Raw genomic sequence first — 144,179 nt, 5'->3', positions numbered from 1 at the left:
CATTTGAGTTAGGGATAAATGGGTAAATAACAATTCCTTTCTAGGAGACCTGGGTTCAAATACTTGCTGGGATTGATTGAACTTGCCCGGCACATTGGAACCAATAGAATAATTGCAATAGTCATTGTAAATAAGAATTTGTTCTTAACTGACTTGCCTAGTTAAATAAAGGTTAAAATAAATAGAAATAAAAAATTGTGGAACCCAGGTCTGCTTTCTGGTCCGTCTCCATAGGGCAGGGATCATCAACTAGATTCAGCAGCGGGATGTTATTTCTTGAGGTGATGGTCAGGGAGTTGGAACAATTACAAATGATTTGTAGACCACAAGAACCTCAAACAGATACAATATTTGACTGAAACAATTTGTATTGCATTTTACCCCCTTTTTCTCCCCAATTTCGATCTTGTCTCATCGCTGCAACTCCTCAACCGGCTCGGGATAGAAGGTTGAGTCATGCGTCCTCCGAAACATGATCCGCCCAACTGCGCTTCTTAACACCCGCCCAACCCGGAAGCCAGCTGCACCAATGTGTCGAAGGAAACACCGTTCAACTGATAACCGAAGTCAGCCTGCAGGTGCCTGGCCCGCCACAAGGAGTCACTAGAGCAAGATGAGCCAAACCCTCCCCTAACCTGAACGATGCTGGGCCAATTGTGCGCCGCCCTATGGGACTCCCAGTCATGGCCGGTTGTGACAGAGCCTGGGATCGAACCCGGGTTTGTAGTGATGCCTCAAGCACTGCGATGCAGTGCCTTAAACCGCTGCGCCACCATGTCTCAACTGTTTCAAGGCTTAAAAATCATTATTTAACTTGTCTCCTCCCCTTCCTCTACACTGATTGAAGTGGATTTAACAAGTGACATCAATAAGGGATCATAGGATTCACCTGGTCAGTCTATGTCATGGAAAGAGCAGGTGTTCCTAATGTTTTGTACACTCAGTGTACAGTTGAAGTCGGAAGTTTACATACACCTTAGCCAACTACATTTGAACTCAGTTTTCACAATTCCTGCCATTTAATCCGAGTAAACATTCCCTGTCTTAGGTCAGTTAGGATCACCACTTTATTGTAAGAATGTGAAATGTCAGAATAATTGTAGAGAAAATGATGTATTTCAGCTTTTATTTCTTTCATCACATTCCCAGTGGGTCAGAAATTTACATACACTCAATTAACATTTGGTAGCGTTGCCTTTAAATTGTTTAACTTGGGTGAAACGTTTCGGGTAGCCTTCCACAAGCTTTCCACAACAAGTTGGGTGAATTTTAGCCCATTCCTCCTGACAGAGCTGGTGTAACTGAGTCAGGTTTGTAGGCCTCGTTGCTCGCACACGCTTTTCCAGTTCTGCCCACACATTTTCTATAGGATTGAGGTCAAGGCTTTGTGATGGCCACTCCAATACCTTGACTTTGTTGTCCTTAAGGCATTTTCCACAACTTTGGAAGTATGCTTGGGGTCATTGTCCATTTGGAAGACCCATTTGCAACCAAGCTTTAACTTCCTGACTGATGTCTTGAGATGTTGCTTCAATGTATCCACAATTTTCCTCCCTCATGATTCCAGTGCAGTGCCAGTCCCTCCTGCAGCAAAGCACCCCCACAACATGATGTTGCAACCCCTGTGCTTCACGGTTGGGATGGTGTTCTTCGGCTTGCAAGCCTCCCCCTTTTTCCTCCATACATAACGATGGTCATTATGGCCAAACAGTTCTATTTTTGTTTCATCAGACCAGAGGACATTTCTCCAAAAAGTACAATCTTTGTCCCCATGTGCAGTTGCAAACCGTAGTCTGGTTTCTTTATGGAGCAGTGGCTTCTTCCTTGCTGAGAGGCCTTTCAGGTTATGTCGATATAGGGCTCGTTTTACTGTGGATACAGATACTTTTGTACCCGTTTCCTCCAGCATCTTCACAAGGTCCTTTGCTGTTGTTCTGGGATTGATTTGCACTTTTCGCACCAAAGTATGTTCATCTCTAGGAGACAGAACACGTCTCCTTCCTGAGCGGTATGTTAGCTGCGTGGTCCCATGGTGTTTATACATGCGTAATATTGTTTGTACAGATGAACGTGGTACCTTCAGGCATTTGGAAATTGCTCCCAATGATGAACCAGACTTTTGGAGGTCTACAATTATATTCGGAGGTCTTGGCTGATTTCTTTGATTTTCCCATGATGTCAAGCAAAGAGGCACTGAGTTTGAAGGTAGGCCTTGAAATACATCCACAGGTACACCTCCAATTGACTCAAATGATGTCAATCAGCCTATCAGAAGCTTCTAAAGCCATGACATCATTTTCTGGAATTTCTGGAATTCAAAGCTGTTTAAAGGCACAGTCAACTCAGTGTATGTAAACTTCTGACCCACTGGAATTGTGATACAGTGAATTATAAGTGAAATAATCTGTATGTAAACAATTGTTGGGAAAATGACTTGTGCCATGCACAAAGTAGATGTCCTAACCGACTTGCCAAAACAATAGTTTGTTAACAAGAAATTTGTGGAGTGGTTGAAAAACTAGTTTTAATGACTCCAAACTAAGTGTATGTAAACTTCCGACTTCAACTGTAGATCTCTCTACTTTGTGTGGGAACACTTTGGAACAGTTTTCTAAAATTAAAATGACTTGTAGCTGATTGGCTGGTGTTTTTACAGTCTTATGTCAGTGTGGGGGGTTGGGCGGATAAACAAAATCACCCGGGGCCAAATTCGGGGAATCCTGCCAGTTGGGGAACCCTGCCATAGGGAGTATGTCTTGTTCCCAAGACATAGTTAAGCTCCTGTAATCGCTCAAAGACCAGTGTGAAACGATGTACTTGCCTCAGGACATTTTATTGTGTATGTTTGGGATCTTTTGGTGAGCAATAATGTGAAAACATTTGCAGGAAAACACAAGTGATACTGTAAATATAGGTAGGTAATGAATCGAACACAAACACACATGGACACACACCCTTGAGTTTACCTGGGAGCAGCATGGTAGACACAAGCTCGGAATCCTCCAATGTATCAATGACACAGCGCTGGAATTTCTTACTGGCATTGGACTGCAGGTAGCTAGGGAATGACAGGAACACAGCAACAAGCAATAGACTTGACATTACAGTATGACAATCATCCTTATTAACAATATTGAAGTGGAATAGCTTAGCTAATAAATAACATTACATAATACTTTGCACTGAAGATATGCACATCAATTTATAAGAAAATGTAAATGTACATACTATTGAATGCAAAGACATTAAACGCAAATATTACAGTATCAGAGTTTGAGCTATACTGCAGATGGCATACTGTATATATTGGTGTGTATAAATCAACCCTGGGAAATGGTGTGTATGTGTGTGAGTGTGTGTATCATGACATGAGAGATGGGCCATCTGCTAATCATCAGTGGAGAGAGCTTCCATCAGCGAGATGAGCAGCCTGCCAGTGTCAAACAAACAACACACACACACACACACACACACACACACACACACACACACACACACACACACACACACACACACACACACACACACACACACACACACACACACACACACACACACACACACACACACACACACACACACACACCTCATCCAGGAGATACGATCCTGCCAAAACTCATACATTATGTAGCACGACTTTCCTGGGAGCTTCTGGATAGACACACTAAGAGAGAGAGAGAGAGAAAGAGAGAGAGGGCGAAAGAGAAGGAGAAAGAGAGAGAGGAAAGAGCGCAAGAGAGTTGAAGTTAGCATCTGGCCCAGTCAGTCAATAAGATCTCATTTGCATTAAAGGAGAACTAAAGGCACAAATTCATCATGATGCATAACTGTGGCTGTTTTTTGAAAGTCTTTTAATTGATCAATCAATGTTACCTATGAAAAAGTATGTCACTAATTCTTAGGCTCTGTGCTTTTGTATCTAAGCCGGGTAACTGTAATGCACTTCATACTGATGTAAAAAAAAAAAAAAATAGGGCTTGATAAAATAAGTTTGATTGTTTGATTTGACTCACTGCAAGTTGTCGCTGTGGTTGGACGTGGCGTCCACATAGCTCTTGAGCAGCTTCTGGAACTCCTCGAGGTCCTCCGTTGCCGACATCTGCGTCTGCACCAGCAGGATGTTCTGTTGGCACGGAGACCACAATGAAACGCAACATTTACATACATTTCCATTTTGGTCATTTAGCAGAGACTCCTTTACAGAGCAACTTAAGCAACGCAATAACTACAATTAGCTGCAAAAAAATGTTGACCTCAAGGCAAGTACGCAAGATTGTCATTTTAGGTAGCTCATTTAGTTGTTGCCTTGCTTATGTACATAAGGTATAACTTAGGTTTTACAGTCAGGCCATTCAACTAAGGTAGGTAAGACATCCAGATATCAGTTATCTCAAGTAAAACGTTCTTTTAAAAAAGCAGCTATCGGAAAATAAGAAAAGATAAGTGCTAGTGCAAGAAAGACAGGAACAGTAAGGTGTTTGCGAGATTACATCAAACGCTCCTCTGAGCTCCTGTACCCGAGCTATAGGCAAGACACAGGTTTTAGGAGCAGATAGATAGGGGAGTGGTTTTTTTTTAGCCTGTGAGGGGAAACTCAATGTGTGAATGATAAATCTAAAGGGCTCCTGTTCTGCAGGTGTTACAGTCACCCAGGGGCGGATGCTAATGTGAATTCATTTGGATTGCGTATTGTGCGGCCCGCTTTGTAAAACAAAAACAAATTAACACTGTAAAAAATGGGGTGTATGTGGAAACTTAAAAAGATGAGCTACACGGACTTAAAAAAACGTTTATTGGATAACCGTGCCGTTAAAGTCCAATGACTGGCCTAAGTTGCTCCTGAGGGTATTAATAAAGTTGTATCGAACCGAATCGAATTTAGAGTAACAACAATCATCACTCACAGATTTGTATGTACTGGCCAGCGTATCTTCTTTCAGGGGTTCCAACTTTGGACCCTGAAAAAGACCGTTGGAAACCTAGTTATAATGGTCAAACTCACATTGACCAGGACTTGAATAATTCCCAGTTTCAAAAAGCATGTTTTCTTTCAAAAACTTTAGCTCTGCTTGACTGAGCTTTCCAGACACAATGGAATAGTCCCAAAAGTGTAAACCACACCCATGTGGCTCAATCAAACTCAATCTGAAAAGAAAACAAATACTACTTAAACCCAAGTCTGACTAGAATATAATTATCTCATGCAGGTATATAATATAATTATCCAATACATTGCATCATTGACACACATTCTGACTAGAGTTCATTTCCAACCCCTGCCTGTACATTGGCAACCCACTATTTCTATCCAACCATGAGACATAGAGCAATAAGCTATAATATTAAATTGCATTAGCTCACTGCAAAGGGAATGAGAATCTGTGAGGTGACGATTGATATTGCACTACAGTACATGCTGCAGGTTATGAATTGCTCTGATATTGTAGTGTAGGTCCCTTTGGATTGACAAACTAGAAAGAGACAGAGAGAGTGAGAGACTGACTGGCTGGCTGGCTGGCACACAGACAGGCGATAGAGACAGCATAGGGAGTTAAAGTAAGAGAGAGCGACAAAGATAAGGTGAGATAGGAGAAAGGTAGGCGCAGCACGGAGCAATAGAGAAAGATGTAAAGTCGCGGTCAGGATGAGATATACCCAGGACAGTTCCGTACCTGCCACTCCAGCTTGTCCAATAGCTGCTGGAGCCTGTTGATCTGGGAGCACCAGTGGTCATTAATCTCCATGGTCACTCCTAGAGAAACACATGCACGCACACCCACAGAGATCCTATTAAATTAGTTCTAAGAGTGATCCTGGTTAACATCATTAATGTAACAGTCTTGCTACCGTCCCTCTCCTAGCCCCAACCTGGGCTCGAACCAGGGACCCTCTGAACACATCAACTGCCTCCCACAATGCATCTTTACATTTCACTCCACAAAAGCCACGGCCCTCACGGAGCAAGGGAAACAACTACAAGGTCTCAGAGCGAGTGACGTCACCGATTGAAATGCCACTAGCTCACACCGCTAACTAGCTAGCCATTTCCCAGCGGTTACACTAGCATTGGTATTACCTGTAGTGAGGATGCCTGAGTAGGGGTGGATAGGGGAGAGGCACATGTTCTTCTGAAACTTGCGGCCACATCGTCTGCTGTTTCTCTGCGCTGAGGGATGCTCCACCACCTTCACCGCTCTCCTGAAAACAGACAGAACGAGAAAAGGATTAGGAATAAAAGTAAAAAAGAAAGGGGTAACTGTCAGAGAGGTGAGGAAAGGAGGGATGGCGCTGGTCACAGTTGACGAAGATAGAGGAGGAATAACATATAGAGAGGAGGTAGAGAACAATATCAGAAAAGAAGAGAACATTTTGAGAACGATGACAGAAGGCGGTAGCAGCAGTACATTGGTCGAACCAAAACACAACTAAGAAGAGTGGAAGCCATTTTGTGGATAGTTCCAAATAACAAGCCCGACATTGTAATTACCCCCATGGGTAGTGTAGGACATGGTATTGACTGCTCAGGGGTGACACTAACACTTCAAAATCAAAGATGAAGTGTGTGTGTGTGTGTGTGTCCATCTGAGTTTGGTTGAGTTTTTGTGCCTCTGTGTTTGTGTGTGACAGAGTAGATGGATGGAGAGTTTCTGTTTTCTCCAGGTTAAGACTGTTTACCTATCCGCAGGGCCGAGGGAGTGTATGACTGGGACAGTTCTCCTGCTGGGCAAGGTAGAAGCCCCAAAGGGCACTGCAGCACGTAGAACACTACCGCAGATGAAAAGAAAGGAGGACACAGTATCAGGCTATATTAGGAGTGCGTGTATATGTGTATGTGTCTGTGTATCTCCCCTACATTTATAACCTCTCTGTTTCTGTCCATCTCAGTGACTCCTTCTCGCTCTGACCCCCCCCCCTCTCTCTGTGTCTCTCAATCGCTCTCTCCCCTCTTCCTCGTCTCTCTCTCATCCTTTCTCTGTATCTCCCCCCTCCTCTCTCTTCCTAGTCTCTCTCACCCCCTTTAGCTCTCTTTCTGTGACTCATCCCCCCCAAATCTCAACATCATGAGGTGGTGCTATAGTGTTTAGTAGTGAGGTGGTGCTATAGTGTTTAGTAGTGGGGTGGTGCCATTATGTTTAGTAGTGGGGTGGTGCTATATTGTTTAGTAGTGGGGTGGTGCTATAGTGTTTAGTAGTGAGGTGGTGCTATAGTGTTTAGTAGTGGGGTGGTGCTATAGTGTTTAGTAGTGAGTGGGTGCCATAGTGTTTAGTAGTGGGGTGGTGCCATAGTGTTTAGTAGTGGGGTGGTGCCATAGTGTTTAGTAGTGAGTGGGTGCCATAATGTTTAGTAGTGGGGTGGTGCTATATTGTTTAGTAGTGGGGTGGTGCTATAGTGTTTAGTAGTGAGGTGGTGCTATAGTGTTTAGTAGTGGGGTGGTGCCATAGTGTTTAGTAGTGAGGTGGTGCCATAGTGTTTATTAGTGGGGTGGTGCCATAGTGTTTAGTAGTGAGTGGGTGCCATAGTGTTTAGTAGTGAGGTGGTGCCATAGTGTTTAGTAGTGGGGTGGTGCCATAGTGTTTAGTAGTGGGGTGGTGCCATAGTGTTTAGTAGTGAGGTGGTGCCATAGTGTTTAGTAGTGATGTGGTGCTATAGTGTTTAGTAGTGGGGTGGTGCCATAGTGTTTAGTAGTGGGGTGGTGCCATAGTGTTTAGTAGTGGGGTGGTGCCATAGTGTTTAGTAGTGAGGTGGTGCCATAGTGTGTAGTAGTGATGTGGTGCTATAGTGTTTAGTAGTGGGGTGGTGCAATAGTGTTTAGTAGTGGGGTGGTGCCATAGTGTTTAGTAGTGGGGTGGTGCCATAGTGTTTAGTAGTGGGGTGGTGCCATAGTGTTTAGTAGTGGGGTGGTGCCATAGTATATATATAGTATATATCTATAGAGAAAATCAGGACAGAAGAAAAAGGATATCAAAGTGAAACAGTTCTCTAAAGACACAGGAGACAATAATACAAGAAACAACACTTCTGTAGCTTGTCAACTATGTGTCTGTCTATCCCTGTTCTCTCCTCTCTGCACAGGCCATACAAACGCTTCACACCGCGTGGCCGTTGCCACTCTAACCTGGTGGTCCCAGCGCGCACGACCCACGTGGAGTTCCAGGTCTCCGGCAGCCTCTGGAACTGCCGGTCTGCAGCCAACAAGGCTGAGTTCATCTCAGCCTATGCTACCCTCCAGTCCCTAGACTTCCTGGCGCTGACGGAAACATGGATTACCACAGATAACACTGCTACTCCTACTGCTCTCTCTTCGTCTGCCCACGTGTTCTCGCATACCCCTAGAGCATCGAGCCAGCGGGGTGGTGGCACTGGAATCCTCATCTCTCCCAAGTGGACATTCTCGCTTTCTCCCCTGACCCATCTGTCTATCTCCTCATTTGAATTCCATGCTGTCACAGTTACCAGCCCTTTCAAGCTTAACATCCTTATCATTTATCGCCCTCCAGGTTCCCTTGGAGAGTTCATCAATGAGCTTGACGCCTTGATAAGTTCCTTTCCTGAGGATGGCTCACCTCTCACAGTTCTGGGTGACTTTAACCTCCCCACGTCTACCTTTGACTCATTCCTCTCTGCCTCCTTCTTTCCACTCCTCTCCTCTTTTGACCTCACCCTCTCACCTTCCCCCCCTACTCACAAGGCAGGCAATACGCTTGACCTCATCTTTACTAGATGCTGTTCTTCCACTAACCTCATTGCAACTCCCCTCCAAATCTCCGACCACTATCTTGTATCCTTTTCCCTCTTGCTCTCATCCAACACTTCTCACTCTGCCCCTACTCGGATGGTATTGCGCCGTCCCAACCTTCGCTCTCTCTCTCCCGCTACTCTCTCCTCTTCCATCCTATCATCTCTTCCCTCTGCTCAAACCTTCTCCAACCTATCTCCTGATTCTGCCTCCTCAACCCTCCTCTCCTCCCTTTCTGCATCCTTTGATTTTCTCTGTCCCCTATCCTCCAGGCCGGCTCGGTCCTCCCCTCCTGCTCCGTGGCTCGACGACTCACTACGAGCTCACAGAACAAGGCTCCGGGCAGCCGAGCGGAAATGGAGGAAAACTCGCCTCCCTGCGGACCTGGCATCCTTTCACTCACTCCTCTCTACATTCTCCTCTTCTGTCTCTGCTGCTAAAGCCACTTTCTACCACTCTAAATTCCAAGCATCTGCCTCTAACCCTAGGAAGCTCTTTGCTACCTTCTCCTCCCTCCTGAATCCTCCTCCCCCTCCCCCCTCCTCCCTCTCTGCGGATGACTTCGTCAACCATTTTGAAAAGAAGGTTGACGATATCCGATCCTCGTTTGCTAAGTCAAACGACACCGCTGGTCCTGCTCACACTGCCCTACCCTGTGCTTTGACCTCTTTCTCCCCTCTCTCTCCAGATGAAATCTCGCGTCTTGTGACGGCCGGCCGCCCAACAACCTGCCCACTTGACCCTATCCCCTCCTCTCTTCTCCAGACCATTTCCGGAGACCTTCTCCCCTTCCTCACCTCGCTCATCAACTCATCCTTGACCGCTGGCTACGTCCCTTCCGTCTTCAAGAGAGCGAGAGTTGCACCCCTTCTGAAAAAAACCTACACTCGATCCCTCCGATGTCAACAACTACAGACCAGTATCCCTTCTTTCTTTTCTCTCCAAAACTCTTGAACGTGCCGTCCTTGGCCAGCTCTCCTGCTATCTCTCTCAGAATGACCTTCTTGATCCTAATCAGTCAGGTTTCAAGACTGGGCATTCAACTGAGACTGCTCTTCTCTGTGTCACGGAGGCTCTCCGCACTGCTAAAGCTAACTCTCTCTCCTCTGCTCTCATCCTTCTAGACCTATCTGCTGCCTTTGATACTGTGAACCATCAGATCCTCCTCTCCACCCTCTCCGAGTTGGGCATCTCCGGCGCGGCCCACGCTTGGATTGCATCCTACCTGACAGGTCGCTCCTACCAGGTGGCGTGGCGAGAATCTGTCTCCGCACCATGCGCTCTCACCACTGGTGTCCCCCAGGGCTCTGTTCTAGGCCCTCTCCTATTCTCGCTATACACCAAGTCACTTGGCTCTGTCATATCCTCACATGGTCTCTCCTATCATTGCTATGCAGACGACACACAATTAATCTTCTCCTTTCCCCCTTCTGATAACCAGGCGGCGAATCGCATCTCTGCATGTCTGTCAGACATATCAGTGTGGATGACGGATCACCAGCTCAAGCTGAACCTCGGCAAGACGGAGCTGCTCTTCCTCCCGGGGAAGGACTGCCCCTTCCATGATCTCGCCATCACGGTTGACAACTCCCTTGTGTCCTCCTCCCAGAGTGCTAAGAACCTTGGCGTGATCCTGGACAACACCCTGTCGTTCTCCACTAACATCAAGGCGGTGACCCGATCCTGTAGGTTCATGCTCTACAACATTTGCAGAGTACGACCCTGCCTCACACAGGAAGCGGCGCAGGTCCTAATCCAGGCACTTGTCATCTCCCGTCTGGATTACTGCAACTCGCTGTTGGCTGGGCTCCCTGCCTGTGCCATTGAAACCCCTACAACTCATCCAGAACGCCGCAGCCCGTCTGGTGTTCAACCTTCCCAAGTTCTCTCACGTCACCCCGCTCCTCCGCTCTCTCCACTGGCTTCCAGTTGAAGCTCGCATCCGCTACAAGACCATGGTGATTGCCTACGGAGCTGTGAAGGGAACGGCACCTCCATACCTTCAGGCTCTGATCAGGCCCTACACCCAAACAAGGGCACTGCGTTCATCCACCACTGGCCTGCTGGCCCCCCTACCTCTGAGGAAGCACAGTTCCCGCTCAGCCCAGTCAAAACTGTTCGCTGCTCTGGCACCCCAATGGTGGAACAAGCTCCCTCACGACGCCAGGACAGCGGAGTCAATCACCACCTTCCGGAGACACCTGAAACCCCACCTCTTTAAGGAATACCTAGGATAGGATAAAGTAATCCTTCTAACCCCCCCCCTTAAAAGATTTAGATGCACTATTGTAAAGTGGTTGTTCCACTGGATATCATAAGGTGAATGCACCATTTTGTAAGTCGCTCTGGATAAGAGCGTCTGCTAAATGACTTAAATGTAATGTAAATGTAATAGTGTCTAGTAGTGAGGTGGTGCCATAGTGTTTAGTAGTGGGGTGGTGCCATAGTGTTTAGTAGTGAGGTGGTGCCATAGTGTTTAGTAGTGGGGTGGTGCTATAGTGTTTAGTAGTGAGGTGGTGCCATAGTGTTTAGTAGTGGGGTGGTGCCATAGTGTTTAGTAGTGGGGTGGTGCCATAGTGTCTAGTAGTGAGGTGGTGCCATAGTGTTTAGTAGTGGGGTGGTGCCATAGTGTTTAGTAGTGAGGTGGTGCCATAGTGTTTAGTAGTGAGGTGGTGCTATAGTGTTTAGTAGTGAGGTGGTGCCATAGTGTTTGGTAGTGAGGTGGTGCTATAGTGTTTAGTAGTGAGGTGGTGCCATAGTGTTTAGTACTGAGGTGCAGCTGGCGTGGTGTTGAGTTGTGAGGTGCCATTGTGTATCAGAGACTGAGTATTGAGTAATAAGATGGTACTGCCATAGTGTTTAGGTGTGTTGAGCACTAGCGACTTACGGTGCGGGCCTGCTCTGCTCTTCCACGGCCTCAATGGCACACTGCAGGGACATTTGGAGAGAGAGCAGCTGGCTGGAGGTCTCCCTCAGCATGAAGCGGGTCACAAACTGTCCCAGCACAGAGGAGTCCTGGTACTCCTAACAAGGGAGAGGAGATGGAGGGAAGGTAGAGGTGGTTGCGGAGAGAGAGAGCGAGAGAGTGAGAGAACAGGTTGGCAACCTTTACTCGGAGAGCCCAAATCAATTCTAAGAGCTGTTGAGCTCACGACAGCTAAGGCCGTATAGTAACAGCTACCAAAGGTCATTACACGTTTTCCTCAAATTAATTTGTTACTTTTCACCACATACATGATTCTTGGCCTTTTCGAATATTGTCCATGGAATGGTTTTCATACAATACCAGCTATTCTAAATGTAACTAGTGGGAGACTCCTAACAAGAATGTAATTGTAATATGGGTCCTGGTCAAAAGTAGTGCACTATATGATGAATGGGGTGCAATTTGGGAGGCAACCCTTGCTACACCCTTTTTGGTTCCAGGTAGAACTCTTTTGGGTTCCATGTAGAACCCTTGGTATAATGGGTTCTACAAGGAACTCAAAAGGGTTCTACCTGGAACCAAAAGGGTTCTACGTTGAATCAAAAAAAGGCTCTTCAAAGGATTCTCCTATGGGGACAGCTGAAGAACCCTTTAAGGTTCTAGATGGCACCTTTTTTTTTGTAAGTGTACTGTTGATAAATACCAAGGGGGAGTTCTAGTCTAGGGCCTTGGTGGCGATATTTGTGACAGCTGCTAACAATCGCTAGCGAAGCAAAAACCTCTATGGATTTTCCTTCTGACAACGTAAAAGGAACTGAATGGAAGAATGGGGCTTTAATTGTGACAGGGTGCATGATTATGCAGTAACAGCCCCCTCTTTTCTAACAGGGATCGCTGGTTTTTCTCATTCCTTCACTGATGTCCTTCACTGATTCCTGGGCTGGCCAATGTTGAAACTTTTTTAAATGGCTCAGAGATTTTCTCTCTGCTCTCCTCCAATATCATCTGTAAGTTTCAGTAGGAAAAAAACATTGACTTCAAAAGTTTAACAAACCATACAACTCTATGCACAATGATTACTTTGAACAGTACGTTTACAAAGAATACCCAGTGTAGATGCAATTTGGCCCAGAGAAATATGTGGTCGTATACAAATAGAAGCAAGATTTGAAATTATGTTTTAAATCAAATATTATATCGGTTTTTGCTTCTTGCGGTTAATTTGCAGTCTACAAATTATTTGTATTTATTTACATTTACATTTAAGTCATTTAGCAGACGCTCTTATCCAGAGCGACTTACAAAATGGTGCATTCACCTTATGATATCCAGTGGAACAACCACTTTACAATAGTGCATCTAAATCTTTTAAAGGGGGGGTTAGAAGGGTTACTTTATCCTATCCTAGGTATTCCTTAAAGAGGTGGGGTTTCAGGTGTCTCCGGAAGGTGGTGATTGACTCCGCTGTCCTGGCGTCGTGAGGGAGCTTGTTCCACCATTGGGGTGCCAGAGCAGCGAACAGTTTTGACTGGGCTGAGCGGGAACTGTGCTTCCTCAGAGGTAGGGGGGCCAGCAGGCCAGTGGTGGATGAACGCAGTGCCCTTGTTTGGGTGTAGGGCCTGATCAGAGCCTGAAGGTATGGAGGTGCCGTTCCCTTCACAGCTCCGTAGGCAATCACCATGGTCTTGTAGCGGATGCGAGCTTCAACTGGAAGCCAGTGGAGAGAGCGGAGGAGCGGGGTGACGTGAGAGAACTTGGGAAGGTTGAACACCAGACGGGCTGCGGCGTTCTGGATGAGTTGTAGGGATTCAATGGCACAGGCAGGGAGCCCAGCCAACAGCGAGTTGCAGTAATCCAGACGGGAGATGACAAGTGCCTGGATTAGGACCTGCGCCGCTTCCTGTGTGAGGCAGGGTCGTACTCTGCGAATGTTGAATGTTGTAGAGCATGAACCTACAGGATCGGGTCACCGCCTTGATGTTAGTGGAGAACGACAGGGTGTTGTCCAGGATCACGCCAAGGTTCTTAGTTTTTTAATTTCTTATTTATGTTTGGCCCGGGGCTGAATCTAGTCGATGATCCCTAATATAGACCATAATATGATAAGTTTGTAGCGTGGTTCGTTCTGCGTTGTGTACTTTTAATCAGGACACTGCCACAACTGGAATTATGATGGTTGAATCATGTTTATTGGTCCTGCACACGAATTAATTAATAATATGATGGTAATGAATGCAGATATGCTTGGCTTGACTATTTCTACACCAGTATTGTTGCTGGACTCATCGCTTTTACGAGGCACACTAGCTAGATTGCCTCCATCTGTGCAAAGGGGTCTATTTTTTTTATCTCAAAGTCAAAACTAGCCCCTAGTCAATGGACTGGAGCAGCCACCGTGGGGAAAAAAAACGTGTAAGTGTATGAGAATCAAAAAAAGTGTTTTTTAATAACAAAATCTAGGCTAAATTGAATGGGTGCAGATGGCAAACAACATGTTTTCCCCACGGTGGCTGTTAAACAGTATATTGAACAAAAATATAAACGCAACATGTAAAGTGTTGGTCCCATGTTTCATGAGCTGAAATAAAATATCCCAGAAATGTTCTATAGGCACAAAAGGTTATTGCTCTCAAATGTTGTGCAACAATTTGTTTACATCCCTGTTAGTGAGCATTTCTCCTTTGCCAAGATAATCCATCCACCTGACAGGTGTGGCATATCAAGAAGCTGATTGAACAGCATGATCATTACATAGGTGCACCTTGTGCTAGGGACAATAAAAGGCCACTCTAAAATGTGCAGCTTTGTCACACAACACAATTCCACAGTAATGTCCACCAGAGTTGTTGCCAGAGAATTTCCTTTTATGAACTCAAACTCAGTAAAATCGTTGAAATATTTATATTTTTGTTCTGTATATTTGCCCAACACCCCTTATTTTCACCATATTAGTCCCGCCAAGTGTGCAAGTTAACTCTGAAGGCAGCTGGCCACTTGTACCAGCCAATCACAGTTGACCATTCCCTGTGCACCTCACTGAACCACATGCTGCTGCCTTCAGAGTGAGATTGCAGTCAGAAATTAACAGACTCATTGAACTGTACCTATCTGCATTTGACTTGTGTTAGTGCTTGCATTTAAGTGCAAGTACGGCACGTCATTGCTTCTTTAGTTGGGTGTTGCTAAGGCAGTCTAGTTATTTACCATGTTTATAATGTTTAAAATGTATTTTATTTTTCCATGTCCATCATGCTTGTTCAAGCCTGCTAGCCAAGATGTTAGCCAGTCATGCTAGCTCACTTATGCTGTGTGCCACATGCCTTGTTTAGAATTATTCTGTTAATACAGTTTGCTTATAGACATAGTATCTTTAATAGCCATGTTACGGACATTTACAACCTTTATGTACTGTAGCCTCATGCTACCGTGTATTGTATTTAGCCTTATGTAGCATTTAGCCTAATTTAGCCGGTACCTTTACTAATGGCGCAGTTACTATTCCACATTGGTCGTGGTCTTGTGCACGTGCAGACGTCGGTTACGGTCCAGTCATGTTTTCAGTTATTATGCTTACCAGTATGTTGGTCTTTAACCTGTAAGTGTATTTCTATAGCCTGTGTTTTTGGTTTTGCCCCTTACATTATACCTTGGCATAAGCAGTATAGAGATTGTGTATATGGGCTCCAGAGTGGCGCAGTGGTCTAAGGCACTGCATCTCAGTGCAAGACTACTATACTGTAGTACCTGGTTCAAATCCAGGCTGTATCACATCCGGCCGTGATTGGGAGTCCCATAGGGCAGCGGACAATTGGCCCAGTGTCGTCCAGGTTTGGCCGGGGTAGGCCGTCATTTTAAATAAGAATGTTCTTAACTGACTTGCCGAATTAAATAAAGGTTAAATAAAACATGTTTTAAACAAATTTCAAGGTAGAGATTAAAATAACCTTAAACTTTTTTTTTCAGCTTTCAAAATGTTCTTATTTCCACTGTTTTTGTCCTGTCTCACACCCGGACTTTTGACAATCTTCTACGTCTTACACTTACAAAAGTCTAATTACCAAATACTTAATGCACCTGTTCAAAAAAATAAAAAAGTCAAATAAATGGAAACTATATACATATTAGATGTGCATATGCCATTTGATAGAGAGATAGAGATAGATATATATATATTTTTTTTTTTACACAAAATACAGTAGTCTCGAGGTGTTGTGTCATGACCACCATGACAAGCAAATAATAATAACCTTTTTTCAAGAGTTTGTGTACTTGGTTACCATGGATATGAATAGTGACAGTGGAGCACATGGATGGATGTCAGAGGGGAATTCCAATTTTGATGCCAGGAAATGATTGGAAAAGAAAGGTAAATGTGACTTGAGAAGATATTTCCAAATAGGCTATAATTTCATCAAATGATGTTTGATTTTTTTAAAATTATGTTTTAATTGTGTGTATTTAGGATACATTGTATGCTAGCTGTTCAACTGGAGCATGCTGGAATCCCTTCTATTTATGACCAAATACTGTAAAAATGTAATTCCCACCGCACGTCATTACCACCACATAATGAACTGTGACGGTAAGGACAGAATATGGTGATGACTAAATGTATTAGTTAATACATTATTACTTACCTTAAAACCTGAAAAGACAAACAAATTACCTATATGATCATGGTTAAGTTGAAATTGAACACTTATTTGCAAAATAAGACCATTACATGTTTTATTATGTTAAGATGATTTAGTGATTTTGATGTCTATTTATGTGACGTACAAATGGATATAACTGACTTTAATATAAGATGCCCCCTAAATCAACCAAGGAGAGAACAAGGACATACACCATATATACAAAAGTATGTGGACACCCCTTCAAATTAGTGGATCCAGCTATTTCAGCCACACCCGTTGCTGAAAGGTGTATAAAATTGAGCACCCAGCCATTCAATCTTTATAGACAAACATTGGCAGTAGAATGGTACATACCAAAGAGCTCAGTGACTTTCAACGTGGCACCGTCATAGGATGCCACCTTTCCAACAAGTCCGCTTGTCAAATTTCTGCCCTGCTAGTGCTTCCCCGGTCAACACAAGCTCACAGAACAGAACCGCAGAGTGCTGAAGCACGTAGCTTGACAAAATCATCCATCCTACTTTGTAACACTCATTACCGAGTTCCAAACTGCCTCTGGAAGCAACATCAGCAAAATAACTGTTCGTTGGGAACTTCATGAAATGGGTTTCCATGGCCGAGCAGCCACACACAAGCATAAGATCACCATGCACAATATCAAGCGTCGGTTGGAGTGGTGTAAAGCTAGCCACCATTGGACTCTGGAGCAGTGGAAACACGTTCTCTGGAGTGATGAATCATGCTTCACCATCTGGCAGTCCGACAAACGAATCTGGGTTTGGTGGATGCCAGGAGAACGTTACCTGCCCAAATGCAGAGTGCCAACTGTAAAGTTTGGTGGAGGAGGAATAATGGTCTGGGGCTGTTTTTCATGGTTTAGGCCCCTTAGTTCCAGTGGAGGGAAATCTTAATGCTACAGCATACAATGACGTTCTAGATGATTCTGTGCTTCCAACTTTGTGGCAACAGTTTTGGGGAAGACCGTTTCCTGTTTCAGCATGACAATGCCCCTGTGCACAAAGCGAGGTCCATCCAGAAATGGTTTGTTGAGATCGGTGTGGAAGAACTTGACTGGCCTGCACAGAGCCATGACCTCAATCCCATCGAACACCTTTGGGATGAATTGGAACAAATGGGCTGTTCTATATCTTCAATAAAATGAAACACGTACAACTGTGACAAAATGTTTAATGGTATTTTTCATCAGTTGTTTTATATGAAATGTAATTTCCACCACACTCTGTCATTACCACAATGCTAAGTCATTACCATCACGGTACATATTTTGAGGCAAATTACATTAAATTACAATTGATATTGATGATTTTTCCCATATATGAATCTTAAATGCTTGTTCTTAAGATAATTTGTAAAATATAAAAATTCTGATGTGGTAAATACATGTTTCTGAGTATCATCAAGGCATATATGGACATTTAGACATGATAATGATGAATACATATAATTAAGCAAACTTCAAAATAGTAATAAAAAATAAATGAAAAAAAAAAATACAATTCATTTGCAAATTTTATATAAAATACCTCAGTCACAATTTCTGTAATTTCCTTTTCAACTAAAATAGCAAATTTTATGACGTGGTGGTAATGATATTTCCCCTCGGGGATTTGAAGAAACCGATAAAAATCTTGATATTCTTAAATAGTATGGTCTCAGCCACTATTAGATATTGTTTCCAGACAGAGTGATGAAAATATTCAGATAGATGAAAAGCAGTTTGAAGAGGTTTCATTTACCAAAACATTTAACATCAAAAAGGTGCCCGTATTTGCAAAATCAACCATATATGTTATTATGTGTATTCTAGATACTAGCATGTATATCTCCAGTCTACTGGGCCTGTATATTGTATGTAAGCCTATCCTCATGGTTATTGTTTCCTTCCATCTTTCCATAGAACCACTTTTTTACTCTCTCACTTTTACAATGAGCCATCATTACAGAGGAGTGTGTTGAACCCAATACCTGCAATAAACTTGTCTGAAGATATCTTGGTTCTTGCCAGACAGAGCTGTGGTGGCTGAACCCTATCCATTGGCACCGAATAGCTCTCTACTAGTGCCCGTTCTACATGGTCCTCCCGGATCAGCCTTTCGTATTTTTCAGTGGCCGTTGTACTTGTTTATGACATGAATAGCGACTGAGTATTTTCTGTACCCCCAGTCAATGGACTGTGGAGCATTTACTCTTCATAATACAATACATAGGTAGGGTATATTCTATAGCCAAGGGTATATTCTACATAGGTTATGTTCTGCAAACTTTATCTATAGAGTATATTCTGTAGCCCCCAGTCAATTGACTGTGTAGCATTTACTCGTCATAATAAAAAACATGGGTATGGTAAATTCTTTAACCCAGTCACTAAGCTGTTAAGTGGAACTCTTGCTTTCACCTGTGCAATCGTGTTAAATCAGTGATTACTTCATTGTGCAGAGTGAAGAAGGTTACATTTTCAAAGTGTTATTGGATGATTGGATTCACTCATCTATTTGACAGTAAACCTTGAGCATGATGTCTCAGAATAGTAATCACAAAGGTGTACCTTTTTAGTTTTGTCCATAGCCTTCAAGATGGCAACATTTAGGATCTCCAGAGCAGAGAGGACATTCACATATCCCCCCAAGTGTTGAGCAAAGTAATCTGAAATGAAAGGGGGAAAAAAGCAATCCTAATTTTAGATTTAACATCGACACCGGTTTCTTATACTATACAGTACGAATAACACATTCAGTTGAATATCTAATGTGCATGGTATTGCAATATCTTTCCCCATAATACACACTTTGATCTAAAAAATGTCTATGAAAAATGTCGTAATTACCTTAGACTGATCAAACAACAAAACAGAACAGTACATCCTGAGACACAAGACCGGACATTGATTAGATCAACTGTTATAATATCTCATAAAGTTGAGAAAGTAAGTAAACCGAAACGCTTAAGTGTGCCAACGCTGTTCTTATACTTTATTATGGTGACGTCAAATCAATCAGGGCATTATAACTTTCACCAATCTACGAGTGCCCCGGATTTCCTTTGCCGATGAAGCAGTCATTGATTGATGTTCAATGCACTAACTCCAAGATAACACAGAGAAAGCACTTACAGTGATAAGAGATAGTCAACATCCCCCTTATGTCAAGCTGCCCCACTGACTGATGCTTTTCTCCATTCAATAAATTATGCAGCAGGTTTATTCTCGGAAGTGAGTGTTTACAGGTTCTTGTCCTACTTCTTGGCTTTCCAGGCCATCTGCCACTAATTTTCATAAGCTGGATATCTAGATGTGTCAATCAGTTTATACCCATACTTATAATAATAGAAGGTTATAGATGATGATCAGCATGACAATGTTGATTATGAGGATAATGAAGATCGGAATGACAATGTTATGATGATGACAACTTATCACAACAATAACCTACTGGGTACAAACTGGCTGAATGGTGAAGGTCGAGAGCCGTGCATCCTCCAAAACACAACCAGCCAAGCCGCACTGCTTCTTGACACAATGCAAGCTGACACGGTCGCCAGGTGTACGGTGTTTCCTCCGACACATTAGTGCGGCTGGCTTCCGGGTTAAGCAGGCGTTGTGTCAAGAAGCAGTGCGGCTTGGCTGGGTTGTGTTTCGGAGGACGCGCGGCTCTCGACGTTCGCCTCTCTCGAGTCCGTACGGGAGTTGCAGCGATGGGACAGGACTGTAATTATCAATTGGATACCACGGAATTGGGGGAGAAAAAAAGGGTAAAAAAATTGCAAAAAGTAATCAACTGTTGTTTTGAGGGTGAAATTTCAACCGCAGAATTGTCATCATGCTAACCAATTTTCAACATAGACAAACCTTGTGGAAAATATCTAGAATTTGTACCTTTGAAACAACGTCAGATCTTAAATGTTATATCCACTATCAAATAATAGGCTGGGCAGCCCCTCTTACTGGAGAGTTGATCTATCTTCAGCTATCCATTTGGTTTCCCATCCAGGGTTTTCACCAAGCCCTGCTTAGCTTTGATATTTGTCACTGACTACTACGAAAGTACTATCATGAGAATGATTATTGAGAGATCTCTTAATATCTAAATCGATTCAGTGTTGCTATCGAAGTCATTCAACGATACTATTTAGGCCTATACAGCATTTGCGAAGTCATCAACAGCTATTGTTTCAATTCAACTAAAACAATACATATAGGCCTAGGGTTTCAAGCTTAAAGTTAATAATGTATATGTTGGATACACGTCTACATTTCAACCAAAATTAAGTTAAAGAATAGGACTAAATCAAATCAAACTATAAATAAATTTGGACTTGATTTAGTCCTATTCTTTAAATTACATTTTTGGTTGATATGGAGACGTGAATCCAACATTCAAAATATAAATTTGAGGACAAACTGGAATTAAATTCAGACTAAGTGGCACAAATATACATCTACTTCAAATGTTGATATTTGGTTGCGTTGTCAACTTAACACAATTCTATATGACGTTTGTAATACTATAAATAGCCTAAACTTAAGGCTATCTTACAAACTAATGTAACAGTTTTTATTCAACTTTAAAATGAGTAACACACACACAGGCCACATTTTGAGTTGACTGCAACTATAAAATTCTTATTATGCAATCATAGAAAGCATGCATGTTCAAGATAGCATGCAAAGGTCGCAGATCTGTGATCTTCACAATATACATATGGAACAGCATTGATCACTTGCACTATGTACAGTACTTTTGATGTAATCTCAAATACAATCTAGGTCATTTGGTTGTGCTATTAGATGACACACAGTGATAACACATTAAGTTATTGTATAAATACAAAATATCAGACAGTTTTTTCATTATAATTTGTTTGTGCTTTTAGATGGTTGAAAGCATAGTGATAACACATTGGGAATTCAATAAACTTCGGGCTGTCTTTTTGAGTGGGTGAATAAAAGGTTGAAATGTCACTGATCAATATCTCAACCAAAAATGACCCACATTTCCACATTGAAATGACGTGGTGTGCTCACTGGAAAGATACTGACTTTATTATGAAAGACAATTGTTGAACACAAAAGATTCAAAAGTGAGAATAATGTATTACTGGAGGCATGTTGGAGAGATTGCAGGGTTAATTTTATGAAAGGATAGGCCACATTAAAACAGACACTCACCTGATAGTTTGTCGGTATCTAGGTTGCTGCAATGTATCAGAAAATAAATAGATGGGAAAAGAAAGAGTTAATTGAATTACAGGCATTTCAAAGATTTTTGGTGTTTCATTTAAGTCCTGGAGAGGTTGTGTGCCTCGGGAATGCATGGACAGAATTTTGAAGTCTACAGAGGGAAACTTTGCACCAGTTCATGAAGCCGGGTGCCCCAATGTACTGTAAAACTTTCAGGAATTAATAGGTTCAATATAAGATAGCAAGATGAATACTACGAGCTCTAAATAACGCTTAATTCACCTCACACTTTTCCACTTAGTGTATCTGAGTGAAGCCTACAGGCTTTGATTAAAGAAATGTGAACTCCTCTCTGGTAATATCATTTCCAATGTTAATTGAAATGGACTTTGTGGAACAATATTTGAAATATTCAAGTCAGATTTTTCTAGGGCGAAATGTATGGCTGGGCAGAAATGACCACATAAAAAGCGACCACCTAAAATGTTAAGAGGAGTAAAACAAGGTTTACCACTATTGGCATATTTATTTATTATGGCCATCGAAATGTTATTCATTAAAATCCGATCCAACAATAATATCAAGGGGCTAGTTAAACCAGGGTTTAAAAACAAAGGTGTCATTATATGCTGACAATTCATGTTCTCTTTAAAATCCGCAATTAGGATAGCATAGCCTCAGAGGATCTAGATAATTTTTCTAACCTCTCTGGATTGCAACCGAAATATGATAAATGTACCATATTACATATCAGATCACAAAAAAATATATATATTTACATTACCTTGTAGTTTACAAATAAAATGGTATGATGGTGAAGTGGACATACTCGGTATTCATATCCCGAAATAAATAAATTATCTCACTATAATACAATACATAGAGCGAAAAATATTCCATTTTATTTGGAAAGGCAAGCCAGACAAAATTAAATATGACTTCAGAGGGCAGAAATGATTCAATATTAAAGCATTGGACCTCTCACCAAAGGCTTCAGTCATACAAAAGCTATACTTAACTCTGAATTGGTTCTCTAGTAGATTAGTAAAAATGGCTTACTCCGTGTACAAGAATGGCCTTTTTCCCTTTATTCAGATTACAACCTCTCATTTTCAGGGATTTGGAAATGAAATCATCTCCAAAATATCACTATTTTTAAAACAAGCCATAGAAAGCTGGTTGCAATTTCAGTTTAATCCACCAGAAAAGACAGCACAAATATTATGGTTAAACTCAAATATATACTAAATGATTAAAAAAATTTAAAAAAAATTGGCATGAAAGAAAAAAGATATTATCTTTGTAAATTATATCATAAATATGACTGGCATTACCGCAAAAATGGAGGAGGCAAGTGGAAGAGGGAGGAGGTAAGGAACTTGTCTGTCGACCCCTGCATTAAAGACCGAAATTGGTTAAAGAAAATTGTACTAAATAAAAAAGTATACCAGTATACCAGGGCCAACAAATATAAACACAACATGCAACAATTTAAAAGATTTTACTGCGTTACAGTTCATATGAGGAAATCAGTCAATTTAAATAAATTAATGAGGCTCTAATCTATGGATTTCTATGGACTGGGAATACAGATATGCATCTGTTGGTCACAGATACCTTTGAAAATGGGCCTCACAATGGGCCTCAGGGTCTCGTCATGGTATTTTTGTGCATTCAAATTGCCAGTCAAGAAAATGCAATTGTGTTCATTGTCCATAGCTTATGCCTGCCTATACGATAACACCACCACCACGAGGCACTCTGTTCACAAAGTTGACATCAGCAAACTGCTCTACCACACGACGCCATACACATAGTCTGTGGTTGTGAGGCCGGTTGGGCGGACTGCCAAATTCGCTAAAAATGACGTTGTAGGCGGCTTATGGTAAAGAAATTAACATTCAATACTCTAGCAACAGCTCTGGTGGACATTCCTGCAGTCAGAATGTCAATTGCATGCTCCCTCAAAACTTGAGACATGTGGCATTGGGTTGTGTGACAAAACTGCACATTTTAGAGTGGCCTTTTATTGTCCCCAGCAAAAATGTGCGCCTGTGTAATGATCATGCTGTTCAATCAGCTTCTTGATTTGCCACACCTGTCAGCTGGATGGATTATCTTGGCAAAGGAGAAATGCTTACTAACAGGGATGTAAACAAATTTGTGTACAACATTTGAGAGCAATAATCTTTTTGTGCGTATTGAACATTTCTGGGATCTTTTATTTCAGCTCATGAAACATGGGACCAACACTTTACATGTTGCGTTTATATTTTTGTTTAATTTGTATGGGGGATACAACCATCCTAGCTATGCAGATTTTGCTGCGAAGAGACAGAATCATTAGATCACTTGTTTGGGTACTGCCCATATGCATCTTGTTTTTGGTCGCAGGTTCAGGAATGGTTGAATAATTACAACATTTACCTGGAGATAACTCTGCAAATAGCACTGCTGGGTGATTTGAAAAGTCATAGACAATCGATCAGTAATACTCTTAGCAAAAATGTTTATCTTTAATTGTTTTCATTACCATAATCATTAACATAATCTCAAAATTGTGTGTAGGACTTCAGGCAATCTTGGATTCCATATTTGTTCATCTGAGCTGCAGGGACTTTGATGGACAAGCTAATTTCCCTAACAAGGGTTTTGTTGGACTACAAATGCTATAATGTTGTGATATTCTTCATGTTGGGGGAGCAAGTTGGTAGATGCTCAATGAATATACATTTCCATTCAACAGGCTTAAACAATGGAAAGTTCAACTTTTGCCACTTCAGGAGAGAAAACGGCTATGGAAAAAGCTGGCTTTTAAAGGGATAGTTTGGGATTTTAAAACTTCATATTAGATGTGAGAGCAAAATTACAAGATTATGTTAATACTGTTATTGCATCAAATGGTTGTTTTATGGAATAGAATAAGGTTCTTAGAACACTCATCTGTGCGTGGTCTTCTGAATTGGGCCTCTGGGGCTTAATGCTGACAGTGGATTTACGATGCCTTTGGTGATAAAACCTAAAGACCGCATTCCATAGCATGAGTTGGTGTTTGTGTAGTGGGAGGTACCAGGGTGGAGATGGCTTGGGTATGGATAATGATGAGGGGAACCTTGTTTTGGGGGACAGACCCCGGTTTCCACACAATGCGAATAGTCTTTACAGCAGATACTGTCCGCTGTGAATGATTCATTTCTTTCATACGAATTCTAACCTTGTGACTCATTCCACACATCTGTTGTTTGTCATGAACGTTCATTCAGGAGGATGTACTTTGCTATAAAATTCTGTGGCTCAAATCCGCTTGTTGGGCTCTCAATGAATCATCTAAGGGTGGTTTGTCGACCAGCCATCGTTATTGCAGAGCACTCACATCATTCACTGGTGTGTGTGGTGTGACATGCTTTCCTTATTAATACGTTTTGAATAAAGTAATATCCTGATTGGTGACTGACCTTGTCTCTCCTCATTACGGATTAGAATTTCCACAATATAGATCACTGGTCACTAACCGGTCGATCGCCAATCTTAGTTGTTCACCAAATATTTCTGTAAAAAAACCAATGATAAAGCCTTGCGTTTTCCTATTTTCTTTATTTGCTTTGAGCTGCTGGTGGTAGGCGCACTTGATTCAGCAGCCCTAGCGCCAGGAAGGCAAAGTGTTCCCATTTTGAACCATTTCATGTGTCTGAAGGTAGAACTGTCTACCCGGCAGGCCCAGAGGGCAAATCAAGTGCACCTATAGCCCTTCCGCTGGCCAATCAGATAGTTCAGATCACTGTGTCTGCAGTTTCCTCGCGCCATATACTGTAAAAAGAAGCCTAGAACGCAAAGTTGATAATGTGAGATTTCGAAAGTTTTAAAACCATGACTAGAGAGAGACTCAACGAATACAGCAAAGACCTTATGTTTTAGGAGTAAGTTCGTGTTTAAGTTGTTATTCAGCACTGTCAACACTTTGTTCAACAGTTTTATAAGCCATGAAATGCACATTCTCCCTACTTCCACTCACACTACAACCAGCACTGCAGCTGCAATAGATGAGTATAGCAAAGTGTTTTCAAATCAAAATCAAATCAAATTTCATTTGTCACATGGGCCGAATACAACAGGTGTAGACCTTACAGTGAAATGCTTACTTACAAGCCCTTAACCAATGATGCAGTATTAAGAAAATACCCAAAAAATGTAAGTACAAAAATGTACTGCTCAAAAAAATAAAGGGAACACTAAAACAACACATCCTAGATCTGAATGAAATAAATAATCTTATTAACTACTTTTTTCTTTACATAGTTGAATGTGCTGACAACAAAATCACACAAAAATAATCAATGGAAATCCAATTTATCAACCCATGGAGGTCTGGATTTGGAGTCACACTCAAAATTAAAGTAGAAAACCACACTACAGGCTGATCCAACTTTGATGCAATGTCCTTAAAACAAGTCAAAATGAGGCTCAGTAGTGTGTGTGGCCTCCACGTGCCTGTATGACCTCCCTACAACGCCTGGGCATGCTCCTGATGAGGTGGCGGATGGTCTGAGGGATCTCCTCCCAGACCTGAACTAAAGCATCCGCCAACTCCTGGACAGTCTGTGGTGCAACGTGGTGCAACGTGGCGTCGGTGGATGGAGCGAGACATGATGTCCCAGATGTGCTGAATTGGATTCAGGTCTGGGGAACGAGCGGGCCAGTCCATAGCATCAATGCCTTCCTCTTGCAGGAACTGCTGACACACTCCAGCCACATGAGATCTAGCATTGTCTTGCATTAGGAGGAACCCAGGGCCAACCGCACCAGCATATGGTCTCAGGATCTCATCTCGGTACCTAATGGCAGTCAGGCTACCTCTGGCGAGCACATGGAGGGCTGTGCGGCCCCCCAAAGAAATGCCACCCCACACCATGACTGACCCACCGCCAAACCGGTCATGCTGGAGGATGTTGCAGGCAGCAGAACGTTCTCCATGGCGTCTCCAGACTCTGTCATGTCTGTCACGTGCTCAGTGTCAACCTGCCTTCATCTGTGAAGAGCACAGTGGCGAATTTGGTGTTCTCTGGCAAATGCCAAATGTCCTGCACGGTGTTGGGCTGTAAGCACAACCCCCACCTGTGGACGTCGGGCCCTCATACCACCCTCATGGACTCTGTTTCTGACCGTTTGAGCAGACACATGCACATTTGTGGCCTGCTGGAGGTCATTTTTCAGGGCTCTGGCAGTGCTTCTCCTGCTCCTCCTTGCACAAAGGCGGAGGTAGCGGTCCTGCTGCTGGGTTGTTGCCCTCCTACGGCCTCCTCCACGTCTCCTGATGTACTGGCCTGTCTCCTGGTAGCGTCTCCTTGCTCTGGACACTACGCTGACAGACACAGCAAACCTTCTTGCCACAGCTCGCATTGATGTGCCATCCTGGATGAGCTGCACTACCTGAGCCACTTGTGTGGGTTGTAGACTCCGTCTCATGCTACCACTAGAGTGAAAGCACCGCCAGCATTCAAAAGTGGCCAAAACATCAGCCAGGAAGCATAGGAACTGAGAAGTGGTCTGTGGTCCCCACCTGCAGAACCACTCCTTTATTGGGGGTGTCTTGCTAATTGCCTATAATTTCCACCTGTTGTCTATTCCATTTGCACAACAGCATGTGAAATTTATTGTCAATCAGTGTTGCTTCCTAAGTGGACAGTTTGATTTCACAGAAGTGTGATTGACTTGGAGTTACATTGTGTTGTTTAAGTGTTCCCTTTATTTTTTTGAGCAGTGTATAAGAGATGAGAAAAACAAATAATTATAGAGCAGCAGTAAATAACAATAGCGGGGCTATATAGAGGGGGTACCAGTACAGAGTCAATGTGTCAAGGTTATGGAGATAATTATGTACATGCAGGTAGGGTTGTTAAAGTGGCTATGCATAGATAATAACAGAGAGTAGTAGCAGCGTGGGGGGGGGGGGGTGCAAATGCAAATAGTCTGGGTAGCTATTTGATCAGCTGTTCAGGAGTCTTATGGCTTGGAGGTAGAAGCCTCTTGGACCTAGACTTGGCACTCCGGCACCGCTTGCCATGCGGTAGCAGAGAGAACAGTCTATGACTAGGGTGGCTGGAGTCTTTGACCATTTTTAGGACCTTCCTCTGACACCGCCTGGTATAGAGGTCCTGGATGGCAGGAAGCTTGGCCCCAGTGATGTACTGGTCCGTTCGAACTACCCTCTGTAGTGCCTTGCGGTAGGAGGCCGAGCAGTTGCCATACCAGGCAGTGATGCAACCCGTCAGGATGCTCTCGATGGTGCAGCTGTAAAATCTTTTGAGGATCTGAGGACCCATGCCAAATCTTTTTAGTCTCTTGAGGGGGAATAGGTATTGATAAGCTTGCGTTGTTATTATTTGCATCTTGTGCCTTTTTTAATATCAAGGAAAATTTCACTTTCTCTGGTCATAGGAGTAACAACATGAATTGGTGCATGAGGCCGAAATAATGCAGTGCGACTTTAGTTTCGCCATCAGCTGGAAGACTGATTCCCCTTTTCTAAGCAGAGGGAGGGAGAGAAGAGGGATGGTGAGTCGGGTGAGAGGCTGACCATCACTCCAGTAAAAAAAAAAGCAAATGATTATGCTCACTCAGCTGTGCCTCACAAGTAATACAACAAGTGACCTATTACCTGGGCGGTATACCTTATATACCGTATACCAGGGCAATTTGAAATACCCATGGGATAATTTTAATACTGTAAAAAAAACGTCTTTGCTTCCTGACGATCCACTGTTGTGCATCGCAAGAGAGGTGATCAAGTTACACTTGATAATCACTACTGATGTTTGCCAGCTATCTTATAACTGTAAGTTTAACTAAGTGCTTAATACATTTTCTCCAGCTCAGGGCCCCAGCTATGCATTTGGTTTGCTAAGTGTCTAGCTTGCAAGATCAATATTGTTGAACATAATATACTCTACAGGCATGTCAGTTCCAGAGTGGGATCTCTGCTAGTATTAATATTTTTTTATACAGAGAATGTAAGCAATCACAACCCTCCTTTTACTTGTACCATTACACATCCTGCAAATCACCAGCAGAGGGCGACCATTTTGAATCCATTTTCACATTCACTCTGTTGGTAATGCTTACAAATTTGATTATAACTCTAAAAGTAGCAGAGATCCCACTCTGGAACTTTGATATTCCCATAGAGTATATTATGCTCAACAATATGAAAAATGTGCCAAATCTAAAATGGTTTATTTCCAATATTCATAAATGAATGTAAGAAAATTGTTGTAAGATATAATGTAAGGAAATACTACTCATATTACAGGGCAAGCGGTAAAGCTTCATAATACCAATATTCATAAATTAAATGTAAGAAAATTGTTGTAAGAAATTAATGTAAGAAAATACTACTCATATTATAGAGCAAGCGGTAAAGCGTAATATGAAACCAAATGTTGCTTTTTAGTTCCTACAGATGAGACATTATAGTGTCTTAAAGGAGGCCTCGGTAAGCCCAAAATGTCAAATACTCCAGCCTCAAATATTTCTCAATTATGCTTTAAGATACAAATGTCAAATATATGTCAACAATCTTTCCTCCTTCTACTAAAGGACCCTTCTATGGATTAAATGTCGTAAAAATCCCCCAAAAATCATTGTCTTGTTTTGTTCTAGTTTCATGAGGAATCACAGAGAGGGAACATACTTATTCTGCCGCCCATCTATGGAGTAGAAGAGCTCCTGCAACTCCTCAGTGGTGAGAATCCCGTCTGCGAAATAAGCATTGAACTCATCAAACGACAGTTTTCCATCATCTGAAAGACAACACAAGACCACAGTTTGTGCATCAATGACTGAGACACATGGCCAAAGGAAATCTTACTAGGGTTCAAATACTATTTGCGGTCTTTCAAATGCTATGCGCGTTTGATTCGGCATGCCTGTGCCAGATGTTTGGAGTTTGCACTTTTGGGACAATTCCATTTTTGTCCATCCATTTGTGCCAGACAAACTCAGCTTAAATTATTTGATAGAAAACAAGTATTATTTGAACCCGGATCTGGACGAAATAGAGCTGGCCTACATATAATAGCTTAAATGGGGCGTCATTGTAGCCTAGTGGTTAGAGTGTTGGACTAGTAACCAAAAGGTTGCCAGTTCAAATCCCCGAGCTGACAAGGTACAAGTTTGTAATTCTGCCCCTGAACAAGGCAGTTAACCCACTGTTCCTAGGCTGTCATTGAAAATAAGAATTTGTTCTTAACTGACATGCCTAGTTACAATGGTTATGTCCCAAATGCACCCTGTTCCCTACATAGTGTAATGAACATGTTCCTGGTGTTAAGCTGTTGCTTGGCAGGAGGACTAGACAGACAAATGTTGGAGTCAGCATCTGGCTAGCCAGACTGGGCATACTGATGGACAGAAGGAAGTCATCAGCAGATTTATAACACTGGGTACATCCTAAATTTACTATATAGTGCACTACTTTTGACCATGGCCCATAAAGCTCTGGTCAAAAGTAGTGTACTATCAATGCGTAAAATGCTCTGTTTCCGAGTGTGTACATGCAAGGGAGAATATCTTTAATGATAAGTAGTAGAAGCTCAGTATTGAGAAGTCAGAATAAAAACAGAGCTTGATCAGTCTTGATTAGTTGGCTCTGGAAGGTCATGGATTTTTACACATGCTAATAGCCCCTAACACCTTGTCTATTGTACTCATATAATGCCTCAATTCATCTCAGCAGGCAATCTACTCCAAACATACATTTACTAGGTCTATAACCTAGTTCATACATTTAAAAAATGTCTTAAGAATGATAGACTATAAAGTTAATGGAGTCTATATTCATACAATCATCAATTAAAGATCCAATATCAAATCAAACTTCAATTAGAATTTATTTGAAGTGGATTTAAAATAGCAACTCACTTAAAACATTAAAATAAAAAAACAAGCACAGCAATAAAAGAGATCAAATGTTATCAAAGAACATAAAACACAAAAGGTGTCATTGATTAAAGGCCAAGCTAAAAATGCTGGTTGACAATTGAGATTAACATAAATAAATGTATAATAAATTGTATAAAAATGATACTTTATACAATAAACACAAACAATGAATAATCAAACATTTTTTTATCGCTACAATTTAAGAAATAAACTAATTTTACTCTCACATTTCCAATGCTAGGCCCCTTGATTTCTCATAGTTTCACCTCCAAGTAGCCTAATGCCTAAAAAGCAGCCCTGCTTGAAACTGGTACTACCACAGTTACTGTCTCTGTGGTCCTGGCAAACTGCACTTTATACAGGCAATATGTACAGCGATTCATAATTCTCTGAACTGGAATAAACTGTGCCTCTGATACAGATTCCAATGCTTTGCCCCAAACCTCAACAGAGGGCCTGATATTATATTGATTCAGATGTTTCAGGAACAAATTTACACGAGCCATGACATGAGAAATGCATGCGTTTCCACTTGCTGGACCAACAAGCACCTCACAACAGAACAACTGTGTTACTATGCCTGATGTTACCTCTACATCTGGTTGAATGAGTGCTAGGCCCATCTGTCTGTCAGTGGCGAACCACGTGGTAAGTACATATGATGAGCGAAAACGTATACTTTGATCAGTGCTTATAACCTCTCCCAGCATGTCTACCTTATCATGTTCTGTCAGCTGTGCAATGGTGAAATCCTTGTTTAGATACATGAATGTGAAGACACTATACAGATCATGCCGATCTTCCCTTGCTTATGACAAACAGCTGTTTAGGGGGCAGGAAAATAACGGTAGGTTTATTTGAACAGTGAGAGACAGAATAACAACAAAAAAATCCAGACAAACGCATGTCAAAAATTTTACAAATTGATTTGCATTTTAATGAGGGAAATAAGTATTTGACCCCCTCTCAATCAGAAAGATTTCTGGCTCCCAGATGTCTTTTATACAGGTAACGAGCTGAGATTAGGAGCACACTCTTAAAGGGAGTGCTCCTAATCTCAGTTTGTTACCTGTATAAAAAGACACCTGTCCACAGAAGCAATCAATCAGATTCCAAACTCTCCACCATGGCCAAGACCAAAGAGCTCTCCAAGGATGTCAGGGACAAGATTGTAGACCTACACAAGGCTGGAATGGGCTACAAGACCATCGCCAAGCAGCTTGGTGAGAAGGTGACAACAGTTGGTGCGATTATTCGCAAATGGAAGAAACACAAAAGAACTGTCAATCTCCCTCGGCCTGGGGCTCCATGCAAGATCTCACCTCGTGGAGTTGCAATGATCATGAGAACGGTGAGGAATCAGCCCAGAACTACACGGGAGGATCTTGTCAATGATCTCAAGGCAGCTGGGACCATAGTCACCTAGAAAACAATTGGTAACACACTACACCGTGAAGGACTGAAATCCTGCAGCGCCCGCAAGGTCCCCCTGCTCAAGAAAGCACATATACATGCCCATCTGAAGTTTGCCAATGAACATCTGAATGATTCAGAGGACAACTGGGTGAAAGGGTTGTGGTCAGATGAGACCAAAATGGAGCTCTTTGGCATCAACTCAACTCACCATGTTTGGAGGAGGAGGAATGCTGCCTATGACCCCAATAACACCATCCCCACCGTCAAACATGGAGGTGGAAACATTATGCTTTGGGGGGTGTTTTTCTGCTAAGGGGACAGGACAACTTCACCGCATCAAAGGGACGATGGACGGGGCCATGTACCGTCAAATCTTGGGTGAGAACCTCCTTCCCTCAGCCAGGGCATTGAAAATGGGTCTTGGATTGGTTTTCCAGCATGACAATGACCCAAAACACACGGCCAAGGCAACAAAGGAGTGGCTCAAGAAGAAGCACATTAAGGTCCTGGAGTGGCCTAGCCAGTCTCCAGACCTTAATCCCATAGAAAATCTGTGGAGGGAGCTGAAGGTTCGAGTTGCCAAACGTCAGCCTCGAAACCTTAATGACTTGGAGAAGATCTGCAAAGAGGAGTGGGACAAAATCCCTCCTGAGATGTGTGCAAACCTGGTGGCCAACTACAAGAAAGGTCTGACCTCTGTTATTGCCAACAAGGGTTTTGCCACCAAGTACTAAGTCATGTTTTGCAGAGGGGTCAAATATTTATTTCTCTCATTAAAATGCAAATCAATTTATAACATTTTTGACATAGGTTTTTCTGGATATTTTTGTTGTTATTCTGTCTCTCACTGTTCAAATAAACCTACCATTAAAATTATAGACTGATCATTTCTTTGTCAGTGGGCAAACGTACAAAAATCAGCAGGGGATCAAATACTTTTTTCCCCTCACTGTATGCCAGAAGTTCCAGACGAATGATTCTGCTCAATTCAAGGGCAAATTTGAGGACCATCTGTTCACCGGGCTCCGTGGCACACCTCATCATGGCTGTTCTGAATTTGTAATGTGCTGGCTGGGAGGATGATGCAAGGCCGTTGCCGCCACCTCCTCTCACTTAAAATACTGTAGCTGACGACAACCCAACCAAATGGCTATTACTCTTAAAAAGTTGTGACAAACAGAATTAAAGTCAATGTTTACAACTTTGTTCTGGTAATAGGAAAAGGCCAATTTTGACAAAATGAAAGGGTTCTTCCTATATGATGCAGTCAATGGCTTTGTCAGAATTGTGGCTCATTGATAAGAAAAAAATCAGGCAAAGGCTATAATACGGCTGAAATCTCCAAGGAATATTCTTCCACAAAATCAGAGTTTTTAGGAAATAGAAGTAGATATGCAGTAAACTTGGTACAATATTTTGATGCTTTATCTAGAAACAATGGGAGGCCGTCTGCACTCTTTTATAGTCCTTATTTCAAAATAATGTCAACACAGTTTTCAAAAACAGGATGAAGGAAAGGATAGATACTAGATCTAGTTCATGTTGTACAGATCCCGATATAGATGTGTGCCTTCAACATTTGCCTGTGCCCTTCTTTCATTGAAGACCTCCCATGTCTTGCTGTCCAGCCACTATATTTGATGCCTTGCTCTTTGGCAGCCCAATGGTGACTACTGGGAGCTCACTTTTTTTGACAGTTTTAGGTGGAAATGTTGTCCTCGTAGAAACCAGGACGACTTAGAAGAGCACAATATTGCCATGTTTTCGGCTTATTTCATCCATTAGTACGGAGTGGTCAGACAGAAGGAAGAGCGATTGAGTAGCCTGCTGTGGGATTAAAGTACTTATGAGAATTTACCTTGGTTAGAAGAGAATAACAGCATGAGCCAGTTCAAATCCCCAGTGACTGGATCTGTGACTCAATAATCAGCTAGGCCTATTGACATGCGCTCTGCCCAAATTGCGGGCTTCCCAAATAGGCATAGGCCTACAAGCTTGTGATTGGAAACAATCCACAGCAAAAAATTTTAAAGAACCTAATGGTCATCAATTCTTCTGTGGTGAAGTCATGCTCTCTGGTGAAGTATTTTTTATGATTTTAATAATTTTGGTATAGACAAGATAAATTATATAATTTTGGCAAATGCATTTCCATTTACTTCCCTATTGGACCCACCGCTATGCCATTTCTCTGCTGTTCTATTGGTTTTCATATGAACTTTTTTCGTTGTTCAGAAGCCAAAAGCACAATCCTACTCATATTAGAAACCCATCCTAGTTGTTGCACCTTAAATTCCACTTCTTTCTAAGTACCTAACAACGATTTGTTATCTCTGTCACATATGGAACTGCTATCAGGTGAGCTGTTTAGAATGGTGTTTTCCCACAAATTGCATTTTGACAAATGTTTGAAAATTAGGTATAATTGGCTGCTTCATTACGATTTGCATGTTCTATTAAGATGCATTACCATAATCTAAATGTGATTTATGTCATTCTGAGAACTGTGGGTGGATGCCCTAATGTGCTATGCACCCAATCCACATGGGTCCAGGTAAATTAAAATCTTCCCGGTCACGTTGTATAGTGCCACATTTTCCTAACGGAAACAATGTCATCCATATATACTTTATCAGTATATTGCTGTATTGACAAATATACAACAATATATTTAGCAATATATTTAAATACACTGAGTACAGCAAACATTTGGAACACATTCCTAATATTGAGTTGCACCCCCACCTTTTGCCCTCAGATCAGCCTCAATTGGTCGGGGCATGGACTCTACAAGATGTTGAAAGTGTTCCACAGCGATGCTGACCCATGTTGACTCCAATGCTTCCCACTGTTGTGTCAAGTTGGCTGGATGTCCTTTGGGTTGTGGACCATTCTCGGTACACATGGGAAACTGTTGAGCGTGAAAACCCCAGCCGCGTTGCAGTTCTTGACACAAACCGGTGCGCCTGGCATCTACTACCATACCTAGCGCAAAGGCACTTAAATCTTTTGTCTTTGTTTGAAAATATTGGGATGTCTGGGACTGCTCAAAGATGGGATCAGTAGCCCTCAGATTGCATCTCTGACTTCCTCACATGACATGAGAATTGGTGACGGCTGCGCGCCCCGAGTAGGCAACGACATGGGGATTTTATGCCCGATCACAAAAACTTGTCTGGAACATCTAAAATCAGTACCAAAATTGTGTAGTGTACGCCTGGCTTTAATAACTTTAAATCACCAAAAAGGATAAAGACCTGACCGCACTGGAAGTTATAGACCTGTCAACCTTAGATAATATCTTTCCATCCACATTACTAAGTCTTGCCTCTAGACTGGAGAAAACTATTCCAGATATCATCCACACTGACCAGGTTGGCTTTGTCAAAAATAGGAACTCAAGTGATAGCTTCAGACATTTGTGGCTGAATAACTCTGCATCCTGCCCTGGTTTCTCAAGTTTGTCCTGAGTAGATTAGGTTTTGGTTCTGGGTTTATGAATTGATGTCCTGTATTCCAGGTCCGATGACAGCTGTACAGACTAATGGAATGATTTTGCAATTGTTTATTTATCTAGATCTACAAAACTGGAGGACCCTCTCTCTCCTTTACTGTTTTTGATAGCGATAGAACATCTGGCGATCTCTATAAGGGGAAACCCAGAGATTCAACAAGTATGTAATGGGGGAGAGGAATACAAATTGTTCTTATATGCTGATGACATTGTGTTGCTGATTAAAAACTCCATGTCACTGATCCAACCACTGCTCAACACTGTGGAGATATGTTGTTATTTCTGGATACAAGGCTAATTGACATAAATCTGAGGCTATGCCAGTCTCTACAATATTCCCATCAGCTATGGTTAACCCATTTGAATTTCAAGTGTATGCAATCGGGTATGAATTATCTGGGGATTATGTTGACATTAGAGTTAGATAAGATAGTGGATATCAATATGCTTCCAGTCCTCTAACAAAGAAAACAAAACATTGACAAGTGGAAGTTGTTAAATCTTAGTTTATGGGGGAACTTTTATTCAATTAAAATTATGGTTACTCCTAAACGTAATTATATTTCAACGATGCTACTGATATGCATTCCATCATACATTTTTAAGCAGTATAATTGTATTATTAAAGAGCAACTGAAAGCACAGATTCCGCATGTGTTTCTCTGTTGCTAATTAAGAAACACGAGATTTCAGTCTTGGCGTTGTGGTTTGATGTGGCAGTTACTGATGCGTCTCCCATGAGTCACCATAGGAACAATGCCAGTATCACTTCTTCATAGTAGTAAGAATGCATCCAAGATAACTCAAGAATTTTGTAATTAAATTAGAAGTTTTTGCAGAGGAAGTTTTAGTCGCGCAGTTTTATATCTAGCTACGGTATTTAATAAATAAAAAATGTGCGACGTGCTCTCTTATGTAAACCAAGTCCAATCCGCTGTGCAGATCAGTCTCACAGTCTGTATGTTCTGTGGTAGCATTGGATAGAGTGCAATCACTGCAGCTGTGTATCCCATGTTACTGGGCAAGTCTGCAATGTTGAAATCAAAAACCAACGCTCAAGTAAGTCATGATGAACTTTTGGATGAGATTGACTTTATGACCAAAATTATTATATTTACAGTGCAGTCAATTTTGACACTAGAATGTTTGACTAATATCGATGCCACATAGGCAGTTTTCTATCAGAGAAGGTGTTTGTTGGCTTCAGTTGTGCTTTAAATACTTAATACAGGAGGGGGAAAAAAAACACCATGCTTCGCTATACTGAAAATACATGCCCCTAAAAAAAATAAAAAAGGGTTATGACTCCCGGCAAGGCCGGTCCTTGCCGTTCTGACGCCCTAGGCAAGACCAAAAAAAGCCAACCCTGCAAAACTAGGATAGTCCCAGTAAGCAAAATTAAGTCTAAAACACGTATTTTCCAGGCATTGAAGTTACATGCTGACCAGATCGGTCGCAAAATAAATTTAGAAATCCATGTTATTCAATTATTGCGCCAACGAGCGTCTGCAATGCCAAGGGCTAAAATATAACTCCTTTCTACTTCTGACGCAGATCGCGCTGAAAGTTCTGCCTCTCCCATCTCCTCATTGGTTTATAGAAGCAGGTACCCACGTGCCATCTCCTCATTGGTTATACCCACGTTGGTGAATGAAAGACGAACTGTTTTGCCAGTCGTCGTGGTAATACTATGAAAGTTTAGATGCGATCACCATATAAGTTCAAAGATGAGAAAGCCTGGAAGGAGGAGAGATGACTAGAAACGATTCGGTTGGCTGTTTTATGTGTGGATGAATTGTCGGAGTAGAGGACCTTGTGCATTTCAGGTAAAATAACAACTCAATGTTTATATCCCAGGACAAATTAGCTAGCAACAGCAAGCTAGCTAAATAGGACAAATTAGCTAGCAAGTGCAAGCTAACTAGCTAAATTGCCATACATGTTTAATACTTTTAGACCTGTCCTCAAATTAATGTCATTGGTTCAGAGTTTGTTTTGATATTTTAACCTGCGTGTCATGATCGCGTTTGGTGTATGGGGACAAAAGAAATGTATGCACGATAGAACACGATGTGGCACGCATGCAAACTTTGGTCTGATGTTACTTAGAACCTTTTAGTTCTTCTGCAGTGACACCATAGTCTGAATATTGATATTGGTCATTCCTATGTTGAAGTCTTTACATATGTTCTATCACCGGTTTGGGTTCCGTGTTAGTCCTGGAAAATACATATTTTCACCTTCAGAACCTATGAAAATGCATTTTTTCCAGACATTGAAATAAAAACGTATTTTCTGAATGTTGAAATCGGGTTCATTTTCAGTTCTGAATGAAGGTTGAAACTATGCATTTTTTGGATGTTGTAATCAGGCACATTTTGGGTTCTGAATGAAAGTTGAAAAGACGTAATTTATAGACGTCGATGTTTGGGCCTAATCAAAGATCGGACCAAAAAATATATATATATATTTTTTTTTAATCGATGTCCGGGGACGATGAAATCAAGGCCGGTCTGGACCGCACCAAATCTGAACCAAACATAGACGTCTATGACTGATTCATATTTTGTCTGGACCAAAAACCAAATGTCCGTGGAAATCAAGGCTGGTCTGGACTGCACTAAAAAAAGACGTCCAAAAGGCATCAGCATCGGTCCGTGCTTACTGAGGTGTAGCCTAGTGTCTTAGGTCATTTAGGATCACCACTTTATTTAAAAAATGTGAAATGTTAGAAGAATAATATTAGAGAATTATTCATTTCAGCTTTAATTTCTTCCATCACATTCCCAGTGGCTCAGAAGTTAACATACACTCAATTAGTATTTGGTAGCATTGCCTTTAAATTGCTTAACTTGGGTCAAACGTTTCAGGTAGCCTTCCACAAGCTTCCCACAATCAGTTGGGTGAATTTTTTGTATGCCTCCTTGCTCGCACACACTTTTTCAGTTCAGCCCACAAATGTTCTATGGGATTGAGGTCAGGGCTTTGATGGCCACTCCAATACCATGACTTTGTTGTCCTTAAGCCATTTTGCCACAACTTTGGGTTGCTCATCAGAATTCCATAATATATCTACAGTAATAGTGGAATGATCGTGTTTCACAGTATTACTTATCCGCCAGTGTTGTGATTGGCTGTGATAGTCACCTATTGAGTTCTCCAGTCGGAGCAGCATCTGTCAAAATGGGAAAGCGGTTTTGACTTTGTGGCTGTGTTACCTTGTGGAAATCGGGTCAAGTGGTCAATGTAGAAATACTGTCATTTCCTGGTTACTAAAATTCTACACTGTTCACTCATTGTCAGTTTGTGAGAAAACAAGCACTGAATAGTGTAGGGAATCATTGTATCATCTAAATAAACAAAAAAAAGTATGCTTTTACAGCTGTTTAAAGCCGGTGGACTAAAACCGAAAGTAAAAGGCTCATGCGTGAGTCTCCACCACTTACGGGGAAACGGGATGAGGGTGAGATTGGTTTCGAATGCAGCCTTGTGCTGTTGTAATTCACCTCGATTCCACATAGGACAAAAGTTCTGAGAAATTCTAGGTGTAGCACATTTAAAAGGTCTAATACAGTCATTTTTATCTCAACAAATATTTTCTGGTTAACAATTAGGTACCTTACTTTGATTGTTTTCAATTAAAATTGTCAAAAAGAAAACAAAAAAAATCCATTATTGGCAGACGTTAGGAACTCTTATTGGTCTATTAACTGAATTAGCACCTGGTGTTGTCACCAGCCAGGCCAAAACTCCATCCCAACAAAACAGGCTGAAATGTATTTTCAAACAGCGCTTACACTAAAAGGCATTATCATAATTTTCATAATTTCACTGTTATTCCAACCTCATAGTGTATATTAAAACACAGGGAAATCACATTTGACTGAACTGGGCTTTTAACTTTGTTTTCTCAAACTAAGGGATTGGTTAAGAGATGGCTGCGTTATTGACAAATCACAAAATCTGATTTTACATGTCCATTTAAATCCTTTGTAAATCCACTCTACAATGGCCTATCAACAACTTAAGGTCGTCAATGAACCATGTTAAGTTTGACATTGATATCTTCAAAAATAAGGAAACAATTCACGTTTGACTATGTAACACTAATGCTTAAAATAATCACTACAAAATCTTCTCATGGACTAAAAAGTCAGACTCACTCCAAATTTGGTCTTTGGACTCATCAAAATAGTCCCTAAAGAGTTTGAGAAAAGAATGTTGATGCATTCAATGGCCACACTATACCAGTAAATGCATATTAGCACATATGCTAATATGCAAAAATATGCTCCAAATACTTAATTCTATTTACGCATGCCGGTAGTATGAGGTTTACAAAGTAGGTTGTTACATCTACTGTAACATGTCCAGGTAGGAATGCATGATTAAAAATATTTTGATATGCAACCTAATCCAGTGACCGTCATGAATTTTGGGTTTACTTTTGGTTATATTTTACTGTCAAAATAGGGCTCCAGAATGTTCCGAATTTTTTTTTCTCCATATAGATGAGTTTGCCTTTATCATTTTGTGCACTATTTTAAATATAGTGCCTAATTCAATTGGTGCCAATTTACCACCTGTGGTAGTGGAAACTCAAAACACATTAGTTAGATCACTAACTGAAATATAACACCTACTGCTAGTAGCCATCTAACAGTAAATGTAATGTCCTAATAAAAACATTGTAATAAGGGCTGCTGCATTCACAATGGCCGATATGCAAGTTAGCACGCTCTGTATTTGAAAGCCACATCAGATATCTTGATTGTAAAACTGTGCTTTGAGCTCAATAATGATCGTTAAGAAATAAAAACTATACCTACAGAAAGCTGAGACCCTCCTCTCTTCAATATGGACTAATGTAGTTGCTTCCAAAGTAGTTTTCTTTTACATTTTAAAATGTTATACAATCATGAGGGCACACGAGTAGGAGAATGTGAGTGGCCCGTTCATTACAACAGCCAGCCCCAGCGAAACAGGCAGGAACAGCGGCAGAGCAGACACTTATTACAGGAATCATGAGGATAATGCACTTTACTGTTGAACAAATTCGTGGTTTTAACCTCCCAAAAAACAGGACGTTTTGATTGAGGTGACCAGGTAGAATGTGCAGCTTGCACCAGTACAACCAATTAAAAAATGTAACACCCAGCAAAGTCAAAGGGTCGCAAAATGTGATTAAATGGTTTCAGTCTGTAGCCCTGACTTACTGTAGTTTGAGAAAAGCTAAGGGATTGGTGAAAACATTGAGTTATTTACAAATAAGAAATCTGTTACGTGTTCACTTACACCACTATAAATCAAATCCAAAGTGGCCTATCAACTTGAATCATGTCATCGCTATCATGGACGTCCCTAAGATGAACCACACTGAATGTGGTATTGATCTCAAAAAACAAGGAAGCTATTAACTAGTAATTCTTTGAATATGCTAAAAATAATCTGCAATCATTTCTCATCATGAACCATATGTCAGATTCACTCCAGATGTTGTATTTAGACTCATTACATCAGTCTAAAATAGTTGATGAATTCAAATATGGCTGCACTGTAACTATAGATGCACGTTAGCACATATGCTAATGCTAAAAATGCTTTAAAAATCTTATTTTCATGAACCATAAATCAGATTGACTCCAGATTTGTTATATAGAATTAGTCGCTAATGAATTTAAAAAAATTAAAGCACTAGACTAAACTTCACTTGCATCATTGTTGTTATATTGAGAAAAACATGGGAATGCTTTTTATTATTATATTTTGCTTTTTACCCCTTTTTCTCCCCAATTTTGTGATATCCAAATTGGTAGTTACATCACTGCAACTCCCGTACGGACTCAGGAGAGGCGAAGGTGGAGAGTCATGCGTCCTCCAAAACACGACCCTGCCAAGCAGCACTGCTTCTTGACACACTGCTCACTTAACCCGGATGCAAGCCGCACCAATGTGTCGGAGGAAACACTGTACAACTGGCGACCGGTCCGTCACAAGGAGTCGCTAGAGCGCGATAGGACAAGGACATCCAGGCCGGGTCAAACCCTCCCCTAATCCAGAAAACGCTGGGCCAATTGGGCGCTGCCTCATGGGTCTCCCAGTCACGGCCGGCTGCAGCACAGCCTGGGATTGAACCCTGGTCTGTAGTGACGCCTCACTTCACTAGCCCGCTGCGCCACTCGGGAGGCCGGTAATGCTTTTACTGATTGCATATAAAGGAAGATTGTCATGTAGGAACTGATTAGTTGCTTTGTTATCCAACTGATCTTGTGTCCTTTCTGTCATCCTGCGAACCCTGTTCATTGCAGCTTGCAGCTATATTTGTATTTATTATTACATTTATTTGAACAACAAAACATAAGTCTCAGTACACTTCAGAGAAGATATGTTGAACCAGATTTTGGGAAAGCCTGCACAACACCAGATTTTTTTGGGGGAAATTAGACGGATAAACAAAACATTTTTTGGGGGGGAAAAGAACGAAAATTAGGCTAACCATAAAAACGTTTTGGTAGGGCCCTTTAAAAACATTGGTGGGGTGCATTAAAATCAGTTATGTTTTGCCTAATTCATTCCCCCCCCCCAAAAAAAATATTCTGGTTTTTGCTTAAAAAAAAAAGACATTTTATATCATAAAAACAGCTACATTTCATGTTCTATGCTCACAATAATGCTTAAACCACATCAAATCAAATGTTATGTCACATGCGCCAAATACAACAGTGAAATGCTTACTTACAAGCCCTTAACCAACAATGCAGGTAAGAAAAATACCAACAAAAAATAATTAAAAGTAACAAATAATTAAAGAGCAGCAGTAAAATAACAATAGCTAGGCTATATACAGGGAGTCAATGTGCAGGGGCACCTGTTAGTCAAGGTAATTGAAGTAATATGTTCATGTAGGTAGAGTTATTACAGTGACTATGCATAGACAATAACAGAGTAGCATCAGTGTAAAGGGGGGGGGGGGGGGGGCAGTGCCATTAGATTAGATGTTCAGGAGTCTTATGGCTTGGGGGTAGAAGCTGTTTAGAAGCCTCTTGGACCTAGACTTGGCGCTCCGGTACCACTTTCCGTGTGGTAGTAGAGAGAGCAGTCTATGACTAGGGTGGCTGGAGTCTGACCATTTTTAGGGCCTTCCTCTGACAACGCCTGGTATAGAGGTCCTGGATGGCAGGAAGCTTGGCCCCAGTGATGTACTGGGCCGTTCGCACTACCCTCTGTAGTGCCTTGCGGTAGGAGGCCGAGCAGTTGCTATACCAGGCAGTGATGCAACCCGTCAGGATGCTCTCGATGGTGCAGCTGTAGAACCTTTTGAGGATCTGAGGACCCATGTCAAATCCTTTCAGTCTCCTGAAGGGGAATATGTTTTGTCATGCCCTCTTCATGACTGTCTTGGTGTGCTTGGAACATGTTAGTTTGTTGGTGATGTGGATGCCAAGGAACTTGAAGCTCTCAACCTGCTTCACTACAGCCCTGTCGATGAGAATGGAGGTGTACTTGGTCCTCCTTTTCCTGTAGTCGACAATCATCTCCTTTGTCTTGATAACGTGGAGGGAGACATTGTTGTCCTTGCACCACACGGTCAGGACTCTGACCTCCTCCCTATAGGCTGTCTCGTCGTTGCTGGTGATCAGACTGTTGTGTCATCAGCAAACTTAATGAAGGTGTTGGAGTCGTGCCTGGCCGTGCAGTCACGAGTGAACAGGGAGTACAGGAGGGGACTGAGCACGCACCCCTGAGGGGCCCATGTGTTGAGGATCAGCGTGGCGGATGTGTTGTTACCTACCCTTACCACCTGGGGGCGGCCCGTTAGGAAGTCCAAGATCTAGTTGCAGAGGGAGGTGTTTAGTCCCAGGGTCCTTAGCTTAGTGATGAGCTATGAGGGCACTATGGTGTTGAACGCTGAGCTGTAGTCAATGAATAGCATTCTCACATAGGTGTTCCTTTTGTCCAGGTGTGAAAGGGCAGTGTGGAGTGCAATAGAGATTGCATCATCTGTGGATCTGTTGGGACAGTATGCACGTTGGAGTGGGTCTTGGGTTTCTGGGATAATGGTGTTGATGTGAGCCATGACCAGCCTTTCAAAGCACTTCATGACTACAGACGTGAGTGCTATGGGTCTGTAGTCCTTTAGGCAGGTTACCTTAGTGTTCTTGGGTACAGGGACTATGGTTGTCTGCTTGAAACATGTTGGTATTACATACTCAGACAGGGAGAGGTTGAAAATGTCAGTGAACTTGCCAGTTGGTCATGGCTTGCTCGGAGTACACGTCCTGGTAATCCGTCTGGTCCTGTGGCCTTGTGAATGTTGACCTGTTTAAAAAGGTCTTACTCACATCGGCTGCGGAGAGAGTGATCACAGAGTCATCCGGAACAGCTGATGCTCTCATGCATGTCTCAGTGTTACTTGCCTCTAATTTAGCTCGTCTGGTAGGCTCGTGTCACTGGGCAGCTCTTGGCTGTGCTTCCCTTTGTAGCCTGTAATAGTTTGCACGCCCTGCCACATCCGACGAGCATCGGAGCCGGTGTAGAACGATTCATTCTTAGTCTTGTATTTGCCTGTTTGATGGTTCGTCGGGAGGGCATAGCGGGATTTCTAATAAGCTTCCGGTTTAGAGTCCTGCTGTTTGAAAGCGGAGGCTCTACCTTTTAGGTCAGTGTGGATGTTGCCTGTAATCCATGGCTTCTGGTTGGGGTAAGTACGTACAGTCACTGTGGGGATGACGTCATCGGTGCACTTATTGATGAAGCCAGTGACTGATGTGGTGTACTCCTCAATGCCATCAGAAGAATCCCGGAACATATTCCAGTCTGTGCTAGCAAAACACTCCTGTAGCTTAGCATCTGCTTCATCTGACCACTTTTTATTGACCAAGTCACTGGTGCTTCCTGCTTTAATTTTTGCTTGTAGGCAGGAATCAGGAGGATAGAATTATGATCAGATTTGCCAAATGGAGGGTAGAGGGAGAGCTTTGTACATGTCTCTGTGTGTGGAGTAAAGGTGGTCTAGTGCCAGCACTAACACCGGATGTTCACCAAAAAGATCAGTTCTAGTGGCTATCGAAGGTGAGCATTTGCCCACTGAAGTCGGTTACGATGACGAACTGCAGTCAGGTCAGGACACTGGTAAGGACGACGAGCACGCAGGTGAGCTTCCCTGAGACGGTTTCTACAGAAATTCTTCGGTTGTGGCTCGTCTCAGACAATCCCGCAGGTAAAGAAGCCAGATGTGGCAGTCCTGGGCACACGTGGTCTGCGGTTGTGAGGCCGGTTGAACGTACTGCCAAATTCTCTAAAACTACGTTGGTGGAGAAAGTAACATTCAATTCTCTGGCAACAGCTCTGGTGGACATTCCTGCTGTCAGCATAGCAATTGCACGCTACCTCACAACATGATACATCTGTGGCATTGTGTAGTGTGACAAAAATGCACATTTATTGTCTTTAATTATTCCCAGCACAAGGTGCAACTGTGTATTGATGTTTAGTCAGCTTCTTGATATGCCACACCTGTCAGGTGGATTGACTATCTTGGAAAAGGAGAAATGCTCACAAACAAGGATGTAAACAAAGTGGTAGGCCACACAACCTCACAGAACGGGACCGCCGAGTGCTGAAGCGTGTAAAATGTGTCTGTCCTCGGTTGCAACACTCACTACAGACTTCCAAACTGCCTCTGGAAGCAACGTCAGCACAAGAACGGTTTGTCGGGAGCTTCATGAAATGGGTTTCCATGGCCGAGCAGCTGGGATGCAACGCATCGGCTGGAGTGGTGTAAAGCTCACCGCCATTGGACTCTGGCGTAGTGGAAATGCATTCTCTGGAGTGGTGAATCACACTTCACCAACTGGCAGTCCGACAGACAAATTTGGGTTTGGCAGATGCCAGGAGAATGCTACCTGCCTGAATGCATAGTGCCAACTGTAAAGTTTGGTGGAGGAGGAATAATGGTCTGGGCTGACTTTCACGGTTCGGTTTAGGCACCTTAGTTCCAGTGAAGGGAAATCTTAGCATACAATGACATTCTAGAGAGTTCTGTGCTTCCAACTTTGCGGCAACAGTTTGGGGAAAGCCCTTTCCTGTTTCAGCATGACAATGCCCCAGTCCACAAAGCGGAGTCCATACAGAAATGGTTTGTCGAGATCGGTGTGGAAGAACTTGACTGTCCTGCACAGAGCCCTGACCTCAACCCCATCAAACACCATTGGGATAAATTGGTACGCCTACTACGAGCCAGGCCTAATCGCCCAACATCAGTGCCAGACCTCACAAAGGCTCTTGTGACTGAATGGAAGCAAGTCCCCACAGCAATGTTCCAACATCTAGTGGAAAGCCTTCCCAGAAGAGCGGAGGTTGTTATAGCAGTAAAGGGGGGACCAACTCCATATTAATGCCCATTATTTTGGAATGAGATGTTCAACGAGCAGTTGTCCACATACTTTTGGTCATGTAGTGTACTTACTAACCAGTTAGCCGTCTAGGTCTAATTGTTTGTATTGCTTTACATTGGTTGTTATTACATATGTTCTTATGTTGTTGCCTCGACTCTTGTCTGTTTAATAAGCTCTCTAGGTATAGCCAAGGAAGGCACTGAGCCCCAAGCTGTCCCCACAAACCCAAGTGCTTGAAATGCCCTCCTCTACCTCAACGTCATAATTGACAGGTTAGTTCAGACAGAAACGTGCCATTAAGACGTTTAATGTAATGGTTAATTTTTTAGCATCCATCTCTAAACTCGTGGAGATCGTTTAAAAATATGCATATTTTGTGTTTCTTCAAATGCAGGGGTGACCTGTGATGGAATGGCATCAGACGTGACTTGGTGTCTTCCAGAGGTGGAGAAGAGGGCAAGTGACCTGGCAGAAGATGGTGAAACTTTTTAATTGGTAAGACAGCCTGAAAAATATACCAGGCCTTGTTTTAAAGGAATTTGACATATGTCCTTATCCAATATGTTTTCCACCTGATCACATCGATAATTTGAAATGTTGTTTTCCCCTATTGTATCATTTGGCGATGTGGCCCTGAAGGTGGTGACTGCCATCATGTCTCCATCGTTATACAGAATAGATGGAAGGGAAATGATATGCCCTTAACAATACAACCTGTAAGTGTACACGCTAATAATAACTTATAAGACCATTACTATAATGCAATCAACCTGTCCTATCAGTGCAGCACAGAAATGCCCTTTTCCAGGTGATGTGACAATGGCATTTCCGAACAGACTTACTAACTTTCTTCGTTTTAACTTTTAAGGTTGGAACCAACATGCAGTACCACCAGCAGGCAGAGAGGCAAGAACCGGGACAAGCGACACTATTCACAACCCTGTGTAATGTTCGTTGTAATTGCATTGCTGGACTTTTGGAAAAACTCCATGTATTTGTATTGTTTTAACTTGCCATCCAATGTGTTAGAGATGTGATAAATGAGGGTGGGGTATTAATGGAAGGGGTTTAAAATGTAAAAATAAAAGGAAACGTATGGTTTAAACTTCTCTTGAATGTTTATTTGTTTTAGCTGATAGTGGTGATTTCTTAAGTTTGCCTCATTAAGATGTGTGTGTGTTATGAATGACCAAAAGGTGTCTGACTTTAAAGTACAGTAAGTACACTGTCACGCGATAGTCTTTATGGATGTGTTATGAATGACCGAAGGTGTCGCACTTCAAACAAAGTATTACAGGGCACTACATGAAGTGTTAATACATTGTTTATAAATGTTCTGCTGATTTATGAAGGTTCCCAAGATCCACAGGTTAACGGTAGGGTGTGAGAGGTATTTAAATGAGTTGATGGACCTGCAAAGCTTGCATTTGTGTGTGTGTGTGTGTGTGTGTGTGTGTGTCAGAGCCAAGATGATTTGGAATAGTCCTACCTGAGACTGCCTAGCCACAAGTTATTCCCGTTCTGTCCCATGCTGGAGACCAGGGCTTGATTACAACCTGTTACAATGGTGCCAACATTTTGTGGCTGATCTTTCAGCGGGGGAGACCTGACTGGGCCTAGCACCGCACAGCATGGCTCCTTATATTGCTGTGTGCGTGTTTGTGAACATGTAACTTGATTCCAGAAGAAAGCCACTTTCAATTTCTTTATGTTGGGGGTTTTCATCAAGGTAAGTGTTTGCCTGGTGTGACTAACATGACTTCTCTTTAGAGCATGTGTCATCCTGAAGCCCAACATGTCACCCTTTATAAAGCACATGTTTGTCATATTCAACCTAGTGGGTTATGACACATTTGTCATTGGTGATTAAGTCACATTTATGCCACATTTATGAACCCTTTATAAAGCATGACATCGTTAGATGATGTGACACATTTATATAGTGCTTATGAAGCCTTTATAAGCTGCACTTAATTTAAAGCGGAACCAATTTGGTGAATAAAATAAAAATTCAAAAAGGAGGTCAGGACATACAGATACGTTTCCACCCAGAAGTCAAGACATTGTACATAATAATCATTGGAAACATTGCTACTGGACCTATAACTCGTGAAAACACATTGCAAAACACAGCAACAACAAAAAATACACTACCATTCAAAAGTTTGGGGTCACATCGAAATTTCCTTTTTGACGGGCTCTAACCAGAATAGAAAGAGTGGGAGGCCCCGGTGCACAACTGAGCAAGAGGACAATTACACAAGTGTCCATTTTGAGAAACTTACGCCTTACAAGTCCTCAACTGGCAGCTTCATTAAATAGTATCCGCAAAACACCAGTCTCAATGTCAACAGTGAAGAGGCGACTCCGGGATGCTGAACTTCTAGGCAGTCCAGTGTTTGTGTTCTATTGCCCATCTTAATCTTTGATTTTTATTGGCCAGTCAGATATGGCTTTTTCTTTGCAACTCTGCCTAGAAGGCCAGCATCGTGGAGTCGCCTCTTCACGGTTGACGTTGAGACTGGTGTTTTGCCTGTACTATTTAATGAAGCTGCCAGTTGAGGACTTGTGAGGCGTCTGTTTCTCAAACTAGACACTCTAATGTACTTGTCCTCTTGCTCAGTTGTGCACCGGGGCCTCCCACTTCTCTTTCTGTTCTGGCAGGGCCAGCTTGTGCTGTTTGTGAAGGGAGTAGTACACAGCATTGTACGAGATCTTCAGTTTCTTGGCAATTTTTTGCATGGAATAGCTTTCATTTCTCAGAACAAGTATAGACTGACGAGTTTCAGAAGAAAGTGCTTTGTTTCTGGCCATTTTGAGCCTGTAATCGAACCCACTAATGCTGATGCTCCAGATACTCAACTAGCCTAAAGGCGGACAGTTTTATTGGTTCTTTAAAATCAGAACAGTTTTCAGCTGTGCTAACATAATTGCAAAAGGGTTTTCGAATGATCAATTAGCCTTTCAAAATGATAAACTTGGATTAGCTAACACAACGTGCCATTGGAACACAGGAGTGACGGTTTATGATAATGGCCCTCTGTACGCCTATGTAGATATTCCATAAAAAATCTGCGGTTTCCAGCTACAATAGTAATTTACAACATTAACAATGTCTACACTGTATTTCTGATCAATTTTATGTTATTTTAAAAATGGGCAAAAAAAAATAATTTTCTTTCAAAAACAAGGACATTTCTAAGTGACCCCAAACTTAATAGTGTATATTTTTTAGGAAATTATTTTGTTGCTGTTGTTTGCTTTGGGTTTTTACGAATTACAGGTCCAATAGCAATGTAAAAATAAACACTTTTCTTTTCCCACTAGCACAGACTTTGCTTATAAATAATTTGTTGAGGGAAAATGTACTTGATACGATTGTGATGTGTGGTCTCACCTAGCTATCCTAATTGTAAGTTGCTCTGCTAAATGACAAAAATGTAGAAAATGTAACTTGCTACAAACCTGCTGGTCTAACAATTTTTGGTGTAAAAGCACAGACATTAGCCACATATTTTATGGTTTCTGGAAGTTGGTTAAAGTGGTGAACAGCTTTTACAGAAAATTACAGTTTCATTCTCAACCAGGATTTCATCATACATGTCAAGCAGTGAAGTTTCAGCTGTCTGTCTGTCCGTGGCCTCTCTTCCTCGGTGTGCACTGTCACTGTGTCAGTTTCCATCTTGTCCAGCTGTGTACAGTATGTACCATTTCACGTAAACCCTGTTTCTTGTCTGCATCGAATTAGAGGTCCTAGTACCAAGCATCGAGCATGGTGGCGACACAGTAAAGAGGCTCAGAGAAAGCCACTGAGTACTTTTGTAAGTTTTAACCCCACGGTATGTGTCAACAGTTTTGTCAAGCAGGCATTTCAATGCCACAACAGAAGGTTTCACGTCTGCTGCAGGCGCAGTTGATTAGCTTATTTCTCGAGTCAGTTGTTCGAATGGCGCTTAGCGTGTGTTCATGTTTCCAAGTTTCAAACATGTTCTCAAATGCCATTGAGATGGCAGCAGCAGTATGAGAACCAGCACATTATTGAGCATGCAATATGGCTTTCCTCAGTAAGAAATCCTCGTCGACCCCGACTCAGCATGCTCACGGGGCTGACATCGCTGGTCCAAATGTCAGTCGTGAAGCTAATAGCAGTGACACCCAAAACAAGTAGCTCATAGATGAACGTTTCAACAATACTGTGTAACTCTGGTAGGGCAATATCTGAAAAATAGTGTCTAGCAGGGATTGACAGGTCGGCGAAAGCCAACATCATCCACGACAGAGGACAGTTGATTGTCATGGGCAATGAATTCCATTATCTTGGAGTTAATGGATTTTGCCTTTGAGTTGTCTCGCTGAAATGTTCTTACTCTTTCAAATGACTGCTCAACTTGAACTTGTTTGCTTAGTATTTTTCTGCTTCTGTTCTGTGTAATGGTGTATTTTTCGTGGCATCATTACGTCATCTACTTACGTTATATAGGTATGCACGTCAGCTTTGACATCGGTTTTGCACATCGGTGTTAAACTAGACATCGGGCCGATGCCGATGTTTGCATTTTTAGCTAATATCGTATGTTTACGATATGCTCAACGATATATTGTGTATCCCTACTAAGAACACAGCTCCTACCACTCCCCCTTTGTCAAGTTTCAATTGAACATTCTCCAAAGAATAACAGTTTGCTAACTCATTAGAATGATTAGCTCTGAAACCAAATTGCATAGGGTGCAATGAGAAAATCACTAGTGTTCAAATGATCCGTCAATTGCTCAGCAACTACCCTGTCTGCAGCCTTAGAAATGATTGGCAAAATACTTATAGGTCTATAATTATTGATCATAAAAAAAAACTCCAGATTTATATGAGGGTAACAACATCTGACTTCGATTCCTTTGGGAATATACCTTGGTTTATGGATAAATTAATCAAATGTGTTATTGGGGAGGTTAAAATATCTTTGTTTTAAAGAACACGATCAAAACCACAGACATATTTGGCTTTAGTGGTTTTCAAGCTGCTTAAGATTGTTAACTTTCACCTCAGTAGTTGGAATCATATCAAACATTTTGACTGAGTCTCGCATTGGGTGATACATACCGTGCTCACTGTAAACTTTCGCCCCCAGATATTATACAGACTGAATAAAGAAATTGTTAAAAGTAGTGACTAGAGAGTAGCTATCCTCGATCAATCTTACATCAATTTTCAGTTTTATATCTCCCTTAAATTTGTCTTGCCTGATAGACAGACAGTTTATCTTTTTCCAAATTTGTTTACAATCACCTTTCACCTAATTTGTAACGTTAATGAAAAATGGCTTTCGATTTTCTTAACTCGGAGATCACCTTGTTTCTCAGCCCTCTGAAAATCATTCTCTTAATGTCTAGTCCAGTTGTATTAATACTTGCGATATTGTTTTTCAACAGGAACAATAAAAAAAATGCTGTTGTGTCTTTAATTGAGATAGAGCCCAGAAGTTTTTTCCTGATTCTGTGACCTGACCAGGAAACACTCCTGGCCCTAGCTATGATTGGATAAGCAGTAATTGTTCACCATTCAGTTTTCCATGGAGAAAAATTTACTTACACTAGAGGTCTTCACGGGTCCACCAAATCCCAAAATCTGACCTGGGACCCAATTCTGACCTTTATCTCGGTTCTGGGTCGGGTCTGATATATTGCCACGGATCTCAGGTATGTGCAATTAAAATGTATTTACTGACTGGACCTGATTGGACCCGTCCTCTGTTCATTTAATGTGTGAGGTGATGAGAACTATGCAATCTTTTTTATCAGTGTAAGCCAATTGCAACTCAATAAAAAGTAGGCCTATAGCTTAGGCTGGCCAGGTCCAGCTGAAACTGGTATCCGACACTCACCTTTACGTGCACCTGCTGCTGATGAGAGAGGAGGCGGGAGAAGGCGGGAGAAGGGCAAACTGACAGCCGCAACCAATCACAGAAATATAATCCATAGATGGCATTTCCCAAGTCAGGACTGACAGTCATTGCTAGCGTACCAAGGAGTTTCACAGTCAAATTGGTTCCAAAACCCTTCTATGGATTATATGTATATGGCAACAATGCAACAATGCAACAAGCTGTTTTATATTTGGCGCGTGTGCTGCCCAAGTTGCGGCCTTCCTGACTGTAGGTCTATGTGCTAGTGATAAAACTGAACCCACAGCAAAAAAATTCAAGCTATTGAACTTTTGTTTTTTTATATTAAATGTCATACAGTGAATGACTACGCTTTTAGGCCTATGCATGCAATGCCTTGATGCATTTAGCGCTAAAATCTGACAGCTGAACTCTGAGGTGGACAAATATTGTTTTAGGAAAGTAAAAACAATTAAAATAGGCTATAAAGTTTTGCATATGCTACACATCGAAACACAAGAAATTGTTTTTTTGGTACTTTGTTATAGGCTGTTAAGGACACGTAATGTGTGCTGAAAACACATTTAGCCACTATCCCTCGTTTATTGATGGCACTGGCTGCGCCAGGTCGGAGGTTTCTTTCTCTCTCTCTACCCTCAGATCTGAAAGATTCTCTCGGATCCGAACGGGCACGGGTCTGTTTTCCACAGGCTTTTTCAAAAATAGGTCTGACTGTCCTTGGGTCCATTCGGAACAGGCCTGTATTTCACTTTATTTATTTATGCATATTAGTTCTGTGTGGGAATGCCACAAAAGCCACGATTGAATGTAACAATAACAACCGCATATTTCCCCCCTAAATGGTACCATGTGAGGATGATCCTTTAGAAATGGAACAAGATAACTGTAAAAACAACACATTCACTTGAGACAAAATCTGATGTTTACTCACCGTTTTTGTCAGCGCGGCAGAAAATCTGAAAGAAAAGACATTTAGGTATTGATTTTAACAAAGCGTCAAAATAGGGTTTCTTGCAAGGCTATTTCAAATTGGGGTAATTCATCATAAAGACAGTTCCCAGAGAATGTGATATCCTTTTGTGTTAATGGAGCATTTGAGGGTAGGCTATTCCATCATAATTGAAATATACACTGCTCAAAAAAATAAAGGGAACACTTAAACAACACAATGTAACTCCAAGTCAATCACACTTCTGTGAAATCAAACTGTCCACTTAGGAAGCAACACTGATTGACAATAAATTTCACATGCTGTTGTGCAAATGGAATAGACAACAGGTAGAAATGATAGGCAATTATCAAGACACCCCCAATAAAGGAGTGGTTCTGCAGGTGTGGACCACAGACCACTTCTCAGTTCCTATGCTTCCTGGCTGATGTTTGGTCACTTTTGAATGCTGGCGGTGCTTTCACTCTAGTGGTGGCATGAGACGGAGTCTACAACCCACACAAGTGGCTCAGGTAGTGCAGCTCATCCAGGATGGCACATCAATGCGAGCTGTGGCAAGAAGGTTTGCTGTGTCTGTCAGCATAGTGTCCAGAGCATGGAGGCGCTACCAGGAGACAGGCCAGTACATCAGGAGACGTGGAGGAGGTCGTAGGAGGGCAACAACCCAGCAGCAGGACCGCTACCTCCACCTTTGTGCAAGGAGGAGCAGGAGGAGCACTGCCAGAGCCCTGCAAAATGACCTCCAGCAGGCCACAAATGTGCATGTGTCTGCTCAAACGGTCAGAAACAGACTCCATGAGGGTGGTATGAGGGCCCGACGTCCACAGGTGGGGGTTGTGCTTACAGCCCAACACCGTGCAGGACGTTTGGCATTTGCCAGAGAACACCAAGATTGGCAAATTCGCCACTGGCGCCCTGTGCTCTTCACAGATGAAAGCAGGTTCACACTGAGCACGTGACAGACGTGACAGAGTCTGGAGACGCCGTGGAGAACGTTCTGCTGCCTGCAACATCCTCCAGCATGACCGGTTTGGCGGTGGGTCAGTCATGGTGTGGGGTGGCATTTCTTTGGGGGGGCCGCACAGCCCTCCATGTGCTCGCCAGAGGTAGCCTGACTGCCATTAGGTACCGAGATGAGATCCTCAGACCCCTTGTGAGACCATATGCTGGTGCGGTTGGCCCTGGGTTCCTCCTAATGCAAGACAATGCTAGACCTCATGTGGCTGGAGTGTGTCAGCAGTTCCTGCAAGAGGAAGGCATTGATGCTATGGACTGGCCCGCCCGTTCTCCAGACCTGAATCCAATTGACCACATCTGGGATATCATGTCTCGCTCCATCCACCAACGCCACGTTGCACCACAGACTGTCCAGGAGTTGGCGGATGCTTTAGTCCAGGTCTGGGAGGAGATCCCTCAGGAGACCATCCGCCACCTCATCAGGAGCATGCCCAGGCATTGTAGGGAGGTCATACAGGCACGTGGCGGCCACACACACTACTGAGCCTCATTTTGACTTGTTTTAAGGACATTACATCAAAGTTTGATCAGCCTGTAGTGTCGTTTTCCACTTTAATTTTGAGTGTGACTCCAAATCCAGACCTTCATGGGTTGATAAATTGGATTTCCATTGATTATTTTTGTGTGATTTTGTTGTCAGCACATTCAACTATGTAAAGAAAAAAGTATTTAATAAGATTATTTCTTTCAGTCAGATCTAGGATGTGTTGTTTAAGTGTTCCCTTTATTTTTTTGAGCAGTATATATTGTGACAAGGAAACAAGCATGCAGAGAAATGCGTACATCCACTCATCCACACATTTATTCATATTCATAGGATCCCTTGTAAAACAAATAAAATCTAACTCAATCCAAAGAGCATAAAACAACCCTTACATGTGACATGCAATTGCTCAATCTGATTTCTCCATCACTTGGTGTAAGTGAAGAGTAATGACCTTTGACATCAGGATCCATCCCTAGCTCAACCTATGGCGTATTAATAAGCTGACTCCGACTATCACCTTGCAGAAGTCAACAACCTCAGGGTCTTCAACTAGCCTATGACCCCTACTGTCAAAGTTTATTTGCTCAAAGACCCAGACCAGTCAGTTGTGACAAATTGTGTGACCACATATCAAACTCAATTGTTTTTCTATTTTGGATGCATTTGTCTGAGCTAGACAAGCTGATAAGTGCAAGGTTATGCCATTGTGTTAACTGTAAATTATAGAAATACAGTTGAAGTCGAAAGTTTACATACACTTAGGATGAAGTCATTAAAACTCGTTTTTCAACCACTCCACAAATTTCTTGGTAACAAACTATAGTTTTGGCAAGTCGGTCTGGACATCTAGTTTGTGCATGACACAAGTAATTTTTCCAACAATTGTTTACAGACAGATTATTTCACATTATCACAATTCCAGTGGATCAGAAGTTTAAATACACTAAGTTGACCGCGCATTCAAACAGCGTGGAAAATTCCAGGAAATTATGTCATGGCTTTAGAAGCTTCTGATAGGCTAATTGACATAATTTTTGTCAATTGGAGGTGTACCTGTAGATGTATTTCAAGGCATACCTTCAAACTCAGTGCCTCTTTGCTTGACATCATGGGAAAAATCAAAAGAAAAATCAGCGAAGACCTCAAAAAACAATTGTAGACCTCCACAAGTCTGGTTCAACCTTGGGAGCAATTTCCAAACACCTGAAGGTACCACGTTCATCTGTACAAACAATAGTACGCAAGTATAAACACCATGGGACCATGCAGCCGTCATACCGCTCAGGAAGGAGACACGTTCTGTCTCCTAGAGATGAACGTACTTTGTGCGAAAAGTGCAAATCAATCCCAGAACAACAGCAAAGGACCATGTGAATATGCTGGAGGAAACAGGTACGAAAATATCTATATCCACAGTAAAAACTATCGACACAACCTGAAAGGCCGCTCAGCATGGAAGAAGCCACTGCTCCAAAACCGCCATAAAAAAAGCCAGACTACGGTTTGCAACTGCACATGGGGACAAAGATCGTACTTCTTGGAGAAATGTCCTCTGGTTTGATGAAACAAAAATAGAACTGTTTGGCCATCATGACCATTGTTATGTTTGGAGGAAAAAGGGGGAGGGAGGCTTGCAAGCTGAAGAACACCATCCCAACCGTGAAGCACGGGGGTTGCAACATCATGTTGTGGGGGTGCTTTGCTGCAGGAGGGACTGGCACTTCACAAAATATATGGAATCATGAGGGAGGAAAATTGTGGATACATTGAAGCAACATCTCAAGACATCAGTCAGGGTCTTCCAAATGGACAATGACCCCAAGCATACTCCCAAAGTTGTGGCAAAATGGCTTAAGGACAACAAAGTCAAGGTATTGGAGTGGCCATCACAAAGCCCTGACCTCAATCCTATAGAAAATGTATGGGCAGAACTGAAAAAGCATGTGCGAGCAAGGAGGCCTACACACCTGACTCAGTTACACCAGCTCTGTCAGGAGGAATGGGCCAAAATTCACCCAACTTATTGTGGGAAGCTTGTGGAAGGCTACCCAAAACGTTTGACCCAAGTTAAACAATTAAAAGGCAATGCTACCAATAGAGAGCCCTCGGGGTTCTGTATGGTTTTTTAGGTCATGGCGTGACTAGGGGGGGGTTTATCTAGTCTTTCTATGTTTGTTGGTGAGTATGGTTCCCAATTAGAGGCAGCTGTTTATCATTGTCTCTAATTGGGGATCATTCTTAAGTTGTCATTTGTTCCCACCTGCTTTGTGGGATACTGTTTTGTGTATGTGCATGTTGCACCACTGTCATGTTTCGTTGTTGGTTTATTGTTTTTTTGGAAGTTTCACTACAAATAAAGATGTGGAACTCAACACACGCTGCGCCTTGGTCCGTCCATTATCACGACCGTGACAGAATATCCCACCAATCAAGGACCAAGCAGCGTGCTCGGGAGGATAAAGTGAGTTGGACCTGGGAGGAAATCCGGGGAGGATGCGAGACCCTTCCTTGGAGAGAATCGCAGAAAGATCAGGAAGGACAGCAACGACACCGGGGCCCGCGGCCACAGAAACCCCCGCACATGGGGTGGTCGACTGAGCAGCGGGGAGTGCCAGAGCCCGTTTGGGAGTCGGTGGAGGAATTCAATGAAAGATACCGGAGAGAGGTGGTAGCGAGGAGTATGCTGCAGCGCAGGCGTACTGAAGAGCGTGACACTCGTCTGGTGCCATCTGCGCCGGCTCCACGCACCAGGCCTCCAGTGAGCCTTCTCAGCCCGGTACATTCTGTGCCGGTTCCTCGCGCTCGCCCTGAAGAGCCAGAAACCGTCAGGGAGGCGATGGAGAAGTTGGGAGAGAGAGAGAGGTGTTGGTCAGGTGTGTTCTGCACGGCATTCGTCCTGAAGAGCGTGTCATCAGTCCGGTGCCACCTGTGCCGGCTCCATGCACCAGGCTTCCAGTGCACCTCCCCAGCCCTGTACATCCTGTGCCGGCTCCCTGCACTCGTCCACCAGTGCGTGTGTACGGTCCGGAGACTCCAGTGACGGTCTACAGCCCGGAACCTCCAGCAACGGTTCACAGTCCAGAGCTTCCAGCAACGGTCTGGAAATTCCAACGACGGGTCAACGGTCCGGAGCCTCCAGTGACGGTCAACAGTCCAGAGCTTCCAGTGACGGTCCAGTGACGGTCCACGGCGTCCAGTCCCGCTCCATGGCCAGAGCCTTCATAATGCACCATTTACAACGTGCAGATAAAGGTCAGCCTTGCTTCCCAGAGCATCTCTGTTTCGGATGACACATTGGAAGGTGTTAAACTTGTGGGAACCTCGAGTCCTACTGACACTGTTCTCTATGAGGGGAAGGAGACTGGTACCCAAGTGACTGCCTGAGGATGATCTCCCTTGTCGTAACTTCCTGTTTTTCAGTGTACGGAAACGCACGCACGATCGCAGTCATGCACGCACACGCAGTCATGCACGCACACGCAGTCATGCACGCACACGCAGTCATGCACGCACACACAGTCATGCACGCACACACAGTCATGCACGCACACACAGTCATGCACGCACACACAGTCATGCACACACACAAATATTTTACACACGGTCAACAAACAAGCCATCAAACCTTCAGAGGAGAGTCTTTTGAAGTATCTGCCTTCTCCTTCTGCCTAATTCAAGCAGTTGAGATCTGAGGTTGTATTCCTCTGTGTTCAAATTGCAGCTTAAGACCATGATTATTTGTGTTCCGATTACAAATATTACGCACAGCTTCACACTCCAATGATTTCAAAATGCTATCATAAACTGTGACTTTTCTATGTTACCTATAGGGAAAAATGACATAAGATTACACATTTCCAAGGGCAAAATATACAATGGTATCTCAGAACTATTTAGCCTTGTAATATATTCATATCACAAAGAGCTCATCCACTTATCAACCGAATGAATTAGACAAACACACTCTAACGCTATATTTGGGTTGTTTATCTCGAGAGCGATAGAAAATCAAATCAAAGTTCATCAGTTGGCATTGTCAGGCAGGAGTGCATGCATCTCAATAAATCAATATTCTGAACTGCACAATACATTTTCAAGGAGATGATGGCAAAGACAATATATTTTTATCTAAGCGCATTCATTATTCTTCCTTTGGTTAGTGCATGGTGAGGAGAGAGGGTCACATAAATAACATATGATCACAACTCACTGTGATGAAACAAACAAAGAAACAAGGAATCCAATTAAAAGTAGGCAGTAAAAACCTCAACGGAGCTTCGGTGTGTTATATGAATAAGATATCCACAAATTAACAGATCCAAACTCACTGTGATGATCAAGGAACAAATAAACCAACTAACAAGGGATGCTGTAAAAACTACACAATAGAAGCCACTATGTCACTTTAGTGTTCTAGTATTCAAGGTTACTGTAAAAGCCGATGTAAACAGCAGTCTATCTACGGAGCATTTCCATTATTGCTTGTGTCAAGTTTGCAGAAACATTGCTGCTGCTTATAACTATCTAAGATGTGCCAAATAAATGATCTCTAAGTAAGCGCTCCAGCTATACATTTGGTTTGCTAACTTACTAGCTAAGTGGCTAGCTTGCGAGATTAAGCTTCTTTGTTACAGCAGAGACAATCAATCCCATCCAGAATCAAGATCCTTGCTGCCTAAATATGTTGTGTCCAAAGAAACTAACCATTTTTCAAATACTTTTTTAGGTTTGGAGAGCAATAGCGCCCCTTGTGTGCACTGTCAGTAATATCAAATACCCCGGTATGGTACAGGAACGTTGTGAAAATCTGGATGCCGCCCAACAAACACACAGTCTTGTACAGCTAACCTTGTGGGGCCACACAATTCAGTCCCATTCAAAATCATATTTTCCCTAACCCCTAACCTGTACTCTTACCCTAACTATGGATGCACGATATAGTCGGTGTACATATCGGAATTGGCTGATATTAGCTGAAAATGCCAACATCAGTATCGGCCGATGTCTAGTTTAATGCCGATGTGTAAAACCGATGTCAAAGCCGACATGCATAACTATATAACGAAGGGACATGACGTAATGACGCCACGTAAAATGTTGCACTATACGTGCAACACAGCATTCTGAAACTAGCCCACAATGTCTGCTTTTGGGATCAAGCAGTCAACAAGTCAAGCAGTCATTTCAAAGAGTAACAAAAAAGGCAAGACAATGGAATTTCATTGCCCTTGACAATCAACCGTTCTCTGTCGTGGGTGATGTTGGCTTCGCTGACTGGTTGAGCACCGGTTAACACTACCAAGTGCGTTATTTTTCCAATGTTGCCCTACCGGAGTTACACAGTAATAGCGTCACTGCTATTAGCTTCACGACATACATACTATGGAACGCCATTTGGGTCTTTGCATGTTAAAAAAGATACAGTAGCACTGTCAGTCTAGGAGAAAGGGTTAAATATCAGTGCTTGTGTTGAATGTTTTTTTTTTTGTCTGAATTACAGCTGTAACGACCCTTTGGGAAGAATTAAACTTGGTTAAGCTTCTCTAGTGTATGTGAGTTATTTACTCAAAAAAATTATAACCTAACTGCAAAGTCCACTATTGTGGCTAATCCTTCTTGTGGCTAGCTTCACATAGATGGGTCCGTAGATGCAGTGCCTTAGACCGCTGCGTCCATGTGTGTGTGTGTGTGTGTGTGTGTGTGTGTTAACTATTTAACTGTACTAGAATGCGTAAAAGGGTCGCTAAAATTTTAAATATCGGTTATCGGTATTGTTTTTTTGCACAGAAAAGATCGGAATCGGCCAAAAATGTAATATCGGTGCATCACTAACCCTAACCCAAAAACCTAACCTTAACCCTAGCTCCCAACCCTAACAAAATGTCCCCAGTTGGTCAAAAAAAAAAAAGAAGAAAAAAAAAAAGTTTACTATTCTTGTTAAACAAACAAACAAACAAACAAACAAACAAACAAACAAACAAACACACACACACACGTTGAGTTCAATACATGGTCGTCAAATATATCAGGAGTCAATGAGTGCAGTAAGGTGTGGTGGAGATATGGACACTTAACCTCAATTAAATGTTTGTGTTGGTTACAGTAGGTCGATAATGGTGTCTTTAGCCACAATATGGCAAGATCTATTTACCATGAATTTTTAAAACAAGATGCTTACAAAACAAGTAGTTTAATCTCCATGATGATTGATTATAAATACATACAGGTGGACTGGTTTTTTACATCATTAGCCTATAGTTCAACTATGCATAATAGTTTTTGTGCATGCTTACAAGGGTGGGTATAATTTGTGTTACGTTCCAACAGTAATCTGTTCCAAAAACTTCGTAAATAACAAGGTTGTAAACAAACAACGCATACAAAGTTGTATGGGTCCCGTGTGGCTCAGTTGGTAGAGCATGGTGTTTGCAACGCCAGGGTTGTGGGTTCAATTCCCACGGGGGACCAGTACGGGTGGAAAAAAAATGTATGACATGTATGTATTCACTACTGTAAGTGGCTCTGGATAAGAGCGTCTGCTAAAATGACTAAAGTGTAAAAAATGTATAGCGGGAGAATAAAATACCAGGGAGGGAGTGGGCAATTTTGTTGAGTTTTTCACTCACCACGTTTATTCTGAAAAATGTTTGTCCTCACTCTGGTAGCCTATGTACAAACATTAAGAATAAGCTACGTGGTGAGTTGATGCCTATTCGGCAGCTAGGTGAATTGATCATGCTACTTTGTATGCGTTGTTTGTTGGCATTCTTGTTATTTACGAAGTTATTGGAACAGATTCCTGTTGGAACGTTCCACAAATTACACCCACCGCCCAAATGAACATACATCAACCATAGGCAAATAAAGAATTTCAATAGCTTGATAGCTCTGCAGAGAGAATACGTGACTACTTACATCTTTCAAAATTGGAAGTCCATTAACAGGGCTATGCAGTAGCTGCAGTTGTTCCTGCTGAGCGCGAAGATGCTTATTTTTCGCCGACTGAAGGCACATCGTGATCATCTCTGTGCACGCCAACATCTTGATGTGGAAGATGTATAGCCGACTTGTAGACACCTGCTCTTTGGAAAGTGTAGCCTTTTGAAAATAGGTTCAAAAGTGTCGCCCTGCCCTGTTAAACCGAGGCAAAAGTGCTGCAACAGTGATGTTGATCTGCAACCGTGCTCCAGCAGTGATGTTGCTCTGCAACTTTCTGCGGTAGGTAACCCCACCTTCTAGAGCGCTGATTGGTCAAAATCTTTGTTTGCGCATCCCTGCAAGGCAAGAGGAGGAAAAGATACCACGTGGCGCAATAAGAATATTATTTTACAATATAAATTGTAGAAAGGGCTAGAATAGGCGAATTTCAAACATTAGAAGCGAATAAGATTGATAGAGCTACAATAAGGATGTTGATATGAAGGAAATAAAATGTTGCCTCCCTCTACCTGTAGGTTAAAGGTAGACTCAGCGAAATGAGCAGATAATGGTCCTGTTTGAGAGAATCAAAACTGTGATGTATCATGGGTAAATTGATGTGACCGATCTACAAATAATAATGAGTAGTTATTTATGATGCAACCTTTTTTACTGGGTAAAGTTCATGATGCCATTGACCTTAACAAGGGCCCAAGGACCAGTGGAAACAAAATAGCCCCATAACATCAGAGATCCACCATTTTTTCTTCTAACCTGTGCAGGGGAGAGCTTTTGTCACTGAAGGTCCAGTGCAGAGTTTGTGATTTGTGTACTCTTATGAATATGTATTACTGTAATCCTGTTTCAAACAAGCAAACCTAAACTCTAGTTAATAAATACATGTTGCTTGTTTAACATTTTTGGAATGTATCTTGTTTTGGCTCCCACACGATTTAGTTTCCATGTGTAAAAATATTAAATTTTATTTTCATTTTGGAAGTGAATGTCTAATTTCTAGAAATTCTTATTTATCATGCAAAAAAACGTGGCCTACTAGCTACGTTGTTGCTCACATCGCCTTACGTTGGTCACATGACACAGATGTTCCCAAGCGGCCTTCCCTTGTTAACATAGCCACAAAGTCATGATTATGGCTAATCCCCGCCCATTTATCAAATGTGCCTTCTTAAAATCAGATATTAAACCTAACCCTAACTTTATGTCCAACCCTAACCCTAACCGGTTTTTCAACAACAACAAACAAGTAGAATCTTTGTTAATTATATCATAAATAGGACTGGTGGAGTTATGTCACACATACAGCTAACTAAAATATATAGAAATGTCCGCTCTATCCAAAATTACAACCAACTAATTGCAGCATTACTGCAGAAATGGAAGAGGGGGAAAAGTAAGGACCTTGTCTGTCGGCCCTGCATTAAAAACCAAAATTGGTTAAAGAAAATTCTGATAAATAAGTAAGTATACCAGTTTCATTTAAGGTCCAAAAAATTGACAGCTGTGCCATATAGATTGAAAAATAGTTTGGAAGAGATTTTCGATGCACCGATTCCATGGCACATGGTTTATGAACTGATACACAAAACGACGCTGGATTCAAAACATCACATTTTTCTATTTAAATTATTATACAAATTCTTGCAACCAAATAGAATGTTATATATTTGGGGGATAAAACCATCCCAGCTCTGCAGATTTTGCTGCGAAGAGAAAGAATCATTTCTTTTGGTAACTTGTTTTTGGTCGCAGGTCCAGGAATGGCTGAAGAATTGCAACATAGTCAATCGATCAATAATATTATAATACTTTTAGCCAAAATGTGTATCTTTAATTTACAATCTGTAGATACTATGAGAAGAGAAAGGTTCAGAACTTTTGTGAAACATCACAGCACAGTTGAAAAATATATGGCAAATAGAAATAAAAATGTATGGTGTTAAGAGATAGATGGGAGTGGTTGAGTGGAGCTGAAGGAAGGGACTTAAAACAACAAGATAACCAATGTAAAAAATATACTGTGTCCATAAAATGTATATAGGTTCAGAACTTTTGTGAAACAGCACAGTTAAGAATATATGGCAAATAGAAATCCCACTGGATGGTCTTCAGAGATAGATGGGAGGGATTGTGGGTAGTTGAAGGGTGGGATTAAAAACAAACAAAAGAAAACTATTGTAAAATACATTGTGTCCGTAAAATGTATATAGCATGTATGAGCTGGAAGTAGAAGCTTAAGTGTTGTTGTCCATTAGTTTACTCAAATTAGGGGATGGGTGGTGGGGTTTGTGGAAAATAATAAGGACAATATATTTATATACTGTATATATTTGCAAAAAAATATATGGGGGGATTGGAAATGATGCAGACAATTACATTGATGGAAGCTACAATCTATCTGCAATATTAAAGCTGATCTACCCCCCCAATTAAAAAAAATATATATTATAATAATACTTGCCTAACCTAATGCCTAACCCTAACCTTAAATTAAGATCAAAAGACACATTTTTGAAGCCAATTTAGATTTTGTGGGTGTGAAATCTGACTTTGTGGCTGTGTTATCTAGTCGAAACAAAGCCTGGGCTCTGCTCAACTCCATTGGTGGAGTTCATCAGAAACTTCCTTCACCATGGCGTTAACTTGACTCAGCTAGTGGAAACCTAGCTCTCAAACACTTTCCAGTAGGGTTTTCAGAGGTTAGCTTCGCCCACAGCTGTCTCCATGTGAACTACAATGTCCTGATGTCCTAGCCGTGTCTGAATCCTGGCTTAGGAAGGCCACGTAAAATTCTGAAATTTCCATCCCCAACTACAACATTTTCCGACAAGATAGAACTGCCAAAGGGGGCGAAGTTGCAATCTACTGTAGAGTTCTGTCATACTATCCAGGTCTGTGCCCAAACAATTCAAGCTTCTACTTTTATAAATCCACCTTTCCAGAAATAAGTCTCTCACCGTTGCCGCTTGTTATAGACCCCCCTCAGCCTCCAGCTGTGCCCTGGACACCATATGTGAATTGATTGCCCCCCATCTATCTTCAGAGTTCGTACTGTTAGGTGACCTAAACTGGGATATGATTAACACCCCGGCCGCCCTACAATCTAAGCTAGATGCCCTCAATCTCACACAATTATCAAGGAACCTACCAGGTACAACCCTAAATCATGGGCACCCTCATAGATATCATCCTGACCAACTTCCCTTTAAACACACCACTGCTGTCTTCAACCAGGATCTCAGCGATCAATTCCTCATTGCCTGCGTCTGTAATGGGTCCGCGGTCAAACAACCACCTCTCATCACTGTCAAACACTCCCAAAACACTTCAGCGAGCTGGCCTTTTTAATCAACCTGGCCCGGGTATCCTGGAAGGATATTAACCTCATCCCGTCAGTAGAGGATGCCTGCCTCTTTAAAGTGCTTCCTCACCATCTTAAATAAGCATGCCCCATTCAAAAAATGTAGAATGAAGAACAGATATAGCTCTTGGTTCACCCCAGACTTGACTGCCCTTGATCAGCACAAAAACATAATGTGGCATATTGCATTATCATCGAATAGCCCCTGCGATATGCAACTTTTCAGGGAAGTCAGGAACCAATATACACAGTCTGTTAGGAAAGCTGAGGCTAGCTTTATCAAACAGAAATTTGAATCCTGTAGCATTATTCCAAAAAGATTTGGGACACTGTAAAGTCCATGGAGAATAAGAGCACCTCCTCCCAGCTGCCCACTGCACTGAGGCTAGGAAACACTGTCACCACTGATAAATCTACGATAATCGATCATTTCAATAAGCATTTTTCTACGGCTGGCCATGCTTTCCACCTGGCTACCCCTACCCCGGCCAACAGCTCTGCACCCCCCGCAGCAACATGCCCAATTCCCCCCCTGCTTCTCCTTCACCCAAATCCAGATAGCTGATGTTCTGAAAGAGCTGAAAAATCTGGATCCCTACAAATCAGCCGGGCTAGACAATCTGGACCCTCTCTTTCTAAAATTATCCACCGAAATTGTTGCAACCCTTATTACTAGCCTGTTCAACCTCTCTTTCATATCGTCTGAGATCCCAAAAGATTGGAAAGCTGCCGCAGTCATCCCCTCTTCAAAGAGGGAGACACTCTAGACCCAAACTGTTATAGACCTATATCCATCCTGCCCTGCCTTTCTAAAGTCTTCGAAAGCCAAGTTAACAAACAGATCACCGACCATTTCGAATCCCATCGTACATTCTCCACTATGCAATCTGGTTTCTGAGCTGGCCTTGGGTGCACCTCAGCCACGCTCAAGGTCCTAAACGATATCATAACCGCCATCGATAAAAGACAGTACTGTGCAGACTTTTTCATTGACCTGGCCAAGGCTTTCGACTCTGTCAATCACCGCATTCTTATCAACAGACTCAATAGCCTTGGTTTCTCAAATGACTGCCTCGCCTGGTTCACCAATTACTTCTCAGATAGTTCAGTGTGTCAAATCGGAGGGCCTGATGTCCGGGACTCTGGCAGTATCTATGGGGGTGCCACAGGTTTAAATTCTCGGGCCGACTCTTTTCTCTGTATGTGTCAATGATGTCGCTCTTGCTGCTGGTGATTCTCTGATCCACCTCCACGCAGACGACACCATTCTGTATACATCTGGCCCTTCCTTGGACACTGTGTTAACAAACCTCCAAACAAGCTTCAATGCCATACAACACTCCTTCCATGGCCTTCAACTGCTCTTAAATGCTAGTAAAACTAAATGCATGCTCTACAACCGATTGCTGCCTGCACCCGCCCGCCCGCTAGCATCACTACTCTGGACGGTTCTGACTTCGAATATGTGGACAACTACATGTACCTCGGTGTCTGGTTAGACTGTGAACTCTCCTTCCAGACTCACATTAAGCATCTCCAATCCAAAATGAAATCTAGAATCGACTTCCTATTTCGCAACAAAGCCTCCTTCACTCATGCTGCCAAACATACCCTCGTAAAACTGACTATCCTACCAATCCTTGACTTTGGCGATGTCATTTATAAAATAGCCTCCAACACTCTACTCAGCAATTTGGATGTAGTCTATCACAGTGCCATCCGTTTTGTCACCAAAGCCCCAAATACTAACCACCACTGCTACCTGTATGCTCTCATTGGCTGGCCCTCGCTACATATTCACCGCCAAACCCACTGGCTCCAGGTCATCTATAAGTCTATGCTAGGTAAAGCCCCGCCTTATCTCAGCTCACTGGTCACCATAGCAACACCCATCCATAGCACGCACTCCAGCAGGTATATCTCACTGGTCGTCCCCAAAGCCAAAACCTCCTTTGGCCGCCTTTCCTTCCAGTTCTCTGCTGCCAATGACTGGAACGAATTGCAAAAATCACTGAAGCTGGAGACTTATTTTTCCCTCACTAGCTTTAAGCATCAGCTGTCAGAGCAGCTTCCGATCACTGTACCTGTACACAGCCCATCTGTAAATAGAACACCCAACTACCTCATCCCCATATTGTTATTTATTTTTTTGCTCTTTTGCACCCCAGTATCTCTACTTGCACATCATCATCTGCACATCTATTACTTTGGTGTTAATGCTAAGTTGTAATTATTTCTCCACTATGGCCTATTTATTGCCTTACCTCCCTAATCTTACTACGTTTGCACACACTGTACATATATTTTTCTATTGTGTTATTGACTGTACGTTTGCTTATCCCATGTGTAACTCTGTGTTGTTGTTTTTGTCGCACTGCTTTGCTTTATCTTGGCCAGGTTGCAGTTGTAAATGAGAACTTTTTCTCAACTGGCCTACCTGGTTAAATAAAGGTGAAAAAATAAAAATAAAAACACTGTCCTGTGTGGCTCAGTTGGTAGAGCATGGTGTTTGCAACGCCAGGGTTGTGGGTTTGATTCCCACAGGGGACCAGTACGGAGAAAAACAATGTATGAAAATGTATGAAATGTATGCACTCACTACTGTAAGTCACTCTGGATAAGAGTGTCTGCTAAATGACTGAAATGTAAAATGTTTAGAAACGTCAGTAATCATCGCATGCAAAAAAAAAACTCCAAAACATATGGCCTTTGTCTTTCCTATTGGCTATAATGAATGTTTTAAATAAAAAATATTCACTCGCTGTAGCAGTTTTGCACACACCCATATGCTGTGTGCCTCCAACCGACGAACCAAACTTCCTCCCCAGTTACGCTTACACACAGGTGTTCGAAGCACACAGGGTTGGGTAGGTTACTTTCTAAATGGAACCTGTTACATTTAGTAGTTACCTGTCCAAAATTGCAATCTGTAACGTACCTTTTGGATTACCCAAACTCAGTAACGTTATCTGATTACTTTTAGATTACTTTCCCATTAAAAGGTACAGGTTAGTAGCTGGCACATTAAATGTAACCTTAACTTTAACCGCACTGCCTAACCCTAATGTTATATTAAGACTAAAAAGCAATTTATTTTCATAAATGTTTACAACAGGCTATATCCAATTTTGACTTTACAATTGGCCCATCAAGCAGAAATCACTCAGTTCTGCCTCAAGGACCTCATCTACCTCAACTACCTTGGACCCCTGCATATTGACTCGGTACTGGTACTCCTTGTATATAGCCTCATTTTGTTTTTTTTATTGTGTTACTATTTCCTTTTTTATTTCCTTTTTTATTTAGCAAATATTTGTCTTACTTTTTAACTCTGCATTTTTGGGAATGGGCTCGAAAGTAAGCATTTCACCATAATGTCTACAGCACATTTTTGTGAAAAGAGTGCTCTGTGAACAGAACAACATCAACTGATGTGAACTCCGTGACAGCTTTGGTTGTCCTGCTTTGCATGCCATTCTCTACTCTCACCTGAGATGCAGAATAAAGCTACTACCGGAAGTGACTTTTTCGGAACAGATTATGAGAATTTACACAGCAGGTTAGTTGAATTAATGTAGCAGGTTAGGTGAATGAGGTTAAGGTTAGGAAAAGGGTTAGGGTCTGCTAAAATGCTCTTCTAATCTGCTACGAAAAGTCACTTCCGGTTGTAGCTGTATTTGCATAAGGAACGACACCTCACATTTTCTGGCCTATCCAGACAAAGGATCGAATACCCGTTTGTGAACATGGCAGCTCTGCTTAGAATACAAGATATGGGACGGGAGACTAGCAATGGCAGCAAACGCAGTCTCATCTCGCTGTAATATTCTCCGATGGATTTAGAGCTTTCAACATGAAAAAATACAAAATCATTTTGTAGTATTGAAACAAGATCACTTTCTTTTGGTCACAGAGAGACAAAATCAACTTGTCCTTAGAGCTGAAGTTGTAACGAGTCTGCAGGCATTTGAATGGCGGAGAACACTGGGCAGAAAATGCTCTGTCATCAGTTACAATTTTGTACTGTAACTAAGTATGATCATATTTATTTGAAAGTTATAAGAAATGTGAGATATTAGATTAAGTCGTATATAATTTGATTGTTACTATATTTAGAAAGCATTTCAATCATTTAAAGCCCTATTCCCCCACTTTTGTTGAATAGGAAAAATTATGATTTTTTATATTTTTACATTTTAATCATATTTGTACTGTGTACTTAACCTTGTGTCCTAAAAATGACTACACCTCAGCAGTGTATAACTATGTTTGATAACATAGATAACATAACTATGAGATTGTAATATTTCTGGTAGTATAAGCATTACTAGGTTTTGTTTATGGCCCTCTCATTATAAAGAATTACAGTACTTTTGGGTATGTCTATGTAGGCGGAAGTCAGGTTGTGTTTGTTTATTATTTTTTCTGTCTTTAAACTGTGATTGACTACACACTCCAGTACAGTAGGTGGTGGTATGCACCTCTAGTGTTTGTTTGCTAACCGCCGTAATACCATATACGAAGAAGTGAATGGGCTTGTGCAAACCTGGTGGAAACCGTGCCAAGGGCTGTGAGCGGTAGCTGTCAGACATCTTTCTAGTTTTTCTGAGAAATCGTTTACAGTCCACATATGCTTTGGTGGGCGTGAGGGGACATTACAGAAAAATTTGCTACCAACCGTCACGGGTAAGACATAATCCAATCGTTTTTATGGAAGAATTGTACATTTTCAAAGATATCCGTAGCTAGCTATTTAGCCTAGGCTAGCTAACGTTAGCTAGCTATCTCACCTGTGTGACAGCAAAATTCAAAGCTAGCAAACCTGTGCAAAACTTCACGACACATGCTACTGATTAAGTAGCTAGTTAATAATTAAGATAGCTAACTATAATCTAGTGTTTGTTCTTCTATATGTTGTGAAACTAATATGTAACGATAGCTAACTAGTTAACTACCAGAGTTGTTGTTGTTAGCTGTTAGTAACTAGCTAGCTTTTTTTGGCCTGCTTTCAACCAGAGTGAGCGACCAGGGCTTGTTATTGTAATCTCTGCTTTGCTTTTCGCTTGACATTTTCCTATTTTATCGCTCCTATTCCATGTAGCAGTAGGCTATACATTGTTGTATCGTTACCCTGTTAAATCAGAAATTATTCAAATAGTATCTACAGGGCAGCTAATTTAGCTAGCAAACATACAGTGCCTACTTTAGTTATCTAACGTGGTTAGGTCTACATGGTTGTATTTTGCTAACACTAAAACGTGGATTAGTTAGTTAGCAAATTTAGCTGTATATCCCCCCCACACACAAACAGCTAGCAATACAAATAACGTTAGTTACTAAGCGTTTGTCTTTCTACCAGAAGTAGCTAGCTAGTTAATTATGTAAAATCGGATTTGCGTTTTGTGGTGATATATATTAACATTTTAGTATTTTTTTTCTTCATTTAACCTTTATTTATGGAAGGGGGTTTTGTGGCAACTTCTGAGCTTGACATACTTAATGTCACTAGCCTGTGGAAGTTAGGAAACCAAGGGATGAGTAAATGTTTGTCTTCAACCCAGACAGAAAAGTGAGAGCCAGGTTACAGTAACTAAAGAAATGAGGCGAGGGGAACAGTAGGCCAGCACCCTTTATTTTTAGACTGCCTTGTTTCCTCGGAAGCCCATTGCCACTGCCAACATTTGTTTAAAAGGTAGATGTAAAAGGTTGAATTTGCATCTTGAAATTATGACCAAGTATTTCAAAATGTTGACTTGCTTATCTTTTCAATTTGTGATACTAAATAGACATTTTGAGATGCATAAGTCAATCCATCTAAACACGTTGCTGAGATCAGCAGGGCCGCTGGCAAACATCTGGCGGGCTGGCATTTGCCCCAACAAATATTGACACAAACGTGTTGAAAAAGGGACAAAGTACTGTTGTTTAGACTGATTTGCCTCATGATTTGTCAACTCGTGCACAGTTAATCTGTGCTTCAGTCTGATCAACTGTAGCCTACTGATAACAACCACAGCTGCAGGTAGCCTAGAGATGCCTATGCGCTCTGATCCCCTTTGGCCGGGGGAAACGAAGCGGTAACGTCATGTATTTATAGCCTAAGCTATGGATTTATAGCCTAAAATAGGCCTATTTATTTGTGTTAAGAGAAATGTTAATGTGATCAAATTTGGTTGATATTCAAACTTCGGGTGGCAAGGCTACCTAGACGTTATCAATCACATTATTGGCTGGAATGAATCAACACAGTAGTGATGTGTGAGTACATTTTTAATTAGAAATGCAAAGGCCTACACGATGCAACCCTGCATAAAGTAAGCTCAGCCCTGTTAGTTCTATTGTCCAATCTGGTCCCATCATAGCCCATATAAAACTGTTTTACAGCTGGTTTATTACAATGTTGTACTCGACAACTAGGGTCCTCCCCACTCTGGGACCTTGTCGTGCATCACCACATAATGTTACAAATGAAGAATCATATATGAGTATGGTCTACTATCTCAACATTTCAACTTAGTATCTCAACATTTTGAGTTGCGTGTATCCTCATTTAATAAATGTTTTGTGTGGCGGGAGTGGGCTTCCATACTGTGGGTCCCATTGTCATTCCAAACATGTTATTAAACAGATATGAACATTTAGGCGAAAGCATTTTGGTTCTATTGATTTGGGTGTATTTTATTCAGTCAGACTTAAGACCCATGCACAGTACTGAGACAGCCTTGGTGCAAATTGCAAATGACCTGCTCATGGCTGCAGATTCAGGATCATCTTGATTTTTCTGGAGCTCAGTGCTGCTTTTGACACAGTAAATCACGCCATTCTACTGCAGTGCCTCAGAGAGCACACTGCCATCTGTGGGACTGCCCTAAACTGGTTCAGCTACCTCTCTAACTGCAAGCAGGATGTCACCCTTGGTGATACAAGATCAGAGGAGTCCACCATAATCTGTTGGGTCCTACAAGGGTCGGTGCTAGCACCCATTCTCTTCCTAGTCTACATGCTCCCACTTGTCCAGATCTTCAGACAGCACAGTGCCCATTTCCACTGCTATGCAGATGTTGCACAAGTGTACCTTAAAACAAATCCTGTCTGGAAGAGGTAAAATCTTGGAAGCAGAACAACTTCCTCCAATTCAACAGCAGCAAGACAGAGGCAATGCTGATACGCACCCCCCAGCAGATCAACAACTCCTGCAGCATCTGTCTTGCGATAGAGACCACATCATTCCCCTCTCCTCAGTCATAAACTTGAGTGTGAAATTCGACCCTGCTCTCTCCTACAATACCCACATTTGTAAAACGTCATTCTTTCATCTGAAGAACATTTCCCGCCTAAAACCCTCTCACCATTTCTGATCAAGAAAAGCTTATCTATGCATTCGCTTTCTCTAGAATTGATTGTGAACACAGTACTTGGGGGCCTGCCTGCAAATCCAATTAATAAATTACAGCTCATCCAAAACAATGCTGCAAGGAAAACAAATAAGTCTACCACCATCTCCCCCATCCATGCTGACATCCATTGGCTGTCCCTCAATGAATTGCCTTTCAAATTCACTTCGTCTACAAAGCCTTAAATGGCACCGGACCTGCCTACCTGTCAGATCTCCTCTCACCCTATAAACCTCCACGCACACTACGTTCAGGCCATGCCAAACTGCTCAAACTATTGGGGCTTTTAAAGCAGGCTTTAAAGGTCATGGACAGTCAAAATCATGTTTTTCATGAAGTTGGAGGATATTTGAAGAAAACCAGACCAAATTATGATGACCAAAGGTATGAAAAATGTCTGCTTCTACATTGATAAAGTTTGATCAGAAAGTTACTGGATTGACTGACCTTCATGTCTTAAAGTAATGATGGACTGTCGTTTCTCTTTGCTTATTTGAGCTGTTCTTCTGTAATATTGACTTAGCCCTATTTTGTAAAAGACAATCTTCTGTATACCACCCCTATCTTGTCACAACACATCTGATTGGCTCGAAGCCGTTAAGAAATTCCACAAATTAACTTTTAACAAGGCACACCTGTTAATTGAAATGCATTCCAGGTGACTACCTCATGAAGCTGGTTGAGGGTGTCAAGAGTGTGCAAAGCTGTCATCAAGGCAAAGGGTGGCTACTTTGAAGAATCTCAAATTTAAATATAATATTTTGATTTGTTTAACACTTTTGGTTACTGCATGATTCCATTTGTATTATTTCATAGCTTTGATATCTAAATTATTATTCTACAGTGTAGAAAATAGTAAAAATAAAGAAAATGAATGAGTAGGTGTCCAGACTTTTGGCTGGTACTGTACATGTATACGGTATGCTACAGTAGAAACGACAACACGATGCACAGAAGATAAGGCCCTTACTTTGATAGGAACGCACACTTGTCCTAAGTTATTATTTGTAAGGAAAACTACCATGAAGGTAATGCGAACACCGGCCAGAAAATGTGCCGGGGGGGAAAGTTTGTGCAAGACCTGTTCTGACTAGAGATGCATACCTCATCAGGGGAAGCACTGGGGAAGTGCTTAGCTCTCGCTGAAGAGAGTTTGTCAGACTCAATAAAGCTTTAAACATAATTTGTCCATTGAAATGGGCTACTTCTTATGTGAATTAATGAGTAGGCGCAACACACCTTAATTGAAACTTGTTAGAAAATTATTTGAATTTGACAAGTTGAAACAGCCTATATATAAATAGCTTGAGGGCAGTGCGGGTTAACTGTCTTGTTGCGTAACAATCACATTTTGGAACATCGCTCACACAAAAAAAAAAAGTGTTTGGATGACCGTTACACGGAACCTAAACCGGCTGTGCATAAATGTATTTTGTCCCCCTACACCAAACGCGATCACGACATGCAGGTTAAAATATCAAAACAAACTCTGAACCAATGGCATTAATTTGGGGACAGGTCGAAAAGCATTAAACATGTATGGCAATTTAGCTAGTTAGCTTGCACTTGCTAGCTAAATGTCCTATTTAGCTAGCTTGCTGTTGCTAGCTAATTCGTCCTGGGATATAAACATTGAGTTGTTATTTTACCTGAAATGCACAAAGTCCTCTACTCCGACAATTAATCCACACATAAAACGGCCAACCGAATTGTTTCTAGTCATCTCTCCTCCTTCCAGGCCTTTTCATCGTTTAACTTATATGGCGATTGGCATCTAAACTTTCATAGTTTTACCACGACAACCAGCAACAGTTTGTCTTTCAATCACCCATGTGGGTATAACCAATGACGAGATGGCACGTGGGTACCTGCTTCTATAAACCAATGAGGAGATGGGAGAGGCAGGACTTTCACCGCAATCTGCGTCAGAAAAAGGAGTTATATTTTAGCCGTTGGCATCGCAGACGCTTGTTGGCGCACGTGAGCAGTGTGGGTGCAATAATTGAATAACATGGATTTCTAAATGTATTTTGCGACGCTCCCGCACGCGACATACCCGGTCTGGGCAGCATTTTAGAGATATTTGGAACTCATGCGTGAAAAGGTTAAGCACACTGTGATTAAATAATTAAGACACACAAATGACTCAAGGGAGACAAAAATCAAGATAACCTGTTCCTGAAACCCCACCTGCTGCTGGCCTTCACAGATTCTGCCATTACGGTCCAGAAGTTGCCGGTAATAGGCTATACCAGTGGTCGGCAACCTTTTTTCCATTTGGAGTGCCAATTTATCTGAACTGGTATCCAGATCGGTAGAAATGTTATGATTTTCAAATGTACATGTTTTTTTTTCAGAGTGGTTATCGAAAGGGAGACGGCTGGAAATATTGTTCATATAGGCTATATTGAACTTTTGTAATTCTCAATGGATGTAAAAACAGACTTAATTTACTTGCTATTTGAGGTGGAGAAAAAATTACTTTGAGAAGCTCCACAGCTCATTAGTGGTGATGAGTTAAGAGAATCAGAAATTCTATCAGATCCCCAGATGGGCAGCATACCACCCTGCATCCCACTGCTGGCTTGCTTCTGAAGCTAAGCAGGGTTGGTCCTGGTCAGTCCCTGGATGGGAGACCAGATTCTGCTGGAAGTGGTGTTGGAGGGCAGTAGGAGGCACTCTTTCCTCTGGTCTAAAAAATATCCCAATGCCCCAGGCAGTGATTGGGGACACTGCCCTGTGTAGGGTGCCGTCTTTCGGATGGGACGTTAAACGGGTGTCCTGACTCTGAGGTCATTAAAGATCCCATTGCACTTATTTTAAGAGTAGGGGTGTTAACCCCGGTGTCCTGGCTAAATTCCCAATCTGGCCCTCATACTATCATGGCCACCTAATCATCCCCAGCTTACAATTGGCTCATTCATCCCCCTCCTCTCCCCTGAAACTATTCCCCAGGTCGTTGCTGTAAATGAGAATGTGTTCTCAGTCAACTTACCTGGTAAAATAACGGTAAAAAAAAAAAAAAAAAAATTGCCTACATTTGCACGCAGGCCAGGTAGCCTAAGCCTACTTATATATGCATAATCAGGTGTGCGTCCTTACTCAACTTTGACAGGAGCGTTTCAAACAAAAGACAATACATTTTACAACTTATTGCCTAAATGGAATGAAATAAACTTGTTTCTCACAAGTGTAGCCTAGGTTGTGCGCTCTGCAAACAATGCGTCCACTCTGACAATGAGAAGAGTAAAGACTAATAATAATATATTGAATGCATTAACAGAAATTATGGTAACCAAACAAACATAATTCTGGGAATTAACGGTGAATGTAGTACTGGTGTGCCATCCCCGCGGCCTCCGCAATGGATTAGTCTGCTGAGATAGGCGACAATCAAGATGACGGCTCGACTAAAAAAAATAATATCGGTCAACCAACAGTCTATAAACCAAACAATCGACCAGTTGACGAAATGGGGTCAGCCTTAGACATTAATAAGGCATCATAGCTTTCACCTGGTCAGTCTGTCATGGAAGGAACAGGTGTTCCTAATGTCTTGTACACTCAGTGTGTTTGTATAAATATTTATTTATTTAAAAAAACATATTTTATGCACTTTGAGATTATTCTTGTAATATGAAAAAGCGCTTTATATGTGTAATAAATTATTAGTGCAATATTCTATAGATTTTCTCCTTGTTTTTTCCTGCAATTTGCAGTCACTGCATTGATGATTAGCAGATGTAGGATTTTTTTTTTGTCTGCTTCATCATACCTAAGCTTTTTTCCCTTTCAAAAATAACTGTCCTACACTGATATGTTTGTCTCAGATTTCCGTGTTTGTTTCCTCCAGCACTGAGCTTCTTTATGAGCCTGAATATATTTTCAATGGCGTGGACTGTTCCATTGGCATATTCTTATACATTCATTTTTAACTTGTTGGCAGATTTGAATGTTTACACTGGCCTTACGTAGGTACGCCGTGCATATAGCCAATCCTAGACAACAAGGCCCCATTGAATAGTTATAACTTTAGGCTAACTTTTACAATTCTCTTGGAAAGTCTCATACAAATGCATTTTCATAGCTTGTTATCGAAGGAACAGGTTTCCTAAACCTACATTTAATCTACTTGATTTAATTGTATTGGCTCTGCTTTGGATACAACTGCTCAAATTAGTGAGTCAGACATGAGATGTTGGCATGCTAGCTAGGATATTTCTTAGCAAAATTAGGCTATGTACATACAGTGCATTTGGAAAGTATTCAGATCCCTTGACGTTTTCCCAATTTTGTTACGTTACAGCCTTATTCTAAAATGGATAAAATAATTTTTTTCCCTCATCAATCTACACACAATACCCCATAATGACGAAGCAAAAACAGGTTTTAGGTATTTTTGCAAATATGGCACCATCCCTACAGTGTAGCATGGTGGTGGCAGCATCATGCTGTGAGGATGTTTATCAGCGGCAGGGACTGGGAGACTATTCAGGATTGAGGGAAAGATGAAAGGAACAAAGTACAGAGAGATCCTTGGAAGAAAACCTGCTCCAGAGCACTCAGGACCTCAGACTGGGGGTGAAGATTCACCTTCCAACAAAACAGCCCTAAGCACACAGCCAAGACAGTACAGTAGTGGCTTTGGGACAAGTCTTTGAATGACCTTGAGTGGCCCAGCCAGAGCCTGGACTTGAACCCAATCGAACATCTCTGGAGAAACCTGAAAATAGCTGAACAGCGGTGCTCCCCATCCAACCTGACAGAGCTTGAGAGGATCTACAGAGGAAAATGGGAGAAACTCCCCAAATAAAGGTGTGCCAAGCTTGTAGTGTCATATCCAAGAAGACTCAAGGCTGTAATCGCTGTCAAAGGTGCTTCAACAAAGTACTGAGTAAAGGGTCTGAATCCTTATGTAAATGTCATATTTATTTTTTAAATTTTTTTATATATTTTATATATACATTTGCAAAAAATGTACAAATCTGTTTTTGCTTTGTCATTATGGGGTATTGTGTGTAGATTGATGAGGGGGGAAAAAACAATTTAATCAATTTTAGAATAAGGCTGTAACGTAACAAAGTGGAAAAAGGGAAGGGGTCTGAATACTTTCCGAATGCACTGTAGGTCTAAACCTACATAATCTAAGATATAATGAAATCTATAAACCCAAATTTCCAAAAACCATGTAACAAGGGCCCACAGTCTGTAACTGTCACCTATGAGCTGCTAGGCCAAATGGCTATCTGAGGACACCAATCGGGGCCTAAAACTATCGGTGACTCATGATGTACTAGTTTGCGTAATCTGGTAATCCAGGAGGGATTTAACTTTTCCTATCCTTCTGATGTAGCTGTGACCACCAATGTCACGGCTCTATGGTAGAAAGGGACATGATAGTTGGGATTGCCTAGCCTATTAGTATGCCAAGGTAGGCTATTTGGCTACTTTTTACTCTCTGTGCAACAAAATGCTCAATGTTAGCATTTCATTTCATTGCCTTGTTTAGTTTGTCTCCATAGGTTTGTTATAGGCCTAAGTATAGTAGTATATTTAAACGTTCCATTGACTGCAGTGGGATAATCCCTTGTGTAAACGAGGACACCTGTAATATAGACGAGTGTCTTATTTCCTTATGTTTACATTTGATGTCACGTTTGCTTTCTCTCCAGAGCCTGTCGTAACCGAAGCGGGCTTCAGTGTTAATGGCTGAACCATGAAGGCCCAACTTCAAGTTACTGGTGAGTTTTTTTGACCTTTTGTTACACCCTAATTTATAGCCCTTAGTAGCTAATAGTAAAGTGATGGTATGCTATTCAGTGGTTCAAAAAATATAAATAACAGAGTAGGATATTAGCAGACCCCAAAACAAAAGTATTGGTTAGGCCTAAGTGAATGTAGTTCTCGCATTTCCATTCTGAGGTTTATTTCTATATCTCACTTCAGTGACTGATAAGAGCATTTACTACACTTTTGCTTACCATGCTATTTGTGTGTTTTATGTCCTTTATTTGCACACAGTGCTGTCGGCCAAACTGAAGGAGAACAAAAAGAACTGGTTTGGCCCCAGTCCATACGTAGAGGTGGCTGTGGACGGCCAGTCGAAGAAGACGGAGAAATGCAACAATACCCACAACCCCAAATGGAAGCAGTCACTCACAGTGTAAGTAACTACAGCAATAATTATTTGCATTTATATTTGCATGTATGTTCATTTAGCATACAGTGGTTCTTCCTTAAAAAGTTACGAGCTTATGCCGCGACTGTTAATGGTAGATGGTGGCATTCTGTCATTGCACCACACTATCACAAGGGGGAGTTTAAACGCTAATCAAAATATCATTCTTTTTTTAAAGAAGACATAGAAAGTTGATTGCAATTTCAGTTAAAAACCAAAACATTTATTAAGGACCTTGTCTGTCGGCCCTGCATTAAAAACAAAATAGTTTAAAGAAAATTGTGATAAATACAAATATATACCAGTTTCATTTAAGGAACAAAAAATTGACAGCTGTGCCATATAGATTGCAAAATAGTTGGGAAGAGATTTTCGATGTACCGTTTCCATGGCACATGGTTTATTAATTGACATGCAATTTTCAGTTTATTATAACCTACTGCAGGCCTAAAACCTATGGATTTAATCTTCTGAACTAATGATTATATTGAAGATAGAAGCCACCTTTTTAATGAGTTCCGAGAGCCGATTTGTTATCCAACTATTATTATTATTATTATTATTATTATTATTATTGAATGACAGAGCATGTGGACTGGTCTTGATAAATCAATCAGATTTTTATTTGGGAATGTAAGGATTATTTTGCTCTTCACTTGCAGTCACCTAGTAGCTTAGGCCTACAGTACTCTTGACCTGTCCCGTTGTACAGCGCCATATTTTCCTAACTGAAACCTTTTAATTAAATCGCTTTAGCCGTGATTGTAAAATGAATCAGCTGATGCGTTGGTCCAGAGCCAGGAGAGTCACGGAGAGTCACCTGTGAGCTCTGGAATTTCACCTCCTGTTTTTTTTTGTGTGATTTATTTACAAAATGGTAATTTAATAGCCCGGCTACTGTAGGTGTGAAAATCTCCCCAACTTGCAATGTATTCAATGTTTATTTCAACTACATTTTAGTTGCACTTCCCCCAGCTCCACGACCACGGGTAAAACCTTGCTGAGATGATCAATGTATTTGTTGCATGTTGTTGCATTGTTGTATCGTAATTTTCTCAAGCCAAAACGTCTTGATGGCCTTCACCAGTTCATGTTTCCTTGTAGGCTTGGCAGAGTTATGGATGAATGTTTTCAGTTGATGCCAAACAAGTTCGATCGGGTTTAAATTAGGAAACCTACATGTAGAGATTTGTAATACTGTTGGCCTGCCGTAGGCGACATGAGTCTCACTAATGTTGAATAATGTGCTATTGAAAGTGTTGTAGGTCTTTTATTTATTTTTATTTAACCTTTATGTTACTACATAAAGGTCTACTTACTCTGCTGGTGACTTGACCGAGTTGATGCCCTCATTTGCAATGCAAACCCAGGCGGCAATGTGTTTTGCGTCATTGTCTGCATTTGGAGAAGAGGACCAAATAATTGACAGATGTGCAAAATAGTTGGGAAGAGATTTTCGATGTACCGATTCTCTGGCACATCATCAACATCTTTATGCTTTCATTAATAAAATGATCATTTCAAAATGCAGATGTTTATTTCAACTATCATCAGGAAAATAGACTCTTTTCGAGTTTAGGGACTTTAAATATACTGCTCAAAAAAATAAAGGGAACACTTAAACAACACAATGTATTTCCAAGTCAATCACACTTCTGTGAAATCAAACTGTCCACTTAGGAAGCAACACTGATTGACAATAAATTTCACATGCTGTTGTGCAAATGGAATAGACAACAGGTGGAAATTATAGGCAATAAAGCAAGACACCCCCAATAAAGGAGTGGTTCTGCAGGTGGAGCCAACAGACCACTTCTCAGTCCCTATGCTTCCTGGCTGATGTTTTGGTCACTTTTGAATGCTGGCGGTGCTTTCACTCTAGTGGTAGCATGAGACGGAGTCTACAACCCACACAAGTGGCTCAGGTAGTGCAGCTCATCCAGGATCGCACATCAATGCGAGCTGTGGCAAGAAGGTTTGCTGTGTCTGTCAGCGTAGTGTCCAGAGCATGGAGGCGCTACCAGGAGACAGGCCAGTACATCAGGAGACGTGGAGGAGGCCGTAGGAGGGCAACAACCCAGCAGCAGGACCGCTACCTCCGCCTTTGTGCAAGGAGGAGCAGGAGGAGCACTGCCAGAGCCCTGCAAAATGACCTCCAGCAGGCCACAAATGTGCATGTGTCTGCTCAAACGGTCAGAAACAGACTCCATGAGGGTGGTATGAGGGCCCGACGTCCACAGGTGGGGGTTGTGCTTACAGCCCAACACCGTGCAGGACGTTTGGCATTTGCCAGAGAACACCAAGATTGGCAAATTCGCCACTGGCGCCCTGTGCTCTTCACAGATGAAAGCAGGTTCACACTGAGCACATGTGACAGAGTCTGGATACGCCGTGGAGAATGTTCTGCTGCCTGCAACATCCTCCAGCATGACCGGTTTGGCGGTGGGACAGTCATGGTGTGGGGTGGCATTTCTTTGGGGGGCCGCACAGCCCTCCATGTGCTCGCCAGAGGTAGCCTGACTGCCATTAGGTACCGAGATGAGATCCTCAGACCCCTTGTGAGACCATATGCTGTTGCGGTTGGCCCTGGGTTCCTCCTAATGCAAGACAATGCTAGACCTCATGTGTCTGGAGTGTGTCAGCAGTTCCTGCAAGAGGAAGGCATTGATGCTATGGACCGCCCGTTCCCCAGACCTGAATCCAATTGAGCACATCTGGGACATCATGTCTCACTCCATCCACCAACGCCACGTTGCACCACAGACTGTCCAGGAGTTGGCGGATGCTTTAGTCCAGGTCTGGGAGGAGATCCCTCAGGAGACCATCCGCCACCTCATCAGGAGCATGCCCATGCATTGTAGGGAGGTCATACAGGCACGTGGAGGCCACACACACTACTGAGCCTCATTTTGACTTGTTTTAAGGACATTACATCAAAGTTGGATCAGCCTGTAGTGTGGTTTTCCACTTTAATTTTGACTGTGACTCCAAATCCAGACCTCCATGGGTTGATAAATTGGATTTCTATTGATTATTTTTGTGTGATTTTGTTGTCAGCACATTCAACTATGTAAAGAAAAAAGTATTTAATAAGATTATTTCTTTCATTCAGATCTAGGATGTGTTGTTTAAGTGTTCCCTTTATTTTTTTGAGCAGTGTATATTAATGGATCCATAACAATTTACTATGGGAATACATGGAAGAGGCAAATGGAAGGGGAAAAAGTAAGAAAGTTCTCTGTCGGCCTGGAGGCATTTTGAAAATGTGTTTTCAAACACTTGTTTTTCACAAGGGCTATTAGCAGGACAATAGACACGATGTGGTCCCAAAAACACGTCTCTGACATAGGGTCCAGCATATCTCTTGATGTCATTAAATGTCTTGCCAGCTTTGGTCCATTCCTGGGCCTGCTGCACACACAGTTCTTTGTTTGTCAGACAAATCATTGCGTCGAAACCCCTGAACAATACAAGAGAACAAACATGGTTACTGTTCTGGGGAGAGAGAAAAAAAAGTAAAATGTCTTCTGACTGTGATTTGAGCAATGTTGATTGCCTTTGCCGGGTGCTCATCATCTTCAACCATCATTGAGTCCATCTTACCATTGTTTTCTAACCACATCTGGGTGGATCCATAACGAATTACTTAGGGAATAAATATCAATGAATGACAGAAATATTGGATTAAAGTGGGCTAATGAAGGCAACAGAGTTCCTCCGTGGAGATGGGAGAACCGTTCAGAAAGACAACCATCTCTGCAGCACTCCACAAATCAAGCCTTTATGGTAGCGTGGCCAGACAGAAGCCACTCCTCAGTAAAAGACACATGACAGCCTGCTTGGAGTTTGCCAAAATGCACCTAAAAACAAGATTCTCTTGTCTGATGAAACCAAGATTGAACTCTTTGGCCTGAATGCCAAGCGTCACGTCTGGAGGAAACCTGGCATCATCCCTACGGTGAAGCGTGGTGGCAGAAGCATGGTGGCAGCATCATGCTGTGGGGATGATTCTGCCAGATCCTTGATGGAAAACCTGCTCCAGAGCGCTCAGGACCTAAGACTGGGGCGAAGGTTCACCTTCCAACAGGACAAAGACCCAAAGCACACAGCCAAGACAACATAGGCGTGGCTTTGGGATAAGTCTCTGAATGTCCTTGAGTGGCCCAGCCAGAACCCGGACTTGAACCCAATCAAACATCTCTGGAGATGCCTGAAAATAGCTGTGCAGCAACGTTCCTCATCCAACCTGACAGAGCTTGAGAGGATCTGCAGAGGAAAATGGGAGAAGCTCCCCAAATACAGATGTGCCAAGCTTGTAGCGTCATACCCATGAAGACTCGAGGCTGTAATCGCTGCTGAAGGTGCTTCAACAAAGTATTGAGTGAAGGGTCTGAATACTTATGTAAATGTGATATTTCAGTTTTTTTTATTTGTAATAATATATTTTTAAACATTTAAAAAAAAAAAACTGTTTTTGATTTGTCATTATGGGGTATTGTGTGTAGATTGATAAGGGGGGAAAAACTGTTGAATAAATGTTTGAATAATGCTGTAACCTAACAAAATGTGGAAAAAGTCAAGGTGTCGGAGTACTTTCCGAATGCATTGTATATCACTAGTAGTACATTTACTGTTAATTCCTAATCTACACTTTGTTGCTTTGGTTACGTAATTGCTGATAATGCATAAAATATTATTATTCCAGTCTTCCTGGAATAACACACATAGAAGTAGGCCTATAGGCCACCTTGCCTGCTCACAAATGTAGGCATATAAATGTGCCCATTTGGGGATCTGATTGTATTTCTGATTGGCTTAACGCATCACCACTAATGACCTGTGGAGCATCTCAAAATATTGTTTTATTCACCTCAAAACAGCAAGCAAACAAAGTCTGTTTTTACATCCATTGAGAATTACAATAATATCTTTCCAGCTCTCTCGCTTTCGATAACTACTCGGCGTGAAAGGGAAAAATGTCATGCTCTCATCCAGTGGAAACGTCATAAAATAGTTCTACCTGATTACTTCTTATCAGTGCTTGACTTGGATTGACATAGTTTCCGGTACTCATTTTGGGTGCTGGTACTGTTTTATATTTAGGTGCAGGAGCTCCACAATACTTTTGAGCTAGTATTCTATAAGAGGAGCTCAAGCAGTAGAAAATGTGAGGTGCTGGAACATCTGCCCAAGTCAAGCACTGCTTCTTATCTCTTGCTCAAATAGCCTGCAGATGTTTCTGTCCAGAGCTCACCATTTTTTTTATACAATGTTGCAAGTTCATTAGTACTAGTTTCCAGCCAGACCCAAGTTAATAGTTGATACAATGTTTCAAGTTCGTTGTAGACTGGCCATGTGTTGCCAATGTGATTTTATAGGATAGTTTATTTTTATCAGAGTATTTTCTACCTGCAGGCTGCAATGTTTTTATGTGTTGTCTTTATGTCGGCTATTTTTATATTGTTGGCAATGGCAATAGAAGTTACTTTTTAGGTTTATAATTTTCATTTAGATTTGGATTGATTAACCACATGACAACGATTTTAAGATATGAAGACGTTATTATAAATGAAACTATTTCACGAAAATGTATGTATGAAAACCATAATTGGCACGCAGATCGGTAGAAATGGTAAGATAAATTGGCATACCACATGAGAAAGGTTGCAGACTCTTCGTGTAGCCTATTACCGGCAACTTCAGGAGAGTCAAGGCAGAATCTGCAAAAGCCAGCAGGAGCGGGAGGAGAATAGTTGGGCTAGGTTTTTTTTTTTGTTTTTTTTTCTTCAGGTCATTGTTCTCTGGTGCAGGCAAGCTCAATGCATATAGTCGATTTAATTAAAACACACAGGGTGTGTCTATATATGGAAAAATGCACGTTTAAAAATGTTTTTTCGACCAAACGGTTGGTAAACAGACGACTTTCGGTCGACCCAAGATTTTTTTTTCGTTGGGGACAGCCCTACCCAAATGGAAGGTACACTTCCTTTTTTTTTTTTTTGTATATATATATTTTTATCTGTAGCCTCATGATATCAGCCAAAACAAGCTCAATAACTCGATGCATGTACACACCTATTGAGTATGCATTCACCTGTATTGTGAATAGGCTTAGGCTACGTCTTGATTTACCCAGTTTATCAATAGAGATTTACCATTAAAATAAATTACTACCATTATGTTTTTGTAGTTGGATTGGTTAAAAAAAAAAAATCACATTGATTTGTATGAATTTATTCATTAACCTCCCTGGGCGAGGTCCCACCCTAGTCAACAGCCAGTGGAATCGCGTGGCGCGAAATACAAATACCTCAAAAATGCTATAACTTCAATTTCTCAAACATATGACTATTTTACACCATTTTAAAGACAAGACTCTCGTTAATCTAACCACATTGTCCGATTTCAAAAAGGCTTTACAACGAAAGCAAAACATTAGATTATGTCAGGAGAGTACCCTGCCAAAAATAGTCACACAGCCATTTTCAAAGCAAGCATATATGTCACAAAAACCAAAACCACAGCTAAATGCAGCACTAACCTTTGATGATCTTCATCAGATGACACTCCTAGGACATTATGTTATACAATACATGCATGTTTTGTTCAATCAAGTTCATATTTATATCAAAAAACAGCTTTTTACATTAGCATGTGATGTTCAGAACTAGCATACCCACTGCAAACTTCCGGTGAATTTACTAAATTACTCACAATTAACGTTCACAAAATACATAACAATTATTTTAAGAATTATAGATACAGAACTCCTTTATGCAATCGCGGTGTCAGATTTTAAAATAGCTTTTCGGTGAAAGCACATTTTGCAATATTCTGAGTACATAGCCCAGCCATCACGGCTAGCTATTTTGACACCCACCAAGTTTGGGGCTCACCAAACTCAGAATTACTATAAAAAAAATTGGATTACCTTTGCTGTTCTTCGTCAGAATGCACTCCCAGGACTTCTACTTCAACAACAAATGTTGTTTTGGTTCCAAATAATCCATAGTTATATTCAAATAGCTCCGTTTTGTTCGTGCGTTCAGGTCACTATCCGAAGGGTGACGCGCGAGTGCATTTCGTGACAAAAAAATTCAAAATATTCCATTACTGTACTTCGAAGCATGTCAAATGCTGTTTAAAATCAATTTTTATTCTATTTTTCTCGTAAAATAGCGATAATATTCCAACCGGGCGACGTTGTATTCATTCAAAGACTGAAAGAAAAAAGTCGTCTCGTGGACGCGCATCTCCAGTGTCACTGTTCTCAGCCTGACCACTCACAAAAACTCCTGCTGTTTTTCGCCCAGAGACTGCAGACACCCCATTACACTTTCTGGCGCCTTCTGAGAGCCAATGGAAGACTTAGAAAATGTCACGTTACAGCACAGATGCTGTATTTTTGATAGAGATGCCACAGAAGGAGAACAAATTGTCAGACAGGGCGCTTCCTGTATGGAATCTTCTCAGGTTTTGGCCTGCCATATGAGTTCTGTTATACTCACAGACACCATTCAAACAGTTTTAGAAACTTTAGAGTGTTTTCTATCCAAATCTACTAATTATATGCATATTCTCATTTCTGGGCAAGAATAGTAACCAGTTTAAATCGGGTACGTTTTTTTATCCGGCCGTGCAAATACTGCCCCCTAGCCCCAACAGGTGCAAACATTCTAATGTCAAATGTAATGATATTAATCTCAAAAGATCTGTCTGGATCAAGTAGCATTCTGTGACTTTGGTTAATATGCCTTATTTTTTTGCCGTGGTATTGAGTATCGTGATACTGAACCTGGTGTCGAAGTCAAAATTCTGGTATCGTGACAACACTATTGTCTCTTCCTTGTGTACTGTTGTATAGCCTGCGTGCAGTGTTTAAACCCTAACTAAATATACTTTTTCCCCTCTACACAGAATTCTCACACCTTTCAGTAAGCTCATTTTCCGGGTATGGAGTCATCAGACGCTGAAGGCCGACATCTTATTGGGAATGGCTACATTGGAGATCAGTGAAACCCTAAAGTCCAATGATATGAAACGTGAGTTAATTCTCTTCTCCCTATAAGGCACATTGCAGGTAGTATGAAATGTGATTATCTGAAATCTCTGTCTGACTCTTTGATACTGGAAAAGCGTGATGCATTGGGACGTAAGATATACAGTGCCTTCGGAAAGTATTCAGACCCCTTGACTTTTTCCACATTTTGTTGCATTACAGCCTTATTCTGAAATATTTAGCGTTGCTGCACAGCTATTTTCAGGTCTCTCCAGAGATGTTTGATCGGGTTCAAGTCCGGGCACTGGCTGGGCCACTCAAGGACATTCAGAGACTTGTCGCTAAGCCACTCCTGTGTTGTCTTGGCTGTGTGCTTAGGGTCGTTGTCCTGTTGGAAGGTAAACCTTCGCCTTTTGGCAAACTTCAAGCGGGCTGTTGTGCCTTTTACTGAGGAGTGGCTTTCGTCTGGTCACTCTACCATAAAGGCCTGATTTGGTGGAGTGCTGCAGAGATGGGTGTCATTCGGGAAGTTTCTCCCATCTCCGAGGAACTCTAGAGCTCTGTCAGAGTGACCATCAGGTTCTTGGTCACCTCCCTGACCAAAGCCCTTCTCCCCCGATTGCTCCGTTTGGCCATGCGGCCAGCTCTTGGAAGAGTCTTGATAGTTCCAAACTTTTTCCATTTACGAGCAATGGCCACTATGTTCTTGGGGACCTTCAATGCTGTAGACATTTTTTGGTACCCTTCCCCAGATCTGTCCCTCGACACAATCCTGTCTCGGAGCTCTACGGACAATTCCTTCGACCTCATGGCTTGGTTTTTGCTCTGACATGCACTGTCAACTGGGGGCTTTATATAGACAGGTGTGTGCCTTTCCAAATCATGCCCAATCAATTGAATTTACCACAGGTGGAAACAGGATGCACTTGAGGTAAATTTCGAAATAACTTTTCGCTTTGTCATTATGGGGTATTGTGTGTAGATTGCTGAGGATTTTTTTTTATCCATTAGAATAAGGCTGTAACGTAACAAAATGTGAAAGTCAAGGGGTCCAAAGGCACTGTGCAAGGGCTTTGCAATATATATTTACATATAGGTCTTTATATACTAACATACTTTTTGTCTTGTCAAGGCCTGCATATAGGTCTACATCTGTATGACTGTGCACACACGTTATGGAAGAATATTTGTGTGTTTGTGTTGTGGTCTGTTGTGGTCTGTTAGGGGGAAATGAGATTTTCCTCTCTAATCCACTATTTCATACATGTATGGTATTCTTTGCGACGCAACCCTCACTACAGCTTATATTAGCCTACTCTTTACTTTCACTCAAGCAGGTGAATGGGCTTACTCTGCCAATACAGTGTCCTTTCGGTTATGGTCGACATGTGACCCTCAAACACCCGATTCGTAAATTATTGCACTACAGTCAGAGGTCAAAGGAACCAGACACTCCTCCTATGTAAGCTAATGAATAAAAAAGATAATAATATGGTAAATAAATGCCTATCATACTTGTTATCCCAGCCACAGCTTTTTTAGGAACACAAGTCATATTTCGCACATGAGATGGGAATGCATCTAGGCTAGAATTCAAGCTAATCCACCAGATCCATGTTTACACTGTCTTTAGTTTGTTTACAAACTAGCATGTGCGTGCACGTGCTTACATGCCTGTGTGTATGTGTGCGCGTGCTTACATGCCTGTGTGTGTGCGCATGTATGTGTGGCGTGCATGCCATATCTCTCAACTCTCCTCTCCTGTATGTCAGTCTCTGAGGTGGTGCAGACCCTGCAGCTGTGTTCAGACCGAGACCACACTGACGTGGTGGGGGACCTGTCAGTCTGTCTGGATGGCATGCAGGTGGACCCAGAGACATTCACCTCTGCAGAGAGGGACCATGGTGAGGGTCATGTGATTTTAAAAGGGATTGTTCACCTGAATTACAAATGTACATATTTTTTTATTGTGCATAAATGCTTATATACACTACCGGTCAGATGTTTTAGAACACCTACTCATTCAAGGGTTTTTCTTAATTTCTTACTCTTTTCTACATTTTAGAATAATAGTGAAGACGTCAAAGCTATGAAATAACACATGGAATCATGTAGTAACTAAAAAATGTGAGATTCTTCAAATAGCCACCCTTTGCCTTGATGACAGCTTTGCACACTCTTGGCATTCTCTCAACCAGCTTCACCTGGAATGGTTTTCCAACATTCTTGAAGTAGTTCCCACATATGCTGAGCACTTGTTGGCTGCTTTTCCTTCATTCTGCAAACCATCTCAATTTGGTTGAGGTCGGGGATTGTGGAGGCCAAGTCATCTGATGCAGCACTCCATCACTCTCCTTCTTGGTAAAATAGTCCCTTACACAGCCTGTAGGTGTGTTGGGTCATTGTCCTGTTGAAAAACAAATGATAGTCCCACTAAGCCCAAACCAGATGGGATGGCGTATCGCTGCAGAATGCTGTGGTAGCCCTGCTGGTTAAGTGTGCCTTGAATTCTAAATAAATCACAGACAGTGTCACAAGCAAAGCACCATCACACCTCCTCCTCCATGCTTTACGGTGGGAAATACACATGCGGAGATCATCCGTTCACCCACACCGCGTCTCACAAAGACACAGCAGTCGGATCCAAAAATGTCCAATTTGGACTCCAGACGAAATGACAAATTTCCACTGGTCTAATGTCTAGTGCTTGTGTTTCTTGGCCCAAGCACGTCGCTTCTTATTTATTGGTGTCCTTTAGTAGTGGTTTCTTTGCAGCTATTTGACTATGAAGGCCTGACTCACACAGTCTCCTCTGAACAGTTGATGTTGAGATGTGTGTTACTTGAACTCTGAAGCATTTATTTGGGCTGCAATTTCTGTGGCTAGTAAATCTTATGAACTTATCCTCTGCAGCAGAGGTAACTCTGGGTCTTCCTTTCCTGTGGCGGTCCTCATGAGACCCAGTTTCATCATAGCGCTTGATGGTTTTTGCGACTGCACTTGAAGAAACTTTCAAAGTTCTTGACATTTTACGTGTTGACTGACCTTCATGTCTTAAAGTAATGATGGACTGTCATTTCTCTTTTGTTATTTGAGCTGTTCTTGCAATAATATGGACTTTGTCTTTTACCAAATAGGGCTATCTTCTGTATACCCCACCTACCTTGTCGCAACACAACTGATTGACTCAAACGCATTAAGAAGGAAAATAATTCCACAAACTAACTTTTAACAAGGCACACCTGTTAATTGAAATGCATTCCAGGTGACTATTTCATGAAGCTGGTTGAGAGAATGCCAGGAGTGTGCAAAGCTGTCATCAAGGCAAAGGGTGGTATTTGAAGAATGTCAAATATGAAATACATTTAGATTTGTTTAACACTTTTTGTTTTGGGTTACTACATGATTCCATAGTTTTGATGCGTTCACTATTATTCTACAATGTAGAAAATAGTAAAAAATAAAGAAAAACCCTTCAATGAGTAGGTGTTCTAAAACTTTTGACTGGTAGTGTAGGTGCCATTGACTTGCATTGGATTTGTGCCACAAATGCTAAAAAGTTAGCATTTGAAACAGCGGCCTGATCAAAGCATGAATTGCTGTCATACTTTGTCAATGGACAGCTTAGAGGGAAAGGAAACCAGTATGTAATTTGGGTGAACTATCCCTTTAATATGTTTCCCTGGATTGAATGTGATCTATTTCTCCCCTCAGAATTGTATTCTTCTATTTCTCCCCTCAGAATAGTATTCTTTGTTTTGATTTTTAAAAACATTTCAACAGTTGCTGTTCCAAACGGGGAGGTGAGACAGAACGGAGATAGTGTCAACAGGTATTGTGTTTTTATACTTCAAAAATATTTTCTAACAATTGTTTTATGTCTTCTGTAAGTTCTTCAAGTGAACAAACCTACTTTTGACAATTTTTGCAAATGTCCTTAAGCTATTGAGTCAGCAAAATACTGTTTTGTAATATTACTCAGTCAAAGTAGCATATCTTCCCAATGTGAATACTAGATATGGGCACCGATATGGAAAATCTATATCGATATCAGTTGCATTTTGTTCAATACTATATCGATATAGTCTTGGAAGTCCGGATAACTGCTTGCTGATTGCAATTATCTAAACAAAGGACAAATCTTAACAATTCTTAATCCTACTTAATTTACATTCTTGGTAAGGGAGAGAGGGGAGGACATTTTCTTTTACATGACATTAACACTTGACAGTATGTAAATATTTATATTGCTTTCATAAAAGTACTTTTTTAGTGTCATAATTGCTGATGTCAGTGATGTGATCCTCTGGTATGTGTATATTGTAAAATTAAAAGTAGTAGTAGTATAAGTAAATAAAAAGGTTGATCACAAAAGAAAATGGCACTAAGGGAAGTAAAAAGTAATAGGCACTACCTGGCTTACATTACAGCCAAAACATCAAAGAAGTATATGTTGAAAAAGGACGAGGAGCCATTGGCTATGTTACTTTTGTTTCTATCTTTTGACTTTTAGTGATAACATACCACCCAGATCCAGCAGGGACACGTCCCCCTCCAGTGACTCCACAGAGGACTGGGTCATCGTCCCCAACGGCCACACGGTCAACAGCATGGGTTCTCCTGCCCCATCCCCAGGGGGCTCCAAGTCCACACGGCCCCCCAGACCTGCACGGCCTCCCCCACCCACCCCCCGCAGACCAGCCGCTTCCCCAGGTGGGCACCACGCTAAAAAATACTGTAGAAATACCATAGTATTACCCTAGATATATACGGTAGAAATACCACAGCAATACCATAGCCATACTATAGAAAAAGTAAAACCATAGTAATACAATAGATGAACATAGAATTCTCTAACAGAACTATTGAAAGATATTCCTTTCCTGCGTTGACATGCTAATGCCATGTCCATTTATTGCGTTCTCATGTAATGAAACTGTCATGTTTTCATGCCATTCACTATTCATGCCATTTTGTGAAATTGAAAGAGATAAGTGCTGGCCAGATATGGTATTCAACACAGATATTCGTTCTAGTAACCTTTTTAGCCTTATTTACTAGATTCTCATCAGCATCTCCTACTAGCGACCACAGCTAACCGTCTCTCCTCCGTCCAGCCTCCTCCAGCAGCTCTACCCATAGCGAGGTGAGTGAGCCCCCGGCTTCATACGGCTCGTCCCTGGCCTCGGCCAGCGGTGCCTCCTCAGATACCCCTCAGGAGAACAGAGCTGCACCCCCACAGGCAGCCAGCGCCCCCCCGGCCATCGGGGCACCAGCCGGTGCACCCCCAGCCGGTGGGCCCCCCCGAGTCATCCCTAACGGCCCACTGCCTCCAGGGTAAGGGGACTCATAGATGCCTAACCAGATGTTATAATGAGAAAGAACAAAACAAAAAAAGCCCTGACCAGCTCCGTCTATTGAAAATGTGCGCGTGCGTTCGTGTTCTGTAGCGTCATTCCTTCGCTTTAATGCACATATTCACCAACCAAGCTATTGCATATGTCAGGAGTTGACTGTATTTCTTATATAGCCTATTGTATGTTTCGTGCAATATATCCCCACGCTGTGTACATGCATCATGTAAAAGATTCAGGCTTTATCACATCCGGATGTGATTGGGAGTCCCATAGGGCGGCACATAAATGGCACAGCGTCGTCCGGGGTAGGCCGTCATTGTAAATAAGAATTTGTTCTTAACGGACTTGCCTAGTTAAATAAAGGTTAAATAAATGTTTAACGCCACGTTGGTTATGAATAACGGTTGACACTTCATTTTGATATTTCAAACAACCTCTCAACCGCCAGTAGATGGGACTTGAGAGATTTCTCACTCGTTTGACAGTCAGTCAAAAAAGATAATGGATTTACTGTAGTCAGCGTTAGTTTGTTGTTACTTAAGCACCAGTATCCCTATTGTATAATGCATAACGTGGGTAGTTACAAAGTATAAGTAGTAAAATATACGTCAGTTGCTAGTAATAATATTCTTTGAAATTTCAATGAATGTGAAACCACATTTTTGCTATGCTTTTTATGAGGAACTTAACATTATTTTAGGTATTACGATTACATTTGTGCAAGCCTGTTCCCCGTCAAATGTAGTTGCTGACTGTTCTATGTGTTTTGTATGAAGCTGGGAGCAGAGGGTGGACCAGAATGGCCGCATGTATTTCGTGGATCACATTGAGAAGAGGACAACATGGGACCGACCAGAGTCTCTCCCCTCTGGGTAACGTAACGCTTATGAAACATATACTTTATTCATCAAATCCTTATTTCATTTTTCATATACTGTATGTTTGACTTCCATACGGCAGTAGTGTATAACTGAGCCTACTCTTTGAAAAGTAACCAATGTATTTTGGATTACAGTAACTAATGTGTATGTTAAGCTGTATTAAAAAAGTGTTAAAGTACAGTGGAAAATAATTTTGGTTAAATTAGTTTCAGTAGAGCGCCTGCACAAAGAGGATACGACTACTAGTGTGACATCATGTGGCACTAGGAATGTTGCATGTTACCAGTTGTAGCTCAGTTGTAATGCTAAATGAATGTTGTAATACAGGGCTGATATTCCCTACTTCCCTACTTATTTCTTTGAGCTAAGTTTTGACCGACTGCCTTTTGAATGTCTTGGTACCTACTGGAGAGCTCTCCTTTGTCTACACCCATTCAGCATCGTCCACACCCTCTTAAGCTTTAGCTCCACCAATCTCTTTAAGGGTTGATCTGAGCTTTCTGTCCTAACAACAGTAGTTAAGCACCCAAGCTTGCTGGCTAACGGTTGTCACAGTGACATTTTATTAAAATGGACACTTGCATAGTGGAGTCTTTTGTTAAGACATGTAGCTAGCTAGCGAAACAATGAACCATAATCACAACTCATAACGTTACTACCCTGCATGAATGTGCAGGTAGCTAACCAACCAAGTTCAATGTTAGCTAGCTAACATTAGGCTATAACTAGCGAAGCAAATGGCTCTGAGATACGAATAATAAAATCGTACATGTAACGTTAGCTAGCGGGCCAGTTAGCTTGCTAGCTAACAGTACACTTTAACTTGAAATGAAAACGACTTTGTAAAAATTTGAAACATTTCATATCTGAAAATGTAGCTGACTAGGCGATCTTATCCATATACATCAAATCAAACTTTATTTGTCACATGTGCCGAATACAACAAGTGTAGACCTTACTGTGAAATGCTTACTTACAAGCCCTTAACCAACAGTGCAGTTGAAGAAGAAAATATTTACCAAGTAAAATATAATAAAAAGTACAATAAAATAACAATAACGAGGCTATATACAGGGGGGTACCGAGTCAGTGTGCGGGGGTACAGGTTAGTTGAGGTAATTTGTACATGTAGGTAGGGGTGAAGTGACTATGCATAGATAATAAACAGCAAGTAGCAGCGTTGTCCAAAACAAAGTGGGGGGGGTTCAATGTAAATAGTCTGGATGGCCATTTGATTAATTGTTCAGCAGTCTTATGGCTTGGGGGTACAGTGGTTCCTACTTTAAAAGTTGCCAGCTTACGCCGCGGGACTTAGAGGTAATTTGTGGTTTAATATACATACCCTGTGTCACCACTTCATTACTCCAGACCAGCACAAGGGGGAGTTAGAGCACTGATTATGCTTTTGGGTCCTACTGTGTGTCAAAGTGAATGGGCGACATAAACCTAGATAGAAACTGATATTTGTGCACGACTTCAGTATTACTTACTAAAACTGTTACACTAAGGTTTTTATTATTTTATTTTGTTAGGATTATTTTGCTCTTACTGTAGTACTGTAGGCCTATCCTGACCGGTCACGTTGTACAACGCCTGAGTGGCGCAACGGTCTAAGACACTGCATAGCAGTGCAAGCTGTGTTGCTACAGATGCTGGTTCAATACCCATGCCTGCCTCGAATGGGAGACCCATGAGATGACTGTAGGTTTTTGGTTTTTCTCCCTCTAAAAACAAAAATAAATAATTCTAAATAACAAACTGGCTTTATTTACAAACTAGTAACAATGTCTCAACCCATGTTCAAGAATGTCCTTTTTCTCAGTCATTTTACGTTATTTGAAAATGAAATCATCTCCAAAATATTTAAGGGACATTGCACTAATAATGGCGCTGACTAGGGAAATGTTTCTGCTGTTCTGTTCTTAGTGCCAGTCTGCACGTTCAAACTAAAACAATGTAACTAATAATGGCATCTTTATGCTTTTATTAATAAAATAATGATAAAAATACTCTTTTCAAAATGGCGATGTTTATTTAGTTATGGATCCATAACGAATTACTACAGAAATATCCTCTATGTAGTTATTGGCGGAGAGTCACGTTATATTTTTTGATATACTGTAGGCCTACCGTAGACGTGTTGAGTAATGTGCTGTTAAAAGTGGTGTAGGTCTTATTTATTTAAAGAGCATATTGAAGTTAGAAGCAATAGCCTACAACTATTTTGGCACTGTTTCGCACAAGCATTGGGACTGGTCTTGATGAATCAATTAGATTTTTATTTTCACTGAATCTCTGTTTGGGTATTGGTTAGACTAGAATTTGAATAATAGGGTGTAGAAATGTTATGCTCTTAGTGTAACCTTTATTTAACTAGGCAAGTCAGTTAATTAAGAACAAATTCTTATTTACAAGGACAGCCTACTCCTTCCTCCCCGTCGGGGAAATGAACCCCGGTCTCCCGCAGGACACTGGATTCTTTAGCTAAATAGCCCAGTTCTGTACTCCCGACCATCATGTTGTACAGCTCCATATTTTCCGTTCCATCCTAACGGACACCCAGAGGGTTTTTTGTTTTCCTTGGAATAGAAACACCATAATATTAATCAAATGAATCCCAAACAAATTATTTGTGATCTTGTGGTTACAGTAAACAAGATGCTGTGTTTTTATTTACAGTAGTGATGGACAGCTGGTGGCATTTTGAAAACAGGTTTTCAAACACTTGTAAACCATTAGCAGGACAATAGACTTTTTTTTTTATAGCCCGGCTACTGTAGGTGTGAACATCCCCCTACCTGCAATGTATTCGATGCATAAGTGTTACATTTCTAACTCAAAACAGCAGTACAGTATTTCTAAATTAACATTTTTATGCTATCGTTAATAAAATGATAAATACTCTTTCAAAATGCAGATGTTTATGTAGTTAAGGATCCATTAGAAATGACTGAATAAATATCAGTGAATTACAGAAATATTGGAACAAAGTTGTCTTATGAAGGTAAGCAAATTGTTGCTTACTGGAAAATACTCTTTCAAACACACGGTCATGTTGTACAGCGCCATTATGGCTATTAGTAGAGCTATATTTTGGCCTTCCTGCGCACAATTGGCCCAGCTTTCTCTCCCTCTAAAAACAGAAATTAATGTTTTGGCTCTTATTGAGGTTACAATCGCTCTCTTTTGTTTATTTGAAAAGGAAATAACCTCAAATATCGTTATATATTATCAAGTTGATGACACAGTCATATAGCAGCACCTACATAAAGCTGAGTGACTCACTTATTCATAGCTTTGGATCAAAATAAATAAGTAACAACGTTTTTTCTGAATAGTCTTTTAATAAAGAAATGTTTTGGTTATCCTGACCTGGACACCATGCATAGTATTACAATGGGCCATTAGCAGGACAATATACCTTTTACAACACCTCTCTGTATTTTTGATACTCTTTGGATGGGAGCTCCGGAGTGGATGGGGGCTCTCGCAGTGCAAAATGAGTTGCTACAGATGCAGGTTTGAGACCCGTGAGGTGGCTTTTGGTTTTAATTTAGATTCCTGCAATCCTCTATATGTAATTATTGGCGGAGAGCTCTTATTTACAAGGACAGCCTACTCCTTCCTCCCCATCGGGGAATAGAACCCCAGTCTCCCACGTACCCGCATTCTCTAGTACAGCCATTATTGAAGGTACTTCAGGTCCCCGAGAAAGTCTGGACATGGCCTGCTCTCCCTTATGTAAGGAATTAGGCACTTTCCCATGTTTACTACAGTATGTGTTGTAGGTTATGTTTACTTGTCAGACTGCACAGTATAATAAACAAATGCAGGTGGCTTATATCTTCTAAATGCTTTATTATCCAAATATAAAAGCATATAAGGTACAGTACTGCATTTCTTCATCAGCATCTTCATGCTTTCGTTAATAAAATAATGATTAAAAACACTCTTTCAAAATGCAGATGTTGATTTAGTTATGGATCCATAACGAATTACTATGGGAATAAATATCACTGAATTACAGAAATATTGTAACAAAGTTGTCTAATGAAGGCAAACAAATTGTTGCTTACTGGAAAATACTATTTCTAACACATGGTCACGCTGTACAGCATCATTATTAGCAAAATATCGTTATATATAGCCTTCCCACTGTGGACATCTATTTCAGCACTGTTTCGCACTGTTTTGAGGCAAGCATGGAGAAACGGAAATGTTCAATTATATTCCATGATATTCTTAAGATGTACAGTTGAAGTCAAAAGTTTACATACACTTAGGTTGGAGTCATTAACTAGTTTTTCAATCACTCCACACATTTCTTTTTAACAAACTATAGTTTTGGCAAGTCGGTTAGGACATCTACTTTGTGCATGACACAAGTAATTTTTCCAACAATGGTTTACAGACAGATTATTTCACTTATAATTCACTGTATCACAATTCCAGTGGGTCAGAAGTTTAGATACACTAAGTTGACTGTGCCTTTAAACAGCTTGGAAATTTCCAGAAAATTATGTCATGGCTTTAGAAGCTTCTGCTAGGCTAATTGACATAATATGAGTCAATTGGAGGTGTACCTGTGGATGTATTTCAAGGCCTACTTTCAAAGTCAGTGCCTCTTTGCTTAGCATCATGGGAAAATCAAAAGAAATCAGCCAAGACCTCAGAAAATAAATTGTAGACCTCCACAAGTCTGGTTCATCCTTGGGAGGAATTTCCAAACGCCTGAAGGTACCATGTTCATCTGTACAAACAATACTACACAAGTATAAACACCATGGGACCACACAGCCGTCATACCACTCAGGAAGACGCTTTCTGAAGATGGTGGAGGAAACCGGTACAAAAGTATCTATATCCACAGTAAAATGCGTCCTACATTGGCACAACCTGAAAGGCCGCTCAGCAAGGAAGAAGCCACTGCTCCAAAACCGCCATAAAAAAGCCAGGGAAAATTATGTGGATATATTGAAGCAACATCTCAAGACATCAGTCAGGAAGTTAAAGCTTGGTTGCAAATGGGTCTTCCAAATGGACAATGACCCCAAGCATACTTCCAAAGTTGTGGAAAAATGGCTTAAGGACAACAAAGTCAAGGTATTGGAGTGGCCATCACAAAGCCCTGACGTCAATCTTATAGAAAATTTGTAGACAGAACTGAAAAAGCGTGTGTGAGCAAGGAGGCCTACAAACCTGACTCAGTTACACCAGCTCTGTCAGGAGGAATGGGCCAAAATTCACCCAACTTGTTGTGGGAAGCTTGTGGAAGGCTACCCGAAACGTTTGACCCAAGTTAAACTATTTAAATGTAATGCTACCAAATACTAATTGAGTGTATGTAAACTTCTGACCCACTGGGAATGTGATGAAAGAAATAAAAGCTGAAATGTACAATTTTCTGAACTATTATTTTGACATTTACATTCTTAAAATAAAGTGGTGATACTAACTGACCTAAGACAGGGAATTATTGCTTGGATTAAATGTCAGGAATTGTGAAAAACTGAGTTTTTAAATGTATTTGGCTAAGGTGTATGTAAACTTCTGACTTCAACTGTATGTGTTGACTGAATATAAGCAAGTGATGTCTGCTTAATAATCAAGTTAGGTTTCTTCAGAAATAAATAATTCAAAATAACGAACTGGATTTATTTATAAATTAGTGAGAATGTCTCACCCGATGTTCAAGAATGGCTTTTTTCTCACTCACTCTAGCTTAAATGAAAATGAAATTTCCAAATATCGTTACATTTTAAACAAAGCGATTTATTAATTCACTTTGAATTGTGTAAAAGCCCCTTAGATATCTTTCACAGATCCTAACAGAAAATGACCCTTAAATATTAACTTCTTATGGGCAGGTGAGATGGTAGCGTCCCACCTGGCCAACATCCGGTGAAATTGCAGAGTGCGAAATTCAAACTACAGAATTATCAATATTTAACTTTCATAAGAATCACAAGTGTAATACATCAAAATAAAGCTTAACTTCTTGTTAATCCAGCCGCTGTGTCAAATTTCAAAAAGGCTTTACAGCGAAAGCACACCATGCGATTATCTGAGGATAACGCCCTGCATACAAAACCATGAAAAGGATATAAAGTCAGAAATAGTGATATAAAAAATGCCTTACCTTTTGATCTTCTTCTGTTGGCACTCCATAAGGTCCAAGTTACATCACAAATGGTCCTTTTGTTCGATAATGTCATTCTTTATATCTATAAAACCTCAGTTTAGCTGGTGCGCTTCAGTCAATAATCCACCCAGTTTCCCTTCATCAAAATGCATCCAAAATCCCAAACGTTACTAATAAACTTTTCCAAAACTCAGGTACCCTAATATGTAAATAAACAATTACATTTAAGATGGAGAATCGTTATTGTCTTTACCGGAGAAAAATACCAAAGACCGCACTCTCATTCACGCGCTTGGAAACACTACAAGCCAAAATGGGAGCCACTTAGAAAATCTACAATTTCTGGCTCATTTTTCCAACAACCAGCCTGAAACTCTTTCTAAAGACTGTTGACATCTAGTGGAAGCCCTAGGAACTGCAAGCCATTGAAAATAGTGGTTGGCTGAATTTTTTGTTGTTGTTGGTATGTTTGTCCTCTGGGTTTTGCCTGCCATATCAGTTCTGTTATACTCACAGACACAATTTTAGAAACTTTAGTGTTTTCTATCCAAATCTACCAATTATATGCATATCCTAGCTTCTGGGCCTGAGTAACAGGCAGTTTACTTTGGGCACGCTTTTCATCCGGACGTGAAAATACTGCCCCCTACCCAAGAGAGGTTAATTTAGAGTCCTCCAATCCTCTAAATGTAATTATTGGGTGAGAGTCACGTCATTGATAAAAATATTTTAGATGTACTGTAGGCCTACCATAGGTGAAATTAGTATTGGTTACACTACAATTAGGTTGTGGAAATCTTATGCCCCTTAGATATTAATTTAGAATTCTCCAATCCACTTATGCTCTAACAAACTCCCGACCACCACGCAATATTTTCCATTCCATCCTCACGGAAACCCAGAGTTTTTCGTTTTTTTTGGAATAGAAACACCATAATAATAATCAACTTAATTAAGCCAAATTTCTTCAAATCAATCCCATTCCCAAACGAGAATATGCATATAATTTGTCGATTTGGATAGAAAACACTCTAAAGTTTCTAAAACTGTTTGAATGGTGTCTGTGAGTATAACAGAACTCATATGGCAGGCCAAAACCTGAGAAGATTCCATACAGGAAGTGCCCTGTCTGACAGTTTATTGTCCTTCTTTAGCCTCTCTATTGAAAATACAGCATCTGTGCTGTAATGTGACATTTTCTAAGGCTTCCATTGGCTCTCAGAAGGCGCCAGAAAGTGTAATGAGATGTCTCTGGGCTAAGTACAGCAGCTCTGTTTGTTACTGGTCAGGCTGAGGGCAGTGACACTGGAGATGCGCGTTCATGTGAATTCTCCATTTTGTTCTTTCAGTCTTTGAATGAATACAACGTCGCCCGGTTGGAATATTATCGCTATTTTACGAGAAAAATCGCATAAAATTGATTTTAAACAGCGTTTGACATGCTTCGAAGTACGGTAATGGAATATTTTGAAATTTTGTCACGAAATGAACAGGCACCACATCGATTATATGCAACCATGTGTAGTTAACTAGTGATTATGTTAAGATTGATCGTTTTTTATAAGATACATTTAATGCTAGCTAGCAACTTACCTTGGCTTCTTGCTGCCCTCACGTAACAAGTAGTCAGCCTGCCATGCAGGCTCCTCGTGCGTTGGATTGGATTAGTAACCGGAAGCGAATCCCCGAATCCCCCCCTGAACAAGGCAGTTAACCCCCGTTCCTAGGCCGTCATTGAAAATAAGAATGTGTTCTAGTTAAATAAAGGTGTAAAAAAATATGTCTCCCCCCCAAAAAATCGGCGGCCAAAAATACAGATTACCGATTTGTTATGAAAACTTGAAATCGGCCCTAATTAATCGGTTGACCTCTACTTTGTATGCATCTCTGTGTGTGGAGTAAAGGTGGTTTAGAGTTTTTTTAAATTATATATTTTACCTCTTGTTGACATGCTGATAAAAATTTGGTCAAACTGATTTAAGTTTGCCTGCATTCAAGTCCCCGGCCACTAAGAGCGCCGCTTCTGGATGGTTGGACGCTTCTCCCTGTCACGGTTGCCATGGTTGCCCTTAGTTTGAAGATGTAATCCGGAGACAGATGTTTTTTCCATCTCCTTAGCTATCATACTCTAATACCTCCAGAAAATGTAGAGCAACCCCCTGTATATAACTTTTTTATGTAAATGGGTTGTTACTTTTTGATTGGATTAAAAAAATGTACCGTAGTTTATTTAAGAAATATTTTATTAACTCTCTTGAACTACATTGTTGGTTAAGGGCTTGTAAGTAAGCATTTCACGGTAAGGTCTACACCTGTTGTATTCGGGCACATGTGACAAATAAAATTTGATTTGATTTATACAGTTCTACTAAGCAATATATTTAAATAAAAAAAGCTGTGTTAGGTTTACCTACACACACTGACAAGCTCAAATAGACAGAAGTGTGCTATATGGCAGAACAATCCGAACTCAGCTCGGCATGTCCAGCCCACTCATTATCTCAGCCAATCATGGCTAGCGGGAAGTTTTTTTTTTTTTGTTCTGTGGCTAAACCAACTAGGCTCCGAATTTTAACAATTTAATTCAGATTTACAGATGGCATACACGTTTGTTATTAAGGCACATGAAATTTCACATGTTCCAGAAGGCATTTCTGCAAAAAAAATGCATTTTGAATTTTTATATATTTTTTCTGTTCAAATGGCTCTCGTTTGTAGTAGTGACCCGCGACATACGTCTAGTTTCCTTAAAAATGTTGTTCGGTTACAGCCTTGTTCAAAAATGTATTAAATATTTCCCCCCCCCCCCATCAATCTACACATAATACCCCATAATAACAGAGCAAAAACAGGTTTTTAGAAATGTTTGCCAATTTATTACAAATAAAAAAAACAAGATATTACATTTACATAAGTACTCAGACCCTTTACTCAGTACTTTGTTGAAGCACCTTTGGCAGCGATTACAGCCTTGAGTATTCTTGGGTATGACTCTACAAGCTTGCCACACCTGTATTTGGGGAGTTTATCCCATTCTTCTCTGCAAATCCTCTCAAGCTCTGTCAGGTTGGATGGGGGAGTGTTGCTGCACAGCTATTTTCAGGTCTCTCCAGAGATGTTTGATCGGGTTCATGTCCGGGCTCTGACTGTGCCACTCAAAGACATTCAGACACTTGTCCCGAATCCACTCCTGCGTTGTCTTGGCTGTGTGCTTAGGGTCGTTGTCCTGTTGGAAGGTAAACCTTCGCCCCAGTCTGAGGTCCTGAGCGCTCTGGAACAGGTTTTCATCAAGGATCTCTCTGTACTTTGCTCCGTTCATCTTTCCCTCGATTCTGTCTAGTCTCCCAGTCCCTGCCGCTGAAAAACATCCCCACAACATGATGCTGCCGCCACCATGCTTCACTGTAGGGATGGTGCCTGATTTCCTCCAGACATGACACTCTGCATTCGGCCAAATAGTTCAATCTTGGTTTCATCAGACCAGAGAATCTTGTTTCTCGTCTTTAGGTGCCTTTTGGCAAACTCCATTGCCGCTGTCATGTGCCTTTTACTGAGGAGTGGCTTCCGTCTGACCACTCTACCATAAAGGCCGCATTGGTGGAGTGCTGCAGAGATGGTTGTCTTTCTGGAAGGTTTTTCCATCTCTACAGAGGAACTCTGGAGCTCTGTCAAAGTGACCATCAGGTTCTTGGTCAACTCCCTGACCAAGGCCCTTCTCCCCCGATTGCTTAGTTTGGCTGGGTGGCCAGCTCCTGGAAGAGTCTTGGTGGTTCCAAACTTCTTCCATTTAAGAATGGTGGCCACTGTGTTCTTGGTGACCATCAATGCTGCTGAAATGTTTTGGTACCCTTCCCCAGATCTGTGCCTCGACACAATCCTGTCTCGGATATCTACGGACAATTCCTTCAACCTCATGGCTTAGTTTTTGATCTGACATGCACTGTCAACTGTGGGACCTTTGATAGACAGGTGTTTATTTTCCAAATCATGTCCAATCAATTGAATTTATCACAGGTGGACTCCAAGTTGTAGAAACATCTCAAGGATGATCAATGGTAACAGGATGCACCTGAGCTCAATTTTAGGTCTTATAGCAAAGGGTCTGAGTACTTATTGAAGGTATTTCAGTTTTTTTTTTTAAATTGTAATTTTTCAATTAACTAAAAACCTGTTTACATTTTTCATTATGGTGTATTGTGTGTAGATTGCTGAGGGTTTTTATTTATTGCATTTTAGAATAAGGCTGTAAAGTAACAAGTGTAAAAAGTCAAGGCGGCTGATTACTTTCCGAAGGCACTGTGCGCCGAGTGTACAAAACATTATGAACACCTGCTCTTTCCACGACACAGACTGGGCAGGTGAATCCAGGTGAAATCTCTGATCCATCATTGATGTCACTTGTTAAATCCACTTCAATCAGTGTGGATGAAGGGGAGACGACAGGTTAAAGGATTTTTAAGCCTAGAGACAATTGAGACATGCGGTGTATGTGTGCCATTCAGAGGGTGAATGGGCAAGACAAAATATTTAATTGCCTTTTAACGGGGTATGATAGTAGGTGCCAGGCGATAGTAGGTGTCAAGAACTGCAACGCTGCTGGGTTTTCATGCTCAACAGTTTCCTGTCTTTCAAGAATGGTCCACCTCCCAAAAGACATCCAGCCAACTTGACACAACTGTGGGAAGCATTGGGGTCAACGTGGGCCAGCATCCCTGTGGAATGCTTTCAACACTTTGTAGAGTCAATACACCAACAAATTGAGGCTGATTGATGGCAAAAGGGGCGGTGCAACTCAATATTAGGAAGGTGTTCTTAATGTTTTGTACACTTGGTGTATAAGTTAATGGATAGATGTAAGCAAGGTTACCACCCTATTACTTACACCTATCCAACCGTTTCAGATCTGGGATTACTTCAAGAAAGGTGGACTGGAAATGGATCCTTATTTCTGAACTATTCATACAGGGCCTTCATTATTTTGCCGCCATACAAAATTCACTCGCCTCTCCCCTCCTGTCCCGTGTAGGTGGGAGCGGCGTGTGGACCCCATGGGCAGGGTGTACTTCGTGGACCACATCACCCGGACCACCACGTGGCAGCGCCCCACGCAGGAGTCTGTGCGCAACTATGAGGAGTGGCAGCACCAGCGCAGCCAGCTGCAGGGGGCCATGCAGCAGTTCAACCAGAGGTTCATTTTTGGGGTAAGACACAGGCTACCTTGCAATACTCTCTTCTTCCTCCCAAAGTGTGCACTTGTTCACTTCTCTGCACTGGCACAATCCTAAATTGTGGAGATCTGAGATTATTTGAAAGGTGTAAGCAATATGGTGAAACTTAGCCTTAGAACCTCCTAGCTTATCAAAGTGGCAAGTTGAAACTATTACCAAATTGCTAACACCTGCCAAATCATCTCAGATCTCCACAAGTGCATAGGGTCTAGGGGTGGATTTGGGATTGGGCTGCTGTCGTGACATGAGCTTGATTAATCTGAGGACTGTTGTCTCTAACTAACAATGTTTCATTGTTACCCGATTTTTAAATTCATTGTGTAAAACAATTAACTCATTAGGATTTTGGGCACCACGGAAAAAGTTGTTTTAAGAGTTACCATCTCCCGAATTAAACTCTAGAATAGATATATATATATTGATAACAGTCAATTTATTAATCATCACCTCATCTTATCATTTTGAACGTTGTATCCTCCTTGCATCTGCAAAAACCCCAGCCTTACGTATGATTCAGCACTACACAAATTGGTTTAATTATGTATTTATTAGCTAACTAAATAATAACAAAGGATAAACACACACACAGTATAGATTATTGACTAGAAACTTAATACGAAGCAAACAGGTCCCTAGCGGACTAACATAATATGACGGTTTGTTACAACAGAGATGGAGAGAGGGGGGGCAGAAAGGGACAGAGACATAATACTTTGGTACATTTAGAACCTACTCTCACAGTAATCATATACTTTGCACATGAACCGCTGCCCGCTTGGAGTAAGAAATCATGAATGTATTTTTGTGGGATGCCGCCGCGTAGTTCTCGGAACCGGGCCACCCTGGAAAGGTAGTTCGTTGGATATTCATTCGACGCGCTTGTAAGGATCGGATTGTCCACAAGAGGTCACAATGTCCTCCTTAGTTGCCCATGGCTCCAAGACTTGTCATGTAGTCTTGAACAGAGCTACAGCATGGATTTTTTTTTCACTCGTTCTGGAAGATTGGTCCTTTTGAAGATGGGCTAATCAGCTCTCTCTTAACAAAAACACTTTCATAATTTTTCATATGCCCAACGTATTGAATGAAAACTTTGTGCATATAGTGTGTATACTTTTCAAGTTACAGTATATCCTAAACGTTTTTATAACATCACAAAATAACAGCCTATATGACATTTGTTTTCTGTAGATCATTTCTGACAATTCCCCACGTTCTTATGTTAGAAATATTGATCCACTATTCACTTTTTAACGTGTTAGAGTTTCGGCGGGTGTCTGTTAACCTGTTGGGTCTAGGGGGCAGCATTTGCACGTCTGGATAAAAAAAATGTACCCGATTTAATCTGGTTACTAATCCTACCCAGTAACTAGAATATGCATATACTTATTATATATGGATAGAAAACACTCTAAAGTTTCCAAAACTGTTTGAATGGTGTCTGTGAGTATAACAGAACTCATTTGGCAGGCAAAACCCTGAGACATTTTCTGACAGGAAGTGGATACCTGATGTGTTGTATTGACTTTAAACCTATCCCATTGAAAAACACAGGGGTTTAGGAATATTTTGGCACTTCCTATTGCTTCCACTAGATGTCACCAGCCTTTACAAAGTGTTTTGAGTCTTCTGGAGGGAGATCTGACCGAACAAGAGCCATGGAACGGTGATGTCCCATTAGACACCTGGCGCGCTACTTCATGTTGGGTACCCTCGTTCCAATACGTTATAAAAGAGTATGCATTCGTCCACCTTGAATATTATTCATGTTCTGGTTAAAAAAGGCCCTAATGATTTATGCTATACAACGTTTGACATGTTTGAACGAACGGAAATATATTTTTTTCCCCTCGTTCATGACGAGAAGTCCGGCTGGCTTACATCATGTGCTAACGAGACGGAGATTTTTGGACATAAATGATGAGCTTTTTTGAACAAAACTACATTCGTTATGGACCTGTGATACCTGGAAGTGACATCTGATGAAGAGAATCAAAGGTAATGGATTATTTACATAGTATTTTCGATTTTAGATCTCCCCAACATGACGTCTAGTCTGTATCGCAACGCGTATTTTTCTGGGCACAGTGCTCAGATTATTGCAAAGTGTGATTTCCCAGTAAGGTTATTTTTAAATCTGGCAAGTTGATTGCGTTCAAAAGATGTAAATCTATAATTCTTTAAATGACAATATAATATTTTACCAATGTTTTCTAATTTTAATTATTTAATTTGTGACGCTGACTTGACTGCCGGTTATTGGAGGGAAACGATTTCCTCAACATCAATGCCATAGTAAAACGCTGTTTTTGGATATAAATATCAACTTGATAGAACTAAAAATGCATGCATTGTCTAACATAATGTCCTAGGAGTGTCATCTGATGGAGATTGTAAAAGGTTAGTGCATCATTTTAGCTGGTTTTATGGTTTTGGTGACCCTGTCTTTGACTTGACAAAACATTACACACAACTCTTGTAAATGTACTGTCCTAACATACTCTAAATTTATGCTTTCGCCGTAAAACCTTTTTGAAATCGTAAAACATGGTTAGATTAAGGAGATGTTTATCTTTCAAATGGTGTAACATAGTTGTATTTTTGAAAAATTTGAATTTTGACATTTATTTGGATTCAAATTTGCCGCTCTTGAAATGCACCTGCTGTTGATGGAGTGCACCACGGGTGGCACGCTAGCGTCCCACCTAGCCCCAAGAGGTTAACAAAGGACATTCCTTTCGCCAATACTGGAAGGGAAAAGAGAATCTTCTTATACTTACATATACGACAGGGTGTGAGTTGTCAACACCCACACAGGTTCCCTCCCTTCTACTATTGTAAAGAAGCATTATTCAACACATGTACTGTAAACTCTGCTAATTTCACCTCCTTGTTTCTCCATTGTAGCTCCAGGATCAGCAAATAGCTGCAGCAAACAAAGAGTTTGACCCACTTGGGCCGCTGCCACATGGCTGGGGTAAGTAGCACATTCCACGACAATGCGTTTCAACTGTAACTTATGTCACTATGCTTGGAAAGTGCAGACAAAACATCAAAATGTAAACATTACCTAGAAATGCCTTGCCAGTTTAGGTGGCAGCATCATGTTTGCTAGCTCAGGGCAGTGTTATAGCTAACTAACTGTACATTGTTTTTGCCCCACAGTTAGCCAGGTTAGTTAGCTAACTAGCTGAAATTACTTCCAGTTAGTTGGCAACTGCTCACACTCTTTCTCTTTACCCCAACACTGGTGTGTCAAAATGTACGTTTATTTTGACAGATTAGGATTCAATTAACTTTCTAAGCATACAACTGTAATGGAAATCTATATGTGGTACGATGAGGGATTCTAAAGCTTACTCTATGCTTACCAGTCGACACAGTTTGCAGAAATGTTGTAAAGTTTTTGTTAGTTTTGGTGTTTGGCAGGGTTTCTTTTGGCTGTTCGAGTGCACATTTTTTTCTTGAGGTAAGCTGAAGTTCGGTAGTCAACGTCTATGCCCCTTTGTGAGTGGTCAACAGTAAGGATTCTTCAATTAAATGTTTGTTGTCATTCAACGAGAGGAGACTACTTTTCCTGCAAATTTTTTTCGCTTGAAAAATATTTCACCAAACATCTTAGTTATATCTAAAATTGTGCGAATGAAGACCTCCTCAGCAAAAACTTCAATTAATGATAGATTTCTTAATTTATCTTAGATTGTTTCTGGCTATTTTTAGGAAGTTTTACTGGGTATGTTAATGATACAGTGTCTCAAGTAGGGCTGGGCGATATGGCCAAAATATTATATCACAGTATTTAAAAAGAATTGGACGGTATGACGGTATTTGACGATATTTTTAGTTTTTGAATAATGAAAGTTCTACATTTGCTTTATGAGTAGTGAGTGATCCTAGGGTGGTAACGCATACATTCTAAGTGATATCAATGAGTCTTTATCCATTCTGATTTGTTTTATACTGTTCAATTCAACTTCAACCAAAACAAATTTCAGCACTTTTATAATTTCTGCATTTCCTGCGCTCAATTGCAGTGGTGGAAAAAGTACCCAATTGTCATACTTGAGTAAAAGTAAAGATACATTGATAGAAAATTACTAAGTAAAAGTGAAAGTCACCCAGTAAAATACTGCTTGAAAAAAAGTCTAAAAGTATTTGGTTTTAAATATACTTAAGTATCAAAAGTAAATGTAATTGATAAAATGTACTTAAGTATCAAAGTAAAAGTATAAGTAATTTCAAATTCCTTATATTAAGCATACCAGATGGCACCATTTTCTTGTTTTTTATTTTTATTTTAGGATAGCCAGGGGCACACTCCAACACTCAGATATAATTTACAAACAAAGCATTTGTGTTTAGTGAGTCCTCTAGATCAGAGGCAGTAGATGACCAGGGATGTTCTCTTGACAAGTATGTGAATTGAACCATTTTCCTCTCCTGCTAAGCATTAGAAATGTAACCAGTACATTTAGGTGTCAGGGAAAATGTATGGAGTAAAAAGTATAGTATTTTCTTTAAGAATGTAGTGAAGTTAAATTTGTCAAATAAAAATTGTAAAGTACAGATACCCCAAAAAATTACTTGAGTCGTACTTGAAAGTATTTTTACTTAAGTACTTTACACCACTGCTCAATTGAGATCACTTCCACACTGCCACGTAGGGCTGCACGATATGGGCAAATAATCTAGGACTTATTTTTAACCAAATGTTGCAATCGCGGTTTGACTTGCTAATTAGAGCAAAACTGTTGGAATCATGGAAATAGAATGACTATTCTAATTCTATAGTTAGAATATAATAGTGGACACTTTGAATACAGTGTTTGAGATGACAACTAATTAAAATGCCAGGGAGGAGTTTTTGTGACAGGGTAGTTACTAAAGTGCTGATAAGTGTTTCCTAGGGGACCCTATAAGCTTTGGCTACATTGCATGTATTCTCTTAGCTACTTCATGTAGCTAACATATTCTTGCTTTGCATATTCCTCTTTGATTTAGAAGATGCTGTTGCACAAACAACATGCTGATGTAAGAAACACAAACTAATAGTGTCATTATAGAACGCTAGTGTATTTATATTAAGAAGGAAAGTGAAAACAGCATTGTTGTCATCAACATTGTTACATGTGCTGCGTTGACCATGCAGACTGAACGCAAGTGTCTCGTGGTTGAGGAACATCAAATGCGCTCCTTGAGTGACAGGGGGAGTGGCTAAGTCTGTGTGGAAAGTGGCACGGAGAGAAAGAGGGGAGAGAGATGTAAACTATAAAAATTGACATTACACATGGCGTATCACATTTAACAAACCAAACATTCAAATACCGGTATAGAAGGTAAAGTAAAAACCCAAACCGGTCCCTGCATCAATACCGGTATATCATAAAATACGGTATACCGCCCAGGCCTAGTCTCAAGTGGGACAAACAACTTTAATATTGCAGATATTTTCTAGGTTTTTGATCGAAGATCTCGAGGGAGTATGCGAGGCAGACGTTCGCTTCGCCTAACCAAGTTCTGCTAGGAACAAACCAAACCTAGTTGTAGATGCCTTGAGGGCTCTATTTTAACAATCCAGATGCAAACATAAATCTTAGTGCACTCGCTGTTGCTTTGTGGGTGTCAGATATATTTGTTCTATTTTGACAGCGGGAATTATGGGCGCACACCTGCCGTTAGTGTAAAAGGCAGGCTTTCTATGAATTATACCATTGTTGGTCTGACGAGGGCTTGACAACTCACTGGTCAATGAAAGCCTGCTCCAAAGCTTTTTTTTTTAAATATCTTACATTTTTTTGTTTTCCTTGTTTCAGGTCAACATCATAAACAAATTGTACATATATTTGATTTCCAAAAAACAAAACAAGGTAACATAAAACATAGCATAACAAACAACAAAACAATGAGAGCAAACAAAAACACACTATCAATTGTACATTCACTTTGAGTTCTCTGCTCTCTTACAATATTTCATTGCCTCTAACGATTTTTTTCTCTCCATACATGTCTTCCTTAATTTGACTGTTGCAAAGTGTGTGGCTGTAGTGTATATAGAATACAAAATACCCCTAACGGAGTATTGAGGCCTTGCCTTACAGCTATACAACGAAAATTATTCCATACAAGAAAGCGGAGTCAAGAGGGCCAGGGTCCAGTTGTATCAACGAAAGAGCCATAGTATTTGTATATTGACACTTCTTAGGGTATCTGCAACTTTAGGGGGAAGAGATGGCAAAAAGGGATCCAATATTGTGAAGATATCTCTTTCCTTATTCCTAAATATAGTGCTCATTTTCTCCAGTAGCAGCACTTTAAAGACCTCATAATTCCCCTGATTTATTGTTAGTAGCTGATACAGTTAAGGAGAATACATTTGCGGCCAACAAAGAGTATTTTTTTTAAGATTGAGCTGTGCTATGGTAAATGAGGGCCTATTTCCAATGACACTTATGAGTCCATTCCTAGAAAATTGTAATTAATGGACAAGTCCAAAACAGATGGCCGTGAGTGGCTTTTTCCTTCTTACACTTATTACAGGTATCAGATGATTTTGCATTCATTTTATTACATATAATGGGAGTCATATGAACCTTTTGCATAATCTTTATATTGTATCTCTTGCACCTTGCAGATGAACAGTTGTCATGCCTCGAGCACATCTTTTATCCAGTTTAGAATTTCTGGGCCTCTTTCCAGCTCTGTTTCCCATACCCTAATCAGAGCACTTGTGTTATTTTCAACATTACTGTATAGCAACATAAAAATGGCTAGACAATTTTGTCAACTATGGTTCGTATTGGGTTCTGTGGGGGGAACACCATCTTGGATTCAATAAGATACGCATAGAATTGTCTGTGTGATACAGCACATTTTTGTTGGATTTCCTGAAACAATAGCAATATCACCATCAAACATCTCTATTGACCTTTTACCTTTCTGTTACCAGAGGTGGAAAATGCTGTTAGAAACGCCAGGGGGAAGACCTTGTTATTAATAAGGGGAGTCAGAGCGGTGAAGTATTCCTTTCTCCCACGGTGTTTGCAAATATCTCCAGACTTTAAAGGGATTCTTTGGGATTTAGCAATGAGGCCGTTTACCTAATTCCCCAGAGTCAGAAACTCATGGATACCATTTTTATGTCTGTAGGAACTTAGAGGTAGTTCCGTGGACTAATGCTAACTAGCGTTAGAGCAATGACTGAAAGTCTATGGGTATCTACTAACATGCTATCAGATACCCATAAACTTTGAGTCATTGCTCTAACACTAGTTAGCAATTGCGCTAGCGTTAGTTAGCAACTTCCTTCAAACTGCACGCAGAGACTTCTGTGCTGACTGAGTTTCTGTTACCAGTCATGAAACTGATTTAAATGCATATGGAAATGTGAAGCAGCAGTCATTACTGACCCAGTTAGAGCAAGGTTAATCTCTGAGCCATTATGTGAGCATGACATGCCCAGTTGTAAAATAGCAAATGAGGTAGTGCCAGGCCTCCTAAATTGTATGGTAGCTGCAGTTTACTCATTCTCAGCCTATTTTTCTTAATTGAGCGCATTAAAATTATTTTTCGGTGTGTGAATATATAATGACACCATCTGGAGAGGATGCTAAAGTCTTGGAAAAATATTCATTTTCATCAGATGAATTCTACCCAACCATGATAATGGCAAGTCGATCAACCTGTCTAGGTTTTCCTTAGCTGCTCTAATTACAGATGGTAAGTTGCTGTTGGGCAGGTACATTTTTGTGCACATTTTTTGAATGGAAAGTTGTTCAAATAGTCACCCAAGCGACCTAGGGGCATAACTTTATAAATATTTATTTTGTAACCAGAAAAAGCGCTAAACCTCTTAAGAATTGGAATACACATTTCTGGGTTAGAAATTAATAACAAAATATCATCTGCATATAGAGACAGATATGTGAGTTTGTCTTACAATCTTGACACCTGTAAGACCTTCCTGGGTACGTATAGCCTCTGCCAGGGGCTTTAATACCAAGGCAAATGACAGGGCTCGCCCTGGCATGTCCCTCTACCCCCCCAAAAAAAAAAACCTGTGACTGCATTCCATTTGTTATCACAGCGGACTGAGGGGCATGGCATATCAACTTTATCCAGTTAACGAAATTTTCTCCCACTTCAAATGAAGTACTTTAAATAGGTATGGTCATTCTACTCAGTCAAATGCCTTCTAAGCATCCAGTGATAGAGCAGTGAGCCTATGTTGCGATTGCCCACCGTGTTCTATTATGCTGAGGAAATTTGTTAAATTGGTGAATGAATGCCTTTGCGTCTACCAGCTCTATTTAAGGTAGTAGAACTCTTTCTAGTCTCCTAGCTAGGGTCTTAGATAAGAGTTTACTGTCCACATTAATAAGGGACACAGGCATATAGCTCAAGCAGTCTTCTGCTGGTTAACCTTAAGAATAAGATAAATATTAGCATGGTTTAAAGTTGGAGGTAGTTCGCCATTGGCAAAGGAATCTGTATACATTCCTAAATAGGGATTCTGTTATGTCATGTCAATTCTTATAAAACTCTGGTCTAAACCCAAACGGGATTTCCCGTTTTTAAGGGTTTAATTGCCTCTTGTATTTATTCTTCAGATATCTCTTGCATTGTAATTCTGTCTCCCACAGGTATTGTTGGGAGAGAGTCTTTATCCAGACAGGATTGCATGTCAGCCAGATTATTGTTGGAGTCTGAGCTGTAGAGCGACAGTTAATTTCTCTAGTGTTGCATTGTTCCACCCCTGATTGATGCTTTTATGAAGGGATAGCAGCTGGTGCAGTTATATTATTTGCCAGTCTTGAGAGGAGGAGACTTTGCTTACTTCCATATTCATATAATTTGTGTCTAGCCTGGAAAAGAGATGCTTTTGATTCATCTGTAAGCAGTTAGTCTAATGCTGATCTTGCAGCTTGTAATTCTTTGAAGTCTTTTTAAATTCATCTCAAGTTGCTTTACTTATCTCTAAGTCCAACTGTAGTTTTAATGTTTTCTCTCTTTAAACTGCAAGATGAAATAATCTTAGTTTTAATGTCACGTGCACAATTACAGTGAAATGCCTTCAATGCCTTGCCAGGTCTAAACCCAACAATGCAGTAATCAATGTAGTACTACAAATAATTCCCCCTCATAACTGTCTTGCCTGCTTCCCAAATTATTGAAGGAGATTTGTTGGATGTTTCAACGTTCTCCATGTAGAGATTCCATTGAGTCTTCAAATAGACGATGAATTCGGGTGTGGTTCGATCCCAGGCTGTGTCACGGCCGGCCGTGACCTGGAGACCCATGAGGCACATTTGGCCCAGCGTCGTCCGGGTTAGGCAAGGGTTTGGCCGGCCGGGATTTCCTTGTCCCATTGCGCTCTAGCAACTCCTTGTGGCGGGCCGGGTGCCTGCAAGCTGACTTCGGTCGCTTCTGGACGGTGTTTCCTCCGACACATTGGTGCGGCTGGCTTCCGGGTTAAGTGAGCAGTGTGTCAAGAAGCAGTGCAGCTTGGCCGATTCGTGTTTCGGAGGACGCTACACTCTTGACCTTCACCTCTCCCGAGTCCGTAGGGGAGTTGCAGTGATGGGACAAAACTGTAACTACCAATTTGGATATCACCAAAAGGGGTAAAAGTACAAAAATATGTGTAATATATTACACACAAAATGAAATAAAATATATGTATACCCTTAGTTTTCCTAGATGCCTTCTGATTGGGAGGGTTTTTTTTCGCTTTAATTTCTCATGTCAGATTGTTCCTGTAGGAGAGCAATCTGAACCTTTTCTCTTTTAAGCTGATAAGCTAATTAATTCCTTTCAAATTAATAGTAGTTGTCTTTAAATACTCATGGGGGTTTGCTGTTACAGGATTTGCAATGAGAAAAGTCAGTTTTTCACATTTTGACAACATTAAAATAAAGAAAAAAATAGCAATCAATATACAGTACCAGTCAAAAGTTTGGACACCTACTCATTCAAGGGTTTTTCTTTATTTGTACCGTTTTCTACATTGTAGAATAATAGTAAAGAATCATGTAGTAACCAAGAAAGTGTTTTATGTATTTTAGATTTAGCTACCCTTTGCCTTGATGACAGCTTTGCACACTCTTGGCATTCTCTCAACCAGCTTCACCTGAAATGTTTTTCAACAGTCTTGAAAGAGTTCCCACATATGCTGAGCACTTGTTGGCTGCTTTTCCTACATTCTGCGGTCCAACTCATCCCAAAACATCTCAATTGTGTTGTGGTCAGGTGATCTGATACAGCACTCCATCACTCTCCTTCTTGGTCAAATAGCCCTTGCACAGCCTTGAGTTGTGTTGGGTCATTGTCCTGTTGAAAAACAAATGATAGTCCCACTAAACGCAAACCAGATGGGATGGCGTATGGCTGCAGAATGCTGTGTTTGCCATGCTGGTTAAGTGTGACTTGAATTATAAATAAATCACAGACAGTGTCACCAGCAAAGCACCATCCCACCACCTCCATGCTTCACGGTGGGAACCACACATCCGGAGATCATCTGTTCGCCTTTTCTGCGTCTCACAAAGACACGGCGGTTGGAACCAAAAATATCACATTTGGACTCATCAAACCAAAAGGACAAATTTCCACCGGTCTAATGTCCATTGCTCGTGTTTGTTGGCCCAGGCAAGTCTCTTCTTATTGGTGTCCTTTAGTTGTGGTTTCTTTGCAGCATTTCGACCATGAAGGCCTGATTCACACAGTCTCCTCTGAACAGTTGATGTTGAGATGTCTGTTACTTGAACTCTGAAGCATTTTATTCACCTTATGGAGGGCTCTGCCCAGGTAGAGAGATGCATTCTTGCTGTTGCTGCCCCATGATTTTTCCGCAAGTCCTGACTATCTTGCCCAACCTATTTTTCTGTGTTACCTTGATATTCCCAAACCAGCAGGTCAAGCAGTAGGACAGAATGCTCTCAGTGAATGATTTATAAAAGAGAACCATGATGGTTCGATCAACATTAAAAAAGTGCAGTTTCCGTAGGAAATAGTCTCTGTTGGCCCTTCTTAAAAATAGCATCAGTACACTGATCCCAGGACAGCTTGTTGTCTTTTAAAATGGATTTTACCTTTATTTAACTAGGCAAGTCAGTTAAGAACACATTTTTATTTTCAATGATGGCCTAGGAACAGTGGGTTAACTGCCTTGTTCAGGGGCAGAACGACAGATTATTACCATGACAGCTCGGGGATTTGATCTTGCAACCTTTCGGTTACTAGTCCAACGTTCTAACCACTAGGCTATTTTGCCACCCCTCAATGACTAGCCTAATGTATTTGTACTCCGCTATTTCAATGGGCTCACCTTTTATCAGTGATGGTGTGTGCATGGTAGTGTTCCTTCGAAAGTCAATCACCATGTCCTTTTGTTTTTGATTAGATGGGATGACTCACACCAGACAGTAAAATCATTCAGAGCCAGTCCGTACTCCGTCTCATCTCCTTCGAGAAGACTGACCAAAGCAGTATCGTCAGCATATTTGATCAGGTGGCACCCTGGGAACCGGCTCCGGCAGCTGTCTGTATACACTATGTATAGTACTGGTGAAAGAACACTGCCCTGTGGGGTTCCAACTAAAGTAGTGTGCACCTCAGAGAGTGCGTTGCCAACTTGTACCTGTTGAGACCTATCAGTTAGGAAGTTAATGATCCCTGTGATAAGCATAGCATCAAGTCCGAAGACTCCTCTGTGTGACCGCAAGGACCAACGGATTGATTGTGTTAAATGCCGAGGAGAAATCTGCAAACATAATACGCACATGGGTTTTACTGCCCTCCAAATGCATGTACACCAGATGTAAGAGCAAAAGGATGGCCTCTCTCTGACCGGTATGCAAATTGGAACGGTTCAAGAAGGTGACTGGTGGTGTTGGTGATGTATATGTCGTGTCTTGGCTATGCCGGATTAAGTGATATGACATGCTAGTCTATAAAATCCTTTCTCTGTAATTAATATTACCTGATTGAGCTAATCATGTAAATGTAATTAACTAGAAAGTCGGGGCACCACGAAAGAGTGTTTATAGAGCTATTATCTTCCGAATAAACTCTTGAAGACCTAGTAATATTTTACATCAATAGCAGTCAATATTAATCGTCACCTTATTCAGTCTCATCTGAAAGTTGTAAATTCTTGGTTATCTTCACGAACCCTAGGCTAACAAGTTGAATCAGCAATACAAAATTGGGTTTAATTATTTATTTACCAAATACCTAACTAATCACACAGAATTACATATACATAGAATACAAATTATGTCATACAGAAAACGTCCCTTATGGACGGAACCTGTATGAGGCTTGTTACACAAAGAGAGGGGGTTGGGCTTGAATGAAAGAGCGGGAAGACAGAGGAACAAAGGGAGAAGCTAAGCTTTCGTAAATACAGTATCTAATGCATTCTAAATTACCGCCCATTTGGAAAAGGAAAATGCAATAAATATTGACTCTGAGCTGCGCTTCGGTAGGTTGGTCGTAGATGCTGGCTGTGTTGGCCAACAGAGATCTTCCTGTCCTCGGAAGAATGTCTCTGGTGGTAAATTGGATTAGACTGGATACGTCGTCCATCCTTCCCTAGCCCACGTTTACAGTGGCCGCTGCTAACTCAGCGGCTAGGAGGTATCACTTCTGTAGTGAATAAGAGTTCAAAGTTCATACCATTCACAACCAAAGCTCACGCTGAGGTTGGCTTTGTTCTGTACTTGACATGTTAGTCCTTTTTAACGCAGAGGCTGCAGTCCTCACGTACCCGGAACACAAGGTTACATTTTCGTCAAGGGCTTATATAGTGGAGGGGGAGAAGGGTGTGTTTCATAGTTTATAACCCATTCTCTCTACACAGGGGCGGGCCACTGATTGAGCAGGGCTCTTTTCTTATGAAAACCCAATTCTCTCATTTGGAAGCTAAAATTACATTTAATCTTCTAACAAACAGTTTCAATATCAAACATTTAAATTGCACAACAATTCCATGTGAATCTGATAACTAGAATGTGTAGACTTTCCCAGATACAGTTTATGTCATCCTGTCATCAGTCATAATTTCTCAGATGACAACCGAACTGGCATCCATACTCATTAAGTACCAACGCATATTTCCAACTGGTTCTATTACCGAAATATGGTTCCTTTCCCCCCACTTGTTTGATGTTCCCAGACTCTCTATGTTTAACAAATACTATTCGAGAGTCCTTCAGTAGAGTCAGAGAGAGAGGGGTAGGGAGAAAGGTATTTATGGGGGGTCATAAACCTTACCCACAGGCCAACGTCATGACATATGCCTTGATCTTTTCAAGAGATTTAATCAAGAGAGATGTCAGAGCGACAGGTCTGTAATCATTTGATGCAGACGAATGAGAGGTTTTTGGGACAGGTACAACAATAGATTTTTTTTCGCTTTCATACTCCAGTGCTTTTGAACACTCGTTGTACGGCTTCCTCATTGATGACAAGCGTGCTCTTGGTTGCCATCTCATCCTTATCCAGACAGGCCAGGGGAGTGGGGGCGACCCCAGTTTCAAAGCGGGTGAAGAACTAATTTAGTTCATTGGCTGTAGAGAGGCACAGCCTCTCATCCAGGCAGGGATCGATAAGTTGCCTACCTTTTTGAAGGGGGCATTTGCCATATTCTTAATGCCCAACCAGGCAGACCGAGAGTCTCCCTGTAACATTATCTGTTGCACCTTATCCTTGTACTTGCATCTCGCCTTTTTTATCGCTTTGTTCACCTCTCTGTACCTCTTTTCTTTCGAGTGGATTCCTGGAGGCAAACACTTGTTTCTTCTTATTAAGTACCACTTTCAATTCTTTGGTCACCCATAGTTTGTTGTTAGGAAATATCTTACATGTTTTTTTGGGATCACCAAATCAACACAGAATTCAATATATTACGTTAGTCAACTCGTTCAGGTCAGCTGATGATTCTTCAAATACACTCCAGGTGGTACAATCAAAGCATCCCTGCATTTGATCAATACTATCATTGGCCCACACCTGTATTTGTTTTTCCACCACCTTCTCCCTTTTGAGTAACTGTCTATAAGTTGGTTGTAGAAAAACAGTGTTATGATCTGATCCACCCAGTGGAGGTCTGGCCAAGAATGAATACGCTTTGGGGACCGAGCCGTAACATAAGTCAATGATCTTATTTTTCCTTGTTAAACAAGTCACACACTGGGTGTAAGTACTCAGTGTGCTTAAAAGTACAGCTATTGAAATCCCCCATATGAATTTGGGCACATCAGGGGAAATTGCTTCAAGCTCTTGAGTAAGGTAAAATAATTGTCAGCTGCAGAGCCGTTTGCTCTTGGATGGATATAAACAACTGTCAAAAAAAGCTAGGGGAATTCACGGGGTAGGTAGAAGGGGCATAGTGACACTGATAGTAGCTCTATATCAGGAGTGCATTTTTTTTCTTCCTGACAATCGTAGTTTTACACCCTCTATCATTCATCAGAACGTGGACTTTGCCTCTCTGCTCCTTACCAGTCGCTTCTCTGTCCATACGAGTGATAGTGAATCCGTCAGGGGTGACTTCAGAGTCGGGCACCGCCTCCAACAGCCAAGTTTCAGAGAAGGCCATCACACAGGCCTCCCTGTATTCATATACAGTTGAAGTCGGAAGTTTACTTACACCTTAGCCAAATACATTTAAACTCAGTTTTTCACAATTCCTGACATTTAATCCTAGTAAAAATTCCCTGTTTTAGGTCAGTTAGATCACCACTTTATTTTAAGAATGTGAAATGTCAGAATAATAGTAGAGAAGAATGATTTATTTCAGCTTTTATTTCTTTCATCACATTCCCAGTGGGTCAGAAGTTTACATACACTCAATTAGTATTTGGTAGCATTGTCTTTTAAATTGTTAAACTTGAGTCAAATGTTTCGGTTAGCCTTCCACAAGCTCCGCACAGTAAGTTGGGTGATTTTTGGCCCATTCCTCCTGACAGAGCTGGTGTAACTGAGTCAGGTTTGTAGGCCTCCTTGCTCGCACACGCTTTTTAAGTTCTGCCCACAAATTTTCTATAGGATTGAGTTCAGGGCTTTGTGATGGCCACTCCAATACCTTGACTTTGTTGTCTTCGTTGTCCATTTGGAAGACCCATTTGCGACCAAGCTTTAACTTCCTGACTGATGTCTTGAGATGTTGCTTCAATATAGCCACATAATTTTTCTTCCTCATGATGCCATCTGTTTTGTGAAGTGCACCAGTCCCTCCTGCAGTAAAGCACCCCCACAACATGATGCTGCCACCCCGTGCTTCACGGTTGGGATGTTCTTCGGCTGTTAAAACAAGTTTTAATGACTACCACCTAAGTGTACGTAAGCTTCCGACTTCAACTGTAGATACCATGAGTTTGCCCTCAATTCGTCCATTTTTCCCTTAAGTGATTGGACATTGGAGAGCAGGATAGTTGGAAGCGGAATCTTTTTGTTCCTAGTCAACCTCTGCTGCACACCGCCTTTCCTGCCCCTTTTCCTCTTCTTTCTTAGTAGTCCTTCGCCCAGGTTGTTTTGTCTCACGATCTCTGCAGGTATGTCCTCTTTGATCCATTCTCCCGAACGTGAGTTATTACATTGTAAAAGAGTTTCTGCTGTAGCGGATGTCTGGTGCCGCTGACTTTCTCAGAAGTTTGCATGCTGTTTCAGGTACCAGCAAAAGTAATCCAAGATTATTCTCCACTGTACGCACTTCATGTCGCTCTACCATAGGCTAATCGGTAATCTAATGCAACATAAAGCACTTTTAAATTACTAAAAGAAAAGCGTGAAAAATATACGAGTTTAAACAAGTTTAAACAAGGAACAAACAAACGCTGCAGGGCACCACTGCGCTGCGCCCCAGTCCAAAAGACTCTCAGACCATGAGAAACAAGATTCTCTGGTCCGATGAAACCAAGATTAAACTTTTTGGCCTGAATGCCAAGTGTCACGTCTGGAGGAAACCTGGCACCATCCCCACGTTGAAGCATGGTGCTGGCAGCATCATGCTGTGGAGATGTTTTCCAGCTGCAGGGACTGGGAGACTAGTCAGGATCGAGGGAAAGATGAATGGAGCAAAGTACAGAGAGATCCTTGATCAGAACCTGCTCCAGAGAGCTCAGGACCTCAGACTGAGGTTAAGGTTCACCTTCCAACAGGACAATGACCCTAAGCACACAGCCAAGACGACGCGTGAGTGGCTTCGGGACAAGTTTCTGAATGTCCTTGAGTGGCCCAGCCAGAGCCCAGACTTGAACCCGATCGAACATCTCTGGAGAGACCTGAAAATAGCTGTGCAGCAACGCTCCCCATCCAACCTGACAGAGGTTGAGAGGATATGCAGAGAATGGGAGAAACTCCCCAAATACAGTTGTGCCAAGTTTGTAGCATCATACCCAAGAAGACTCGAGGCTGTAATCGCTGCCAAAGATGCTTCAACAAAGTATTGAGTAAAGGGTCTGAATACTTATGTAAATGTGATATTTCCAGGGTTTTTTTTATAAATAGGCAACATTTCTAAAAACATGTTTTGCTTTGTTATTATGAAAAATGTTTATACATTTTAGAAGGCTGTAACCTAACACAATGTGTAAAAAGTTAAGGGGTCTGAATTCTTGTGTGTCTGTGTATTCAGTACCAGTCAAAGGTTTGGACACACCTACTCAGTCAAGGGTTTTTGTTTATTGTTATTATTTTCTACATTGTAGAATATAAGTGAAGACATCAAAACTATGAAATAACACGTGGTAACCAAAAAGGTTTTATGTATATATATATATATATATATATATATATATATATATATATATATATATATATATATATATATATTTGAGTTTCTTCAAAGTAGCCACCCTTTGCCTTGATGACAGCTTTGCACGCTCTTGGCATTCTCTCAACCAGCTTGTCACCTGGAATGCATTTCAATTAACAGGTGTGTCTTGTTAATTTGTGCAATTTCTTTCCTTAATTCGTTTGAGCCAATCAAGTTGTGTTGTGACAAGGTAGGGGTGGTATACAGAATATAGCCCTATTTGGTAAAAGACCAAGCCCATATTATGGCAAGAACAGCTCAAATAAGCAAAGAGAAATGACGGTCCATCATTACTTTAAGACATGAAGGTCAGTCAGTGTGGAAAATTTCAAGAACTTTGAAAGTTTCTTCAAGTGCAGTCGCAAAAACCATCAAGCGCTATGATGGAACTGGCTCTCATGAGGACCGCCACAGGAAAGGAAGACCCAGAGTTACCTCTTGCTGCAGAGGATAAGTTCATTAGAGTTACCAGCCTCAGAAATTGCAGCCCAAATAAATGCTTCAGAGTTCAAGTAACAGACACATGTCAACATCAACTGTTCAGAGACTGGGTGAATCAGGCATTCATGGTCGAATTGCTGCAAAGAAACCACTACTAAAGGACACCAATAAGAAGAAGAGACTTGCTTCAGCCAAGAAACACAAGCAATGGACATTAGGCCGGTGGAAATCTATCCTTTGGTCTGATGGGTCCAAATTGGTTCCAACCGCCATGTCTTTGTGAGACGCCGTGTAGGTGAACAGATGATCTCCACGTGTGGTTCCTACCATGAGCATGGAGGTGGGGGTGCTTTGCTGCCATCCCATCTGGTTTGCACTTAGTCCCACTATCATTTGTTCTTCAACAGGACAATCACCCAACACACCTCCAGGCTGTGTAAGGGCTATTTGACCAAGGAGAGTGATGGAGTGCTGCATCAAATGACCTGGCTTCCACAATCACCTGACCTCAACCCAATTGAGATGAGTTGGACCGTAGAGTGAAGGAAAAGCACCCAACAAGTGCTCAGTATATGTGGGAACTCCTTCAAGACATTTGGAAAAGCATTCCAGCTGAAGCTGGTTGAGAGAATGCCAAGAGTGTGCAAAGTGGTCATCAAGCCAAAGGGTGGCGACTTTGAAGAGTCTAAAATATATCTTGATTTGTTTAACGCTTTTTTTTGGATACTACATGATTCCATATGTGTTATTTCATAGTTGTGATGTCATTACTATTTTTCTACAATGTATAAAATAGTAATAAAAAAAAAAAGAAAAACCCTTGAATGTGTAGGTGTCCAAACGTTTCTATCGATCTGGGGGATTGGAAATGATGCAGACATTTACATTGATGGAAGCTACAATCGATCTGCAATATTAAACATACATTTTAAAAAAGGGCTGCCTTAGGGCTCTATTTTTATAAGTGTCGTCCTTCTGTTTGTTTTTGTCTACTGCAGAGAAGCGAACAGACACCAACGGCAGGGTTTATTTTGTTCACCACACAACGCGGATGACTCAGTGGGAGGACCCACGGACACAAGGGTCAGTTAAACTTTAAACAAACAACACAAGTATTGTACTGTTAAATAAGGCTCTTGCATGACTGTCGATGCCCTGTAAATAAGTGTGTTTTTCTGTCCCTCCTGTAGGCTGCTGAATGACAAGCCCCTACCTGAAGGCTGGGAGATGAGGTTCACAGTGGATGGCATCCCCTACTTTGTGGACCACAACCGGAGAACCACCACCTACATCGACCCTCGCACGGGCAAATCCTCCCTGTGAGTCTAGTAAACCTTCAAGTGTTCACTCACCCTTTGATTGCTGGCCTGCTCTCTAATCTCTAGACCCGCTTACTCATTCACTTACGTGCCAACACACTCACATATTTTAAATACTTAATTTTAATCCACAAATCGCATTAGTCAAAGTTCACAGGTGCACTCACCCACCTAATTGACCATTCCCTAAGCTCACCTCCATTTTCCCAGGAAGTCAAAATCCTAGTTCAAACCATTGGAGAAAACCCCTCACAATGATCGCAAACTGTTTTTAATACACAATGAAATTAAACACAGACTACCCCTTGTGGATCAGGAGACTCTTGGGAATGTTGTGGTGGACAGTCATTACAATTGCTTCACGTGAACCTGGTAAAATGAAGTTTGTATTATGCAAGTCACTGGATGGCTCTGAATGCGGTGTCAGCATGCAGTCAAAGCTACTAGCTAACCACATTTGGAGCCAACACGTGCTCTCACATTGTCTCCTGATGTCAATAGCAGATAAGTTATATTCATAATAGCTAACATGGCTAGCTAACATGCATTAGGAGAAAACAAGTTATATTAATTGGCTAGCTGGTGCAAAGGTTTCAATGGTGACTCAAGTAGGGCTGGGCGGTATACCATATTTTACTATATACCGGTGTTTATGCACGGACTGGTTTAGGTTTTTACTTTACCTTCTATAACGGTATTTGAATGTTTGGTTTGTTAAATGTGATACGCCGTGTGTAATGTCCATTTTTATAGTTTACTCCGCTACTTGAATCATCCCTCTCCGCTCGCCGCTTTCCACACAGACCTAGTCCCACCCCCTGTCACTCAAGGAGCATGTTTGTTGTTGCTTGACCACCAGCGACTTTCGTTCAGTCTGCATGGTACATGCAACGATGTTTACACTTTGATCTTAATATAAATCCACAAGCGTTCTATAATTACAATATTAGTTTGTTTCTTACATCTGCAAACAGCTAGTTTGTATTTTCTTAGCAAGTTAAGCTAAATCGTGTTAGCCACTAATGCTAATCGCTAGTTAGCTGGCAGAGTCAGAGCGAACGGAGCTAGCTAATACAGCCTGATACCAGTACTGGTGGAGGCTTAAATCAGCATGTTGTTTATGCAACAGTATCTGCTAAATCAAAGAGGAATAGGCAACGCATGAATATATTGGCTTATATGAATAAAGATTTCATGTAGCCAAAGATTATAGCGTCCCCTAGGAAACACGGAACATCACTTTTGTTCCTAACCTGTCGCAATAACTCGTCCATGGCATTTTCATTCGTTGTCATGTCAAACAACACTGTATTCGAAGTGCCCACTATTATTTATTTTCTAATTATAATAAACATTCTATTTCCATGATTCCAAAAGTTCACTCAAGTGTTTTGATCTAAATCGCAATTGCAACATTTGGTTCAAAATAAGGCCTAGTATTTTTTTTCCCAATTCGTGGCAGTGTGGAATGATCTCAAACGAGTGTAGGAAATGCAGGAAATTCTTTTAGGTTGAAGTTGAATTGAACATTATTAAACAATCAGAATGGAGAAAGACCCATTCAAATAATTGAGAATATATGTGTTGCCACCCTAGGGTCACGCACTACTCATAAAGCAAATGTAGAACTTTTATTAATCAAAAACATAAAATACCATCAAAAATGTGAAAAATACCATTTAATATTTTGGCCATATCGCCCAGCCCTAGACTCAAGGAGCGCTCGGTAACCAGTTAGCAAACAATGCATTTTAAGGTTTCACAGTCACAATTACCCCTGGGGTGGCAGGTAGCCTAGCGGTTAAGAGCGATGGGCTAGGAACTGAAAGGTCGCTGGTTTGAATTCCTGAGCCGGCAAGTTTGAAAAATCTGCCATTCTGCCCTTGAGCAAGGCAGTTAACCCCCAACAACAACTGCTCCCCGGGTGCCGATGACGCGGAAGTCGATTAAGACAGTCCCCCCGTACCTCGGAGGGGTTGGGTTAAATGCGGAAAACACGTTCTGGTTGAATACATTCAGTTGTGCAACTGACTAGGTATCCCCTTTCCCTTTTTTTCCCTGGTGCACTGTTCAATTATTTAGCCATTTCAACAATATTTTTTTTAATGAAAACTGTTTTTGCCATTGCCCTCATTTGGCTTCTGTGCTTTTGAAACGTGAATTTGTCCGAGTTGTAATGACTCGAGCTTGGTTAGCAACATTTGCTATCCACCGTAGCACTGCAATTTTTTTGCGGGGCTTAGCGAAGGTTCGATTGTGTCACTCAATACAAAGATGTAAAAGGTTGTACTCCAGTGAGACCCACGTCAACAAGCTCATGCATTTCATCTTTGCTTCCCACAGTGAGAACGGGCCCCAGATCACCTACGTCAGGGACTTCAAAGCCAAAGTGCAGTACTTCAGGTTCTGGTGTCAGGTATGTACCCTACACACCCTGAATCCTAGTTTCAAGTTTTTGTCATGTGCACAAGTACACGTGCTTGCTCTTTCCCAACAATGCAGTAGTACTATAAAAAAATGTGAAATAAGAAAAAGTACACTTGAACAAAAACACAGGAAATACAAATAATAATACAATGTAAGTAAGCTATATACAGGGTCAGTGTCAATACCATATATACAATGTGCAGGGATACTGGCGTGGTAGGGTTAGATATGTAGGTTAGTAAGGTGACTAGGCATCAGGATTTATGATAATCAGAGTAGCAGCAGCGTATTTGATGATTGTGTGTGTGTGTGTGTGTGTGTGTGTGTGTGTGTGTGTGTGTGTGTGTGTGTGTGTGTAAAATATGCATAGAGTGTGTGTGTGTGTGCATAGAGACAGTGCAACAAATATAAACATCAATGCAGAAAGTCCATGTAGCTGTTTTGTTGGCTATTTAGCAGTCTTATGGCTTGGGGATAGAAGCTGTTCAGGAGTCTGTTGGTGTCAAACTTGATGCTCCGGTACCACTTGCCAAACGGAAGCAGAGAGAACAGTATGGTTTGGGTCTTTAACAATTTTCCGGCCCTTTTCACACGGCCTGATATAGAGGTCCTGGATGGGAGGGAGCTCGGTGCCACTGATGTAGAGTGCCTTCGGAAAGTATTCAGACCCCTTGACTTTTTACACGTTTTGTTAGGTTACAGCCTTGTTCTAAAATTGATGAGGGAAAAAAAACGATTTAATCAATCTACACACAATACCCCATAATGTTAATTTATTAAAAATAAAAAACAGTATACATAACTATTCAGACCCTTTATACTTTGTTGAAGCACCTTTGGCAGCGATTACAGCCTTGAGGCTTCTTGGGTATGACTCTACAAGCTTGGCACACCTGTATTTGGGGAGTTTCTCATATTCTTCTCTGAAGATCCTCTCAAGCTCTGTCAGGTTGGATGGAGAGCGTCGTTACACAGCTATTTTCAGGTTTCTCCAGAGATCTTATGTTGGGTTCAAGTCCGGGTTCTGACTGGGCCAATCAAGGACATTCAGAGACTTGTCCTGAAGCCACTCCTGCGTTGTCTTGGCTGTGTGCTTAGAGTCGTTGGAATTTGAACCTTCGTCCCAGTCTTAGGTCCTGAGAACTCTGGTGCAGGTTTTCGTCAAGGATCTCTCTGTACTTTATTCCGTTCATCTTTGCCTTGATCCTGACTACTCTCCTATTCCCTGCCACTGAAAAACATCCCCACACCACCATGCTTCACCGTAGGGATGGTGCCAGGTTTTCTCCAGATGTGACGCTTGGCATTCAGGCCAAAGAGTTAAATCTTGGTTTCATCAGACCAGAGAATCTTGTTTCTCATGGTCTGAGAGTATTTTAGGTGCCTTTTGGCAAACTCCAATCATGTGCCTTTCACTGAGGAGTGGCTTCCGTCTGACCACTCTACCATAAAGGCCTGATTGGTGGTGTGCTGCAGAGATGGTTGTACTTCTGGAAGGAACTCTGGAGCTCTGTCAGTGACCATCGGGTTCTTGGTTACCTCCCTGACCAAGGTCCTTTTCCCCCGATTTATTAGTTATGCCAGGCGGTCACCTCTAGGAAGAGTCTTGGTGCTTCCAAACGTCTTCCATTTAAGAATGATGGAGGCCACTGTGTTCTTGGGGACCTTCAGTGCTGCAGACATTTTTTGGTACCCTTCCCCAGATCTTTGCCTCAACACAATCCAGTCTCGGAGCTCTACGGACAATTCCTTCGACGAGGTCAATTTCGAGTCTCATTCCAAAGGGTCTGAATACTTATGTTACTAAGGTATTTCTGTTTTTTATATTTTGTAAATTAGCAAACATTTCTAAGAACTTGTTTTCGCTTTGTCATTATGGGGTATTGTGAGTAGATTGCTGATATTTATTCCATTTTAGAATAAGGCTGTAACAAAATGTGGAAACAGTCAAGGGGTCTGAATACTTTGCGACGGCACTGGGCTGTCTGCACCAACGTCTGTAGAGCCATGCGATCGAGGGTGGTGCAGTTGCCATACCAAGCAGTGATGTAGCCAGTCAAGATGGCCTCAGTGGTGCAGCTGTAGAACATTTTGAGGATTTGAGGGCCCATGCCACCATGACTATGGTGTTGTAGTCAATGAACAGCATTCTCACATAGGTATTTTTCTTATCTAGGTGAGTGAGGGCAGTGTGGAGTGCAATTTGAGATTGCATCGTCTATGGATCTGTTTGAGCAGTATGCAAATTGGAGTGGGCCTGGGATGATGGAGATGATTTGTTCCATAACCAGCCTTTCAAAGCACTTCATGATTACAGATGTGAGTGCTATAGGGTGGTAGTCATTGTGGCAGGTAGTCTTAGAGTTCTTAGGAACAGGAATGATGGTGTTCAGCTTGACACGTGGGGATTACAGACTAGGACAAAGAGAGGTTGAAAATGACAGTGAATATGCCTGCTACCTGTCCTGCACACGCTTTGAGAATGCACCTTGGAATACCGTCTTGCCCCCCCGAGTCCTAATGAGTCTTGACCTGATTTAAAAACCTTACTGACGTCGGCCGCGTAGCACAAGATCACCCACTCCACTGGGTCAGCGGGGGCACTCGTGCACGGCTCGGTGTTGTTTGTCGAACCGTGCATAAAATGCATTGAGTTCATCTGGTAGAGAGGCAAATTTGGGCAGATCACAGCTGGGTCTTTCTTTGTAATCCGTAATGGACTGTAGCCCCTGCCACATGCGTTGGGCATCAGAGCCTGTGTAATAGGATTCCACCTTGTTCCTATATTGTCCTTTTGCTTGTTTGATGGCTCTGCAGAGGTAGTAGCGGGAGTTCTTGTACATGTTCGTGTCCTCAGCCATAGCCTTTGTGTTGGCTGCGATAACCCTGTGTGCGGTAGCACTGTCTTTTAGCACCAACCTCAAGGCTGGGATTTTGATTGGGGAAGCAGCGAACCTACACTTTGGACAACATCGGTGATGCATTCCTAATGAAGCTGGTGACTGAGCTCATTAGCTCGCTGATGCTGTTGGCGGAGTCCCAAAACATGTTCCAGTCAGCGCTAGCAAAGCAGTCTTGTAGCATAATCTCCAAAATGGAGGACCAGCTTCTGCTTGTAAACAGGAAGCAGGAGTATAGAGTCATGATCTGCTTTGCCTAAGGGGGGACAAGCGAGGGCCTTGTATGTTTGCTTGTGTGTAGAGTAACCATGGTATAAGACTTTCTCACCCCTAGTAGCGAAGGATGCAGAATTAAAATCACCGGCAACAAGGAAAGCAGCTTTCGGGTGCATGGCTTCCTGCTTGTTTATAGCCTCATACAGTTTAAGTGCCAACTTGAGGTATTCCAAGATGCGCTAGCTACGTATTCCGAGATGGGTGAGGTATTCCAAGATGGGTGAACAATGGGTCGAGACGTACACGCGCTAGAGTCAGCACACCGTTTGCTGTTGATTTCCCTGAATCCAATGTCCTGTCTGCTCGATGAATGGAGAATCCATCTAGTTCGATAGCCATGGGTCCATTGAGGGGCGCGGGTTTCTTGTCCGAAAGCCCTGTTTCATTAAAGCACAGAATATTGCAATTACGAGAGTCCATTTTATTATCAAGTGACTGGCCAATACAATGGAGGGAGTAGGTGGCCGGCGTGTGGATAGGCTGAAAATTGGATTGGAATTACACAGAGCCCAGGGCAGATTACCATAACTTCCGGACTATTAAGCGTACCTGAATATAAGCCGCACCCACTGAATTAAAAAATATATATTATTTTGAACATAAATAAGCCGCACATGTCTATAAGCCGCAGGTGCCTACCTGTACATTGAAACAAATCAACTTTACACAGGCTTTAACGAAACATGGCTTGTAACAAAAATAAATAGGCTTTAACGAAACACGGCTTGTAACAAAAAAATACAAAATTTGCAGTAAGCTTTAGTTGTCTTTTTGCACTGAGTCAATTCCTCACGCTGCTGTTTCCAACGTCTTATCATCGACTAAATTAAGACCAAGCTCCCGTGCAGCAGCTCTATTTCCTTTTCCAACAGCCAGATCCATCGCCTTCAATTTGAAAGCTGCATCATATGCATTTCTCCGTGTCTTTGCCATGATGAGGGCGACAAAATGACTCCTGTAATCAGAATGATGGGAAGTTTGAGAGCGCTCGATTTAATCTAAACAGTAAACAAAAAAGCTGTTTGACCTTAACCCGTTCGGCAATTTTATTGGTCTAATGAAAGCGTCATGCCGGCAAAAAACTGAGCACGTCACAGAATGTTTTTTTTTGAGAGAAAAAAAATTTGAAAGCGGGAAAAATCCATATATTAGCCGCGTCATTGTTTAAGCCGCGAGGTTCAAAGCCTGGGAAAAAAGTTGCGGCTTATAGTCCGGAATTGACGGTAGTTTAAATTGAAGCCGGAATTGAGGGTAGTAACTGCCGATCTGATGTTCAAAAGTTCTTGTTGATCATAAGAAATCATAGTGGATACATTTCGTGCAAGAAAAGTAAAGATAAACGCAAAAAGACGGCAGCCATACAGTACGGCATCTTCAATCACTACTAGATCGTAGTGTGCACTTTATCCTCAGAACCACCTCTGCCCTTCTAATAAGTATTGTTTTTGTTTTTCATTTGGACACTCTTAAAAACAAGATTCGAGAGATTTCATTCTGCAAAATCTTTGGCATTGTGTCCCAATTCTCCCAAATTATGCACTTACAAAGGAGGATTGGTGTATTTAATGCCGGGCTAGAGGGAGATTCCACCAGACCTGGGTCAAAATATTATTAGACATTTTTACAATACTTTGAGCGTTTGCTTAAGCCTGTCTGCAATGCCTCGTGGGTGGATTTGCACTTTTTGGGACTTTTGTATTGGTTCCATTGCAACAGGCAAGCTCAATCAAGCACAGCTCAAGTATTTGAACCCAGATCTGGCTTCCACCATATTTCTTCCACTAGTCTAATTTTCCTATTAAATCCATGAAGGGAAGTGAACACGTGCACGCTTAAGTGAAAATTAGGAGTTGCCCTTAAGTCGAATTGTCATTTAGTTTCCCATTGACATTAATGCATGACTAAGAAATGTGACTTAATTGGAAGTTAGGATTTGTCATTTATGGCAGAAGGGTAGAGAATTGGGACCCATAGTCATTCCTCTTGTTCCTGGGGCCGTAAATTGAGTAATTCTCTTTGTCTTCCAGCAACTGTCAATGCCACAGCACATCAAGATCACAGTCACCCGCAAAACCCTCTTTGAAGATTCATTCCAGCAAGTAAGTGTATAAAAAAATGATATATTACAAAATAAATAAATAATCATATATTAAGACACCACTGCACTGGCTGTTTTTGTAGTCCTGTGAATAAATAAAAATAACAGTAGTTGAAAAGACCTCAGTGTTAGAGAAATAGTTTTGTAATTTTCTTTCAGTACTCAATTTTTTTTTTTTTTTTACCATGGCCTGTGGTACAGAATAGCGGATGAATATAGGGGCTGTGTTCCAAGAATATTAAAACGTTGTAACTGTTTCCAATTCTGTATCAATCAGATGATGAGCTTTCATCCACAAGATCTCAGGCGGAGACTGTGGATCATTTTCCCTGGAGAGGAAGGCTTGGACTACGGAGGAGTGGCAAGGTGAATTCTGATAGGTTAAGTATGAACTCATATTAGAGATCATTGCAGATTGAATGTTTCTTTTTTTTATGCGTGCGTGTATGGAATATTCTTATATGGTGTATGTGTGTGTGTGTATGTTATATGGTGTGTGTGTGTGTTCTCAGGGAGTGGTTCTTCTTGCTATCCCACGAGGTGCTGAACCCAATGTACTGCCTGTTTGAGTATGCCGGCAAGGACAACTACTGTCTCCAGATCAACCCTGCCTCCTACATCAACCCTGACCACCTCAAGTACTTCAAGTTCATTGGACGATTCATTGCCATGGTACCTACCTCAATACTCTCTATGGGGTGAAACTTGACTTCCACTTAGGTCGAATTTACACACTATTTGGTTGGAATAATACTGTGAAGTTGTGAAAATTACGATAATGCCTTGTAGTGTAAGAGCTGTTTGAAAAGACCACCTGTTTTGGTGGGATGGAGTTTTGGCCTGCCTGGTGACATCACCAGGTGGTTAATTAGTTAACAGACAAATAAGAAAGAGTTCCAAACCTCTCTGCCAACAACAGCTAGTTTTCAGTTTTCCCCTCCCCACTCAGATCAACCCCAGACAGTTCAGTTAAAGTTATTGCTTGAGAAATTGCTCTTGGCTAAAAAGCTGTTTTTGTTTTCAAATTGTCTAAAATAAACAGTCACAGTACAGTACTTAATTGTTACCCAGATATGATTTAATATTGAGACAAAAACGTCTGCATTAGGCCTTTTTAAGTTTGTTTGGTGCCGAATTAACACAACCCTGAAATAAGCCACACTGTTGTTCCTGATCACATCTTGGGCTGTGGCGGTCATGACATTTTGTCAGCTGGTTATTGTCATGCAAGACTGCCGGTCTCGTGGTAATTGACCGTTAATTAACATAAACACGTTTAGCATCTCCAAGCCTACCCGCATACAAGCTGCTGATGCGTGCCTTTGGGAACATCTACATTTAAAAAAAGTGATAATTTGAAACAGCTAGATTTATAGTTATTTGGCAACTTTCGTTGTGAATGATACAAATCTTAGAATGCCTTAGAAATCAAAACGTATGAGATGCTTGTTGCGACTATAGGCTCTTTGCCTCACACTGCACACGCTGTTCTCTCAAGTGATCATATTTTCACCCATTACACTATTCTCAATTTAATCTCGTCTTTACCAATATGTAAAATTAGTTGAGATTTAGAATGGCCTGTTTTCAAGTGGGCAGGAACAGGGTCAAGTCAAAAAAGACATGTCTTCTGTATGCACTAGAATAGCAAATGGAGGCCACTTTCCCGCTAGTATGTTTTACACTCATGCCGGGTATAGGTTACTCCGGTTATTTTAAATCAAATGTTATTTGTCACATGCGCCGAATACAACACTTACAGTGAAATGCTTACTTACAAGCCCTTAATTAACAATTTCAGTTTTAAGAAAAAATACCTAAAAAAATTAATATATAATTAAAGTAACAAATAATTCAAGAGCAGCAGTAAAATAACAAAAGGGAGTCTATATATAGTCAATGTGCAGGGGCACCGGTTAGTCGAGGTAATATGCCTTCCTCTGACACCGCCTGGTATAGACGTCCTGGATGGCAGGAAGCTTGGCCCCAGTGATGTACTGGGCCATACGAACAACCCTTTATAGTGCCTTGCGGTCGGAGGCCGAGCAGTTACCAGACCAGGCAGTGATGCAACCAGTCAGGATGCTCTCGATGGTGCAGCTGTAGAACCCCTTGAGGATCTGAGGGACCACACCTAATCTTTTCAGTCTCCTGAGGGGGAATAGGCTTTGTCGTGCCATCTTCACGACTGTCTTGGTGTGCTTGGACCATGTTAGTTTGTTGATGTGGAGGAACTTGAAGCTCTCAACTGCTCCACTACAGCCCCGTCGATGAGAATGTGGGCGTGCTCGGTCCTCCTTTTCCTGTAGTCCACAATCATCTCTTGTGGACAACAGGTGATATTCCGTCCAAACTCTGTATGCCATGGGCTTTCCAACCCTGTTCCTGCAGCTACCCAGTGCTTTGGGAAACCAAGTGAAATCTGTTGGGAACATCGACAATCACGTTTTCACAACTAAACATATTTCATTAAACTGTTAACAGCCCCTCTCTCTGCGCACTGGATAAAGAAATTAAGGAGAGAGGGGAGGAGATGGAAACTCAGTGGTGAGATATTCTGTAGCGAAAGGTAATGTCACCCTATTAATTATGAAAATATTGAAAATGCCCTATTATTAGGCTATTCAAAATCAAGTACAAATTCACTGTAGTTGTAGGCTTGACCAATTATGTACCAAATATATCTTAAATCTGTATTTAAAAAAAAAATGTTTTTCTGCCTTGTATAATATATGGTAGGCTATGTCTTGTATAAAGACACAATCATTATTTTAATTCAGTTTTTTTCAGGCTTGGGCTCATACAGTGCATTTGGAAAGTATTCAGACCCCTTGACTTTTTCCACATTTTGTTACATTACAACCTTATTCTGAAATGTATAAAATAAAACATTTTCTTCATCAATTTACACACGATACCCAATAATGACGAAGCCAAAATAGGTTTTTAGAGATTTTTGCAAATGTATTAAAAATAAAAACAACTTAGTTACATAAGTATTCAGACCCTTTGCTATTAGAAGCGGAATTGAGCTCAGGTCCATCCTGTTCCCATTGATCATCCTTGAGATGTTTATACAACTTCATTGGAGTACACCTGTGGTAAATTCAATTGATTGGACATGATTTGGAAAGGCACACACCTGTCTATGTAAGGTTCCACAGTTGACACTGCATGTCAGCGCAAAAACCAAGCCATGAGGTCGAAGGAATTGTCCGTAGGGCTCCAAGACCGGATTGTGTCGAGGCACAGATCTGGGGAAGGGTACCAAAAAATGTTTTCAGCATTGAAGGTCACCCGCGAACACAGAGGCTTCCATCATTCTTAAATGGAAGAAGTTTAGAACCACCAGGACTCTTCCTACAGCTGGCTGTCCAGCCAAACAGAGCAATTGGGGGAGAAGGGCCTTGTCAGGGAGGTCACTGACAGAGCTCCAGAGTTCCTCTGTGGAGATGGGTGAGCATTCCAGAAGGACAACCATTTCTGCAGCACTCCATCAATCAGGCCTTTATGGTAGTGGCCAGACGGAAGCTACTCCTCAGTAAAAGGCACACGACAGCCCACTTGGAGTTTGCCAAAGGGTCCCCTAAAGGACTCTCAGACCATGAGAAAAACAATTCTCTGGTCTGATGAAACCAAGATTGAACTCTCTGGCCTGAATTCCAAGCGTCACGTCTTGAGGAAACCTGGCACCATCTCTACAGTGAATCATGGTGGTGGCAGCATCATGCTGTGGGGATGTTTTTCATTGGCAGGGACTAGGAGCCTAGTCAGGATCGAGGGAAAGATGAACGGAGCAAAGTACAGAGAGATCATTGATTAAAAACCTGTTCCAGAGCGCTCAGGACCTCAGACTGGGGTGAAGGTTCACCTTCCAACTGGACAAAGACCCTAAGCACACAGCCAAGACAACGCATGAGTGGCTTTGGGACAAGTCTTAATGTCCTGGGTGTCCCAGCCAGAGCCGGACTTGAACCAGATTGACTATCTCTAGAGATACCTGAAAATAGCTTTGCAGCAAAGCTCCCCATCCAACCTGACAGAGCTTGAGAGGATCTGTAGAGAAGAATGGGAGAAACTCTCCAAATACAGGTGTGCCAAGCTTGTAGAGTCATACCCAGGAATACTCGAGGTTGTTATTGTTGGCAAAGCTGCTTCAACAAAGTACTGAGTTAGGGGTCTGAATACTTATGTAAATGTGATATTTCCGTATTTCAAACAACCTGTTTTTGCTTTGTCATTATGGGGTATTGTGTGTAGATTGATGCGGGGGGATTTTAAAAAAAGTACTTTTAGAATATGGCTGTAACGTGAAAAAATTGGAGAGGTCTGAATTCTTTCCGAATGCTCTGTATATAGGCCTATGCATAAGCTCTAATATGCATATGGATGTTTTGAATTAATCATCACCTTAGAACGCGCTGTCCATTTTGTTAGGCTTTGAAACAACATCCACAACGACCATGTTTTCCACCTGGTTTCAACCTGTTGAAAATTTTTTTTTTAAACTCTTTTCTTCAAATTGATCAATCACAGTGAGAGTGAGTTTTAAAACCACATACTGTTTTAGTGGTAAGTGTTTGATGTGATTTTCAACTGCATTTGCATTCATGTCAGAGTGGTTAGAGAGACGATGGAGCCCTGAGTACCAGGCTATTAGCGACCTGATGATCGTTAGCGAGTTGTGTACTACCAATGAATGTCCAGAGTGCATAAGAGGAGATTACCGTGACCCAACGGTCACGTAGAATTTTACTGCGGTCATGACTGATGACTGACGGTGTGGCGGTAATACTGTCACCGCAACAGCCCTTCACATCCCTGGTTCATTATGTTTCTCTCCAGGCCTTGTTCCATGGGAAGTTCATCGACACGGGATTCTCCCTGCCCTTCTACAAGCGCATCTTGAACAAACCCCTGGCCCTGAAGGACCTGGAATCCATCGACCCGGAATTCTACAACTCCCTCATCTGGATCAAGTGAGTCCGGGAATTGGGAGTAGAAATGGGAATTGGTGTGAACAGCTTTCCTCATAAATGGAAACTGCTGTTGATTGTTATTGAGTGAGGATGATTGGGAGATAAGTGTAAGAATAATTATAAGGAAGAGAGAAGAGGAAAATGTATGACTATAACGATTGATGGCGCAGAGGAGGAGCTGATGAGGATGACTGCCCTCTTGTGATTCCCAACCACCAGGGATAACAACTTGGAGGAGTGTGGTCTGGAGATGTACTTCTCTGTGGACAAGGAGATCCTGGGGGAGGTCACCACTCACGAGCTGAAGCCAGACGGAGGCAATGTCTTGGTCACTGAGGAAAACAAAGAGGAATACATCAGGTAGGATTGCTTTGAAAACCAACTACACTGAACAAAAATAGAAATGCAACATATAAAGTGATGGTCCCATGTTTCATTAGCTGAAATAAAAGGATCCCAGAAATGTTCCATATGCACAAAAAGCTTATTTCTCTCATATTTTGTGCACAAATTTGTTTACATCCCTGTTAGTGAGAATGTTTCCTTTGCCAAGATAATCCAACCTCCTGACAGGTGTGGCATATCAAGAAGCTGATTAAACAGAGTGATCATTACACAGGTGCACATTTTTGCTGGGGACAATAAAAGGCCACTCTAAAATGTGCAATTTTGTCACACAACACAATGCCACAGATGTCTCAAGTTTTGAGGGAGCGTGCAATTGGCATGTTGACTGCAGGGATGTCCACCAGAGCTGTTGCCAGAGAATTGAATGTTCATTTCTCTACCATAAGCTGCCTCCAACGTCGTTTTAGAGAATTGGGCAATGCATCCAACCGGCCTCACAACCGCAGACTATGTGTATGGTGTTGTGTGGCCGAGCGGTTTGCTGATGTCACAGTTGTGAGTTGTGTGCCCAATGGTAGCAGTGGGGTTATGGTATGGGCAGGCGTAAGCTACGAACAACAAACACAATTACATTTTATCAATGACAATTTGAATGCACAGAGAAACCGTGATGAGATCCTGAGGGCCATTTAGTGCCATTCATCTGCAGCCATCACCTCATGTTTCAGCATGATAATGCACATCCCCATGTCGCAAGGGTCTGTACACAATTCCTGGAAGCTGAAAATGTCCCAGTTTTTCCATGGCCTGCATACTCACCAGATATGTAACCCATTGAGCATGTTTGGGATGCTCTGGATCGACGAGTACAACAGCATCTTCCCGTTCCCAGCAACTTCATACATCCATTGGAGAGGAGTGGGACAACATTCCACAGTACACAATCATCAGCCTGTGACCAACTCTATGCATTAAGCAAATTGTGGTCACACAAGATTCTGACAGATTTTCTGATTCACACCCCTATTTTTTTTTTTTTTAAGTATCTGTGACCAACAGATGCGTATCTGTATTCCCTGTCATGTGTAATCTATAGATTAGAGCCTAATGAATGTATTTCAATTGACTGATTTCCTTATATGAACTGTAACTCAGTAAAATCTTTGAAATTGTTGCATGTTGCGTTTATATTTATATTTTTGTTAAGTGTAGAAATCTCTGTGTGTGTGTGTGTGTGTGAACACTTTATCAGATGTTTTTTCCAACAGAAGAAAGCACATTTTCTGACACATGTGTGCGCGTGTCTGTCTTTCTTTGTGTCCCCCTGTGTGTCTGTGTCCTTCCTTCAGGCTGGTGGCAGAGTGGAGGTTGTCCAGAGGGGTGGAGGAGCAGACCCAGGCCTTCTTCGAGGGCTTTAATGAGGTCCTCCCCCAGCAGTACCTGCAGTACTTTGACGCGAAGGAACTGGAGGTACACAATGGGTTAATTCGTAGACTGATCAAATTAGTTTCTGTAATGTTAAAACCACTCACAGAGCTTCATGCTAACTCAGTGTTTTTTTTAGACCATCTGTTAGGGGACTATCCAAATAGAGGCTTCATTTTAATCAAACCGTATGGCTGTTAAACAGAGACCTACCTTCAGTATTTAAACCTTTCCTTTCTAGTGCTAATGTCTTGCACTGAAGTATCAAGTGCCTCGGCCCTAGACTGTTGATTCTCGGGGTCAATTTGGAAACCAGCAGTGGTCATTCACCACAGCAGCGGGTTAAAAAACAAAATTCTCCCAAAGTGATATCCGGTCCCCCCACCAGGTGTTGCTGTGTAGCATGCAGGAGTAGACCTGGTGGACTGGGTTCAAAACTCACTCAGGGTAAAAACTCACTCTCCCGGAGTGTACAGCTCTTCCCCATTTTGAGTATGGTGTAATGTAATATCTGTCCCGGTCCGTCCCCCGTCCCCCCGGTCCGTCCCCAACCAGGTGATGCTGTGTGGCATGCAGGAGATAGACCTGGTGGACTGGCAGAGGCACACCATCTACAGGCACTATGCACGCAGCAGCAAGCAGATCCTCTGGTTCTGGCAGGTCAGCATGGCTCCACCGTTTAATGAAGCAGTTCATTCATTCATGAATTATGGAATATTGTGAAGGGGTGTTTGGCATAGTTTGACGCTTAAATGTTCTGACGTGAAAATGTTAATTCCAGTTTGTGAAGGAGATGGACAATGAGAAACGTATGAGGCTGCTGCAGTTTGTCACCGGCACCTGTCGGCTTCCCATGGGTGGCTTCGCTGACCTCATGGGTACGTTGTAGAATAAATAATACATGTATTTGAAAAAGTTAGAGAGAAGGCTGGCTAACCCCTGTCGTCCCAATATAAGATATGTTTTGTTCTATTCTTTCAACTTAACTCACACCTAAAGGGATTGTTTATGGATACCGAGCAAGTAATCCATTGAAGTTGAGGATTCAAATAAATATTTTGGGGGGGAATTTCATTTATCTGCCAAAATATAGGAAACACCAGTAGTAAGTGTCTTAAATAGGGCGTTGGACCACCACGAGATACCAGAAGAGCTTTCATGCGACTTGGCATAGATTCTCTGGAACTCTGTTGGAGGGATGAGATGCAGTTCTTCCATGAGAAATTCCATCATCTGGTGTTTTGTTGATGGTGGTGGAAAACGCAGTCTCAGGTGCTGCACCGGAATCTCCCATAAGTGTTCAATTGGGTTGAGATCTGGTGACTGAGACAGACACACACACACACAACCCTTTCAACCCCCTATGCTCCTTTTGAGACCCATCTTTCAAAGTCACTGAGATCTCTTCTTCTAGTCATGATAGCCAAAATATTGGGCAACTGGGCATTAGTATACATGACCCTAACCATGGGATGATAATTGCTTGATTAGCTCAGGAACCACACCTGTGTGGAAGCACCTGCTTTCAATATACTTTGTATCCCTTATTTACTCAAATGTGTCTTTTTATTTTGGTAGTTAGCTTTAGATGGAAATGGACAAACAAGTATGGACTGCTAGACCAGGCCCAATTACAGACATTGAGGAATGTTATGTTACTTGTGTGGATGAGAAGTGAGGAGAGTTGTATAGAGTAATTTTTTTGTTGCTTTTTAGGGAGTAATGGCCCACAGAAGTTCTGCATTGAGAAGGTGGGCAAAGAAAACTGGCTTCCAAGAAGTCACACTTGGTAAGTTCCTTCATGGAGTTACTCACAGGTAGTTTTTAAGCACTTTCACGGACTGAATATTAAACATTGCCCTGCCACACAAGACTTCTTTGTTGTTTTCAATTCAACCATAGACAACCTTTCCTCTCTTTCTTCAAACAATGAATTTTGTTATCAAATATCTAATACATTTTATGCCACTTTTATCAAAAGCAACTCTGTACAGTGAGAACATAAATGTTTACTATGTGTCTGTGATCCCCGCAGGATTGAACCCCACAATCTTTGTGTTTCTAGTGCCATGCTCTTACCAACTGGGAAGTCTGTATCATTTGTCTATTTACAATGTAATTGTCTCATTCTGTGTTCCTTTTGTGTTTGTAAAGCTTTAATAGACTGGACCTGCCCCCCTACAAGAGCTACGAGCAGCTGAAGGAAAAGCTGATGTTTGCCATTGAGGAAACTGAGGGCTTCGGACAGGAGTAGTAACATAGGGACGCCAAAATGGCCGCCACGAGGAGCCGTTTTCCACACGACGTTACGCTCTCCAGCACTTTGTTCTGTCTAGGTTTTAGGCAACAGCACTTTTCCCCCCAGGTCCTGGCTCTCTTTGTAAGGGCAGAAACTGACATCCACTCCTTTCTGCAGTCCCGAGCCCCATTATAGAGACACCCCCGACACCTAAGGTGGAGTCAAGTCCGTCTCCATGGTGATGACCCTTCATACTGACTGATTTACCTTTCACCTCCTAAATTGTGTGACCCTGTTGCAGCTTGCCTTATTCAGCCCACGTGTCTGGGAAGAGAGGAGGAGGAGGAAGCGAGAGGGGGAGGAAGAAAGAGGTAGGGATTGAGAGGAAGAGGGGATGTTCCCTCCCCAACTCACGTCTGTCTCTGTCTCATCTCCACACCGCGCCACAGTAGTTAATAATCACGGCGACTATTCAATATGCAGTACAATGTCAGCTGTCATTTCTTCCCTTCCTCTCCCTGAGCCCTGATTTGTTAAGTGTATGAATGGATGGATGAATTAATGCTAGGATCGAGTGCTGCGGATTCTTCCAAAAAGACATTGACCTCTCATCGATTTGACATTTTAGAGATTTACAGTATTACTTGATTTAACATGTCGCTTTCTGAAAGAAATATTGACACTTAAAGCATCTACTTTGCTGGCACACCACCGTGTTGTGGCAAAAGGTATTTGTGAATGTTGCAAAGATGAAAAGCTATATTTTTTACGTGCAATAGAATAGTTTTCTAGTCAGCTGTTTATGCCCTTAATATAGATAAACCAGAGATTAATTATTTACTGCAATCCAAAGTTTTTGTTTATAAGTCAGTTTTTAATCAAGTCTCTATTGATTTCAACCCAGAATGCTTTTTTTTATAGCCTGGAATCATTGTAGTAAAACAGGGTCGTATTCATTAGGCCTCAAATGGAAGAAAAGTGACAACGTTTTGTCTTAGTGCTCAAGCCCTTTTTGTTTTCTGTTTGAAACTGTTTGTTTTTGTGCCTACTGAAGACGACCCTGGCTTGTTGTCATTTTGACGGACCTTTTCTTTCCCAAAAATTCAGGATCAGCACAGTACTGATTTGAGCTGTATAGTGGTTAAAATGTATGCGCTAATAACTTTGTTTTTATTTTTATGGCAAACCGAGTGAGTTACTAATGACGTGGGAGTGTCAGCAGCGTGTCAAGGACAGCGGCTAGGTGAAGAGTACATTTTCGGAGTACATTTTAAGAATGAGATAATTCGGAAATTAACTAAAACAGCTTGTGAAAATCACTCCCTCTGAAAGGTATCACTTTCCTTTTTTGTCGTATAGAGAATAACTAATAACTCCATGATTAAAGATCAAACGATTAAGTGTCCAAACTAGTTGATTTTAATGAATGCTCGGCGTGTATACATGCATATACAGTATGATGCAGGGAACTTTTTCAAATGGCGTACTTGCAAAGTATGAATGAACCCGAATATACAGTATAAGGTCATGTCCCAGGCCCATAGCCCTAAGAAATATACTGTATATTCATGTTAAGTGAATAAGAGGAAAATAATACAATAACAAGTAGTAGTTAACGTAATTAACTCAACACCAATGCAACCCTAGTTTTATAGGGTTCAGTTTTGTCATTCTAGATATTTTGTTAAAAGTTTGACGCTAAATATTGCACCACCTGTCCCAAATGATGTTGGCTATATTTTAAAACCGCTGGAGTGAGCGTAGCAAAACGACTGTGAATCAAAAGTAAAATATGAACCATGTCCATGCACAACCGCAAATGGTCAGCACTGTGTTTTGAGCAAAAATATGTTTGGTAATAGGCAACATTGTATCTTAAAAATCTAGACACCAAACAGACAAGCCCAGAGTCAAGTCAAGATAAGTTCTAAGCTTAGTTTCAGACAGACCGATTGGAGGGGGGAGAAGGGAAAAAGGCTTGCCAGAAAACAAACGGGTTGTGTAAGGCACCACATGGAAGAAAAGGACTCGAACCGGGAGGGACAACCTGGACTTGTCCTCATTCTCGTTTCTCATAGCAAAATTTTGCAAAACCTTTTCTGTCGCGTGACCTGATAAACACCAGCCTGTTGATTTGGCATTGAATGAGATCTGCCACTTCTGACCTTTTTGTGTCCTCTGCTTCTCAGGCATATCCAACAGGCCTCTCGGTATGATTTCTTCACAGGAACAGTGGAAGTGTAATAAAGTTAGATGAAATATAGCTTTCACTCATGAAATGTTTAGGTCACGTGTCTATTTGCAGTCAAATCAAACATGCAAGTGACACACATAACCGTGTCCTGAGTGTGTTATTTTAATGCACTGGACACCAACTTAAATATTTGGCAAAAATGTTGTATGTGAACCACAGGCTGTCTTGGCTATGAGCATCTGGGTCGTGTTCAGTAGTTTGAAAACGTTTTGAAACGGATGTACTCCTTGAACTTGTCCAATAAGAAACACATTTTTTGTTTCAAAATGTTTTAAAATCGCCCTTTGTTATTGTATGGCTGGTCTCTGTCTTGGCTCTGACACCGTTTTATATAACTGGGTGAATTGTCAGGGTGATTCTGTCCCATTTCTTCACGGCATACTCATGACTTCTTTGCCACACGCACCCATTCTGGCTCACCACTTCGTAGTGCACTGCCTTGTGAAGAGATTGCTGTTATTTAAATCATAATTTGTGAATTAAATGTAGAAAACAATGGAAAATTTAACAAATAACAAGCGATAGCACCTTACTCGACTGATTAACCACTTTTTTTTTTGCCGCTGTTCCCAGATCATAGTGGAATAAAATGTATAGAAATATGCAGATGTTAACTACTACTTTAACTTCTAATGATTGGATTGTAAATCATGTTGATAGTGTATTCACTGTATTTTTCTTTGTAAAAGCTCTAACCTTTTAATAAAAGGGAGTTTATGGTTCGATACTATTTATTTTTTGTTATGTGAATGTGAAGAGGAAGGATCTTTGATGTTAATGTCAAAATTAATTTAGAAAATTCTGAAATAAAACAATGGGCTACTGGAACTTTAATCTTTGTTATATTTTAACTGTATTTAGTTTTATCAATTTGATATCCTACTTGATTGTATGTGTGCACACATTTCAATGAGTTTGTAGACCAGCTGGCTGGAATGTTTACGGACATATTCAATCTATCCTATCTGTCTGTGGTCCCCACTTGCTTCAAGATGTCCACCATTGTTCCTGTACCCAAGAAAGCAAAAGTAACTGAACTATAAATTACTATTTCCCCGACGCACTCACTTCTGTCATCATGAAGTGCTTTGAGAGGCTACTTAAGGAATATATCACCTTACCCGACACCCTAGACCCACTACAATTTGCATACTTCCCCAACAGATCCACGGAAGACGCAATCGCCATCGCACTGCCCTATCCCATCTGGACAAGAGGAATACCCATGTAAGAATGCAGTTCAGTGACTACAGCTCAGCCTTCAACACCATAGTGCAATCGACGCTCATCACTAAGCTCGGGGTCCTGGACCTCTTGACGGGCCGACCCCAGGTGGTGAAGGTAGGCAACAACACCTCCGCTATGCTGATCCTCAACAAGGGGGTCCCACAAGGGTGCGTGCTCAGCACCCTCCTGTACTCCCTGTTCAACCATGACTGCATGGCCAGGCATGTCTCCAACTCAATCATCAAGTTTTCAGATGACACAAGTGGTAGCCTGAATACCAACAATGACGAAACAGCCTACAGCAGGGGTTCCCAGACTTTTTTGGCCCACGACCCAATTCTGATATCTAAAAAATCTTGCAACCATGTGAAAAAAATTGTAATTAAAAGCCTGTTTACTTTTTTATTTGGGGCTATGGCAGTCAATTGAAAAACATAACAGTTTTCTGATTGTCTTCTCAAACTGTGACAGTCAATTGCAAATTAGTCTGACTTTAAGATACATTATCTCACCACCACTAATGAGATGGGTGTGCTTGATTTATGTCACGTTGCAGCTTCCCGAAGTCGGGGCGTGATCGACATTGTGCATCATTACACTGGTGCATCTTGTGCTGGGGACAATAAAAGGCCACACTAAAATGTGCAGTTTTGTCACACAACACAATGCCACAGATGCCTCCAGTTTTGAGGGAGCATGCGATTGGCATGTTGACTGCAGGAATGTTCACCAGAGCTGTTGCCAGAGTATTGAATGTTCATTTCTCTACCGTAAGCCGCCTCCAACGTTTTGTAAGAGAATTTGGCAGTATGTCCAACTGGCCTCACAACCACAAATGTGGCATCGTGTGGGCGAGCGATTTGCTGATGTCAACTTTGTGAACAGAGTGCCCCATGGTGGGGTTATGGTATGGGCAGGTATAAGCTATGGACAACGAAAACAATTGCAATTTATCAATGGCACTTTCAATACAAAGAGCTCCTGAGGCCCATTGTTGTGCCATTCAACCGCCACCATCACCTCATGTTTCGACATGATAATGCACGGCCCCATATCGCAAGGGTCTGTACACAATTTCTGGAAGCGGAAAATGTCCCAGTTCTTCCATGGCCTGCATACTCACCAGACATGTCACTCATTGACAATGTTTGGGATGCTATGGGTCGACGTCTACTACAGTGTTCCAGTTCCCGCCAATATCCATACTGACTGGTTTTCTGATCCACGCCCCTAATTTTTTTAAAGGTATCTGTGGCCAACATATGCATATCTGTATTGCCAATCATGTGGAATCCATGGATTAGGGCCTAATGAATACATTTAAATTGACTGATTTCCTTATATGAACTGTAACGCAGTAAAATCTTTGAAATTGTTGCATTTACATTTTTGTTCTATATATAATGCGTGTGTGTGTGTGTACCGTTGAAGTCGGAAGTTTACATAGACCTTTGCCAAATACTTTTAAACTCAGTTTTTCACAATTCCTGACATTTAATCCAAGTAAAAATTCCCCGTTTTAGGTCAGTTAGGATCACCACTTTATTTTAAAAATGTGAAATGTCAGAATGAGAGAAGGATTTATTTCAGCTTGTATTTCTTTCATCACATTCCCAGTGGGTCAGAAGTTTACATACACTCAATTAGTATTTGGTAGCATTGCCTTTAAATAATTTAACTTGGGTCAAAACATTTTGGGTAGCCTTCCACAAGCTTTCCACAACAAGTTGGGTGAATTTTGGCCCATTCCTCCTGACAGAGCTGGTGTAACTGAGTCAGGTTTGTAGGCCTCCTTGCTTGCACACGCTTTTTAAGTTCTGACCACACATTTTCTATGGGA

General features: G+C 41.4%; 2 protein-coding genes across 8 annotated transcripts in view; one reads left to right on the top strand and one right to left on the bottom strand.

Annotated features, from left to right (window-relative positions):
- The window catches only part of LOC106565279 (N-terminal EF-hand calcium-binding protein 1), a 61,676-nt gene extending 321 nt beyond the window's left edge, over positions 1 to 61,355 (bottom strand). Inside the window, exons 1-13 of one of the 6 annotated variants that reach the window (XM_045691405.1) lie at positions 61,030 to 61,355; positions 52,593 to 52,617; positions 29,185 to 29,293; positions 21,486 to 21,511; positions 18,867 to 18,964; positions 11,625 to 11,761; positions 6,676 to 6,765; positions 6,077 to 6,198; positions 5,673 to 5,752; positions 4,905 to 4,958; positions 4,014 to 4,123; positions 3,623 to 3,664; positions 2,955 to 3,058 (exon numbers count right to left, since the gene is read on the bottom strand). In XM_045691405.1, the coding sequence (XP_045547361.1) occupies positions 2,955 to 3,058; positions 3,623 to 3,664; positions 4,014 to 4,123; positions 4,905 to 4,958; positions 5,673 to 5,752; positions 6,077 to 6,198; positions 6,676 to 6,765; positions 11,625 to 11,761; positions 18,867 to 18,964; positions 21,486 to 21,511; positions 29,185 to 29,293; positions 52,593 to 52,617; positions 61,030 to 61,155 (1,123 nt within the window). In that variant the 5' untranslated portion in view covers positions 61,156 to 61,355. Of the gene's footprint in view, positions 1 to 2,954; positions 3,059 to 3,586; positions 3,665 to 4,013; positions 4,124 to 4,904; positions 4,959 to 5,672; positions 5,753 to 6,076; positions 6,199 to 6,675; positions 6,766 to 11,624; positions 11,762 to 18,866; positions 18,965 to 21,485; positions 21,512 to 29,184; positions 29,294 to 52,592; positions 52,618 to 61,029 lie in introns of all 6 variants that reach the window. The other 5 variants (XM_045691404.1, XM_014132215.2, XM_014132214.2 and 2 more) reach the window with 5 other exon arrangements.
- Positions 61,356 to 68,181: 6,826 nt separating this feature from the next.
- On the top strand, positions 68,182 to 141,946 carry LOC106565280 (E3 ubiquitin-protein ligase Itchy). 2 transcript variants are annotated; one of them, XM_045691403.1, is made up of 24 exons: positions 68,182 to 68,444; positions 77,478 to 77,546; positions 77,827 to 77,968; positions 85,901 to 86,025; positions 87,755 to 87,886; positions 89,766 to 89,814; positions 90,496 to 90,695; positions 91,100 to 91,319; positions 92,116 to 92,211; positions 103,389 to 103,563; positions 106,498 to 106,567; positions 121,846 to 121,930; positions 122,038 to 122,166; positions 124,510 to 124,582; positions 129,797 to 129,868; positions 130,145 to 130,233; positions 130,380 to 130,539; positions 134,713 to 134,846; positions 135,066 to 135,206; positions 136,544 to 136,664; positions 137,175 to 137,279; positions 137,401 to 137,497; positions 138,336 to 138,408; positions 138,774 to 141,946. In XM_045691403.1, the coding sequence occupies exons 2-24, from the start codon at positions 77,522 to 77,524 to the stop codon at positions 138,871 to 138,873; spliced, it is 2,613 nt and encodes an 870-aa protein (XP_045547359.1). In that variant the 5' UTR covers positions 68,182 to 68,444; positions 77,478 to 77,521; the 3' UTR covers positions 138,874 to 141,946. The 2 variants fall into 2 exon arrangements, with proteins under 2 accessions (XP_045547359.1, XP_013987694.1); XM_014132219.2 differs by lacking the exon at positions 68,182 to 68,444 and adding an exon at positions 68,900 to 69,097.
- Positions 141,947 to 144,179: the final 2,233 nt, after the last annotated feature.

This window comes from Salmo salar, chromosome ssa12 (genome assembly GCF_905237065.1).
Source record: "Salmo salar chromosome ssa12, Ssal_v3.1, whole genome shotgun sequence".
Classification (NCBI taxonomy): domain Eukaryota; kingdom Metazoa; phylum Chordata; class Actinopteri; order Salmoniformes; family Salmonidae; genus Salmo; species Salmo salar.
This window is presented reverse-complemented; position numbering and strand designations above follow the sequence as displayed.

Bases quoted from the DNA above. Each gene is read 5' to 3' on its own strand.
- LOC106565280 (XM_045691403.1), top strand. From the start codon at position 77,522: ATGAAGGCCCAACTTCAAGTTACTG. The intron at 122,167-124,509 runs GTGAGTCTAGTA...TGCTTCCCACAG, and splicing joins CGCACGGGCAAATCCTCCCT to TGAGAACGGGCCCCAGATCA. The intron at 130,540-134,712 runs GTACCTACCTCA...GTTTCTCTCCAG, and splicing joins TTGGACGATTCATTGCCATG to GCCTTGTTCCATGGGAAGTT.